General features: G+C 32.2%; 8 protein-coding genes and 3 long non-coding RNA genes across 17 annotated transcripts; 6 read left to right on the top strand and 5 right to left on the bottom strand.

Moving 5' to 3' along the window:
- The first annotated feature begins 11,736 nt into the window (after nucleotides 1–11,736).
- LOC25487088 (gibberellin 2-beta-dioxygenase 1) lies at nucleotides 11,737–14,475 on the top strand. Its single transcript, XM_013608940.3, has 3 exons — nucleotides 11,737–12,270; nucleotides 12,522–12,867; nucleotides 13,980–14,475. The coding sequence occupies exons 1-3, from the start codon at nucleotides 11,879–11,881 to the stop codon at nucleotides 14,226–14,228; spliced, it is 987 nt and encodes a 328-aa protein (XP_013464394.1). The 5' UTR covers nucleotides 11,737–11,878; the 3' UTR covers nucleotides 14,229–14,475.
- A 36,075-nt stretch (nucleotides 14,476–50,550) lies between these two features.
- LOC25487083 (F-box protein At1g80960) lies at nucleotides 50,551–57,636 on the bottom strand. Of its 2 annotated transcripts, XM_024776252.2 has the most exons (6): nucleotides 56,912–57,636; nucleotides 53,241–53,547; nucleotides 52,184–52,912; nucleotides 51,269–51,418; nucleotides 50,962–51,094; nucleotides 50,551–50,880 (listed from the first exon to the last, which is right to left on the bottom strand). In XM_024776252.2, exons 2-6 carry the CDS (start codon nucleotides 53,511–53,513, stop codon nucleotides 50,729–50,731), a joined length of 1,437 nt encoding a protein of 478 aa, XP_024632020.1. In that variant the 5' UTR covers nucleotides 53,514–53,547; nucleotides 56,912–57,636; the 3' UTR covers nucleotides 50,551–50,728. The 2 variants fall into 2 exon arrangements, with proteins under 2 accessions (XP_024632020.1, XP_013464389.2); XM_013608935.3 differs by having other exon boundaries at nucleotides 50,551–51,094; nucleotides 56,912–57,634.
- An 822-nt stretch (nucleotides 57,637–58,458) lies between these two features.
- LOC25487082 (uncharacterized) lies at nucleotides 58,459–59,150 on the top strand. The gene is made up of 2 exons (XR_003009648.1): nucleotides 58,459–58,615; nucleotides 58,708–59,150. It is a non-coding gene; the product is annotated as an uncharacterized lncRNA (long non-coding RNA).
- A 6,487-nt stretch (nucleotides 59,151–65,637) lies between these two features.
- On the top strand, nucleotides 65,638–70,089 carry LOC25487079 (splicing factor YJU2). The gene is made up of 8 exons (XM_013608931.3): nucleotides 65,638–65,799; nucleotides 66,040–66,268; nucleotides 67,076–67,360; nucleotides 67,502–67,567; nucleotides 68,590–68,643; nucleotides 68,757–68,864; nucleotides 69,153–69,234; nucleotides 69,726–70,089. Exons 2-8 carry the CDS (start codon nucleotides 66,071–66,073, stop codon nucleotides 69,914–69,916), a joined length of 984 nt encoding a protein of 327 aa, XP_013464385.1. The 5' UTR covers nucleotides 65,638–65,799; nucleotides 66,040–66,070; the 3' UTR covers nucleotides 69,917–70,089.
- Nucleotides 70,090–70,963: 874 nt separating this feature from the next.
- LOC25487078 (interactor of constitutive active ROPs 4) lies at nucleotides 70,964–76,572 on the bottom strand. 5 transcript variants are annotated; one of them, XM_024777374.2, is made up of 4 exons: nucleotides 76,322–76,572; nucleotides 74,006–74,106; nucleotides 72,732–72,818; nucleotides 70,964–72,484 (listed from the first exon to the last, which is right to left on the bottom strand). In XM_024777374.2, exons 3-4 carry the CDS (start codon nucleotides 72,743–72,745, stop codon nucleotides 71,353–71,355), a joined length of 1,146 nt encoding a protein of 381 aa, XP_024633142.1. In that variant the 5' UTR covers nucleotides 72,746–72,818; nucleotides 74,006–74,106; nucleotides 76,322–76,572; the 3' UTR covers nucleotides 70,964–71,352. The 5 variants fall into 5 exon arrangements, with proteins under 5 accessions (XP_024633142.1, XP_024633143.1, XP_024633144.1 ...); XM_024777375.2 differs by having other exon boundaries at nucleotides 72,732–72,815; XM_024777376.2 differs by having other exon boundaries at nucleotides 74,006–74,079.
- Nucleotides 76,573–92,771: 16,199 nt separating this feature from the next.
- LOC25487076 (uncharacterized) lies at nucleotides 92,772–94,020 on the bottom strand. The gene is made up of 2 exons (XR_003009316.2): nucleotides 93,033–94,020; nucleotides 92,772–92,926 (listed from the first exon to the last, which is right to left on the bottom strand). It is a non-coding gene; the product is annotated as an uncharacterized lncRNA (long non-coding RNA).
- A 2,858-nt stretch (nucleotides 94,021–96,878) lies between these two features.
- On the top strand, nucleotides 96,879–97,537 carry LOC120578391 (uncharacterized). Its single transcript, XM_039831080.1, has 2 exons — nucleotides 96,879–96,953; nucleotides 97,199–97,537. The coding sequence occupies exons 1-2, from the start codon at nucleotides 96,936–96,938 to the stop codon at nucleotides 97,535–97,537; spliced, it is 357 nt and encodes a 118-aa protein (XP_039687014.1). The 5' UTR covers nucleotides 96,879–96,935.
- Nucleotides 97,538–101,533: 3,996 nt separating this feature from the next.
- On the top strand, nucleotides 101,534–104,697 carry LOC120578078 (F-box protein At1g80960). Its single transcript, XM_039830155.1, has 4 exons — nucleotides 101,534–101,862; nucleotides 102,099–102,836; nucleotides 103,782–103,931; nucleotides 104,185–104,697. Exons 1-4 carry the CDS (start codon nucleotides 101,587–101,589, stop codon nucleotides 104,548–104,550), a joined length of 1,530 nt encoding a protein of 509 aa, XP_039686089.1. The 5' UTR covers nucleotides 101,534–101,586; the 3' UTR covers nucleotides 104,551–104,697.
- A 2,492-nt stretch (nucleotides 104,698–107,189) lies between these two features.
- Nucleotides 107,190–107,924, top strand: LOC112419422 (uncharacterized). The gene has a single exon (XM_024777083.1). The coding sequence runs from the start codon at nucleotides 107,190–107,192 to the stop codon at nucleotides 107,922–107,924; it is 735 nt and encodes a 244-aa protein (XP_024632851.1).
- Nucleotides 107,925–110,481: 2,557 nt separating this feature from the next.
- Nucleotides 110,482–117,182, bottom strand: LOC25487074 (E3 ubiquitin-protein ligase DA2L). 2 transcript variants are annotated; one of them, XM_024776565.2, is made up of 9 exons: nucleotides 117,059–117,182; nucleotides 115,656–116,112; nucleotides 115,052–115,103; nucleotides 114,923–114,968; nucleotides 114,727–114,808; nucleotides 114,485–114,629; nucleotides 114,274–114,379; nucleotides 112,570–112,636; nucleotides 110,482–111,463 (listed from the first exon to the last, which is right to left on the bottom strand). In XM_024776565.2, the coding sequence occupies exons 2-9, from the start codon at nucleotides 115,845–115,847 to the stop codon at nucleotides 110,873–110,875; spliced, it is 1,281 nt and encodes a 426-aa protein (XP_024632333.1). In that variant the 5' UTR covers nucleotides 115,848–116,112; nucleotides 117,059–117,182; the 3' UTR covers nucleotides 110,482–110,872. The 2 variants fall into 2 exon arrangements, with proteins under 2 accessions (XP_024632333.1, XP_013464380.1); XM_013608926.3 differs by lacking the exon at nucleotides 117,059–117,182 and adding an exon at nucleotides 116,886–117,032 and having other exon boundaries at nucleotides 110,561–111,463.
- Nucleotides 117,183–131,010: 13,828 nt separating this feature from the next.
- Nucleotides 131,011–133,610, bottom strand: LOC25487070 (uncharacterized). Its single transcript, XR_003009127.2, has 3 exons — nucleotides 132,105–133,610; nucleotides 131,414–131,455; nucleotides 131,011–131,109 (listed from the first exon to the last, which is right to left on the bottom strand). It is a non-coding gene; the product is annotated as an uncharacterized lncRNA (long non-coding RNA).
- Nucleotides 133,611–144,179: the final 10,569 nt, after the last annotated feature.

Genomic DNA, 144,179 nt, shown 5'->3' with positions numbered 1-144,179 from the left:
GCCGAAAGAGGAAGCTTAGTAGATTTTAGTCTCCGAGGATGGATTTGGAGCCTACTCGCTAAATTTTATTGATTTGGGAATCTGTCGTGTCAAAGCTCTGATTTGTGACACTAAGATTTTTGGGGATTTTATCTTTATTATTGTAGAAAAGTCAAATGATATTATTGGTCATTATTAGAATATATTATGCCATTATTAGTCATGATAAGACATTATTTGTCATTATGTTTATTGTAATTCCTTTTTATATATAAACAGTCTTGGACTGCAGAAATAAAATAAGAAAGAATCATTCCTCTAATCTCTTATATGATTTCTTATATGTTTTTCAATATGGTATCAAGAGCCTTATGGTTCGATTAGGGTTAGCAGCTTGCAAATAGTTAACTGCAAGTCTTAATCTTTTGCGATCCCTCAAAATCGCAATTTTTTTTCGTCTCTCTAATGGCTCATCACAATCCATGGAAGACGACAACAACCATTCCTGACCTGATGCTGAAAACAGCTTTTATGACCACCACAAGTAGCGGCGGTAGCGGCCCCATACCGATTGTCACCAACAACAACGGCAGCACCACTACTGGCAGCGGTGGTTCTGGTGGAGATAGTCCTGGTGGTGGTGGCGGCCCTGGCGGTGGAGGTTCTAGTGGAGGTGGCCCTGGCGGTGGCAGTTTTGGCGGCGGTGGTCCTTATGGCAACAATGATGGTTATTCTAATACCCTCAAGTTTGAAGTTCAGCGCCTTGATGGAAAAAATTACATGGAGTGGTCCCAAACCGTAAGACTAATACTAGACGGTAAGGGAAAACTTGGCTTCATCACAGGGGAAATCCAAATGCCTTCAACAACAGATCCGAATTACAGATTTTGGAAGTTTGAGAATTCAACAATTATTGCTTGGCTGCTGAGCACTATGGAGTCAGCAATTAAGAAGCCCTATATGTTCTTGCCAACCGCAAAGAATGTTTGGGATGCTGTCAAAGCCACATATTCTGATATTCAGAATTCTTCTCGAATTTTTGATCTCAAATCACGATTGTGGCAAGCCAAACAGAGTGACAGGGATGTGACCACTTATTATAATGAGTTAATGGCGTTATGGCAGGAATTAGATTTATGCTATGATGATAATTGGAGGTGCACTGAAGACAGTGTTTTGTTTCTCAAGAGACAAGAGAATGATCGAGTATTTGTGTTATTGGCTGGTCTTAATAATTGTCTTGATGAAGTCCGAGGCAGAATACTTGGAAGAATCCCATTACCAACACTTCAGGAAACTTTCTCAGAAGTTAGAAGAGAAGAAGCTCGACAAAGTGTTATGATGGGTAAGTCGGCTTCTATTACCGAAAGCTCAGCTTTGGTTACCAAGGGTAATGAAGAAGGAAAAAGAGATGGAAAGAAACCATTCTGCAACCATTGTAACCGTCAATGGCACACCTATGATACATGCTGGAAGCTTCATGGTAAACCTCCAAACTGGAAGAAAAAGGGAGGAAAGGAAGGTCGTGCTCTCCAGGCAACTACTTCTGATCAGGAGCATCAATCTTCTTCAAGTTCATTTCCTTTCACCAAGGAACAATTAGACCAACTGTACAAGATGTTTGGGTCTCAAACTCCTTCTTGCTCTATAGCTCAGAGAGGTAATTTCCCCAATACTGCTCTTGTTAGTGTCAAACCCAGTCCCACTTGGATTATTGATTCGGGTGCTACGGATCATATGACTGGGGAGTCGAGTTTGTTTGCGTCTTATAGTCCATGTGCAGGTAACCACAAAATTAAAATTGCAGATGGCTCTCTTTCAGCCATTGCAGGGAAAGGTTCTGTCATTCTGTCACCTTTGTTAACCTTGAAAAATGTCTTACATGTTCCTAAATTATCATATAATCTATTATCAGTTACCAAGTTAACAGAGGACACAAACTGTCAAGCTAACTTTTTTCATTCTCATTGTATATTTAAGGATTTGAACACGGGGAAGATGATTGGCAGTGCTAAAAAGAGTGGAGGACTCTACTACCTTGACAATGGACCCGACTTCAAGGATCAACCTCAACAAATAAGTACCTGCTTTGAATCTAGCTTTGTTCTTTCTAATAATGATGACATTATGTTATGGCATTTAAGGCTAGGACATCCTAGTTTTTCGTATTTGAAACACTTGTTCCCTAAATTATTTTCTAAGAAGGATCCTACTTTATTTCACTGTGAAACTTGTGAATTTGCTAAACATCATCGTTCATCTTTTTCTACACAACCATATAAACATTCAAAGCCTTTTGCAGTTATTCACAGTGATGTTTGGGGTCCTAATAAAATAAGCACTTTGTCAAATAAAAAATGGTTTATAACTTTTATCGATGATCATACTAGAATTTGTTGGGTTTATTTGTTAAAAGAAAAATCAGAAGTTGGACAAACTGTTAAAAACTTCTATAAAATGGTGCAGACCCAATATCAAACAAATGTTCAAGTCTTCAGAAGTGACAATGGTACAGAATATTTTAATATGGTTTTGTCCGATTTTTTCCATGAAAATGGGGTTATTCATCAAAGTTCTTGTGTTAATACACCCCAACAAAATGGAATCGCAGAGAGAAAAAATAGGCACCTTCTAGAGGTTGCAAGAGCTTTACTCTTTGCTAACAAGGTTCCAAAATATTTGTGGGGTGATGCTGTTTTGACTGCTTCATATTTAATTAATCGTATGCCGTCTAAAGTTTTAGATTTCAAAACCCCTCTTGATATTTTCAAAAAATATTTTCCTCTGACACGCATGTCTGCCGAATTACCACTAAAAGTTTTTGGTTGCACTGCTTTTGTTCATGAACATAAACATATCGGCAAACTCGAGCCACGAGCAATCAAATGTGTTTTTATTGGTTACTCTCCAACTCAAAAGGGGTATAAGTGTTTTGACCCAAAAACAAAAAAAGTTTTTGTAACCATGGATGTTACTTTTGTTGAGAATCAATCCTTTTTTGATAACATTCATCTTCAAGGGGGGGACTTGAAGGAAGATTCTTTTTTTGAAAATATTATTACTTTAAGTGATGTAGTGCTGTCACAAAATTCTGAGACTAACATTGGTGCACCAAAAGAAAATGCCCAAGAATCGATAATGGAACTCAATCCGCTTGTGAATGAGGTACCTACGAATTCTGGGGCAACATTTTCAAATCAAAACCATAATGAACAAATTCTTGATATCGATAGTAATGAGGAAGAGCCTGAAATGCCACAACAAAATGACTCAAATAAAGAAACAAAAAACAGGTTCAATAGCAGTGATCCTATTTGGAAGGGAAATGTCTATGAAAGAAGGGACCATAAAAGGGGAGATGAAGGACCCATTCTCCAGCCCTGCCAAGAATCTGAACCAAGAAATGATCCTAATCATCATCCAAATCCTGGTAAGTCTTCTATTCCTAAGTGTCGTGGTAAGTCTTCTTCTATTACTACAAGTGATGATCCTGATTTACATATACCTATAGCAATTAGGAAACCGGTTAGATCCTGTACCAAACATCCGATGGCTAAATTTGTGTCATACTCAAATTTGTCTTCTTCATTTGCTGCGTTTACCTCTCAGTTGTCTACTGTAGAAATTCCCAAAAATGTACAGGAGGCTCTAAAAATTCCAAAGTGGAAGGAAGCTGTTCTAGAGGAGATGAGAGCTCTTGAAAAGAATAAAACTTGGAAAATCATGACTTTACCTGCAGGGAAAAATACCGTCGGCTGTAAGTGGGTCTTTACGGTAAAGTATAACTCTGACAACACAGTTGAAAGATACAAGGCACGCTTGGTTGCTAAAGGATTTACTCAGGCATATGGCATAGACTACTCAGAGACTTTTGCTCCTGTTGCCAAATTAAACACTGTCAGAGTTCTCCTGTCCTTGGCAGTGAATTTAGATTGGCCTCTTAACCAACTTGATGTAAAAAATGCTTTTCTCAATGGTGATTTGCAGGAAGAAGTTTACATGGATAGTCCTCCGGGCTTTGAGGACAAGTTTGGGTTAAATGTGTGTAAATTGCAAAAGTCTTTATATGGTCTCAAGCAATCTCCAAGGGCTTGGTTCGAAAAATTCACTTGGTCTGTTAAAAAACAAGGATATATGCAGGCTCAATCAGATCATACCTTATTCATGCGATTTTCCAATGATGGTAAAATTGCCATTCTAATTGTTTATGTGGATGATATCATTCTCACAGGAGATGACATAGTTGAGATGGATAGATTGAAGAAAAATTTGGCAAAAGAGTTTGAGATAAAGGACTTAGGTGCACTTAAGTACTTTCTCGGTATGGAGGTTGCGCGTTCAAGAAAGGGAATTGTAGTTTCTCAGAGAAAATACATCCTAGACCTCTTGGAGGAAACTGGGATGAGTGGGTGTAGACCAGCAGATACTCCTATGGAACTAAATGCAAAACTCTGGGAGAAAGGTAATGTTCCTGTTGACATTGGACGATACCAGAGATTAGTTGGTAAGCTTATTTATTTAGCTCACATGAGACCTGATATTGCTTTCTCCGTGAGTGTTGTCAGTCAATTCATGCATTCTCCCTATGAAGAACATCTGGAGGCAGTTTACCGAATCTTAAGGTACCTGAAATCCAACCCCGGAAAAGGCTTGTACTTCAAGAAAACCAATGACAGAGATGTCTCTATATTTACAGATGCAGATTGGGCAGGATCAGTTATTGACAGGAAATCCACTACTGGATATTGCGCCTATGTCTGGGGAAATCTAGTTACTTGGAGAAGTAAGAAACAAGGTGTTGTTGCTCGGAGTAGTGCGGAAGCCGAATTTAGAGCCATGGCTCAAGGAATCTGCGAGCTATTGTGGATTCAGAAACTGTTGGAAGAACTAAAGTTGAAAATTGACTTACCCTTAAAATTATTCTGTGACAGCAAAGCAGCAATAAGTATAGCTCACAACCCGGTGCAACATGACAGAACCAAGCACATTGAGATTGACCGCCACTTCATAAAAGAGAAAATTGTTTCTGAAACTATTTGCCTACCGTATGTGACTTCAAATGAGCAAACTGCTGATATCCTGACAAAGAGCTTGGCAAGGCCTAATTTTGAGCGACTTATAGTCAAGTTGGGCATGACAAATATTTATGCACCAACTTGAGGGGGGGTGTAGAAAAGTCAAATGATATTATTGGTCATTATTAGAATATATTATGCCATTATTAGTCATGATAAGACATTATTTGTCATTATGTTTATTGTAATTCCTTTTTATATATAAACAGTCTTGGACTGCAGAAATAAAATAAGAAAGAATCATTCCTCTAATCTCTTATATGATTTCTTATATGTTTTTCAATAATTATTCTCAGACTTGTTAGGATTCCATTGAATCCCGTTTTTTTTTATGTTGAAAATTGTGATGTATTTTGAAGTGTTGTTTTTAATGACTATTCTGCTGCAACGTTTTCTTATACTATGATAATGAACACTTTGTTTAGATGAGATATGTGACACCTTTAAGTGCTTTGTTATTATTTATTGAATTTTTTGTTGAAAATATTTCATGGGGTTTAGGGTGTTGCAGTCTTTAGTTAGCATGAGTAACTAAACTCTGTTAGGGTCGGGTTCTAAAATGAGCCTTTATTTTATTTGTTAGATTTATGTAATTTAAGTTCTTTATTAAGTTATTTTATGAATCTTGTTTTATTTTATCATGCAAATTCTTAATTTCACCCAAAGTGAACCACCCATAAGATAACGGTAACTGGGGAAGTGTCAAACCTAATATCAATGAAAACATACTCGAATAAGGAAGTAACTAAGGTAACGGTGTAACCACCCGAATTAGGGAAGAGTTAATAGTGTTTTACCTCCTGTAATATAGGTCATTTCCGATTTTCCCCCTTGTAAAATACATCTTTTTTTATTTCGTCCTTGTAATTTGAAGATTTTTTTGGTTTCAGACCTTCATGAAAAAAATTTCCCCCTGTAATTTGAGAAAATTTCGGCTTACCCCCTGCAATTTGAGCAAATTTCGGTTTACTCCCTGTTAATTTGAGAAAATTTCGGTTTACCTCCCTTCCATATCATCGATTTTGTACAGCCAAAATTCATGAAGGTCCTAAACCAAAAAACTTCAAATTACGAGGATGGAATCCAAAAAGAAAAATTTTACCGGGGGAAATTCAAAAATGATCTATATTATAGGGGGTAAAGAACTATTGACCCATTAGGGAATTAGTAGCAACAACGATAATTGAACCTATGAAATAACATATTAATTTCACTCTTCTTACATCCTTGGTAAGGTAGACGACACAGGTCTGCCCAATTGTAAAATTACCGAGAGAGAGATTATGTTAATGAACTTCTAAGATTCATAGATGATGGAACCTTTAGGACCATGGAAAATTTAGGAACTCTACTTTAAATTTGTGTTTCAATTACCTTTGAGAGAGTAAGAACCCGACATACATCTATGTTCGAAGGTGCATCCCCCTATAGGATTGACGACCCTAAGCATTGACGTGCATAGAAACTTTGGTGTAAGGTTGCAGCTCGACAGCTAAAGGGTAATGAATCCCACGAACTCATCACGTAAATAGAAGACATTTAACCAATCCCTGAGTAATGTTTGACCATTAATTAATTCCAACAAATGAATAGATGAGATTCGAAGAATCCTAACCGCCATTAACATTTTGCAATCAAAACAGGTTACTCCTAAACTCTTGCTGAAAGTAAACAAATCAAATTGCACAAACTTGCCACCCCTTTTTTTTTTTTTGGTCAAGTGCCCCCTTTGTTTTCTGTTCTTAAATAAGTAACGTGAATTGTCTAGTTGAAACGACAATTCTTGTGGATATGATACAATATTTTACTTACATTTTATTACTTGGTAAACAATTTAGTACACTTGCGTAAAAAATGTAAATAATTCGAGGATGAGGTTACCAACCAATTTCTTTTGATAACACAAAAAAAAAACCTACTTAAAACCTAAAATAAACACAAAAGACCAAAAATATAATTTAAATCTTATTATATTAACTCTCTTAGCATATGTATGACATTAATATATGGAGTAAATTCCATTCTCACACAGACCAATTATACAATTTGCCCAAATAATAAACAAAGGCAAGTGGCAACTTTGATGATGATGCTTCTATGATATTCCTCTGCACATGTTCAGGAAAACATAGGTATCGGATATAATTCGAGATGCTCAATTCTATAACATGGATAAATTCTGTGACCATATTGTTCAAAAGCTATGTATGACTTTTCTGACTCAGACGAATGTTTCAACATTTTTCTCAAATTAAAGAATAAAAATATTTGATGATGATCCCTCTTTGCAAATTTGAACTTTACATTTGGATATGGATAATCCTTCATTTTTCCACGTATCATGAAGAAGAAGCTTCTCTCAATTAAATGTGATGTAATGACCTCAATAAAATAAGTAATATCATGTGTAGAGCAGTATAGACCGTAGATTGCGGTGTGATCAAGAGGTGCAAAATGGATTTAGTATGTACAAAAATTGAAAATAAATTTTTAATTGTATTTTTAATCCTCTATTTGATTACACTCACATGAATCTGGGTTGGGAAGTCCTACTTTAAGTCTCCTACATTAGGATTGGAGTGAAGTCCAGAGTTTGATAACCACCTCCAGCATGATATTGATAATACTAATTAATATTTGTTATTTTATAAAAGAAAATTCTATTAATAATTTATATACAAAAAATTGCATCAATAAATTTTAACCTTTCTTACAAAGATAAATTGTACTCCCTTCGTTCCTTTCTAAGTGTTGTTTGTCTATGGATTTAACAATTCTATTTAACCGTCGTTTTGTTATTTTAAGGATATGATTTGTTACTTATACCCTTTCTCAACTACTCTTATCTTTTTGAATAAAACTAATCAATGTTATATATTTGAAAAACTTAACTTTGTTAGTTTTAAACAATTTTTTTTTAAACAAAGGTTTTTTCGTAAGACAAAGTTTTTTTTTTATTATATTCAACATTCAAATTTATATCACATAGTGTGAATTTAGTATTGCTTGAAACCAATTTTGATTAAAGGAGTTGGTGGAAAGTTTAATTTTTCTTTATAAGTATTAAAAAATATGTGTATAATTTTTAAATTATTGATAATTGTTTGTTATGAAATAAAGGTAAAGTGTGTTAAAAAAAAACTAAGAATTTGTTAGAAGAAAAATAAAGTAACAAATAATTGTTTGTTTGAGAGAAAGATGACATCATAAGTTTATTGGAAAGAAAAAAAGTGTGAAAAAAATAGGAATTTATTAATGGATTAAAACGATGATATAATAAAAAGAAAATATGCAAAATACATTTATTTAATTTAATATTACTATTCCAAAGCGACACTAAGAAAGAAACTGAAGAAGTTTTTAGTAGCCTGTATATAAATATTATAATTATAATTATCTTTTGAAGAGTTGTGTCAGAAAATAGTAGGAGAGAGATGCTTTGTTAGAAATCATTTTTGTGTAGACAATATAGCACAAGAAAGTGACAGGCATGTAGAATGGTTGTGCCACATTCAAATGAATCAAAATATATAAAAAATTTAAAAACTAAACAAATGCATATCAAACATAATGCACTTGCAACAAACCCTGTGCATTCTTTAAACAATGTGAGGAATATAGTTTCTTGGTGAACATATAAGGGTATATAGCTATGTCCTTGCTTTTTACTACAAGTAGAATGTTTTCGTGCATGTTACATGGTTGTGAGTGTCATGTTCATGATCATACACTGAACTGTTTCACATATGAAAAGATTCATGCATGGTGGTTGATCATCCCTCTTATACTGAATTTCATCATTTTTTTGGTTCTTATAGATTCACTTAACTGAAGATATAATTATATTCGAGTTATTGTGAAATATTAAATGTGAACATGTAATCGAGATTTTATTAGTCAATTTGAGCATTGTTATTTGGATAACTATTTTCTTGTGTCCAATAACGTTTTTTTTTTGTTTTGCGTAAATCAGGTATATCTGCATACAAATGGCGAAGATTAATCCCTTAAGTTTTGTAGAACTTAAATTGGCGGCAAATTCTCTCTAAGGCTTTTTTTAGGAGTTTGGAGGCGAGGGGAGAGGAATCGAGGGTGAGAAATATATAGAAAAATGGTGAAATCTTTCACTGTTTTTGAAAGAGCAATTTTTTAGAGAATGATAAACGAATGCTTATGATTAATATATTTTTAATTTTGATAATATTATAACAAAATTGATTGAATTTAAAAAGTTCCTATAAACCCTCTAAAACTCTTCAAACCTCCCTCAATATAATTTTTGAGTTCTCAAAATGAGAGTTTTATGAATAAAAGAATTAACCCACAAAACCCTCTCCTTTCAATATCTTCTATTTCTTTCACCTGCTCTTTGCTTTTTGTCAAAACCCTCCCCTCCGCTCCAAAATCCCAAACAAAGTTTTAGAATTTTCACATTGTTACATTATCAAGAGTAAATTTGAACGGTGGCTAAATTAAAAAAGACTCGCGCCATATCATATAAACGTTTTTGGGTGTCCAAATATATATATATATATATATATATATATATATATATATATATATATATATATATATATATATTTATGATTATGATTTTTATTAGTTTTTTTCCTCTCTTTTCATGAGTCAAATCAATTGTTACAAGTTATGTATTTTTACACGTTATCTAATACAATATTGTTAAATTTTAGTTGCTTAAATAACATTCTCTTCTATATTTGCTACATTACCACAACAAATATGAAACAATTTCCATCTATTTTCGATGAGCATCTGCTCCATTAGATAACATTCAAAAAAAGAAATAAATGGAAAACATACTGAACACCTTATTAGAGGAATCTCATTGATGTGACAATTTCCTTTCAATTCAATGTAATAATAAAGTTGTCATGTATATTTTAGTGGAAGGAAATCCAAGTAAATAATGCTTAGGTAGGTGATGACTAGACTTCTATTTCTGCAGGATTGTGATGGCATATAAGAGAGAAAGTTGTCACATAAGTTGTACCAAATGAACGTTCAAATATTATTTTTTAAATGGAGGATTGTTATTTGAACAACTAATTTGATGAAAACTTATTTGACAACCATAACTTATAAAGGAAAAAGTAGTATTGACACGTAAACCATAACAATAGAGAGATAAAGTTAAAAATAATGTGAGTATAAGAAAGAAAGTTGTCACATAAATTATACCAAATGAATATTCAAATATCATTTCTCCATAAAAAAATGGACCTGAATCTACTGTAGTAAAAAAGGCTGCATTTAATTGACAACCTTTCTCTAAAAAAATTGACAACCAAATAATCTATGTGCAAAGAATTTATTTGTATAATTATTTTATTGATAATTTTTGTGACAACTTTATGTTTTTGTGACAATTTTCTCTTTTATACTTACGTTATGTTTTTACTTTTTCTCTTTATTATTTTAGTTTTTATGTAAATATCACATTTTCTTTGTAAAATTATAATTGTCCCATAAGTTGTCATTCAAATGATTGTTCAAATGATACAATTCTTAAATAAATTATTAAAATTTCAATTTCCGACTTTTGTAAATGATAAAAAATCTAATTTAAAAGAAAAATTCTATCTTATGTGTCTTACATATTATTAACAAGAGATTAATCATCTCTAACGGCAGTACAAACTTTACACATTTAACAATATAATAAGAATAAAGGATGCATTTACACAGTGATTGATCTCATTAACTTGAAATTTATCTAGTCACGTTTCACTTCTATTAAATTATTATTCTTGTCTTTAATTATAAGATCATTTTTATTTCAACTTTTATTTATTATACAATATCATTTGCAAAATTTCAAACACATAGTTAGCATATTACAATCAGTCATATATGTGACATTAAAAGTAATTAATTAAAAGCAATTAGGATAAAAATTAATCATTTTTAATTATCTAACGGTTATGATTGACCGAGAATGTAAAAACTACTTACACCTAAAGTGTATATGAATTAAATTCAAATAAAAAATATTTTTAAGGGTTAATAGTGTTTTATGCTCTATAATATATGTCATTTTTTATTTATTCCCTGTAATTTTTTTAAGATTCCATCATTGTAATTTGAAGATTCTTTGGTTTTAGACCTTTATGAATTTTGATTGTACAAAATTGATGATATGGCAGGAGGGTAAACGTAAATTTGCTTAAATTACAAGGGACGAAAATACCATAAATTTTGTAATTTGATGCCATGAATGTCCAAAATCAAAGAATCTTCGTATTATAAGAATGAAATCTAACAAAAAAAAATTTACAGGAGGATAAACCGGAAATGATCTATATTACAAGGTTAAAGTACCATTAATCTTTCTTTTTTTTAATTAAATAGATTACTAGAAAAGTATTAGTTTTATGTATTTTAAAAAAGTTTAACATTATCCAAAGTTGATGTAGGTTAAGTCGTAAACTCTTGTTAGTTGATATGACATATTTCTAAGATAAAAAATGACAATTTTGATAAACTTTTTTAATGTCTTATTTTTCAACCTAGATAAAAGATGACAATTTTGATAAACTTTTTTAATGTCATATTTTTCAACCTAAGATTTAAGTTTTTCCCAAAATCATCATTAGTTTCTTCTTTTCTCTGTACCTTTCTCACTATACCCCACCAATTTTGTGTATAAATAGCCAAGAAACCCAACCGTTTTTCTCAAGCATCATTTCCTCAAACCTCATTAAACTCTTCTTTCATTCATTGACTCATCAAAACCTCTTTTCTTCTTCTTCATCACCTCTTTCACCTTCTTTATTTCTCTTACTTCACTTTATCCACAACCTTAAATGGTGCTATTATCCAAACCATCATCAGAACAATACACCTATGTTAGGAACAACATGCAAGCAACTACATTTTCCTCATCAATTCCTCTTGTTGACCTATCAAAACCAGATGCAAAGAGCCTCATAGTAAAAGCTTGTGAAGATTTTGGATTCTTCAAAGTCATAAACCATGGAATCCCTATGGAAGCTATATCCCAATTGGAATCTGAGGCCTTCAAATTTTTCTCTCTCCCTCTAACAGAGAAAGAAAAAGCTGGTCCTGCAAATCCATTTGGGTATGGTAACAAAAGGATTGGACCCAATGGTGATGTTGGTTGGGTTGAATACCTTCTTCTCAATACCAATCAAGAACATAATTTCTCTCTTCATGGCAAAGACATAGACAAATTTAGGTAAATAATATCATCAAATCAATCTAATTTCTAATCTCTTGGAAGGAAAAAAAAAACTTCTGTAATTTTTCGTTTTATCCCTCTAAAAACCCTGATAATCTGAAGTTCGGATCAGAGACAAGTTTTATCTTAACACTTCGATTTCAGGAAAATGGACTCTGATAATACGAAATTCAACTATCAGATAATTAAAATACTATTAAAAAATGTTTATTAATTATTGTATTTTTTTATGTGGCTATTATTTTTAGGTGTTTGTTGAATGATTATAAGTGTGCTATGAGGAATATGGCATGTGAGATACTTGATTTGATGGCAGAAGGGTTAAAGATTCAACCAAAGAATGTGTTTAGCAAGCTTGTGATGGATAAACAGAGTGACTCTGCTTTTAGGGTTAATCATTACCCTGCTTGTCCTGAATTAGCTATAAATGGTGAAAATTTGATTGGGTTTGGAGAACACACAGACCCTCAAATTATATCACTTTTGAGGTCAAATAATACTTCAGGATTTCAAATTTCTCTTAGAGATGGAAGTTGGATTTCAGTCCCACCTGATCATAGATCCTTCTTCATCAATGTTGGTGATTCTCTTCAGGTATGTACAACATAAATTAATCATGATAGTTTGCATATATATAAAGAAAAAAGTTATGTATTCTTATTTTTTTTGATGAATATTAACTTGTGCCTTCAAAGACACATGTTAAAGAACTCATTATAAAAATAAATGTATTAAAAGTCGTGCAGTCAATTTCTCAAAAGTTAAATTATAATATTTTTCAATGCAAAATTGCTTATTTTAAATTTCTTAACATGTACCCTTAGAACACAAGTTAACATGATCACTTTTCTCATATGTGACATGTAAAAGAATTAATTTGCATGTGGATAAGATTTTCATTTTGTTATTTGCTTTTTGAAAAATGTGTTGAAAATTGATAACTTTGGTTGACTTGTTAATTATTCCAATCCATATGCACCTGGTCATTCAAATCTCTCACTCCTCCTTTCTAAAACATCATGAAATTCTCAAAAAAATAAAAAAATAAAATACTATTGCAAAAAGTTTTGCATTCATATGTTGTGTCAGCATGACCTTTTAATCACCTTTTCATAATTTTACATGTAGAATAATAAAAAATTGTACAAAAAAAAAAAAAAGAATAAAAAAACAAATCAGTAAATGGCTTTAGGAAAATTGTAAAAAATAAAACACTAAATAAAAATATTGAAGTGAAAATAATGTATTTAATTTCTTAAAAATTTTAAAATTAGTTTTTCAACACAAACTTTTATTTTTATTCTTTAGCAAGAGTCACATGGACATAAAAAGTTAGGTAGTGTATTAAATTGTCTATTTTTGGGTAGTGTATTAAATTTGTCTATTTTTGGGTATATATTATAAAAATGTGCTTCAATTCATGTAAAAAAGGGATAAATTAATTAGGGGTATTAATAATAATTTGATAAGAAAAAACTTTTTAAGAATTTTTTTAAGTGAGGTTTATTTTAGAGATAGAGGTAGTAATATTAATTAATTAATTATGTATTCAAAGGGATTATCCTTCAAAGAAAAATGTATTCAAAGGGATTTGTCTCATGATTTTAATGTGATTATATTTAGTACTTGACTAGACTAGTAATCTAACTTGGTTTTCTTGTCTTGTTCACTTTTTCTCTCTTGGTTTGGTCGGTGCTTTAACATAGGTTATGACTAATGGGAGGTTCAAAAGTGTGAGACATAGAGTTTTGGCAAATGGTATCAATCCAAGGCTCTCAATGATTTACTTTGGTGGACCACCTTTGAGTGAGAAAATAGCACCATTGCCTTCACTCATGAAAGGAAATGAAAGCTTGTACAAAGAATTTACATGGTTTGAGTACAAGAATTCTACTTATGGAACAAGATTGGCTGACAATAGGCTGGGAAATTATGAAAGGATTGCTGCCTCCTAATACAAGAGGGTTGTAGTGTGTGGTTTCACTTGTCAATACAAATAAGGGGATACAATACATACACTATAATTATCATAAAGGGTTTTTTTTTTTTTTTTTTTTTTTTTGAAGTCTTTTTCTTTGTGCTACTTTAAGGTTACAATTATAAGTCATAATGTGTCATAGATATGATAGTGTTTATTCCCCTTTTGCTTCAATACTCATGTATGCACTTTTATAAGGAAATGGAATCTGTTTGTGTTAACTATTTGCCATGTGTTTGATATGGGTTTTTCTCTTCTTAGTGTGGGACTATGATTAACAATGTACTACTATAATGTAGCTAATTTTCTAATGAAATCCTTTTATATCTTATTTATCTTATGAGGCACTTGAATTTTTTCAATACACTTCTTCGCACTTAACACAAATCTTGATTCTTTCATATTTCATGTTTGAATCTAACATGAAGGTGCTATATTTATGATCTTGTCGTTAAATTAAAAAAATAAGATCAAATTGTGCATAAATAATCATGTTTGATGACATAAGTATTTTTGGACGTATCACCTCATTGTTAAATGATCCATAAACATTTTTTAATAAAATTGGCAGAAAAAATGGGCGATGATATAAATATTCTATGACTTAAAAAACCAGTTTACAACAAAAGGATCGAGGAATATATAAAAACTTTTTATAGATATCTAACTTAAAGAATCACATAAGACATCTGACCTAAATTTTAATGGTGAGATCAACATAAACGCACGTCTAAAATTGAAATATGAAAAAATATAAACCACGTCATGCCTTACTAGATTTGATGTGGACATAATTTTGGTAGGTGGATCTTGATGAATAGACCGTAAAATCATCTTACGTTTTTATATCAAGTCTAACTCATTTTTATAAATTGGTTTATAATGCGCGAAATGCCACTGTATTAGATTTTTATAATGTGCATGACTAATCCTTAATTATACGTTGTTCTGCATAATTTCATCATGCTTTTTTCAAATCAAATTCACAAATGGGAGAGTTGATTGAAAATAAATTGTCACCATTAATCTATTGGTCTACCAACCACACACGTAGACTTTTTTGTTCATTGATGACCGGCCATGAATTGCAATGAATCATAAGTTTATATTCCATGTAGTTAGTATGATTTTTTGCATGATGGGATGGTATACAAAATTTGTGAAGAAAATATGCTACAACCTACCAACACTTGAGCTAGGAAATATCCCAAAACTCCAACACATTAATATATATAGTACTAAAAATTACAGAGTGGACATAGTAGCACATGTTATTGATCAGAAATCTTGTGGGCTCATTTGCTATAGGGACCATCCTTTGATCTTTGAAAGGAATATCAAAACCGTGGGCATTGTTGTAGCACTACTAGGCCCAAAACAAACCGCGTATGAAGAGAGAGAGACTTAACACAACCGTTCCAAGAGTGATGACATGTTCAATTTCTTCAACACATTTGGTTGGAGTGAAGAGATGGAGGGTTGTGGTGAGCAATGATTGGATTTATAGGACCTCAATCCAAGTTCTTGGAAAAACCAACCTCTCAATGATAAGACGCTATCAGCCTAATGTGTGAGTTGTTGTGTCCACTGCTTCCTCTTTCAATAACTTTCAATAAAAGTGAAATATGATACTATTTTTTATTGTTTTGTAGGCCTATGGCGGTACCACGGTTTTTAGATGGATATGCTGTGTACAAGTGTGTGTTATATGTCCCACATCAGATAGAAAAGTGGAGGTTGAACACTTTATAATTGGGAGGACCCATAAACCCATTGCCTTAAGGTTTTGGATAAGAGTGTGGCGTCTATCCCACTTGTGCGGTTGCTTTGGCCTGGATGTGGGCGGTCCCCCTCGTGACCCAACAGTGGTATCAGAACTGTGGTTTGACGAAGGGTTCGACCGACTCCTTTTGTCGAAAGTCCTCCTGACCAAGGTTGTTCAGGTGGCGGGTTCCGTTGTGTGTGGAGACAACGGCGGTACCGTGGTTTGACGAAGGGTTAGACCGACTCCTTGTGTCGAAAGTCCTCCTAACCAAGGTTGTTCAGGCGGCGGGTTCCGTTGTGTGCGGAGACAATGACAGTACAAGTATAAGTGTGTGCGGATGAAAGAGCTTCCGCTTGAGGGGTGACTATGATGAAATAATTGATGGACTCACACTTGAGGGGGAGATTGTTGTGTGCAAGGGTGTGTTACATGTCCCACATCAGATAGAAAAGTGGAGGTTGAACATTTTATAAGTGGGAGGACTCATAAACTCATTGCCTTAAGGTTTTGAGTAAGAGTGTGACGTCTCTCTCACTTGTGTGGTTGCTCTGGTCTGGATGTAGGCGGTCCTCCTGGCTCCCCTCGTAACCCAACAAGAGAAGTGTCACATATGATCTATGATAAATTGATGCGTAAAAATTATATGAAACTCTAACAACATTGAATGTTACTCTCGAGAAATATATATAAATTGTTCGAATTACTCGTCATCACAATTAAGACAATAATTTGTCGATGTATACTCAACAAAAGAATCAAATATTAATACTCAAAACTCAACTTATATTCGTTTTCTATTTTTTTTTTCTTTCAAATCAACACTAATGAGGTCACTATTTCAAGTTTTCAACCATAAAAACGTGGAGTTCCCAAGACTTCTACTTAAAAGTGACAATGTCAATTATTGTTTTAAGTAATTTTCAAACATTGGTCCTTTTAATACTACATAGAACACTTCCTAACCCTAATCATCACCAACATATTAGCATGTTTGTTTTTCATGCAGACACAAGACCGACTCAGGGATAATGCTACTAAAGTCTTCGCTTTACGTCAACCAATAAAAAGAATTTGCTTAATTTTATAAACAAAAATGCATCATATACAAATAAGAATAGCTTGCGATTAAAATTTTGTTTAGACCTCACCCACTATTAAAAATTAGGAAAATGCTAGCAAGGGTCCTTAATGCATTGTATAAGCATTCAAAAGTAGTACTAATTTTTATATGAAAAATTGTGTAGTTATGATTCGTACATGTATTTGACTTGTATATTCAAGAGAAAATATTAGTGTGTGCTTTGAGAGTGTAATCGGATGAGAAAATTGGAGGTGCTAGAGAAATTAGGATTAAGAAAATGTAAATGTTTGAATTGAATTCTCTTCGTCTATAATTTTTTTGTTGGTGGGATATACTAATTAAATTTCTAGATGCCTAAACTTTGTTGGACAATTTGTATAAATTTTAAAAGGTTTTGGGGGTAAAAGTATAAATAAATAAATAATGTATGGTGATATATAATGAGAATTGTAAATGTTTTGGATTGAATTTGAATTTTCAAAAAGTTGGGGAACAAAAATAAAAATTATGAAAATAAATGGATTAAGTTGCGAAATTTGAAATTCCAAGCACGAAACTACAAATTTATATAAAAAAAAATCATAGGAACCAATGTGAAAATTTGAAAATACATGAGGCATACAATGTGTAATTTTTAAAATTTGTAGAAACAATCAGCATGATTTGGAAAAAATTATAAGGATCCATCTAAGATTCATATTTTAGAATTATCAAGTTGTTAGTAGTTATAATTATGATTATGTGATCTTTTGATGTGACATCTAAGTGTTGTTAATTCCTTGACTCCGGTTCTCCTGAACTTAGTTCAGTTGGTATGAACAATACATAATATATGCAAGGTCTAAGGTTCAAACCTCGACCACCACAAAAAAAATCCTTGACTCCGAAATTAAACATGACATGGCTCTGAACTTTGTAATGTAAATTGTGTATATATGTGACAATCTACCTAAAATTTTAATTTTAGACAACTCTTTAAGAATTTTACAATAAGACAATCTACCTTTATAGGTTTAAAGACCATTTGTGATATCCTTACACTAAGACAATATGTTGCTTGTGATTCTATCTAAAAATAATCTTTATGATCTCATAGAGTTCAATCTGATCTCACGTAGATAATGGATTGGAACTAGAAAGACTCTTAAATGATTTATACTAAATATAGTGTAATCTTGAGTGTATTTGAGATTTCTTCCGATGTAAGAAATGTGATTCCAAAGTTAAGATTGAATATGATCTCAAGATTCTTGCAATATGTTATTTTTGTAAGTAATTGTTGTACAGGAGATTGAAATTTTGGCCATTCTTAACTTGACATGAGATTGCATTTGAACTCTTGGTTTCTTGGGCATTCTTGTCTTGAAATTGCTGTGTTGTTGAGATGCTTCAAATCTCAAAATAACTTTTAGTGACATATTTTGTTTGTTATTTTAGATGACAATTTTTAAAAAAAAATCACAATTTAATAAAAATAAACTACCAGATATTTTCAAAAACATAAGATTTGTATTGATATTCATATGGAAAGTTTTATTTTTTAAAAAATCTTATATGAATATTCATGACAGATTGCATCTATTACTAGAAGACTTTTTTTTTAAGAGAAATGATATTTGTACAATTAGTTTATGACAACTTTTGAACAACTTTTTTTCTCATACTCACATGATGTTATCCTCTCTCTTCTTTTTTCTCTCTCCATTGTTTTTAACCAATAAGAAGAGAGAGAAACAAAGTTGTCACCAAAGTTGTCATGAAATAGATGGACAAATATCATGGCTCTTTTTTTAATTCACAAAATTTAATATGAAACGGTATGAATATTCATTTCAAATTTTTTGTTTTTCAAAGATTCAATTTGTACACGGCGTCTTCTTCGCAACAGGTGGCCTACAAAGGATAATTTGGTGCGTCGCGGTATCATTCCAATTGATTCTCAATTGTGTGTCCGGATGTGGTTCCAATGAATCAACACATCATCTTTTAATTCATTGTCCTACTTTCGGTGAACTATGGCAACATATAAAAACTTGGATTGATGTGCATTCACTAGATCCCCAACATATAATGGATCATTTTATACCGTTTGCCTATTCTTCGGGAGGCTTTAAACCTTGTCGATCGTTTTTGCAACTTATTTGGCTTTGTAGTGTTTGGGTGATATGGAATGAAAGGAATCATAGACTCTTATCTAATAATGCTAAATCAATTATGGAACTTCTGGAAAAAGTCAAAATTACTTCTTTATGGTGGCTAAAAATTAAAAATGTTTGTTTTCGTTTTGGTTATCATATGTGGTGGCAGCAACCTCTTGTCTATTTGGGCATTGGTTGACTGTCTTTTATTCAAGATATTTTGCTGTATTTTATTCACTACTTGTTTGCACACCTTGTGTTAGAGAGTATATATTTTCCGTTGTGGTAACATATCTCATTTTTGTTTGTTAAAAAAATATTTTGGTATGAAACTTTTGAAAACAAAATATATTTTAAATTTGTTAGAATGAAGAGTATTTTGGGAAGTTTATATTGAGGGGAGGGCGTATGAGTATAATTGGAGGGTATCACGTAAAATTTTCTGAAGCAAATTTGCCTAGGGTAGTCCCTCCATAAGGGAATCACATATATCAATGCTTATTTTAAGCTAGTATTGTGAATCAATAATTTTCCCCATTTCAAATATTGGGATGTAGTGTACACACAAACAGTCTCACCTAACAAATAAAATTAAATAAGTATATAGAAACAGATAATGGTGGTTGCTTCTTCTAGCTCAATCTCTCTTGTCCTTTCCTCCATGTAGGCCATTTATTTCTTGAAGAGTCCTTTGACCAATATATCCATTTTGAGCACATGAAGAAAACGGTGGCACTCTTCACAAGATAGCGACTGCTCAAAATCCGTGTGTGTCTAGCTCGTGTGCTATGAATAAGAAAAAAACATATCTAAAATTACATTCACTCTTGATGGGAAAAAAAAGTACATAAATAAATAGACATAGAAACATTATCTTTTGTGAGTGGCATAAGAAATGCATAACACGCTATCATCGAGTAGAGTATTTCTCTTATTAATTTGAGATTTTAGATGGTGATGTTGAATGATCTTTTGAGTGTAGGACTTTCAATAGTAACCTATTTTTTTGGATTCACAAGGTATCTAAGGATAAAATGCATGTGTACTTGGACCAATCTTATGAGTTAGTATTTATAGGTGAGTTTAGGGTTTTGGTCCTTACACTATTACTTTGACAACTATCTATTAGCGACACTTGTAAGCATATTAAAAGAAGATATCATTGGACCCGTTCTAGACAGTCAAAATTCACTCGTGAGGCCTTGATACAATGATGTATAGGGTGTGCACATGCCATGGTCCGTCCGTGAGTGAGTTACTAAGTGCACCAGGGTCCACTGAAGGATTGGGTCTAGGCCTGTTTGTGTGTTTGTATCTTTTGATATTACTTGTAAGCGGGATTTTTGTGGGTAGTGTCTCATTTGGGGCTTTGAAGGCTAAAATAGTTTTCCCCACATGAATAGGGACAAAGGCGAAAGCCCCCGAAAAAACCTGAATCGGATTTTACTCCCTCATCCCGCAGGCATCGGTCTCCAAACATTTAATTAAAAAAAATAACTTTTATGAGTGTATTATAGTACTCTATGTGTTATATTTATTTGTAATTTCAAACTATATGTTTATAAATTTTGGGTTTATGTGATTTTATTTTTGTCAAAAGGCTCACAATTATATTTTAATTTTTTATTAATTTTATTATTAAACTTTAATTTTTGTACTTTTATTTTGGTTGAAAATAACAAAAATTGATAATTTTTAATCTAATATAATATATATAATTATGTACAAATCACTATTGGATTAAAAAATTTATGATATAAACCATATGTTAACTCTCTGGTTTCTAAGAGAATGAGTCATTGTAATTTAATATTAATCAGAAATCATTTGATATGCCAATGATATACATCAAAACTAACTTATTTGATAAAAGTTCATAAGACATTAATTTTGATATATCTCATTGAAATATCAAATGATTTCAAATTAATATTATACTTGAGGTGTTAACTCATTGATAATAGTTACAAAGTTCAAATTCCCTCCTGTAAAATGACATTCGTGTTACTTCAACTAATAAAGATTTTTCCCTTCCTTAATTTTTAAGAGTAATGGTAAATTTAATAAAAATAATTTATATGATAATAGATTTTAATCCAACGTATTTTATAACACATTATCAAATATATTAAATGTTAGTTTGACATTGTAATATACACACACTTATCAAATATATATTTACTTAATTTTTGTTACAAAAGGTATAATATAATTCTTTTCGATAAGAAAATAACAAATCCTATAAGAAAATTTATAAGAGCCTTAAACAAAAACTACCTAAAGAAAAATTTATAAGAGCCTTAAAAAAAACTTAACAGAGAAACTTCTCTTGAAATCGATTTCTTATATATTCAAATAAAAGAGTAATTAAAATGTAAAATGATCAATCTCAAAAATAGATTTAGATTTTACATAATGAATAATGCTAATAACAATATTCTCTTTTGAACATCCTCTCTAACATTCCTCTAAAATGACTTCACTAATTCCTATAATCCCTATTATCATCTTTGTGTATCACCTTGTATTTAGCACAAGTTTCTTTTTATTTATATCTTGTTAATCGGTGTGTCTAAAATAAAATAAGTTGTTACTTTTTATCAAATAATAATTACATCACTTTCTTTATAAAAACTTACTTGGTTTGGTTTGTGTTGTGAATTCGGACTCAAATTTCACAGCAATACAAACTATGATGTGTGGAGCAAAGAAAAGTAGTAATCAATTTTAAAGTAAACACAAGCAACAACAATAATAACAACACCTAGATCTAATCTAGTAATCAAAGTGAAAAACTCAAAACCACAAGCACAAGATAAACGGAGAGAAGAGAGAAACAAACACATCAAAGATTATTGACCCAGTTCGGTCCAACTTGACCTAATTTGGGGGAGAGATTGATCTCTCCAATCCACTATCAAAGAGTTCTTACAAAGAGATACAAATGGGTTACAAGAAATTAGCTTTGACAAGTTCACAAAGAACAACCCTAATTTCTACCCATTTTCCCAATCTCACCAATGAACAAGACACTCAATGATTTTCACTCACCCAAGGTGTTTACAATGTTTCCCAACCCAAGAGAACTCTAATCAAAGACCCTCAACCCAATAGTTACCTTCTTTGATTCCCAAAGTTTCTCTCTCTTTAAGCTCTCTTTCAAAAACTGCAAAGAACACTTATATAGCAGTCTTCATCTGTCAAAATCGTGTCACGTTTTTCCCAAATCGTGACACGTTTGGTGCGTACAACCAACCTTATCTTGAAAAACTTGCCCAGCAAGTCGAAAATCGTGTCACGTTTTCCCAAAATCGTGTCACGATTGGACACCCTGAAAACAACTCTCGACATTACCAAAATCGTGTCACGCTTGCCAAATCGTGTCACGATTTCTCTGTTTTCCAACTTTGCAAATTTGAAGACATACACAACAGTTTGTTAACATATGCCCATGTGACACTCATTAGCATTTTCATTTATCATCAAGTTCACTTAATTAACACAAGAAAAATCAAAGACACATATTATCTGATGAGGAATGCTAACAACATTCACTTTTCAATCTCGTTACTTCGAAGAACGCAATGTGTTTGATGCTAAGATTTGGATAGCATATGAAGCAATTGTTGAACTTGAAGTTGATCACCATCCCCTTGTTTATTTCCTATACCAAACTAAAATTGCACAAGAAAGAATTTGTTGCACAAATTCATTTTCACTCTCTCATGAATCATGTGCAAGTGTTTGGAAACTGTACTCCCTTCAATTTAACTCTCTTCCTAATAGACAACTCATCATAAGAAAATTTAATTTTATGGGACATTTCCAAATCATCATCCAATACTAAGTAACATGTTGTGCCAGGGGAAATTAAAATGCCAATTAAAATATGATACGTTACAATTTCGAAATAAAAAATAAACCGTACTTTTAGGATTTAAATATTGTATGTTAAATAGATGCAATGATGAGTTAGTAATAAAAGTAGGATTAATCTTAAAGATGCAATTATGATTCAGTGCTTAGAGAAGATAATGATGATAATATGAGATAACGACAAGATGATAGGACAAATGATCAGTTTAGTTCAGAATATCATAACATCATAGTACTAAAATAACATGGTACTAAAATCATCATAGTACTAAAATGACATGATTAATGATGATGTTATAATGAGACATTCATGACTCCCGCCAACGAGTGTCTACAGACTACACTTACTCTTTAAATATTAAAAAACAAACAATTATTCTATCCCATCTTATTTATAAGAGAAATCTGCGTCAACATAAATTGATATATTTGGTTAAAAAATTAAATTAGACACAACAACTTTTGGAACACAACATTCTTTTATAAATAGGACCAGAGAGAGTCTTCTCTAAAACAGTCAAATATTTTGATTTTAAATATATTGAATACATACATTTTCATAAATACTTATCATTTATGGTTCATAAAAGTGTGTCAAAGACACTCGTTAGTATTTCTCATACTATTATTATTAATAAAGTATGTTGGTTTTAATATTAGATCTTGCTAACGAGTGTCTAGGGCTGACCTAAAGGCCAAGCCACCCAAGCAAGGTTTTAGGCCTCTAGATTTTGGGTTAAAAAAAGGCTTCAAAATAAATCAATTTAGCTATAAGTATATAATACTCCCTCCGGTCCTATTTACAAGATAAAGTTGACTTTTTAGGTACATTGAATAATGTATGTATCTAGTCAAGAACCTAAACCAAATACATAAATTATTTAATGTATCTAAAAAGTAAATTGTCTCTTGTAAATAGGACCGGAGGGAGTATGACATATTAATAATGGTCAATTTTAAGGTCTCCAATCTTTTTGGTCTTAAAATCAAGTCCTCGATTCAATAAAATTTAATTTATTATGCTTTTTAATAAGTATTGTGTTATTTTTCTTTTTAATTCCAAAAGGTCTCATTATTAAATTTGTTTTAGGCCTCTTGACATATTGAATCGGCCCTGCAAGTGTCCATGACTTTCTTTAAGGATTCTAAAATAAGAAATTATTCTTTTAAAAAGTCGAATATTTCAATTCACAGAAAATTGATTATACAAATTAAGGTCAAATTAAATACATGACACACATCTTTAAATTTAATTTTGTATCACAATGGTCATATACATTTTTCAACATTGAATTGGTCTTTTAACTCATCCAACACTTTGCATCGTTGCATTTTTCATCTAACCTAACCTTGTTACATAGTGTTACGTGACTGTTAGTTAGACGCTGACATGACAAGTTTAAATCAACAAAAGAAGTTTTTAAAATTAAATTCGTTCATTTAGGAAGATAGTGAAGAGGAGGAAGACTCAGTCATGGTGGTAGAAATAGATAAAGTCGATAGGCTAAAATATGGTTTTAGTCCTTGCAAATATGCTTCGTTTTGGTTTTAGTCCCTGTAAAATAAAATTTGTTTTTGGTCCCTGCAAAATTTTTTGTTTTTGAAAATAGTCTCTAACCAAACTTTTGTGATGATTTGCATACGTGACACATTAATACTGAACCAATTTTATAGTTTTTGGTCCCTGCAAAATATTTTGTTTTTAAAAAAGGTCCCTGCAAATTTTTTTGTTTTTTACAGGGACTAAAACCAAAACGAGGCATATTTGCAGGGACTAAAATCATATTTTAGCGATAAAGATATTAGTAGTAAGGAAGCTGAGAAGCCTAGGAAACATGAGAACTCAGAAAATAATGAGGGAAAATAATGAAGGGAATAAAAAATACTCAAGAATACTAAAGGAAACTGATTGAACTCTCAATCTGGTACTAGCATGAAAAAAGACTATGCCTATGAAACCCAATGCAACTTCTAATACATCATACATAAGTGTTTCATATCAATTCTCTAACATTCAACTGAAAAAATGACAGTGCTATCATTCTATGTGACCGAAACGTTGCTCCAAAGAAAAAAAAAACCTGGTGGAAGTTGAAGTTACATCTAACGTGAAGACCATAAATTAGGTTAAGAAACTTCTTGCCCTTCCTGGTGGTTCCGTAACCAGGAAGGGTACCACTTCTATGACTACGCCAGATTTGGAGATGCAAAATAGCTTGAAGCATTCTGATATCGATATGTAGCAGGGAAGCAACGGGCCTAAGTTACGCAAAATCACAAATAGTTCTCAATGAACAGTCCTATTACAATTCTCCAGGCGCTGTAGGAAATCTGAGGTAGTAATGAATAAGATTGGACTCCAAAAAGGGGTGAAAGTGGAGGCTCATGGTTTCACATGAGGTATTTGGTGCCTATTGAAACCTTCTTGTACTTCTATTACAATTATTCGCATTCTTTGCAACCCTCATTGGCAATATATCTTCTTACATAGTAAAGTTACTCATCTTCCTCTTCCAACTTCTGATCATTGTGGACTTCGGATCCAGATGACAGGTGACGGTCAACGTAAGAATAAACCTTCCAAGTTCTTGGCACCATGGCGCGATCATCCGGATTTCAAACACCATGTATCTAACTCTTGGCATAATTTAGATAACTGGTTAGAAAATACTAGTAACACTTCTACTAAGTTGTGTAGTGGAATATAGATGTGCTTGGTAATATTTTCAAGATGAAAGAAAGAATTCTTAGGAGACTTGAATGAGTCGATAGGCGTTTACAAAATACTGATATAGATTGTATCAGTATGCGAAAGTTAACATCTCCACAAATGATAATTCTCTCCCATATTCTTCAAGTCTCAATGGGATACTGTGGCCGTAGGACATCAACTCGTGGTTAACTACTTCCTTAATCATAAGATGCAAACGATAGTCGTATTACTCTTATTTCTAAATGTGATGATCCGATTATGGCGAACCGATTTAAAACCATTGCTCTCTTTAATATGGCTTATCAAGTGGTTACAAAAGTGATAACTCAGTTTCTCCACATAATCATGCCTTATGTTGTCTCCCATAATCAGATAACTTCATCATGGACGTTCGACTGTTGATAATATTCTATTAATTGCTCCAAGAAGTTATTCATTTACTCTCGCACATACATGGTAAAAAGAGACTTATAATTATCAAGCTTGATTTAGAAAAAATTTGTAACATGCTTAAGTGGAATTTCATTACAGATACACTTATGAAGCTTAAAATTCCTCAATATATCATACTCTTAATTATTAAGTGTATTTCATCTTCTAGCATGTCCCTTAATTGGAATGGCACCAGAACTGATTCACATGGGTTATCTTCTTCAAACAAAGAATTCAGAATGAGAAATATCTATATAGATCATCTCAGTGAGAAATGATCATGGAGAGGAATTTTAAAATGAATGGTTCAAGATATATTTTTTTATGAGAATGATGTCTCTTATAATTTTCCCGTCCAAGAACACCTCAACAAAATGAAGTTGTTAAAAAGAAAAATATAACATTGCAAGAAATGGCTAGAACTCTTTTAAATGAGGCCAATGTTGAAAAATACTTTTTGACAGAAACCATTAACATTTCTTGCTATATTTTGAGTAGAGTTTCTATTAAAAAGATTTTTTAACAAAACTTCATTCGAACTTTGGAAAAATAGAAAATCAAATATTTCTTATTGCCATATTTTTGGGTGGTATTGTTATATCCTTAATCATAAGGACAACCTTGGAAAATTTGACTCAAGGTCAGACAAGGGAATCTTCCTTGGCTACTTTACTACCACAGGCATATGGAGTATATAACCTGAGAACTTAAACCATGGAAGAAAGCATGCATATCAATTACTACTCAATCTCAAAGTCCTCCTAGAAGTTGGAGGTTAATTAGTAGATTATCATCCACATAATCAAATCGTTAAGAGTCCTAATGATAAAGACAGGCCAGAAGATCCTTTAGAGAATGGTCAAACATGTCTATGATATCTCTAATAGAACCAAAATCTATAGATGGAGCAATCACAGAAGAATCTTGAGTTGGGGCTATGTAAGATGAGTTATCTCAATTTGATAAGAATCATGATTGGATCAGGTTATACCACTAAAGGAATAAGATGGGTGTTCAGAAACAAACTAGATGAAGAAAGTAAGGTGATCAGAAACAAGACTAGACTTGTGGCTCAAAGCTACTGTAACGACCCAATTTGTTGGACGTAAATGAACAAAATTCTAAACATAAAAGGCATAATATTTTAAAATACTCATCTTGCTATAAACTCGATAACAAATTTGTTTCATTATTTATCTTTTACAATAAATCAGAGACATTGTGATTACAAATAAGCAACTTGTTGCCTAAACAAAAGTACAAAACCTTAAAGTCAATAGTTTTGGTGTTATTCTACCTAAGACAAAACCTAGTTTGAGGCTGCGATGACATAATATTTGACGTTATTTTAGTTATGTTTTTGAGTCATTTTAGAGTCTAAGGTCAGTTTAAGGTGTTATAGAGGAGTTGATTATGCTTCGAGGGACATTATGTATTGTTTTCATTTGAGTGCGTGTAATTCTATTTTCTCCAGAAATCGGCAACTCCATAGGTGTTTTGAGTCATTTTGGACATAAACCATGTAACTCCGCAAATCAAGACATCACATAGAGTTATGGAGGAAAGAGAATGAAGATAAAAGGGGATTAATAAGTTTTTTTTAAGAAAATACAATAACAGGAAATAGTGTCCCAAATTCAAAGAAAAGCCTATAAGCCTAGTTCTAAACTTGCTTATAAATATAGACCCTTGCAAACACTTTTATCATTTAGAAACTTGATGGTGCGAGGTGAAGGAAAGGATCAAAGAAAGCGTGTAGTCTTAAGGTACAATTTTCCCCATCTAGTAGCAAAGCAAGCATCTAGTAGTAAGGTATGGTTTCCCCATCTTCATTCTTTAGTAGTAAGGTATTTTTTTTCGTTGCCATGAGCAACTAAACTCTCTTTGATTAGCGTTTTATGATGTACCTCTATTTGTTTGTTGAAATTAATTAATGTAACTTCTTTATTCAGTTATAATTGATATTATTATATCATTTTCAGGTGTCCCGTCCGTTGTAATGCTTCAAGACCCCTAGACAAAAATAATCCCTAATTTTATCTTATATAGACCTTTGCAAAAACTAAGACCTAAGATTATCTTATATGATCACTAGGTTAAGGTATATGGCTGACTTAACTTTCTTTAACCTAAACGAAAACTAAAATTGAAAGTTGCTTATATATCTTAATCAAATTAGGGTTCTTAAGTATGATATTATATTATGAATCATCCTTTGAGTATTTACTTTGTACCACTCTATTTAAGAATGGTTATCATAGGTAATTTCATAGATTCATCACGGTTTCATAATCAAATTACCGTTTATCAAGTACATAGTCATAATTGGAATAAAATATTGCATTAAACTGACGAAGAATACAAAGGAAATTTAAAGAATTCTAATCACTATATAAACTCTTTACTTTTCTGCAAACTACTATTCACATTCAGCACAAAATTCAAAATTGAAAACTCGTAAACCCCTTATAAATAAGATTAGTAAATTGTCGAGTTGTCGAGAATCCCTTTAGAGATGATAAACTTATCATTATAATATTTGTTACGGTTTTGTACACTTTTGAAATTTGTTAGTGTATGTGAAGGATAATTTTTTTTTCTTCTATAAGTATCGGATGACCATTTTTAATCAAAAAACTGGATTAAAACTAAAATGTGTGAAGTTTATAATATTTCTAATTGTTCTAAAATTGAGAGTGTCATTTTAACTATCATTATAATTGTGAATATCATTGTGCTAATAGGTGTGTAAGTCTAGTTATATGAAATATAACCCTAAAACTAAGCATGTCATTTTAATTTTCATTGTATTTCCAAAAGGGCCATCATGTTTATGGTACTTTAAGATTATTGTTGTAACCACACTAAAATGGGCATGCTTAAACTTTTTTTTTTCTTTTTTTTTATTATTTTTTTTTTTTTTTTTATAAATCAAGAGATAGGTTAGACATCAAGTTGAATTAGAAATAACTAAAATAATACCCCAAACTGCCGGTAAGCAGGGGTTATCATGAAATTGCCCAACAAAGAGGCCCAAAAAAAGTACAATAAAAAGTTACCTTTCGAGATGTTTCCACTAAGCACCGTTGAAGAAATAATTTTTGCTTTTTCCGAATGCAGATAGATTTTTTCAGTGCTGAAGCACATAATATTTTGAGACAACAATGCTTAAACTTTTGTCTCAAAATACACCTTTCGGTCGTCTTTCAAATTTGAAAAAACAGTAGATTTGAAAGGAAAAAAAAACTGAGTACTACTCCTCTTGAAATATTATTCATTCTGTCAACAATTTCTTAGAAGTGAATACATTTAGGCTTCCATTGAAAAATTAGATATCCTAAGTATTGAAAGGGGATGACAGCAGGCGAGAAACCACAAAGATGAGCTAACATAAATTTGCGATTAGTAATCATAGCACATGTGAACAATTTACTCTTATCAAAATTCAACATTTGACCAGAAGTCTCATAAAAATGAAAAATGTGTAACATACATCCAATATTTTTCTTGGAACCGGCACAAAAAATAAGAATATCATCCGCATACAGAATATGAGCCAGCAATGACATACCCTGGTAGTATGACATAGGAAACAAGGATCCAGAAACACACGTAAACTCAATAACTTTGCTCAAAACTTCCTCAGCAAGACAAAAAAAAAAAAAAAAAAAAACTAAGATAGTGGAACCAAAATATAAATTCAGGCAAAATGCAAAATAGAAGATATCCAATCCCAAAATACATGTTTAAAAACAAATCTTTTCAACACAAATAACAAAAACATCCACGATAAAGAATCAAAAGCTTTTTTAATGTCAACTTGTATAGCCATATTACCACCAAACTGATTCTATTCTAACAAGTTAATAGCTTCAGAAGCCACAATCCCACAATCAAATATATAACGAACTCGAACGAAACCTCTTTGGTTAGCTAAAATAATGTGCATGCGGACAATTTCTAACCTATCAACTAAGATTTTTGTAATAATTTTAAGGCTAAAATATGGTTTTGGTCCCTGCAAATATGCCTCGTTTTGGTTTTAGTCCCTGCAAAAAAATTTTGTTGTTTTTGGTCCCTGCAAAATATTTTGTTTTTGGAAATAGTCCCTGCAGGGACTATTTCCAAAAATGCAGGGACTATTTCCAAAAACAAAATATTTTGCAGGGACCTTTTTCAAAATCAAAAGATTTTGCAGGGACTATTTCTCTAATAAATGGTTAAGTCATCATGTGACACGTGTGCAAATTATCACAAAAGTGAAGCCAGGGACCAAAACCAAAATGAGACATATTTGCAGGGACCAAAAACAACAAAATTTTTTTGCAGGGACTAAAACCAAAACGAGGCATATTTGCAGGGACCAAAACCATATTTTAACCAAATTTTAAATTGAAAATTGTGGAGTTCAAGGGTGAGGTTTCAATTAAATCACTCACCATTGAACCACATTCAATAACCACTAGATTAATCAAATCTATACATCCTAATATAGACCTTATACATTGGATCACGCACATCTTATTTTTTTTCTCATTCTCCTATTTTCCCTCTCTTCTCCTAAACCGCCACTCCTTAACCACCATCACTTCTATATTGTTAACATTTCATGGGGTGCGTGTGGTGGTAGCCATGGAGAAGATTAAACAAGTATTTCTCCAATATAACTAGTAAATTTGATATCGGTAAAATGATTGTCCTTGTTTCACCTACATGCACTTCATTCTTCAATTTAAATTTTTTGTTTAAAATAAAAATACATAAAGCGATATTGTAATGCATTGGAAAAAAATGACTTTTATTACTTCTCATTTTGTTTTAGTTCTATTCCATTGAACATTATAAAAAATAAAAATGATCTATATATGTGATTTCATTGTTGCACATGCCAAGACTTGTATAACACTACCACAAAGTTCAATTTGAGAAAAATAAGAAAGTGAATGTTCAGTTTTTTTCCAACCACAACATCTTCCATGTATGCTTGACAACCGCTTATGAATATTTCACATCTCCTATGGCTGATTCGGTGAAGCACTTGTGGATATACTAATAGAGAAGATATAGGAGGTGTGATTGTGTGTGGAAATCTTAAAATGCACAGATTATAATTTTAAAAAATCTGGATTATTGATTAAATCTAACAGTGTATTGGTAATGGTCTACCGGTGAGGGACTTAATTGAGCCCTCGCCTTAGATGCACCTTGAAAGGATCAAATGATGCATCCTATTATCAATAAAATCTTTGCGCCAAGTATGTAAAACCATCATATGGCAATCTATATGAGTACTCGAAGCCTTAATAAATTTGAAAGATGACCGAAAGCAATATTTTTAGACAAGTTCATGAAACGCAAAATATTTCGATGTAGGAATATTCTGAGCAGTAATATTTTTCAGACATGAAGCACATGATATTTCGAAACAAATTCATGAAGTTAGTGGCATTTTAATTGAAGTTTTAAAGAATAGTTTTTGCTATCACCTGAGAGGTACACCAAGTTAGTTTGTCAATTTCATCGCCCATCTAAATAGACATCTAACGACTTGACAACTTGTATAAATTTTTTTAAATAAAATACACGGTATTCAATGTTACATTGTCATTCTATTGAAACTTTAATGCTTAGTTTTTTTCTATAATTGTAGAGGTACACAATGATTTTGTCAATTTCATCGCCAATCCAAATAAACATTATGAACTTGACAGCTTGTGTATATTTTTTAAACAAAATACATAAAAACAAAATGTGCAATAATCCATATAAAAAAATAGTCTAGCTTTAATATTATTTGATAAATAAAGTGAAAAGAATGATTACTTATAATGTTGAGTTTATATGTTACTAATCAAATTTACTATTTAATAAAAGAAACAAGTAGATCCACAATTTCGCTAATGAGAAGAATAATCTTCTTAATCATGAGTTGTTCATACCTATATTGATATATGTCTAGTGGTAAAACATTTGTTGCATAAACATAAATTAGATCATAAACTACCATATTATATGAATGAATGGGATTTTAAGATAAGTAAGGGAAAAAGCCACGTGGATTTAGTGTGTGCACACTACAATAGGCATGTAATTAGACGCGTTGTGCTTGTAGACTTCTACATTAATTTGCAGTACGAGCGTGCAAAATTGTGCATGTGTGTTTGCCTTTTTTAAATCCTACAATATGACTTGTTTATTTTGAAAACTGATATAAACATAACTAAATTGTATTCAGAGAACATCGGAACATATGAAAATCTAAGAGACAAAACTATCAAATTAAAATCATACAAAGCAAGCAAACACAAAATACTAACATAAGTCTAATAGCAACTTGGGGAGGTTTAAACTCATGAATAATAAACACCAAAAGACTTAAGTTTTTGATCAAGAGGTTTATTTTAGTGTTCGGACCCACTCATCAAAGCTACCACCATATTTTCTTATATATTCTATCCCAGGTTTCAGAGTAATGGATAATTTCGGAGAGAGCTTAATTTAGATATGACCGTAAACATGCAGTTGCTACGACTTCATCCCATGAGCAGTCATCCAAAAATCAAATTATAATATTATTCATAACTCCTACATTAATATTAAGTACTTACCAAATTCAATTTCAAACTCTCCACCTTTGTATCCCTTTATACAAAGGTGGAGAGTTTGAAATTGAATTTGCTAAGTACTTAATATTAAATGGAGGAGTTATGAATAATATTACAATTTGGTTTTTGGATGACTGCTCATGGGATGAAGTCGTAGCAACTGCATGTTTACAGTCATATCTAAAGCTCTCCCCGAAATTATCCATTGATTTGAAACCTAGGATAGAGTATATAAGAAAATATGGTGGTAGCTTTGATATATATATATATATATATATATATATATATGGCTAAATTAATTATAAGCATACCTGGTTATTTATTTGAAGATTCATTAGTTTGGGGCAGGACTTGAGTGCAAAAGAAAGAGCTATGACATTTCTATTACCATTCAATTCAAAATCGAGGCAAAGGGTAACCAAATTTTTAAAGATAGTTCTCATGCTAGAACCTCGATGACCCTAAGACAATCATAACATATAATTATAAATCAAATAGATATAAATGTTAATAAAATATAGTAATGTTACATTTTGATGATACAACCAAAACTTCAATTCTTTATATAAATTATTTGGTTGTTGTCAAATTTAATTAGCATTACTTAATGATCTAAATAATAGATACTCATGATAGGTCAAAAATTAAAATATAATTGTCTATTTTTTACATGATTACATGCACCTAAATTAACTAGAAAGAAATGTAATATACGCATTAATCAAAAAATTGACATTGCTTAACTTTTCAAGTGAAGTATAGTAGAGGAAACACTTACCAAAATACCACTACAAATTTCAATAATATCCCTTGTTGTCAAAAGCTTGCATCCATCTACAAAAACTTTTTTTTCAAGCATTTGAACATTATTGTAGGCACGTAGAACCCAAAGTTTTGGGGCCTCTAAGATCAGATCTTCATGATTACAAATAACGGAGTCAATCTCTATGACTTCCATGTTAAATGCAGAAACCAAAATCCTACGCTCGTTCACATAACAAATCTTAATATATTTAAGGCTTGGACTTACAATCTTAACCTTATCTGTTAAGAAATCACATTTCTCAAGGATAAGATTTTCAAGAGACGAACAATGAGAGAGAATCAATGGTTGAAGCAGCTTTCCTTTCAATCATGTATGGTATTCCTCCGTAACGATAATCACATGAATCACGTTCTATTGAAAATATTTGATGTAATCATCATGCCTAATGCTCCAACTCTTCAAGGGACCAATATGATTGTCAATATTTGATGTAATCATCATGGCTGCTTCAGCAAAAAGGTCCTCACTTTCCAGATCTACCTCTTACGCATAAACTCCAAATATATATATATCATATTTGAAAAGCCTTTAGGATTAAAGGTCATCTATTTTATTAGAAAATGGAAGCTAAAATATGTAATCATATTCTCTCCGATTTTTCCTAGTTCATTCTCCCTTAAATATGAACCGTTTGATTAAATCTAATTATTGAGATATTTATAATTTTTTATGAAGATTATCTAATGGCTTGTCTAGAGATATAAAGGGACTAGACACGATCAACAAGAAAAAAACAATCATAAATTAAAAACCTAAAGTTTATAGTATAAAACACATACATAACTACTTTTACATGAATTTTTATAACAATGTACCTTACGTTGCCCAGTCACTGTGTGCTCGCGATTTTCGGATATCAAACCATTAATTGATTTGAATCGTCAATCTTTGAACTCTCGATTTTTATTCTTGGGAAGGTAAAAAATGAGTAAAAACCCTTATCGAGACTTTGGATTCGGGGGTTGGTTACGCGAAGGGAAGGTGCTAGCATCCTAAGCGTCCATGGTATTCCATAGGAACCTCTTACCTAAATTATTTTGTGCTAAACTACTTGTTTATTTGAAAAAATTATTGCCTAATGTCTAAGTGAAAGAATGGAGGGAGAAGAAGTATGTTTTTGGTTATTTTTATTTGATTTGGAAGGACGAGTCCTCTGCCTACGTACCCTTTTTGGGAAAGGGATCAAAACTGACGTAGTTCCACTCAAGAATTTCTTTGGTGGGTTAGGTTGATTTTAAGATTTTTTCGAAAATGGGTTTTAAGAAAAGAAAGAGGCCTCAAGGCATGAGATAAAGAAAACAAGTGAGGTTGATTGATTTTAAATTTTGAAAATGATTGAAGTTGAATTAAAATTGATTGAGAATTTGATTAAGAAAATAAAGGAAAAAAGTTATTAAGAAAATGATTTTTGAAGTTTTGCATATTTGACTTTTTGAGAAAATGATTTTTCTAAACTAACGGTGAAAACTAACGTAACGTCGTAAAAACTAACGGAAAGCGGTAAATAAAATGTGGTAGTGTCGGTGCATGTGTCGGTGCTTGTGTTACCTACATTATTACATCAATTCCTAAATACAACCCTAAGGCCTTTATGCCAAAATAAAATGCAAGAAATAAAATTACATCAATTCCCTATTTATACACACTAAGTCAATGACAAAATAAAATGATGGAAAAATTAAATGTGCATGCTATGATTCAAGACAAAAAATTAAATAGTTAGTAATCACAAGAAATATTATGATGAATGAGACATGAGAAATAATAAGCAAGAATTAAGACAAATAATAATTAAGGTCATCACATAAGAAATAAACAAAAAAATAAAAGAAAACAAATAGAATGGATTTTTAAAATTAGAGAAAATTAAAATAGTGAGAAAAATATTTTTTGGAATTTTTCTAAACACAAAAAATGTCAAAAAAATGTAAAAACAGTATTTAAAAATAAAGACAATTAAAAATAAGAAATAATAAAACATTGGCTCAGCAGGATTAATTCTGGACCATTGGATTAAATCAATGGTCCAGATTCAGTCACTGGATTCATCACAGCCGTTGGATCCAACGATCCAAGGGTCACAAAAACAACATAGAAACAAAGGGATTAAACTGAAAACACAGTGATCGTCAGATCAACGATCTGACGGTCCAAACAGAAGCCACACCACACTCACGCAGAAAAAACACACACTTGATTTAAAAACAGATCATACGGTAGCCGTCAGATCAAGGAACGATCCAGATCTGATGGCTACTAACGCGATGGAACATCGTAAGATTATGAATACGCGCACGTATGATCCAGCAAAAAAAGAAAGCACTATAAAAGCAATTTTAACAACAAAAAAAAAAACATAAAACTAAAACACTTCTCTCTCTAAGTTAAACTTAGAGAGAGAAGCTCTCCCCTCCTTCAAAGAACACGCGACCGGAGAAGATGAAGAGGGGCGGCCGGAGCTGCTCCGGCGTGGTGGTCGGCCGGAGCGCCGCCGCGCCGGAGTTTTTTTTTTGCTTTTTTTTTGAAAATTTTTTACATCAAAATACTCCTCTTCCCTTCCTCTACTCGAATCTAAACTCAAAATTTCGAAAACATGCACCAAAAATCCTAGATCTACAAATAAAGATGTGAAAATTTTACCTCTTTTTCCGGTGCGGTTCCGTTTCTCCTTGCTCTGGTTCGGTTCCTTCCCTCTTCTCCGGTTCGGTACTGTTTCTCCTTTGTTCCGGTTCGGTTGCTCCGGTTCGTTTCTTGCTGTTTGGGTTCGGATTTGTTGTTTTTTTTTATTCGGTTCTGTTCGTTGTGTTATGTGTGGGTTCGAGTTGGGTTTTGTGAATTTGTGCTGTTTATGTTAACAAATGTTCATGAATGTTGTTGGTGAATGTTGGTGATATTCATATTTGTTCTTATGATTTTTGTGTTTGATCTGGTAAAGAGGAGAGAGAGAGAAGGAAATTGTGTTTGTGACTTGATTGGAAAAAATGTGTGGTTGCTGATTTTTCTGTGAACAGTGATTTTTTCTCTGGCCCATTTCCCAATGATTGACAGGCTTTTATAGTGACAAATTAGGGTTGGCTCTGGTACAGATCAAAGACCAAAATACCCCTGCAGCTGAGACTTGGAGAAAAAGACTTTAACAAATAAATAAATAAATCAATAAAATAAAAACAAAATGAATAAAATAAAAGAAAAGAAAAGAGGAAGGAAGAAAGTCACTCACGTGACTTTCATTTCTTTGTTTTTTTTTTTAAAAAAAATAAAAAAATAAAATAATAATAAACAAACTAACCTAAAAAAAGAAAATAAAAAGTCCCTTCGAAATCTGACATGAGGTACTTCAAAGTATCCTCCCTGCCGAAATTTCGGTTGAAATGATTAAAAAGACACGCCTTTTAAAATACAATTAGCCATTTTAAAATGACTTGCCTGTTATGACTAAAAGGATTATAAAATGCGTTTATAAAAAATTCAAATGAAGTGATTTTAAATATTGTAAAAAGCAAGCGAGGACTTAAATGCCAGATGAAAGTCTTTAAATGATTAATGACGAAAAACACGAGTTTTAAAAGGTAAAAAAACGCATAAAAGAGAATCTGGACTAATATAAAATGCGGACAAGAAAGATTTCAAATGGTCCAAATTTGGGGTATGACACACTGCAAGGTAGAAGTTTAGTCTGGAATTTTGATTGTTTTCTTTGATCAATGACTTTAACATTTATCTTTGGTCAAAATTAAGGTTAGGAGTGTGTTTCCACAATAATTCCCATCACTTGGATAGCACACTTGTTCTCACGACTTCCGTGTAAGGAAGTGGAGAAATGATATAAGCTAGAAGTGCATCAGGAAGATTGCTGATCAAATCTTCTTCTTCCTCCATCACTCTGATTTGTGTCCCTTCTCCTTCAGCCATTTTGTGTCTTCTTCTTTGATCGGATGATCTTAGCCTGCAATATGATCTTATATATTTGGTTTGTAACATTTATTATCCTTAGTAAGAAATGATAAGAGAACAACAAGTTGATAAACGGGATTTGTGTTTACCTTTAAAAGACAACACGAATTTCATTTTTTCTTTCTCTATCATATGAAAGATTACAAAAACCAAACCTTATCTTTTTATAGGTGAAAATTACATATTCTAGTCAAACCCATAATAAATAGCACCATTTAATATTATTATTTGGTCAATTTAGTCAGCACTTAATTTTACAATTTAATTAATGAATTTTTATTTTGAATATAATATTCATAATAGTTTAACTTTTTTATTGTTTTTTTTTTTTAGGGTAACATTTTTATTACCTAAAAAACACTATTATTAATATTCGGTCAAATTAGTGTGTGAATTTAAACTTTAATTTCAAACATTCATAATATTTTATTATTAATATTCTTTTTGTAGATTATCATTCGCTACATTGAGTCAAAGTTAATTTCAAAATTTAATTAATGCAAATAAGTAAGTATACTTTTATATTATTCTTTTTTTGACCAATTATACTTTTATATTTAAGTTCCCTACAGAAACTTATCTTCCGAACCTAGTAGAAATAAATAAATAAATAATAAAGTAAAAAATTATCACTTGATTGAAAATTTTGTTGAGATCTTGTTTTGACAATAACAATATCCATATCAACTACAAAGAGATTTCTTTGCTAAAATTGTTTATACTAAAAATCATTATCATGTTAGCCAATACCCCCGCGGATAACCAATTAAGGTTTAGGCAAGCATTCCTCTAATCCGATAGAAGGTTAGATTAAGGCTATGATAGATGAGTGATGATTATTTCTCAAGCCTACAAACTAAGTATGTGGGTCTCAAAGGTTACATGAGGCTCTAATAGAAAACTCTTTTCTATGTCATGGCCCAACGAGTCCTAATCAATATTGAGGTTTTAGTTCACATCATCTCTAAGCTCACTAATATATTAGGTAGTGACTAACTAATAACATTTTACCCAATCAGAGTGTCAACTCAAACGACACTAGAATTTAAGGATGTATTTTCTTAAAAATTTCAAACGGAACAGTTTCTCAAATACTTCAATTCTTATGAGAGACCTTAGAAAAACTCAAAGTAATTTATAGAATAATTTTTTTGTTCAAACAATTCACGAAAATAGTTTCGTTTGAACTTCTATGTAAAAATCACCCGAAACTAAGCAAAAATAATTTTTCTGACCAATTTTCAAATAACTTGTGGTCTACATGATTTAGTAGAGACTTCAGCTTCGTTAGCCTGACTGAAATTGAGTGACAAACTATTTTACCAGACAGTAGCTCTAATATTTAATAAATCACATGGACAATTGAAGACAGGTCATCTAAAATTATTCTTAACATGTTTTTCAATCGATTTTAGTAGGTTTTATCGGCAAACTAAAGGAGTATTAGATCAATTCCCTATGATTTTGAGACATTTGTAATGTTTTCTATCTTTGAGTATGTAATTCTATTCTTCCCGAAACATAGCAATTTTAGGGGGTTCTTGAATATTCACGAAGAAATCAAGCAAATCAGGCTAAGCAAGACCTAAAAAGATTATTGGGCCTTGGGAAGATGTAGAATGAAAATTCAAAAGGCATGTGAAGACTTTACAAAGGGAGGAATTTTGTTCCCAAGTTCCAAGTCATCGTAAACTATGAAGAAAACACCTCACATGCAAAGAATACAGGAAAAGAGCGAAGTAATGCACAAAGCGCCTGGTGCATGTCTGTAGGTGCAAGGTGCCTGAAGTCTCAGGCACATGTTCAAGGCACAGGCCCTCAGGCACTAGGCGCATGGTGACTTCCGAAAAAAAGTCACTTTTTCGCCTCTGGAAGCTCGTGATTTTAGCCCAAGTTAGGTTGAAACTTTCCCTATGAATACCAGAATTCCTCATTCACAATTTCTCTTTCAGAACTGGAGCAGTTCAAGTGGAAGGCTATTATAGGATCCAAGGAGGAGTTTTATCTTCTCATATCTTTTCTAGGGTATGTTTTTATCTTTTAGTATTTATGTCTTAGTTTTCATGTGTAACTAGATATTTATAGGTTAAGGTTCTAAAATGAACCTATTTTTATTTTTGTTGGATAATTATTTAATTTAATATCATTTTATTTTAGTTTATTTTTTGTTCTCTATTAAGTTTTATTTAGGATTAATTTATTTTGGTGAGGTGCAACCCTAGATTAGATATTTAGGTTGTGATAGGGCTTAACATTGTTATTATTATCTGGATGCTTGTATCTTTATATTTATGTCCTTATACTAGTAACTATTTGTCTAGGAAGTAAGTGATTAGTAAACTAGACGAAAGATATCGAAAGATTGTTGACCCTAGCAGTAAGTACTTAAGAGGTGACATTACTAATATTGAGTAAAATCTGTTGAACCTACGATGCAACTAGTTTACTAATTAGGGAAACAAGCACCGATGGGAATAAACCTAGTAAGACCATTTTCCTCGACCTCTAGGTAAGGTAGACGCTGATAGGGTTTTCCATTTGTAGAACTACTTAGGGGGAAAGGAGAGTGTTCTTTGAGTGTCCTAAGATTCATAGATGGGAAGACATTCATGAACATTGGCCTTCATTTCCTCTGGAAACCTAGGAACGTCGATTTAAGTTTATGTTTCAATTACCTTTGAATTTGCAAGACCCCGCACGTAAGGATTACCGTGCGATCAGCAAGTGTAGTTAGCCATCGGAGGGATAGACCTAGATCAACCGAGATAGCATAGACCCCACACGTAAGGAGCACCGTGCGATCAACATGTACAGCTTGACAACCGTAATAGATTGTATCATTTCTCTTAAATCTTTTCCTAATTTCCGTAATAGTGATTATACTATGGAGGAACAAAACAAGCTCTTTTTAGTATGCAAAAGTTAACATCTTCAGAAGTGATGGCTTCTTTCCCATATTCTTCAAATCTCAATGGGATACTGTGGGCGTAGAACTTCATCAACTTCTGGTAAACTACTTCCTTAATCATACTCATGAAGATGTAAATGATAGTTCGTATTACTCTTATTTCTAAATGTGATGATCCGATTATGGTGAACCAATTTGGAACCATTACTTTCTGTAATATGGCTTATAAAGTGGTTACAAAAGTGATAACTCGGTGTATCCATTCTGTTATCTTATCCTATCCCAATCTTCCTTGACAAATATCCATGGCTACATAATGCAAACTTGCAACATTCCTGTATCCATTTGTGAATGTATTTGTAGGAACCTTATATGGGGTTCTACTACTGATTAGAGAAAATGTCACCTAATAGCTTGGCACATAGTCACATATAATTCTCTTGACATGTTGCGAACTGCGAATTGGTACTTGCGTACCAGTTCGTGGTACTTTTGCGAATTGGTTCGCACAAATTCCCCATGAAATTCTTTAAAATTGGTGAACCCACGAACCGAGACAAGTGACTGATGATCGAAGAAAGAGGGGGAAGATGTTGAGTAAGAGATAAAAGAGAAAGGAAAATCTCTGGTGAAGAAAATAAATTTTGTAGAAAAACGTCTTAGGAGCTTCGAGAAAGAGATCTTCCTTTGCAAAATAACACTGATATAAAAGAGAAAAAATACAAAAGAAAAGTGAATATTAAAAAAGTTTGTTACAACTTGCTACTATAATTCTTAAACTTGTTTGCAATATCAAAATAGCTTACTATATACTTAAAATAGTACAAGCACTACGAACCGGCGCGTACCGAAGCTCTATACCCCTGTACGTATCGAATTCTTCTCATGTCGTGTACCGTGAACCCGTACCCGTACCGAGTACCAGGGCGAATTGCAAATTATGTGACTATGGCTTGGCATAGAATTGCCTACCCAAAGACGAGGGTGGGGCTTAGATTCAAGAATATGTGAATAATTAACCAATCATATATGCTTAAATTATCTTGGAAACGTTTCTAACCCTAAGAAGCTTTTGTGTTAGAGGAATGAAAACAAAATATTCATTTTGGTGTGCTTGCTCTACCTGAGATCGAATTGAAATCTAATTGTTCAAATATTCGGCTTTGGAGATATCAAAATAGATAGTCTTGGAGGAAAGAATTTAGAATGAGAAAGATCTATAGATCATCTAGTGAGAAATGATCATGGAGAAGAATTTTAAAATGAATGCTTCAAGACATTTTTTTATGAGAATGATATCTCTTATAATTTTCATGTCTAAAACACCTAAAACGAAATGAAGTTGTTAAAAAGATAAATATAACATTGCAAGAAATGGCTATAACTCTTTTAAATGAGGTCATGTTGAAAAATACTTTTGGTCTTTAACAATCAACATTTCTTGCTATATTCTGAGTAGAGTTTCAATTAGAAATATTTTTTTTAAAAACTTCATTGGAACTTTGGAAAAATAGAAAACCAAATATTTCTTATTGCCATATTTTTGGGTGTTATTGTTATATCCTTAATCATAAGGACAACATTGAAAAATTTGACTCACGATCAGACAAGGGAATCTTCCTTGGCTACTTTACTACGACAAAGGCATGTAGAGTATATAACCTGAGAACTTAGACCATGGAAGAAAGCATGCATATCAATCTCTGAGAAAGTAGATGAGGAAAATCTAATCCCAATTACTACTCAATCTCAGAGTCCTCCTAGAAGTTGGAGGTTAGTGGATTATTATTATCCAATAATCAAATCATTAAGAGTCCTAATGATAAAGACTGACCAGAAGATCCTTTAGAGAAGAGTCAAACATGTCTATGATATCTTAAATGGAACCAAAATCCATATATGGAGCTATCAAAGAAGAATCTTGAGTTGGGGCTATGCAAGATGAGTTATCTCAATTTGACAAGAATCAAGATTTGTTCTTCATCCAATGTCCTAAAGGTTATACCACTATAGGAACAAGATGGGTGTTCAAAAATAAACTAGATGAAGAAAGTAATGTGATCAAAAACAAGGCTAGACTTGTGGCTCAAGGCTACTGTAACGACCCGATTTGTTGGACGTTAATGAACAAAATTCTAAACATAAAAGGCATAATATTTTAAAATAAAAACTAAATTAAAATACTCATCTTGCTATAAACTCTATAATAATTTTGTTTCATTATTTAACTTTTACAATATATCCGAGTTCTTTATAAAAATATATATATATCAGAGTCACTGTAATTACAAATAAGCAAGTTGTTGCCTAAACAAAAACTACCAAACCTTAAAGTCAATACTTTTGACAAAACCTAGTTTGAGACTACGATGACATAATATTTGACGTTATTTTAGATATATTTTTGAGCCATTTTAGAGTCTAAGGTCTGTTTAAGGTGTTATAGAGGAGTTGATTATGCTTCCAGGGAATTATGCATTGATTTCGTTTGAGTCTATGTAATTCTATTTTCTCCAGAAATCGGCAACTCCATAAGTAATAATCGTCAATTTTGACATAAACCATCTAACTCCGCAAATCAAGACATCACATACAGTTATGGAGCAAAGAGAATGAAGATAAAAGGGGTTTACTAAGTTTTTTTTAAGGAAATACAATGATAGAAAATAGTTTCCCAAATTCAAAGAAGAAAACATGGAAGATCACTTAAAGAACGAAGAAAAACGGCAATTTCTGCACATTTTCTTGTCCCAGGCACATAGGCACCTACAAAGGAGGCAAAATCCCTGCACCATGCACCCCAGCATGGTTCCAAGTAATTTTGCCTTCTGGCTTGTTTTTCAAGGTGAATCAAGTAAAGAAAAGCCTAGAATCCTAGTTCTAAACTTGCTTATAAATATAGACCCTTGCAAACAGTTTTATCACCTACAAACTTGATGGTGTGAGGCAGGGGCGGTTCTAAGGCCCGACGACCCCGGGCACTCGCCCGGGCTCCGGGCCAAATTTTTTGCAATTTCTTGTGTAAATCCCTATGAATTTCTTATATAAACCCCTATAAATTGGACAATTTCTTTACATTTTTTATTATTTGCTTGCAATTTCTTATGTACGCCCTATAAATGTGTTGCAATTTTTTTTTTCGCTCGGGCTTTACAATATTCCTGGCTCCGCCAGTGGGTGAGGTGAAGGCAGGGATCAAAGAAAGCATCTAGTCGTAAGGTACGATTTCCCATCTAGTAGAAAGCATTCAATTATGATTAACATTATTATATACTGTTCAGGTGTTCCATCCGTTGTAATGCTTCAAGACCCCTAGACAGAAATAATCCCTAATTGTATCTTTTATAGACCTTAGGGAGAACTAAGACCTAGGATTATCTTATATGATCTCTAGGTTAAGGTATATGGTTGATTTACCTTGCTTTAACCCAAACTAAAACTGAAACTTGCTTATATATCTTAATCAAATTAGGGTTTTTAAGTATGATATTAGATTATGAATCATCTTTTGAGTATTTACTTTGTACCACTCTATTTAAGAATAGTTACCATAAGTAATCTCATAGATTCATCACGGTTTCATAATCAAACTACCGTTTATCAAGTATTTAGTCATAATTGGAATAAAATATTGCATTAAACCGACAAAGAAGAAAGAGAGAATTCAAAGAATTCTAATCACCGTATAAACTCTTTACTTTTCTGCAAAATACTACTCGCATTTAGCAAATAATTCAAAAGTGAAAACTCATAAACCCTTTATAAATAAGGCTAGTAAATTGTCGAGTTGACGAAAATTCCTTTAGAGATGATAAACTGATCATTATATTATTTGTTACGTGTTTGCACACCTTCGAAATTTGTTAGTGTATGTGAAGGATAATTTTTCTTATATAAGTGTCGAATGACCATTTTTAATCAAAAAAACGGGATTAAAACTAAAATATGTGAAGTTTATAATATTTATAATTGTTCAAATAGTGACAGTGTCATTTTAACTATCATTATAACTGTGAAAATATCATTGTGCTAATAGGTGTGTAACTCAAGTTATATTAAAAATTTAAAGATAACCTAAAACTAAGCATGTCATAATTTTCATTGTATTTTCAAAAGTGCCATCATGTATGGTACTTTAAGATTATTGTTGTAACCACAATAAAATTGGCATGCTTAAAATTCTTTTTGTTCGATGAACCAAGCTGAATTAGAAACATCTCAACTAGATTGACACCTAACTTAAACTCTCATCATCTACCACCTACTCAATATATATTATTAAAAAAGAGAAAAAGTATATACAAGAGGGGGGGGACTAGATCAAAACCCTAAAAAAACAAAAGGAACAACCACAGAAGAAAAAAATCTAACGGAACCCGTAATTAGGCAAACCATTCTCATCCAAGGGTATTATGACCAGTAATGGCTAATTTATCAGCACAATAATTTTCTTCACGGTAAATATGAGAACAAACATAATTGCCACCAAGCTGAAGACAATTATGCCAACGGTTACTCAAGCGAAATGGAATAATGTTAGGTTTCTTGAAGGCTTGAACAACGCTCGAAGAATCAATTTCTATCCAACTTCGATGCTAGGCAAACTGCAAAGAAATTTCCATTGCTAGAATAAAACCAGTTATTTCAGCTTCAAAAAAAGACATATCACCTAAGTTGGTAGCAAAACAACCCATGACCGTGCCTCTATGATCAAAGAAAATACCTCCACAAGAGGCATGTAAACCAAGCGCAGAACCATTAGTATTAACCTTGGCCAAATTAATGGTTGGTGGTTCCAAATAACTGTAAAATACCCTTAAACCGTTGGTAAGCAGGAGTTATCATGAAATTTCCCGACGAAGAGGCCTCATAAAAGTACAATAAAAAGTTACCTTTGAGATGTTTCCGCTAAGCACTATTGAAGAAATAATTTTTGCTTTCTCCGGATGCAGAGAGATTTTTTCAGTGCCGAAGCACAACATATTTTGAGACATCTATGCTTAAACTTTAGTTATCATCGTTATTGCTAACTTGTTTCAAAATAGACCTTTCAGACGTCTTTAAAATTTAAAAAAACATAAGATTTGAAAAATAGTAGATTTGAAAGGAAAAAAAACTGAGTACTATTCCTCTTAGCATGTTGCTTTTCCTTGTTAGTTTAGCTTTAGATTATGTTAAAGCACCTTAGCAACTGTGTCCCTTAGCACTATGTGATTTCTGGTTGTTCCTGATACCTTTTGGCTCTTGTAACTTCGCGTGTGTTTGGTTGTGTGGTGGAAAAAATTGATTTTGGTAGAATTGATTTTGGTTAAAAAAAGTTGAAGGTAAAGTGATTTATGTTTGGTTACCTTCAAAACAAAAGTGATTTGTATGAAAAATGTTGTTTGGATGTTTTGAGTCATAATTACTTTTAGATGTGTAAAAGATCAAAATGGCCATTGATATGTGAGTGTGTGCGCGCATCAAATTTTACATTTATTTAGTTTTTCATCCTTCATTTTTTTTTATTAATTGACAATAAATTACTAGATTAATATTATTGTTAATCACACAATATTCAAATAAAAGGACATGTAGGGAATATATATTAAACATGAAGTACTCGTTAAAATTACAAATAGAGAATACTCCATCCGTCCTAAATTGTATGTCACTTTAGGAAAAAAAATTGTCTCAAATTGCATGTCACTATACAATACCAATGAAATATTAATGTTATTTTTCCTATTATATCCTTAATTATTTATTACTCTTTCTTCTTTCAATTCCTTCATTTATCTTTCTCATATCATTTATTAAGGACAATTTTGTAAAACAACTCATAATATCTATTTCCCGCACAATATTAATTACATTTCTTAATATATGTGAAATGCCCAAAACATCATACAATTTGAGACGGAGAGAATATAATATAGAGTAATAGCAAAATATGATAGAAAATCCACAAAATAAATTGAAACTAGTAGCAAAATAGAGATAAAAACCAATATGAAAATAATGACCAGTAGAAAACCAATATGCAATTAAAGAACAAGTAGCATGCATCAGAAGTTCAACACATTCAATAAAAGTAGCATGCATCAGCTGAACATATGAAAATAAAGAACTAGTAGCATGCATCAACTGAGATTCAGAACATTCAGGATTCATTATTATTTGCACTACCACGCTTCCTTAAGCTAAAGCCATCAGGATTCATTGATGGGAAGTAAATAAATATGAATGTGAACATTTTCCACAATTAATGTCGCCTAAAACATTTCAATAAAAGTAAGACATTGTAAAATTAAAGAATGAACTGAATCATAAAATAACAATAGTTTCACTAAAAAACACAAGACTTGAATGCGGAACTCAATTCTTATATATTGGAGATGTAGGTTTTACTCATTTAAATGGTTATCACAAATATATCAGAAGTTTGTATCAGCAGAGAGTAACTACACGTATAGTTAATGAAACTATGAGGTTGGTGAACGAATTAATTTGATTTGTGAAGAATTATGATGAGATGAATTGATTTGAGTTTAAAGAAGTTGTGAGGTAGGTGATTTGTTAGGTCTGTGAATCATATTTGCATTCAAATTTTGAAAGGAGTTATGAATTTTGATTAGATGGAAAGTGATGAGGGAGGTGAAAAGTAGTATAAATCAAGGGCAAAAAAAAGATTTTGATGGAAGGCAAACCTGCAGTTGGAGAATCAATTTTCAAAAGCTAGGAATAGCAGCTTCTCCTAGAATTGATTTTCAGCAGAAAACCGTACGATAGAGAATCCACTTGGGAGAGAACCAAACAACCCAAAATTGCTTTAAGTGAACTGGACGTGCTTTTTGGCTTTCTCACCGTGCAACCAAACACTAACTTCATCCTTGTTGTCAAAAGTATTTTTCTAAGGAATTGAATCGATTCACTTTTTCCTGAATCGTATCACTCAAAGGCTCTGACTTGGAGTGAATCGATTCATGTAAGACTCGACTCAAAAATGTTTGAATCGCATCATGCAATCTCTTTGCCTTATGCTGAATCGATTCAAAGAAGTCTAAATCGTATCAATCTTCATCTTGGGCTCAGTTGAATTGATTCAACCATACACTGAATCGTATCATTCTTCATTGATCATCTGGCTTGGCTTTTGTTGTCTGAATCGATTCACACATTTGGTGAATCGATTCGCTAAGTTATTTTTGGCCGAATTTTTACACTTGCCACCCTATTCTATATAAACTCACTTCCTCATAACACCCATATTATTGAATAATTTGCATATATTCTCTCTAGGTCTCCAGAACTTATTGTACATACATTCTTAAAGATTAAACACTTTTTCTTAGAATCACTTTGTTCTTTGAGTCATAGGATTTGCTAGGGTGCTATAGTGATGGTAAGTTGGTTCTCTCAAGGAAATTTATTGAGTTTAATCAAGGTTCTAAAGTGAAGTGAATAATCACATTCCACATCAAAAGGTCTTGGGGGTTCTTTCTAATTGTTCTTGTGTCGAAGAGAATTCAATTGTCGGACATAGCATCGAAGAGCTTGAGTGAAGAGTTCAAAGGGGTGCACAGGTGATTATGGATTCGAAGATATCAATAAACACCAAATTCAAAGGTTATTTGAAGTTTGGGGGAGTGTTTATATAGGGGTTGAAGAACTAGGATATTTTCAAGGAACTCTTGTAAACACATTTGTAATTTACCATTGTTACTATTAGTGGAAGTCCTTGGAGGAGGCGTTTTCCACCAAGAAGAGTAAATATTATTAGTGCATAGTCTTAACATTTTGTCGTAGTTTTTGATTGTTCAAAGCATATTTCCAATAAGTCTAAATCTTTTCAAAACGCTTTCGAATAGTCCGCAAATTTTTAAAAGCGCTATTCACCCCCATTTAGCGTGCATCCTTATTGGCCATATCGACCAACAAATATATCCACTCCAAAGAAAGTTCTTAATCCAATGATACATCGTATTTTTATAATTTAATAGGCCATCTATAAATATGAAAGAGTAAACCAAAATGCCATGGACAATCGACATGACCAAACTACACTCTGCCCATAATTGATAAAAGCCAATTTTTACCTTCATTCTGTCAACAATTTCCTAGAAGTGAATATATTTAGGCTTCCCTTGAAATATTGGATAGCCTAAGTATTGAAAGGGGATGACACCAGGCGAGAAACCACTAAGATGAGCTAGCATAAATTTGCATTTAGTAGTCATAGCACATGTGAACAACTTACTCTTATCAAAATTCAACTTTTGACCATAAGTCTTAACATAAAAATGCAAAATGCGTAATAGACATCCAATATTTTTCTTGGAACCGGTACAAAAAATAAGAATATCATCCGCATAAGAATATGAGCCAGTAATGACATACCCCTGTAGTAAGACATAGTAAACATGGATCTAGAAACACGGGTAAACTCAATAACTCTACTAAAAATTTCCTCAGCAAGAAAAAAAAAAAAACAAAGATAGCGGATCACCCTGAAGCACCCTTCATTTGCAAGGAAAATAACCAATGACATTACCATTCACCAAAATATAAAGTCGGGAAAAATGCAAAATAGAAGATATCCAATCACCAAATACATGTTTAAAAATAAATCTTTTCAGCACTAATAACAAAAACATCCACGATAAAGTATCAAAAGCTTTTTTAATGTCAACCTGTATAGCCATATTACCATAAAATTGCTTCTATTCTAACAATTTAATAGCTTCAGAAGCCACAATCCCACAATAAGAGATATTACGAACTCGAACAAAACCTCTCTGGTTAACTAAAATAATGCGCATGCGGACAATTCCTAGCCTATCAACTAAGATTTTAGTAATAATTTTGAACTGTAAATTATGGAATTCTAAGGTTACGTTTCAATTAAATCCCTCAATGTTGAACCATATTTAATAACCACTAGATTAATCAAATCCATACATCCTAATATACACCTTATACATTGGATCACGCACATCTTAATTTTCCTCATTCTCCCCCTTCCCTCTTTGCTCCAAAACCGCCATTCCATCACCACCATCACTTCTATATTGTTAACATTTCATGGGGTGCTTGTGGTGGTAGCCATGGAGAAGATTAAGCAAGTATTTCTCCAATATAACTAATAAATTTGATATTGGTAAAATGATTGTCCTTGTTTCACCGACATGCACTTCATTCTTCAATTTAAATGTTTTGTTTAAAATAAAAATGCAGAAAGCGATATTGTAATGAATTGGAAAAAAATGACTTTTATTCATTCTCACTTTGTTTTAGTTCTAATCCACTGAACGTTATAAAAACTAAAAAATTATCTATATATGTTGTAACACCCCGTATTTAAAAAATTTTGAAAAGTAGTGTGACATGCCCGTTCGTGTTTAACTCTGATTATTTATTATTATTATTAAGTTTGGGATAACGGGGTGTTACATATGTGATTCCACTATTACACATGCCAAGACTTGACGAACACTACCACAAAGTTCAATTTGAGAAAAATAAGAGAGTGGATGTTTAGTTTTTTTCCAACCACAACATCTTTCATGTATGCTTGACAACCACTTATGAATATTTCAGATCTCCTATGGATGATTCGGTGAAGCATTTGCGTATATACTAATAGGGGAGATATAGGAGGTGTGATTGTGTGTGAAAATTTTAAAATGCATTGATTACAATTTCGCTAATGAGAAGAATAATCTTCTTAATCATGAGTTGTTCATACCTATATTGATATATGTTTAGTGGTAAAACATTTGTTGCATAAACATAAATTAGATCATAAACTAGCTACCATATTATATGAAAGAATGAGATTTTAATATAAGTAAGGGAAAATGCCACGTGGATTTAATGTGTGCATTACAATAGGCATGTAATTAGACGCATCGTGCTTGTAACCTTCCACATTAATTTGCAGTACGAGCGTGCAAATTTGTGCATGTATGTTTGCCTTTTTTAAATCCTACAATATGACTTGTTTATTTTGAAAACAGATATAAACATAACTAAATAGTATTCAAAGAACATATGAAAATCCAAGATACAAAACTATCAAATTAAAATCCATACAAAGCAAGCAAACATAAAATACTAACATAAGTCTAATAGCAACTTCGGGAGGTTTAAACTCATGAGTAATAAACACCAAAACACTTCAGTTTTTCATCAAGAGGTTTATTTTAGGGTTCGGACCCACTCATCAAAGCTACCACCATATTTTCTTATATACTCTATACTAGGTTTCATATCAATAGATAATTTCAGGGAGAGCTTCGGATATGACCGTAAACATGCAGTTGCTACTACTTCATCCCATGAGCAGTCATCTAAAAACCAAATTGTAATATTATTCATAACTCCTCCATTTAATATTAAGTACTTAACAAATTCAAGTTCAAACTCTCCACCTTTGCATCCCTTCATACAAACATTCTTTAGGTTGTAGCTGACACACCTACACGGGTCTCTTTTCAGCCAAAACAAACCTCCGGGGTAAGGAAGACAATCATTGTCATTTTGATCATAGTATTCCAAATTGACCTAGAATGTGAGGGTTAAATGTCAAAAAAAATATAGTTAAGCATAATGACTGCAATCATGATCAAACTAAAATAAAAAATACGAAAAATCTCATATATATATATATATATATATATATATGTGTGTGTGTGTGTGTGTGTGGGGGGGGGGGGGCTAAATTAATTATAAGCATACCTGATTATTTATTTGAAGATTCATTAGTTGGGGGCAAGACTTGAGTGCAAAAGAAAGAACTATGGCATTTCTATTACCATTCAATTCAAAATCCAGGCAAAGGGTAACCAAATTTTTAAAGATACTTTCCATGCTAGAACCTCGATGACCCTAAGACAATCATAAAATATAATTATAAAACAAATAGACATAAATGTTCATAAACTATAGTAATGTTACATTTTGATGATCCAACCAAAACTTCGATTCTTTATATAAATATTTGGTTGTTATAAAATTTAATTACAATTACTTAATGATCTAAATAATAGATACTCATGATAGGTCAAAAATTAAAATATAATTGTCTATTTTTTATATGATATTTTTCTAAGCCACAAAATCAAATTGCACAGATAGTTTTCTAACTCTAATCAATATTTATAGCATGAGGAAGGTTTTATTACTATTGGTGTTGATGGCAATCTATAGGTTACCAATTGGTGTTCATCCTAAGCATTAAATAGATACCATAAACAACAAATTTTATTATCCAATCACAATTACTCAATTAGTCCACATATAATAAGCTGTGAACTATTTATATGGAGTTTTTCCCAATAAGCGTGATTTTTTGTGATGGCTCAAAAGGGAATCATACTTACATTAGGGATATTAAAGTTTAATCATTATCTTTGGCTCACCTGTAAATCTTAATGTTTGCATCTATGTACATGATTGTAACATCCAATTGTAATTGAATATGAACCATATATTAAATTTTATATATATCCTAGTAGACTTGTAATGCAACAGAAATTTAAAACATTAGATTACATGCACCACTATTAACTAGAAAGAAATGTAATGTACGCATCAATCAAAAAATTGACATTGCTTAGCTTCCAAGTGAAGTATGGAAGAGGAAACACTTACCAAAATACCACCACAAATTTCAATAATATCCCTTGTTGTCAAAAGCTTGCATCCATCTATATAAACTTTTTGTCTAAGCATTTGAACATTATTGTAAGCACGTAGAACCCGAAGTTTTGGGGTCTCTAAGATCAGATCTTCATGATTACAAATAACGGAGTCAAACTCTATGACTTCCATGTTAAATGCAGAAATCAAAATCCTACGCTCGTTCACATCACAAATCTTAATATATTTAAGGCTTGGACTTACAATCTTAACCTCATCTGTTAAGAAATCACATTTCTCAAGGATAAGATTTTCAAGGGACGAACAATGAGAGAGAATATCATGAAAAGTGTTTGATATAATATGCACTTTGTTAAGAGTGAGAGTATTCAAAATCTGTTGGGGATTAAGGGAGGGTGTAGTTAAAAAATGATAGTTCTTCAACTCAAGAACCTTAAAACTGGAGAAAACCTCAAAAGGTAAATCAATGGTTGAAGCAGCGTTCCTTTCAATCATGTCTGGTATTCCTCCGTAACGATAATCACATGAATCACGTTCTATTGAAACCTTCATCACCCTTTTTTCTAGTAAGTTCCTCATCCACCCCACAACATCCCCACTTACACAACTCTCAGGCAAGTGTCTAATGCTACAACTCTTCAAGGGACCAATATGATTGTCAATATTTGATGTAATCATCATGGCTGCTTCAGCAAAAAGTTCGTCACTTTCCAGATCTACCTGTTACGCATAAATTCCAAATATATATATCATATTTGAAAAGCCTTTAGGATTAAAGTTCATCTATTTTATTAGAAAATGGAAGCTAAAATATGTAATCATATTCTCTCCAATTTTTCATAGTTCATTCTCCATTAAATATGAACCGTTTGATTAATCTAATTATTGAGATATTTATAATTTTTTGTGAAGATTATCTAATGGCTTGTCTAGAGATATAAAGGGACTAGACACGATCAACAAGAAAAAAACAATCATAAATTAAAAACCTAAAGTTTATAGTAAAAAACACATAACTACTTTTACATGAATTTTTATAACATTGTACCTTACGTTGCCCAGTCACTGCAAGGTAGAAGTTTAGTCTGGAATTTTGATTGTTTTCTTTGATCAATGATTTTAACATTTGTCTTTGGTCAAAATTAAGGCTAGGAGTGTGTTTCCACAATGATTCCCATCGCTTGGATAGCACACTTGTTCTCACGACTTCCATGTAAGGAAGTGGAGAAATTATATTAGCTAGAAGTGCATCAGGAAGATTGCTGATCAAATCTTCTTCTTCCTCCATCACTCTGATTTGTGTCCCTTCTCCTTCAGCCATTTTGTGTCTTCTTCTTTTGTCGGATGATCTTAGCCTGCAATATGATCTTATATATTAGATTTGTAACATTTACTATCCTTAGTAAGAAATGATAAGAGAACAACAAGTTGTTAAACGGAATTTGTGTTTACCTTTAAAAGACAACACGAATTTCATTTTTTCTTTCTCTATCATATGAAAGATTACAAAAACCAAACCTTATCTTTTTATAGGTAAAAACCATATATTGTAGTCAAACCCATAATAAATAGCACCATTTATTATTATTATTTGATCAATTCAGTCAGCACTTAATTTAACAATTTAATTAATGAATTTGTATTTTGAATATAATGTTCATAATAATTTAACTTTTTTATTGCCTTTTTTTTTACGGTAACATTTTTATTACCTAAAAAACACTATTATTAATATTCGGTCAAATTAGTGTGTGAATTTAAACTTTAATTTCAAACATTCATGATATTTTATTATTAATATTCTTTTTTTAGATTATCATTCACTACATTGAGTCAAAGTTAATTTCAAAATTTAATTAATGCAAATAAGTAAGTATACTTTTATATTATTTTTTTGACCAATTATACTTTTATATTTAAGTTCCCTAAATAAACGTATTTGCCAAAACTAGTAGAAATAATAAAGTAAAAAATTATCTCTTGATTGAAAATTTTGTTGAGATCTTGTTTCGACAATAACAATATCCATATCAACTACAAAGAGATTTCTTTGCAAAAGTTGTTTATACCTAAAAATCATTATCATGTTAGCCAACACCCCCGTAGATAACCAATTAAGGTTTACGGAAACATTCCTCTAATCGGATAGAAGGTTAGATTAAGACTATGATAGTTGAGTAATGGAAAACTGATTATTTCTCAAGTCTACAAACTAAGTATGTGGGTCTCGAAGCTTTCATGAGGCTCTAACAGAAAACTCTTCTCTATGTCATGGTTCGACGAGTCCTAATCAATATCGAGGTCTAAGTTCACATCATCTCTAAGCTCACTAATATGTTAGGTAACCCGCAGTGACTAACTAATAACATTTTACCCAAACAGATCAGTGTCATTCCAGACGACACTAGAATTTAAGGATGTATGTATTTTCTTAAAAATTTCAAACGGAACATTTTATTGAATATTTCAATTCTTATGAGAGACCTTAGAAAAACTCAGTAATTTATAGAATAATTTTTTTGTTCAAACAATTTACCAAAATAGTTTTGTTTGAACATCTATGTAAAATCACCCGAAACTAAGTAAAAATAATGGGTTAATAGGTCTTTACCCTCTGTAATATGTGTCATTTCTGGTTTTCCCCCTGTAATTTTTTTTTATTTACCCCCCTAATAGGCTAAACAAAAACGAAAATTTCTTAAAAAAATAAAATAAAATTGATTTTTGTTTGGTCTATTAGGGGGATAAATCAAAACTATTTTTTTTTACAGGGGGTAAATAAAATAGAAATTACAGGGGAAGCCGAAAATGACCTATATTACAGGGGGTAAAGACCTATTAACCCAAAAATAATTACTCTGACCAATTTTCAAAAGAGTCTCCTTGTGTCAGCATTATTTAGTAGAGACTTCAGCTTCGTTAGCTGGACTCAAATTCAGTGACAAAATATTTCACCAGACAATAGCTCAGACATTTAATAAATCATATCGACGGTTGATGACATGACATTTAACATTATTCTTAGCATGTTTTTCGGTCTATTTTAGTAGATTTTACCTGCGTATTAGATCAATTGTCTATGATTTTAGTACATTTGTAATGTTTTCTATATTTGAGTTTGTAATTTTATTCTTCCCGAAAGATAGCAATTTTAAGGGGTTCTTGAAATAATTCATTAAGAAATCAAGCAAATCAGGTAAAGCAGGACCTCTGAAGATTATTGGGCTTTGGGAGGATGAAGAATGAAGATTCAACAGGCCTCAAAAGACTCTACAAATGGAGGAATTTTGTTCCCAAATTCCAACACAACTTAACTATGAAGAAAACACTTCAACATGCAAAGAATATAGGAAAACAGGAAAGTAATGCACTAAAGCGCCCGACGCACAACAGGAGGCGTGCGTCGCCTTAAAGTAATGAACTAAAGCGCATGGCGCATGCCTGTAGGCGGAAGGCGCCTAAAAGTCTAAGGCACATACCCTCAGGTGCAAGTAGCATGGTGACTAGCGAAAAAAGTCACTTTTACTGACTTTTCACCCCTGGAAGCCCATGATTTTAGACCAAGTTAGGTGGAAACTTTCCCTATGAATAACAACCTTTCTCATTCATAATTTCTCGTTCATAACTAGATCAGTTCAAGTGGAAGGCTATTATAGGAGCCAAGGAGGAGTTCAATCTTCTCCTATCTTTTCTAGGGTATGTGTCTATCTTTTAGTATGTATGTCTTAGTTATCATGTGTAAATAGATATTTATAGGTTATGGTTCTAAGATGAACCTCTGTTTACTTTTGTTGGTTAATTATTTAATTTAATGTCGTTTTATTTTAGTTTATTTTATGTTCGCTATTAAGTTTTATTTAGGATTAATTTATTTTGACGAAGTGCAACCCTAGATTAGATACTTAGGTCATGACAGGGCTTTAACATTGTTATTACTATTTAGATGCTTATATCTTCATATTTATGTCCTTATACAAGTAATTATCTGTCTAGGAAGTAAGTGGTTAGCAAACTAAACGACATATACCGAATGAGAGTTGACCCTAGTAGTAAGTACTTAGGAAGTGACATTACAAATATTCCTTAAAATCTGTTGAACCTGGGATATAACTAGTTTAGTAATTAAGAAAATAAGCTTCGAAGGGAATAAACCTAGTAAGGCCATGTCCTCTACCTCTAGGTAAGGTAGACGTTGATAGGGATTTTCATTTGTAGAACTATAGTAGTTAATTTAGATCGAGTCAGCATTGCATCTAAGTTTACAAAATTAAAACTAATAATACAGTAGATATCATCGGAAACCAGAAATTAAAACCTTATACGAAGCTTTCATATTCACGTATATACAAATACATCCACATAGTTTCAAGAGACATGAATTTTCAAATTATGCGTAATGAAGAAAATAATGAATACCTACGTGTAATAGATTGCACGACATAATCTTATATGCAGCGAACAAATTAAAACAAAATAACAAACCCAAATTATATAATTTAGGGTTCATATAGATAAGGTTCATGATCCAATAAATCAAACATGAAGACTGCTCTGATACTACTTGTTAGAAATTTAGGTATAAATATAAAGAGATTTCATAATACATGTTTAATAATTGTGAATCAATAACGGAAACAAATAAAATATTGAACATAATTATGATCGGATCGACAACATGTTTGATTTATCAAGATAACAATAATTAGGTATTAAGAATACCTGGATGAAGTTTGATGACAACCCTCTCAACAACAACGATCTGAATCAGAGAGGAGAAACCGTGATCCGAAATACACAACATCGGGTTAGCGGCGGCTAAATTTGGTTCTTCCTCAACCGATACATTTATCCTTCAAGTTCTCTTCAGACAGAGAGAATATAGAGTTTTGTCGTGTATTGGGGACCATAGCATTTATATCGAATGACCATTAGGGTTTCTCATTATTCTGTTGATGGGTCATTCTGACATTCACTCATTCCCATTGAGTCCATATCAATTAATTAAATATTTAATTAATTATCCAATTAAAAGTCTAATAGTCTTATTACTTAATTTTATCACTAATCAATAAATAGCTAATATAATAACTTGTTCAAAAAAATAAATAGCTAATATAATAATTATTATTATTACGATATTTGTCCACATATTCCTATCGAAATGTAATTAAATAATAAAATATTCCAACATAAATTGCATACATCTTGATGATAACGCATCTTCTCTAAACTATTGGGGTATTATTATATTTCTTTATCATTTCGTCTATCTATCAAAAAAAATTATAACATATATTTTGAAACAGATGGAGTAATGTTTTAGAAATGATATTGGAATCTATCTGCTTAACCCTATGAATATTCCCTCCTACTTTGTATTTTTAATCAATTATCTCTTAGAAATTTTTCCCCTTCCTGTAAAATTTATTCTCTCCTAATTGTATTTTCCAATTAATTCTTGCAATAAATATATAAGCAACTTTCAGTAAAAACAATTGTTAACGTGAAGTGATCAATTGAGTTAAAAAAATTTATCTCCTATGAAAAGGAACCTATAGAAAACAAAAAGAAAAAGTATTTTCACTTTTGTGATTTCACCTTTAGTTATCACGAAGGATTAAGAAAAAGTTATTAAGGTGGATCGATCAATTGAGTGCGCTAAAGGATAACACATAATGTATATCAATATCAATGAACATAATTCATTGATATACTCAAGAGATTATTTTTTTTGACAAGTTATACTCAAGAGATATTTAACTATTATTTAATATTTTGAAAGGATTGATAATTGATATTAGGCTAAAATATAGTTTTGATCCCTGCAAAATATTTTGTTTTAGTCCCTGTAAAATAAATTGTTGTTTTTGGTCCCTGCAAAATATTTTGTTTTTTAAAATAGTCCCTCCAGGGACTATTTTCAAAAGTAAAATATTTTGCAGGGATCTTTTTAAAAATCAAAAGATTTTGCAGAGACTATTTTTCTAATAAATAGGTTCAATCATCACAAAAGCGAGGACACGTACCAAAACCAAAACGAGGCATATTTGCAGGGACCAAAAACAAACAAAAAATTATAAGGATTGAAACCAAAACGAGACATATTTGCAGGGATCAAAACTATATTTTAGCCTTGATATTATAACTCATTGATGTACTAAAGAGACTTTTGTTTTTTGGTTACAAAAGAGATATTTAATTATCAATTTGTTTTTTGGAAGGAGTTTTAAGTTCAAGAAACTAATTGAGTAAAAAAAATTAATATAAAGTAAATAGAAATGATTTCTTTTATATTATAAATTGATCAAAAAAATTTCTAGTTATTTGTCAAATGCAAAAGAGGAAAAAATATGGCTGAATTTATCAACTTTGTTAGTGTTATCATTCTCTTGATTTCCCTATTTTTTGTCATAGTCAATGGTGGTACGTAATTTTTCTCATTCTTTTGAAAAAGTTGGTTTAATCTTTTCGTTCCTTTTTTTAACATGCCTTTATTTGTGTTGATTACATCGCAGAATTTGAAAATTACTGCACTAAAGATAGTGATTGTGAGTCTTACTGTCCCAATCCAAAATATGGGAAGTGCTTGGACAATAAATGTATATGCCAGTTAATATGGATGGGGTATGGTTAAGATTTAAGATGGAAATGATAGCCTTTTCTTGGCAATTACTATCGGATTCTACTCACCAAAATTTGCTTAGGAAAAAGCTTCTTTTATTTTATTTTTTAAAATATTTCAGTGGTACTTCATCTGTATTTTTATTTTTTTTTATTCCTGGTGAAGTGAAGTGTCATCTGGAATTTTTCTTTTCAGGTGCCACGGTAAGAAAAATGGTTTTTGGTAAGAACTTATGTCATTGAGAAAAATACAATGTTGTTGTAAAATATCGGTCCCTATTTATAAGATTCTTTTAATAAATTCACGGGAGTCAATAAAATTTATATTTGTATTAAATTTGTTTGTAATTATTATTTTTTACAATTTTATCATTTAAGAGAAAGAGTTTGTTTATGTTTTCAACATGTTATTTATTGTTGACGGTAGAAAAAATGTATAATAAATAAAGGTATGTAAGTAAAAAAATAATTAATGTAGTTTAAAATAACAAGGGGGGTCTTATAAAAAGAGACAAAAAAAATTTCACAAAATGATACTACCTCCGTCCCTAATTATAAGACCTTTTTGAAAATTTGTTGTCCCTTTTTATAAGACTCATTGCTATTTCCAACTACATTAATTATTTCTTTACACACATACCCCTATTTACTATACATCTTTTTCTTCGATAAGCATCAAATAGCAAATTGAAAACATAAACTAACTATCTCTCTCTAAATGATAAAATTGTAAAAACAATAGTGATTACAAACAACTTTAATACAAATATTCATTTTCTTACTTTTCGTGATTTTGACAAAAGGGTCTTATATATTAGAACGAATGTAGTATTAAAATTAAGAACGAAGGTAGTACAATTTTTAGCAAAAACAAATATCGTTACATATCGCGGCTATAAGTATTGTTATGAAATGTTAGACCCATAGTTTATTATAATAACTAGGTTGACATTTACAATTTATTTTTTTGTCATGTATTGCTTTTCTAGCCGTTTGTTTGGTGAAACTTTTTTTTGTTATTTAAGATTTTTTTTCTTTCTTTCTTTTTGAATAGGTCATTTAACTATCCAATTTTTTTTAAAAGCCAAAATAGGAAATAAATTAAAAAAGATCAGGAAGTACAAGACTGTTGGACATATACCTAACCCCACAAAAAAACAACTCGCAGGGGGATACAACAAATCAGCACATAAGTGTTATAAAAAGGACATAGCTTTAAAGAATCACTACCATGGACAATCCAGCGAATCTAGGTGTGGGCTTAAAACCGAATTGCAAAAAACCGCAGAGTGAGCATTCTAGGCTTCTAAGAGGCGTATAGATCAACTGCCAATACATAAACGACCCTAGTTCCAACAACTCCCTTTTGAAAGAAGCAAGCTAAAAGCCCTTTCGGGCTAAACCAACCAATTATGAACTGAAGCACACAAAGGTCTTGTTATCACGGTGCACCAACGATGCAAGAAACAACCGCAACAGATAATGTCCTTAAGGTACGATAAACAACAACTACCGTCAACATGGAGCGTCTACGCACCAAACCCTTTCGAGCACATCAACACAGAACTAGAGAACTCATCTCAACCCCAAAAAAAAACCAGGTTTAAGTTTTACGAACCAAATAATTCGAGACAAGGACCGCCCATCTTCATCTTCCTGTAGCAAAAAAGAAAAACAAAGCAGAAACAACAACAAAAACAAAAACCGTCGGAGCCCAATCCCTTAGGCAGACCGCCCAAGACCACTACACGAGCCACCTCACCAACCTACCATGAACCTTGTGACGGACGAACAAAAAGATCCTGACGAAGGAGGATTAATCACGCTGGAAAGAGAGGGTACAACAACCAATGGGAAACCTGCAAAAGGAAATCGATAGATCTGGATCTACATACCACAATCGACAACAAAAGCGGCGGTGCCGCCACCTAGCTCCGCCACCCCGGACCAGAACCAACAAACAGACATCCAAACCCAAAATCTGATGTAACAACCGCAAAAACTCGAATCTGACGGAGAGAAGTTGATCCGGAAAGAAGGACGACGACAAGAAAGAGGGGCACCAGTGGCGTGGAGAAGAACCCATCGCACCACAACCACAGAAGCTACATGATGAAGGTTGGTTTGGATTTGGCGAGGAGGAAAGGTAAAGTGGGTTTGGGGTTTATTTGTAGAGAAAAGGGAGAGAACGATTATTTTAGAGAAGTTAGACCCTAATTTGTTTTTTTGTGAAACTTGTCGAAAATGGTTGTAGTAAATGTACTTGTATAAAGAAATGTTCTACTATTTTTCACAACAAGGTGCTAAGTGATTCATATTCATATTGATTCCAAAAAAAAAAGTGATTCATATTGTTGTGAAAAATGTGAAAATAATTTTACTCCTGATTTAGTGAAATCAGGTCAAATATATCTGTTTTTTTTTTTTTTTTAAATTTCTTCTTGATTCTAATCATTTTTAACTTCCTCATCGAGACTCTTGCAAGCTTCTAGATTTTTCCCGCATATTTCATAATCAATGTTTCTAATACTACATCACTTCCCTTTTCTTTTTTTTCCCTGGGTTTTCATTTTTTTTTTCTTTTTTTGTTGTTCCGTGAAAGTTTCGTTTTTCCTTGCATTGTTTCACTTCCATTGTTGGAATTTTTGCTTCCTCAGAATTCATCTCTAACAACATGACTGGATCTTCATCTTTTGCACCAGATTCCACTTTCACTTGGTTCTTTATTGGATGTCTATTCTTTGCTTTCTTCTTCATTTGAATTCTTTTCTTTTTTTACTTTTTTCTCATTTCTCCTCTTTTCTTCCACCACCTATGCTCCTTCTTTTTCTTAGGAACTAAGGTGCAGCTTCTCATTGTCATCACTTCCTCAATTTCTCGAAGTTCACCTTCCTTCTTTGGTATCTCGATTTGTGCAATCAAAGAAGTTGGTTGACTTACCTGTTGTTCGGTCTTATATCATGCTCACTTTCAGTTGCCTTTTGCCTTCTTTCTTGGCACGCTTCCCCATGACAACCATCTTCCACATTTCTCTTCTTTAATACTCAATCTAAGCAAGTTGTGTAGAAATATTCCCAATTTGAGTCTCTAAGTTCTTTATTGAAGCTTTGGTGTTTCTTTGAGATTCATCATGATTCTTCAAGATTGATTAAATGTGACTCTAAGTAGTCTTCATGTATTGGGTTAAGACTTCTTCAAAAAGATTTTTCTTTGGGTGTTGCCACTTAGAAGTGCGTTGAGCCATTCTTTTGCTCATCCATTTAGAGAGAAGACAAAAAAAATGGTCTTTATTCGGACTCTGAAACTTCAACTGGGTTGATAATGTTGCATGCTTCAAATAAATGTTTCAGATGAGCATGACAAGAGAATTGGTTCTCCTTAAGATCGGTGAGAATATCATTTTTAATGTCAATGAAGACGGAGTTCACCAGTTGGAACCATTGGAAAACTTCATCCAGGTTGTCGATTTTATCGATGTTGGAGTCAAATAGTAAGGTACATGAATCTACACCCCACATAAAACAACTCGCAAGGATGTTAAAAACTGTCGCAGAAGAAGATTATATTATAGCAAAAATATTACTTTTATTTTGTTTTGATATATATACACATATGAGAATGGTATTTTTATTTGAGAATTTGAGAATGAATTTTGAACCTTTGGATTAAGACTTATGACTGAGATTAAAATGCTCAATCAAAAAATGTATGTGCCTCTCTCTTTCTTATAACCACGTGCACCTCTTCTTCTTCCACATACCTACAACCTTCTCATATAACCTAACACCTTCTTCTTCCATGATATAACCTAACCCTCTTCTTCTTCTTCTTCCATGTAATCTAATGGATGTGGTTAAAAGTTCTCATTTATCATATTAGATATCAGTTCTCACCAGATACGTTCCATATGTGTGTGTGTGTGTGAGAGAGAGATTTGCTAACTTAAACAAAAAAAAAAAAGAAGGTCGAACTTAACAAGTGTGCACATTTTTATTTAGACAAAAATATTATTAACCTTTATTATTTAAAACTAATAACTTTTTACCATCACTATCATTGACATAAAACACGTAGATCTCACCAATAGAAAACAATTTCAAAGTAGAAAATTCATTTAAAATAGCCAATGCCATAGAATGAGTCATAATGAAAGTCTTAATAAAAGATACATCATCAACCACTTTAGTGATCCAATTGCATTCGTTATAAACATTTTCATTTCCATCAATGTTATTAGCTGCAAAAATATTTTTCAAAGCTAAATTCAATGTATGAACCACACAAGGTGTCCAAAATGTTATTATTGCTGAGCATATGTTTGGAGACTGACTCCATAAAGATTGTTGCTGCTTTTTCAAAAGATCTTGGAATACCTTGGAAATTTAGAGCAAGATGGCATAACTGCATAACATATTGTAGAAGTATTACTTGTTCTTGTGTTCATATTCATAGAGAGGGGAACATGGTGGCAGATGCACTTGCCAAGAATGGCCAGGGACTTTCTCCACATTCCACTCAGTGGTGGCCTGCTCTTCCTCCTTTTTTGATCTCTCTTTTGTTTAGAGACAGTCAAGGACTTCCTTGTAAAGAATAGTTATGGTTTGATTCTCTGTACCCCTCCTTGGTATTTTAGAAGGGTTTTTTTTTCTTGTTTTTGTTTTGTTTTGGGATTTTTTCTTGTATTTGGTTCAAGGCTCTCCTGATTTTATATTGTATTTCTAGCTTTATCAAAAAAAAAAAAAAAACACAAGGTGTCCAAAATGGGAAATGCTTTGTATCCCGAGAAAGTTCATCCCGACTAGATCGCGAACAGTGTTGATGGGCTTTTTACTACCCTGGAGGAAGGAAGCCATTGAGGCTGTGATTAGCAGCAAAAGAATAAGAACTAACACAATAAGGATTTCTAGCAAGACGAAAAGATAAGCCACCAGAATAAAACATCCTTGCTATAGTTTCTCTAAGTTGTTTCCTATCATCAACATTAAAGGCATTTTCTATACTACTCTTTCTTCTCTTTTGTGGCACTACTAGTGGGATTTGAGACAGTTTATAGGTAGGCAATGGAACATGTTTAGGCTTTAATCTATTCTCAGCCTCTTCACATATTCTATTCAAATCAGCCAACAATATATCGGTAACCTTAGGACATACCAAAACTCCTTCACTGAAAATTTTCAATAAGTGAAATCTCACTCTAGAGTATGAACTCTTCACCTCTTATTGACAAAAGTTGCACCTCCAAAGCTTGTTTCCACATGCAGAATCATTATTCTGCACCACAGTGACAAATCTCCATAGTGGTTTACTATCATCTTAGAGTTCTTTTGAAGCAAACGAAGTAGTAACACTTTCTTCTACTGGAGGCATAACTATTAACAAAACAAACAATAATAAAACATTAACAAGAGGTTGGTATTATAACTATAAAGAAAAAAAAAAAGCAATCTAGGATTTACATATGCTGAAGACAATCATTAATAATACAAACAATCTTATTAAGAAGAAAGTAAACATTTTTTGTGAAACAAAAGAAAATATTAAAGAGAGAAGAAGATACTAAAAGGAAAAGAACAAAACATTAGAGTGCATAGAATAAAATAGGAAATAGAGCAGTAAAGAGAAGAGAAACAGAGTAGAGAATATACTGGAGGTGTTGATGGAGGTTATTGTTGTTGCTCATGTTGAGATGGAGCGATCGGCAGGTTAGAAGGACGGGAGGAAATACCGATCGCTGATGGTGAGAAACTGAGTTCCATTCCATATGTTTTTGAGATTGAGAGAGCGTGCTTCCACTTCCAAATCCAGCTTTATATATTTATATTATATGCATTTCTTATTTCTTATTTTATTATTATTATTATTCTTTAAAAAAAAATCTTGCATATGCATCGAATGAAGTATCAGTTTATTTATCTGTATTGGGGTATAAGTTAGCCGTATCCGACATGTATCAATAATTTATTTAATTTGGTAAAAAAATTAATTATCGAATACTTCTCTGATACGTGTATCGGAACGTATCGGGGGTATCACTATCGGATATGTGCCAGACAAGATTTTTCGTCATTTTTGGAATATCGGGACTTCAGAGTCAAACATTAACTATAAACCAACCATGAAAGTTATCAGTTAGCTTATCAACTAATCTAGCTTATCAACTATCCACTATTTTTACCAAACATAACCTAGTAGATTGCTTGACCAATGTCTATTAGTTAGCAAGAATAGATTATTCTTCCTAGAAGAAAAAAAGGCTTAAATGCACTTTTTACCCCTATGTTTCAAAAAGTTGCGATTTTGACCCCCTTATAAAAAAAATGGATATTTTGACCCCTAACTTTTGGTCATCTTTTGATTAGCTGATTTTGATAGAGATTATGCCAATTTTTCAGTCTCTGATGGTGTAAACTGGCATGGGGGATAGAAGGATGCTGATAAGTGGAGTCCAAACTGGCATGGTGTCCAAACTGACATGATACATGGAGTCCAAACTGATAAGTGGATCCTTCTTTAGGGGGCCAAAAGTTACATCATGCTAGTTTGGATTCCACTTATAAGTATCTTTCTATCCCCATGCTAGTTTACAACATGAGAGACGGAGAAATTGGCATAAATCAGCTAATCAATAGAGGGTTAAAAGTTAGGGGATCAAAATATTCATTTTTTTTTATAAGGGACTAAAATCGCAAATTTTTGAAACATAGGTGTGAAAAGTGCATTTAAGCCAAAAAAAAAAAAAAATCATATTACTCTTAAGGTGAAATTTGTAGCAAAAGTTAGTTTTCAATTCTTTTTTAATAGTAATAATAATAATAATAATAATTTTCGCATACATTAAAATCTTTTCCTCCAAGTCCCCAACCCAATCAGTCACCGGGGTTTTTCTTCTTCTTCCAACTCCCACGACTCTCTACTCTTCCGTTCAATCGCCGCCACCGCCAACCGTAATCCCTGCTTTCCACGCTTCCGTTCCTCTCCTTCTTCAGGTTCCCTCTCTCTCTCTCTCTCTCTCGAATTCCTCTTTCTTAACCTAATTCAAACCATTCGATGAACCAATTTACGATATCGCTTATTTTCTTAGGGCAAACTTTTATGCCCTAACAAAATCTTTATTAACGACTTTGATTAATTTTTTTCTAATTAATTACCCATTCTCCTCTTTTAATTAGTGTCTATTAATCTTTATTAACAACGCGTTTGATTAATTTGTTTGTGAATTTGTGAAGGAATTTGAATTTGAAGTAGAAGAAAGGAAAGATGGGTGAAAGGAAAGTTTTGAACAAGTATTACCCACCGGATTTCGATCCGGCCAAGCTTCCTCGTGTAAGAAGGCCGAAGAATCTGCAAATCAAGGTTCGTATGATGCTTCCGATGAGCATTCGATGCAATACGTGCGGAAATTACATTTATAAAGGTACCAAGTTCAACTCCAGAAAAGAAGATGTTATTGGAGAGGTATAATTATTTTCTCCAATATTTTTAACATGTTCAATTTTTTATTTTTTGTGTTTTGCATCTGTATTTCAGTGTTATTTGATATTGATTTTAGAGAAGCATGCTAAAGTTTGAATGTGAAGTTATTTATGTTTGAATATAGTCATGTAAAAGTAAATTGAACAATGAACTTGAATGTAAATATCGCTTTTGATTTCAAAAGCTACACATCATAGATTCAAGTCTGAATCAATTTTAGAGGCAAAATCAGGGTTTAGGGTTTAGGATATAGTCATGTAAAAATTAATTGGGCTATGAACTTGAGTGTAGAAATCACATTTGGGGTCAAAAGCTACAAATCTTAGATTCAAGTTTGAATCAATTTTAGAGGCAAAATCAATTTCAATCAACATCACTCAAACATGTCTAAATCAGTTTTATCGGATTCAAATCACTTTTGACTCTCCCTACTGTTGAACCGGAGATACACTAAATGCTACATTTAAACTATTTATTTGTCTCATATTACTTGCCCTTCTAGATTACCAATGAAGTATTACTTAGTTACTTTTTTCTATTATCATATTCTTATTTATTGCAACTCAACTCACCTAGCTACTCCTCTGACTATTACTTAACAATGGTGCTTAAGTAAATGTAAATGAAGATAATTCTTCCGTAGAAATTAGTACATTCTATATTTTCATAAGTGTGCATAATGGATGGAGTATGATTTTCTTTTTCTGAGTTGCTTGTTGCTTTGTGTGTGATTTGGTTTTTGATTATGATATTGAGTTTGTGTTATCTTGTTTGATATTTTTTGTGCAGACATATCTGGGAATTCAAATTTTCAGATTCTATTTCAAATGCACCCGGTGCTCAGCTGAACTTACCATGAAGACTGATCCGCAGAATTCGGATTATGTTGTTGAGTCTGGTGCTACCAGAAATTTTGAACCTTGGCGCGCAGAGGATGAGGAAACCGATGAAATGAAAAAGAAGAGGGAAACCGAAGAAATGGGAGATGCAATGAAGTCGTTAGAGAATAGAACCCTGGATTCCAAAAGAGAGATGGACATCCTTGCTGCACTGGATGAGATGAAGTCAATGAAGGTATGCTCATTGTTGTATCTGTAATGCATCTTGCAACATGTTTGATTATAGCTGTGCATAAATGTTTCTCTATAGATAGCTGTGCATTTATTCTTATTATAATTGTACTAATGTCTGATCAAAATCTCTTTTGTTTTCCAGTCTAGGCATGCAACTGTTAGTGTTGATGAAATGCTTGCGGCGTTGCAACGTACGGCAGCGGACAAGGTACGATAAATCTTGCTATATAATAGTATTTTCTCTGTATGAGAAGTTTCCTGTTCGAAGGAAAGGATTGCCACGCATTAAAAAAGAGGCGTAAATATAAATATCAGTTGAATCTTTTGAAATTTGTTTGACATCTAGTTTAGTTGTTACTATGAAGCAAGTTCAAACACATGGACACTAGATGACTAGACTCAACTTATGACACGACGATCATGACTATCTCCTCTTGATTGGAAAATAGTATGTTAATTGTGATGTTTAATATTTCTTCCATTACCAGAATTCGAACCCTGGACCTTTAACTCATTAAATCCCTATGCTCAATCAAGTGAGCTACACATCCCCTCACCCCTACCCCCACCCACCTACTCACTTGATATGCCTAAATGTAAATATGAGTGGGCAAAAGGATGAACAGGAGAGTATCAATATCTTCTAACTATAGCTGGAGTGGAGAGTTTCTTTTAACATTTGGTATAATCTTGTAATGCAATGCTGACATTCAAAACTTAAATTGCAGATCCATGGTTCTTAACTGAATCAGAAAGCAAACATGAAAAGCCTCTTTCCAACTTCCAAGGGTGTCCCTCTTGTATTTTCCCTATCATAACAGAGCCTTTGCTCTGTTTTCAATATTAACAAATCTTAAAACCTCTCTTCTACCCTTTCATAGAGTCCTACTATTTATACTAAATATCCTTTGTTAAACGGCTTTTAACTGTCCAAACACTCCACTTCTTCAACAATTATAACTAACTACTCTTTGGGTCCTTTGAGCTTCTGGAAGAGAAAACTTAGCTCGATGGGGAACTTAGGTTGCAAACTCTAACTCATTCCTTTTAATTGATAAACTTGAACTTCAGCAGTTTAAGACAACCACCATAAAAACCGTTCTTCTAATTGTTTCGAGTTTTGGGCTATGACATAAATTGAGCATGTAATTCTATGGCATTCTTTATTTCTTACTTTTCCATTCACCCTCTTGATATTTTGAGTAAAGCTCTGTTATTTTATGTTCTTAGGAGAAAAGAATCGAAGAAGAAGATGAAGCACTGATAAAATCAATTTTCTCGAATGTGAGTATTTCTGTCCTATACTTCCAGTTACCCTTCTTATTTTATCTACTTACAATGTCCGCTTATTCTCTTGATATTAATCTATATGGTTTGTTTTGTACTATCTTAAACAGAAGCCAGAAGTTCCTATCAGAAGAATTCGCGATGAAGATATTGAAGACGAGGAGGAATTGTTTCAGTTTTCAAATGGACATGGTGAATCATCCAATGATAATCTAAAGGTACCAAAATGTCAAGTAGTTTATATTTTGAATGACATGCTTTACTACATTTGAAAGATGTTTATATTTTGTTTTTGTTATATTAACTGCACTCTTTAAACTTGAAGTAGGGTATAAATTTTTTGTACACATAAAGATGATTAGACATTTTAACAAATATGTTGTTAAAGTTCTTTTGGATTTACAAAAATTAGCATATGTTACAAAGATGCCTAATTTCTCATTTCCACGGGATGTTAAAATCATTTAATAACTGTTTAAGCTTTGTTTGTTTATATCTTCCTGCAGAGGCAAAAAATTTCCGAAGATCTTCCTCGAAAAGCAACCGACACCCTGACAAAAGCCGGCTTGGATGATTCTGACAAACAAGGTATATGCCATTTCTTGACATGTTTTTAAGCAAAGTAATTAGATACATCAAACTTTATTAATGCATTATTATGCACTCAGTAATTAGTCATATCATCACTGCCAAGTGTATTTTATGTTGTAAATGAAGTAACACTGAGGAAGTAGTATTAATCAAAGAAATTTATCCACATTAACCATCTGTTTGACTTGCCATTGACTCTAGTTTGAATCAAGGAGACCGATCCACATTAACCATCTGTTTCTTTAATTTTATTTTTAACCATGTTTGACTTGCCATTGACCCTACTTTAACAGGATTGGGGGGGGTGGGGCATTCTCCCACCATTCACATCTGCATTGGTTCATTTTTCTCAAAAAAAAAAAACATCTGCATTGTTTCATTTTTAATTGGACTGTACCAGAAGTCTAAATACTTTTGGTGGATGGGGTTTTTATGATACCATAATAATACGGGAATTTGACACATTATGCCATCTGTTATTTATGCAGAAAAGTTGACCGCTGGTCGTCGAAAGTCTAATCCCTTGGTGACGATTGCTGTTATTAAGAAACCAGGGATATCTAATGTTAGAAGTGCTGAAGAAGACAAACAAAAGAAAAAAGAGGAAGATGATAAAACAAATACCGCCGGGGGACTACTATCTCTGTGTCAAAACTATGGAAGTAGTGATGAGGAATAGTTGTCATAAACAATTGGAATGACTATATATTCAACAGTTGCTTCCAATGGATTGTATATTGTGATTCAGAACATAGATTCCTAGTTTTCAACTTTTTGCAAATTTCATGTTGTCATATTGTTCAAGATTAATGGAGAAAAGGAAGAAAAGGAATTTGATTCAATTCTTGTTTTCCCTTTTCGTTTTTTAATGTTTGGTTACTCCTGTCTTGCTCTTCAACCTCTATTGAATTTTGTTGGAAATTTTATTGCGATGTTATCACTCTGATTCAAACCGTAGATCTGTGTTGTAATCAATACACCCTCCGGTCACTATGGTCACTATTATAAGCAAAAATCTATGTTTTAGATTCATTCATTTAATAATGCACATAGTCTTTATTATAGACCACATACATCATTAAATAAATGAACTTAAAATGTAGTTTTTTGTTTATATTAGTGACCGGAGGGTGTAGTGTTCAAAAGTCTGATTTAAATCGAGTAGAATCAAAAGTGTCTTAGGAGTGTGCTCTTGTCTAGCCTCACGTTTGAATCCTCAAAATGAACAATTGTTGATTTTCAATTAAAAAAATTGCTAATTTTAGTTGTTTTTCAATAAAAAAATTATTGGAAATAAAAGATGCATGTAATAATCACAATCCTGATTTATTCATCTTGGTATTTTGTAAATTTGTTATCGGTATGTGATTTATTCATCTTGGAATTAGGAAGCATATCTTAAACTTGACAAGTCAAAATAAGAAGTTGGGCTATTACTTTAAGAATCTCCCACTTTCACCTTTCTGAGTATTATATCATAATTTCAAAGAGCTAATCCCCCATCATTTGCAAAGAGCTATTGGTTATCATGCTACAATACTCTAATCATCTTAATATGAAGAAAAAATAGATCCTCTACAGCCTTAGCCATTGGATCAATCCAACCACCAATTTTAGACCAATCCAATCCAACAAATACATAGGACTCACCCACAAATACTACACATATTGAAGTGAACAAAAAACTATATAAATGTTATATGAAGTGTTGTGTTATAGATATTACTCAAAAGGAATGAAGATAGAAAATTTGCTTAAGAACCCTTCATCTCAGTTGGAAAAGGGGAAAATATTACATAAACCATCTTTCAAAAGTTCACATCACTAGCTTGCATTGATCATGCAATAGTAACATAATAGTACACTCTTAATGGCCATTATAATACAACAGAAACAACTAAACAAGATACCAAAAAGAAGCATGCACAACAATAAGCAACTGTTTTTTCACAGCTTCTGCTACCACCTAAACATGGCCATAGCTCATTGGAATTACAGCGAGTTTGACAAAATTACGGTGACGTGAATTTATCGAGGCTCCAAAGTATTACTTTTGACAGAATCACGTGACCGTGATTCTGCCAAACTCGCTGTCAATTCAAGCAGGTGCAGAAATCACTTTTGACCTTTCTTCTTCCATAAATCACCAAACATTCTAATACCAGAAGAACCCTTCTTTTTTCCACTACCAAAACCATCATCCAGATCATCAACCATACCAGGAGAACCTACATATCCATGATACCTTCCACCAGGTGTCTCAAATGTTCCACCAACAAAGTGCTTATCCATTGAACCACACCTTTCAGGAACCCTAGCAGCAGCACTCATATCAAAACCTCCTGCAAGCACTGCAGCTGCAGCATCTGCTGCTTTTCTCCATTGTTCTGTCTGCACCCTTAGCTTCTTCATTTCTGATTCTAACCCTGCCTTCTCTTCTTCCACAGATTTCAACTTCTCATTCAACTTCTCTCCATTCCCTTTACTTGCTTTCAATTCTTCACTCAATTGCTTCACCTGCATTGCCATTCCTTCTTCTTTGGTTTCATAAGTTTTCACTTTTGAAACTGCTTCATTCAGTTGATTCTTCAGATCATCGTTTTCATTACTCATTGATTCCAGTTCCTTCTTTTTCTCTTCCAAACTCGATTTCAACGACAATATTTCTTCGTTTTTTTGTGTCAGCTCCTCCACAAAAGGCTTCTCTGGCTCTGATGTTGCTGGTTGAATTTGAGGTTCCTTTTCAAATACATCAACAGGTTTTTTGAATTCAATTGCCAACTTTTCGATAGGAACTTCAAACACATCAGTCTCTTCTTGATTTTCATCAGGTATAATAACATCTTGAGGTTTTGTTTCGGCTTTGATGTTACATTCTTGAGGTTTCTTTGAAATGCTTTTTTTCTCTTGAAACTTTTCTACCACACGAACTACAGATTGAGCGTTCTTCACTAGTTCATCCTCAGCTTTTTTCTTTTCAGCTTCTGCAGAAGATAGTTGATTTTTCAAATTTTTCAACTCTTGTTGTGCTTGACCAAGCTGTGATTCCAAATCTGCAATGCGAGTTCCAAGCTTCTTCTGGTTTACTGTCTCGGATTGAGTAGTACCTCTTGGAGATCGTCGGTCTCCTAGTTTTGGACTTCGGTCAGTAACAGGTCGATGATGATGTGATGGATCTGAGTCGGAACTCGATGTCCGAAGCTGATGAGTACCTCTTGGTGACTGCCTCTGAGGCAAATCAGTTCCCCTATTTGAAAACAACAATTAATACATCTTAAACGTTTGGAATCACGGTGCAGACGTGATTTTGTTAACTTTCAAAGATTAGTTTTTAACAAAATCATGGCAGAACACCGCGATTCTGCCTAAACTCACATTCAATCAAAACATGCATAATGTTTTATAACATGATTAGTAGCAAGGAGATCAAATAATTACATTTTAAAAGAAGGCAGAAATAATAGTAACTTTATAAGTTTACATAACGTACATACCTTGATCTTGGCATTTGATATGCTTGATGATAGATAAATCAACAATTCTAAGGATTTTTTAGCAAAAAGAGAATCTCACTTCACCTGCTAAAGGTAACAAAAAATACCAAGTTCAAATGAATGATAAAGTGAACTTCATCACACTTAGCAGCACTTGAGACAAAATGAACATGCAGCAGTATACATATTATAAATTTCACTATTTTTCTTTAAAGAAAATGGACCCTTTTGATGTTAATGTCAATTAGGCTCTTAATTAGGTGTAACAGATAGAAGGACAAAGAGACACATGAATCTGTATGTGTATTTATGGCCCTTTGAGCCAACACACTATCATAAAGAAGCCAACTCACTACAAATGTGACTAATAAACTAGAAAGGTAATTGATTTAAACTCAAGAAATCAAAGAATTATCTTCCATTAGAAACTAGAAAGGTATTGATGACCCTTTTGGAAAAATCAAGAAAGAGCAAAAGAATAAAACAAATGAATAAAGTTATGCCCCACATCACATTAGTCCTGTGTTCCAAACAATGACATGCAATAAAAGTATGCTTTTAATACCACCCTCAAGAGCAAAAGCATGCAGTGTCAGAGGTAACTTTATGCAGTGCTTTTTGCTTTGTTTAAAAGTGAATATGTAACAGTAAATGTAGCATGTCTATGAAGACAGTAAATGCAACATTATACTACCAACAATTGGGATATGAGTTGTGTGCTGTCACAATCCCGTAGCCACGTCTATGTCGTTGGATCAAGATTGGACGATTCATATGGGGCTGACTGCGTGCAGTCACACTGTACACGGTTGAAATCCCAACAATTTTCCATGATTTCAAAATCACTAGAGTCAAAATAAATTAATCCTAGCACCCCAAGAAAGGAAAAAAGAATTTATGTGACCCTATGCAAATGTGCAACCTGATAATGCTAGCATGTAAGTATCTCTCACTTTCCCATAAATTGCATTAGGCCCACTATCCTTTCAAGTTGTTGCATAATGGACTGTACACATGTACAATTTCAATAGGGAAACAAATTTACTGCGGTGAACATACCGTCTAGTCGATGCAGTTAGTCAATCAGAGCCACTCAGATGAAGATCAACCGATGGCTCGCATTCTAAGATGCTTTTTAAATTTATAAAGTTTAAAATATAAACTGTCTGATCTTCATCTAAAGGTTTTTGTCTTAATGACCGCAATGAATGTCGGGATTGTGAAAACGCGGCAATCATGATCCCTACAATAGTAGCTATATAAATGCTTTTTATCTTGGCTTGTGCTATTGTAGACTAAAGTTGTTTGTTCAAGTGCTGTTTTGGATTTGCAAATTGCAATGATGAACCTAATAAGATCACCACATTTTAGCTAGCTGAAAACATATTAAAAGGGAACAATTGTAACACAAACAACCTTAGTAAGGAAAATATCTAGATGAAGTTACTCAGTCCATGCAACGTATTAATAAATTAATAAAAGTATTGGTAAAATAGGAGTTGAAGGGAAAGTGTATCATTGAAGAGTAGGTCAAATAATTATTGTAGGAAATCAACATTAAGATCTTGTGTCATTTTAAGATTTGTAGAGACTGAACATCACAGCAGAAAATTTGAAAAAGTAATGTTGGAGCCCACGGTTATTAGGCAAACATTACCTTCGAGGTTAAATTAAATATGTTTTTAGTTCCTGCAAAAATTGATTATTTTTTAAAAAAGAATTCTAATTAGTACCGGAGGAAATCGAACTAGAGACTAAGGGAGTCAATAAGTCAATACCACCAGACCAATTCAAGTGAATTTCAGTACACTCATTTTTTAATTCATATAAATTATAAACTAAATGTTTTAAGTTCCTAAAGTGGAATTAGAAGCATGCATTTTTGTAAATTATATGGACTAACCAAGAGAATGTAGGGACTAAGACCAAAATTTGAGGTGATTAATGAGAATAAAACATATTTAACTCTATCTTCTATTATTTTTTCTTCTAATTTCATTTGCTTCAAATGACATTTTAAAGAAGAGAATGACAATAAGCTGGTAGAAGATCCATTCTCTATTGAATTGTCCCACCCTTTTGGGAAACCAAACCCATCAAGGCCCCACATTATTATATAAAGCAAAGGGTGGCAGTGGACCATAGTGGCTGGCCACAAGATACTTATGAAAACTGAGATTCAGATCTATATAGTGTAGTTGTGAATTTATGTCACTGTGAGAAAGTTCATGATTTATGTGACCATGACCAACTATAACTTATTTAAAACCCATGCAGTTAGAATAGTAAAATAATAGTAAATATTATATGCTCTTTGATCAATGTATGTAAAATGATCCATAAATACAACTTTGATAATAAAAAGTTAAACCACTTGAATTGGTTTGATGGCATTGGATTGAGACCTAAGAATATGTTCATACTCAAGGTCTCACGTTCGATTATGCTCGATGTCAATTTAAGTAAATACATGAGCACATAGAGATCGTCTGATATCAATCAAACGGTCAAAAAATTTCGACTGGCTGCATGCGGTTTTAATCCACCAAACAGCATGTAAGACAAAGGAGCTTGATGATTATTTAAAACAAACTAATCACGTGCTACCGTGCACGTGAAATGTGACACTACAGAAGTAACCAAATTCAGCACATATCAAACAACTTTTTTCTTTCTGTTCAAATGAACTTTTTAATACACTTTTAAAAAATACTCAGTAAAACGCTACACAACACACCGAAATGATTGTTTTTTGTTCTTTTATAACAACACCCCCCAAATGAAACTAAACAAAACTATAAAAAAAAATATAATTAAATCCCCGTAAGCATAGCTCATGTATATATATGCAGGGATCAGAGTTCGAACATTGATATTCTAGTTTTTGATAATTTTGTTTCTTAGTCTTTCATTCATTCCCATTTACATCATTTTTATCATTGATCCATAATTTTTCCACCTCTAAAATAAACTATCCTGATCTAAAATACACTAAAAATCAATGACATCAAAAATACACTAAAGACATCAAAGTAAAATTTGCCCTTCTAAATATTCTAAAATTATATTCCTAGATTTTTTTTTTTTAAGATTCTAATAATAGTGATTGCAAAATCATTAGACCAGTAACACAACTTTAAGAGGTATCATAAAAACATTAAAGCAATAATTAGTAATTTTAATGTAACATTCAATAGTTTGTACCATAAAAATTAAAACTTTCTTCAAAAGACATAAATGAAATGATGTAACCATTTAAAAAAAAAAAAAAACTAAACAAAAAGCACCCAAAAAGACAATGGTCAATAGACAATGATCCTGCAAAATGCAGAGGAACAATTTAAGGAGATATAAGACATTGTTTGGCATATACTTTAAATGATTATCAGAATGTTTGTTCATCTACATCTTTCACAGCAAATAAAAAAACATCAAAAGTAATAAACCAATTCAAGACACAAAAAAAAATAATTAGAAACTTTAAAGATAAAAACACAAGTGTTGAAAAATGTTTGTATAAGAAAAAGTGCTAAGAATGAAAATAGACAAAAATTTATGCATATATTGTAGAAATTTGAGAAAAAACTTACCTTGATGAGAATATTTTGCATAAAGAGAAGTTTCACTGCAAATGAGAAGAGACAACCCTTAAAAAAATGAAGGCTTTTGAAGGTGTTGTTTGTATTTGAAAGATACCCAAAAACCAAAAAACAAGGAAGTGCAAGAAACAAGGAAGGGCACAAAAAATGAAGAGAGAAATGGGTTGTTTTTTGAAAGTTTGAATTAAAGCTGTTATGAACTGTGAGGACACTAGCCAGTAGCTAGTGCTCATTTATGAGTTTCAACTTTCAAACTCTGTACAAGAAGAGTACAAAACAAAAAAGGTCATTTTGGGGAAAAAGTTTCTCAATAATTTAATGTCAAACAATACTTTATACGAAATGATAAACTTTTTATAATTTAAATATATTACCCCATGATTTTGAATTAATATATAAAAAATTATTTATGTTCTATTTTTTAGGTATTAACACTAAGTTTTTGGGAGAAAGATCAATTAACAATCTAGAGTTTCATCGAGAAGTAAATGAAGTAATAAATTTTTTTTATTAAAGAATCGAATTTACGTCTTTTCGAACAGTTTATTCTTGATGGAGTACATCAATTACTTTAGTCCAATTACCTGATTTATTTATCTCTATTTAATGATAATACTGTGTTTAAATTATTAGTGTTATTTAAATATCAAAAATACTCATTGAGATCCTATATGATTATCTCCACCTACATATACTATAATGTGACATAAGTAATAGATACTTGAGTCTCTAAACCTAATAGATATTCAAGTCTCTTAACAATTTGATTTAATGTACGATCTATGACGGATGCATATAAAAAATCATTTGTTGGACAATATCAGCACTTTGAATGTATTTCAATTGTTTTAGATGATTAGTTTATATAGTTACACATAAAGAATAATGTATTTAGTTAAAAAAAAAATCTTTATCTTTTCTTTGTAAGAAAAAAAAACTATCCATCTCTTAAAAATTAGACATTTAAAAAAAAAAAAAAAAATAAACCACAAGATCCGGACCGCTTCTCCTTCTCTTTTGTGAGCTGCCACTAAAATTTTAGTTTATTTACCTTCATCCATCAAAGAGAGGTGATTTAGGGTCAATTTTTGACACAAAATCACCCCTCTAACTCATTTTTCTCTTTACCTTTTATTGAAATAAGTGATTTCCACATCTATTTCGTTTTTTTCTTTCGTGATTTCGTCGTCTTAGTGCGACGTGTTTTGTTCGTCGTCTTTGTGCGGTGTTGTTTTTCTTTCTTGTTTCATTCAGGTATGTGTTCGGTTCGGATTGTTATATCAGTTTAGATCCAGTGCAGATCCAATCAATGATTTTGGAATCGTCAACGTTGCAGATCCGAAGACATGGGTATTCCAGAGACATAAATATAGTCAGATGCATAGTTTTAAAAACCGGACTGGTCATCGACTCGGCAAGACCACTGGGTCACTGGTTCATTGGTCGAACCATTGAGTCACTGGTTGAATCGTACGACTAAACCGGATGACTCAGTTATATAACCCGGTCTATATAAAAAAAATTATAAGTATTAAATTATATTGAACTGGATTGAACCACATTGATTATTATATTTTGTTGATAAAATTCAAATATCAAACTGAGATAACAATTAAAAAAAACCTTTTCCATAAAAATCATAACAAATATATTATTATTATTATTATTATTATTATTATTATTATTATTATTATTATTAATTTTTTTAAAAAAGGTATATTATTATTATTTTTTAAAGGAGGGTATATTATTACTTATTATCTTAATAGACAAGATGGGTATATATAGCTTTGTCAAAAAAGAAGAAGATCGGTGTATATATATATAGGTATCTTAATATTATTAGTTATTAGACTATTATTTTTCCCACTCTATGTCTTTCTTCGTGCGCCTTATTTTTTTCAAAATTACTCTCGGAGCATTTCGGATTCTGTAATCCAAACGTGTCCGGATTGTATATTCCGGAATCAACCAGTACACATAACTGAAACAGATTTGCATGTCATTGTGGGTTTTATCATTGTTTTTCAATAAATCATTATATATCTATGTATAAAAGGCAATTAACTTAAATATTATATAAAAAAATGATTATATATATATATATATATATATATATATATATCATTATACCAAAAAAGAGTTAAATTTATATCATTACACATTTCATCTAATGATATACATTTCAACTAAACCAATGATATATATCTAATCTATGTTGCCGAAAGATCAATGGAGCTATCATCATTTTCAGCCTTCATACCAGGACCAGGACCAACAGGACTAACCCTCTCATCGGGATCAAGATTTTCAATAATGTACAATTCTTCATCATCTTCTACCACCGCTTGACCCGCCGCCCGACTTAACTCATTATAATCTACCATCCGACTGACATATCTATCAGGCCAGCTGTCTGCATCCTCTCGATGGTGTCGTCTCCATAGATTGCAAGTGGGAGGAATCGAAAAACCATCCTTCAAATCCAATGCCATAAAATGGTTGTCATTCACATATGCTAGACACATCAACAGAGAGATACTGGGCGGCGGCGGCGGCGGACCACATAGAGGGAAATAGGTTGCCGATGGCCCTAACCCAGTGGACAACACAACAATCGGTTGGTTAAATTTTTGTGCGATGAGGAAACCTATAACCGGCATGGTGGTCATCCATTTATCCCGTGGTGCATTCCCAATACCGGCGTAGGATAAAGCGTCCAAGACCTCTTTATACCGCCTATTATTATTAATCATGGTCCGATAGCGGGCATTTTCTACACCAATAAGCTCTTTATAAAGGTTGTACCAGGCTAATGTGTGATCATCAATAGTCAAGTTACGTAGGACCGCAACTGCTCGGAACCCACAATGGCCATCACCGGGTACATCTGTAACCTTTTCAATAAATTTATGCATCCAAATTGGAATTTGGTCTTTGTGTAGTATGTTGACTTTAATCGGGCTACCCGCGGCCCATTCGTGCTAGCCCTAACGGGTACCAGGCTTTTAAGGGCCGGGCTAAAAAACCCTATTAAAATTCGGGCTCAATATTTTAGGCCCAAGCCCTATATTTATTCGGGCTAAACGGGCCGGCCCATACAGCTCAGCCCGTTTTGACAGCTCTAAATATTGTAAGAAAACTGTCATTTTGGTCTGTGCACTGATACATTCTGGATTTTAAAATCCGGAACTAAATTATATATTTCAGAATATTAAATCCGGAACTTCCCGATACGCCCTTTGCATGAGCCTTAAATGCGCTTGCATGGGGCGTAAATGCTACATTTCGAATTTTATAATCCGGAACGCATTAACATTGTTCGGATTATAAAATCCGGATTGCACCAGTACAGGAAATTAAAACAGAAATCCTGGGCAGAACCTAAAGTAACACAATTTTTTTAAAAAATCACCTGAAGAATATCTCATTCTGGCAATAGAGAGATGTCTTATTTTTTTGGCAGTTTGGGGTCAACCTCGTACTCAAACCTCAACATCTTCCAGTGGGTGTGAATTTCTTCCAAACGGAGGGAGGTTGCGTTCTTGATCTTCAAATCAATCATACACGCACACGGTAATCCGTAAATGATCAAACTCAAACAACCACATTTTGATTTATCCGTACCAATTTCAAGTGCTTTATTGTACTCCATTACGAGATGATGTAATGCTTCCCTTGAAATGTTCCGGATCAAATTAGACCACAACATCTTTCCTTTGAACCTATGTTCAAGCATTATTATGCTCGTATGAAATGAATCATGTATTGCGGTATGTTGCAACTTTAGCATGTTATGAACGGATTTCCAGTTTGTACTCAAATGACCCATACTACTACTCAAATACTTTTTCAACAGAGCGTGTGCAGATTCAGCTCTGTTTGTTTTAGTATTCCCCATATGAAGGTTTTTGTCAACCCAAAACCTCACAAACTTCTTCTTAACCGGATCCAAAATTGTCTTTTCAACATATTCCAAAAACTTGGGAATGTATGCTTCCTCCGTTTCGGAGTCCACAATATCCACCCATGCAGCCATCACAATCTTCACCACCGAACCAGGCTTAATCGCTTTCCCATTTTTGCCTTTGAGATCCGTCACTCTGCAATCCAATTTACACTTTGCTCTCACATTTTGTCCAATGTGATATGAGCACAACAAAGTAGTAGCTTTAGGGAAAACCTTTTCCACAGCATTGATCAAAGCATTGTCCCGATCGGTGACAACTACTTCTTGTAGACTTGTTAAGAACATTACTAAAAGTTCATCTACAAAAAATTATCGCAAAATCTGATTTCTACATCCAAATTTTGTTAATTTTATCATTAACTTTTGTCGTTTTAAAAAAATCATATTTAATTCCTTTCATGTTAAAAAATTCTAAATTTTAGTAAATGAACCTTTTTTGTGGTGGCCGGGATTCGAACCCCGTACCTTTCATATATTATGCATTGTCCCTACCAACTGAGTTAAGCTCTTTCATAGTGTTTTAAACTTGTCTCAAAAAAATCGTTCCAAAATTTAAGAGTTTAAGGATAATTAAACAAACTTTGTTGTAACATGGACTAAAATTAGAAGTAATTCTTTTCTGTATGGACTAAAAAACCTATTAAAATTAAGTAAGGATTAAACTTAGTCATTCCCAATTTTATAGGGACCAAAAACATATTTAACCATAAATTTAATGACAAAAAATCAAACTAGTCTATTTCCAAAAATAAAATTACACAATATGACCTTTCAAAAATACTACTCCATCTGTTTCAAAATGAGTGTCGCTTTAGCCAATTGCACACAAATTAAGGAATGAAATAAAGTAGTCAAATGTCGTAGCAATTTTACCAAATTATCCTAATCAACTATTGGTTTGTTTTTCATTAAAGAAAAAAATAATACTTTGGAAGTAGTGTAACATAATATTAAGTGAAGGGTACGATTGAAAAGAAAAAGTTATGATTGCATTGAAAACTGAAAGTGACATTCATTTTAAAACAATTTTTTGAATAAAACGACACTTATTTTGAAACGGAGGGAGTAAAAAATAATACAAGTGTTTCTTCTTTCAAAAAAAAAAAATACAAGTGTTTCTATCTTGGAAATTCAACATGTGTTATCTTACTCAACATCACTTGTCTTTTTGTCAGTTTCTTCCACAATTCAAAAACTTGCTACTATGTGTATGTGTTTTTATAACATTTTCCTTTTGTTTTATCTCAGCGGTGCGTGCATTGAGCTCTTCGTTTGAAAATTTGGTTGTAATTATTTAATATTAATTGGAGTGGAAAATAATGCAATGTTTGCATATAAAGAATGGATTTTGCTTTTCGGTTGGTTAAACAAGTGTTTGATCTTGTGTTTGTTGACAAAATCTTTTCACCAAATCATCCATGTGCCTGACATCAGAATTATCTAAGAACAGTTCGGGTTATTATATACATAGCAGGATAACATATATAATTAATTATTAATTAACAATTAATTAATTAGAAAACAAAATGTAGGAGTCTAACGGATGAGTACGAGGAAAACATGCATTTGTGAATTTGATTGGGGTTTCACCACTTATTGGATTAGGGTTGAGATTTTATTGTAGGATAGTCAACTTTAAAAGTTGCCTCAAGTAAAGTCACCAAACATGAGACAGCGTGTTATAACAATCAACATGTTTTATACCATTTGCTTTTCACATTATTTATTTCCTAGCATCGGAGGTTGTTGACCTTTTACATAGAGTTTAAGTGGTCATGCACAACAACATCATGAATCCTAGGTCCATGAATGTCGTATTTACAAGGATTGATTTTACTATCCAAAAAATCTTAACAACGTAGCTTGTTATCAGTTTAACTTCTTTTTATAAGGCCAAGAGAAAGGTTGGGCATCCGAGAGAATCTCAGGCATCCCAACTAGACTGACATCCAACAGAAGCCCCCATCCACTATCGCCTTTCCAATACGTAATATTATTAAAAAAAAAAAAAAAAAGGGAAAAATTTACAATAAGGGGGGGGGGGGGGGGGACTAGGCCAATACTCTCAAAAGAAAAAATAAATATGTACAGGAAATAAGGAATTGGAATAGCTAAGGAAATCTATAATTAGACAACCCATTCATGTCCCTAGCAAAATCCGCCAACAAAGAGGAAGACAATTAAGTGAACCACAATCACAGTAAGGCTCCCTATTATTCAGACAATAATTGGTAACATTGAGATTGCTCCAAAACCAATTAGGAATGGAATCATACGCCAGTACCATTGGTTCCACAAAAAAAAAAAAAACCAACGACGGATTATGCAACCGACATATATCACGGAAAGCAAGACGGGAATCATTATTACCAATCCTCCGGATGTTCCAATAAATAATATTTATTTAAGCGGTGGAAGAGGACCTTGAAAACAGATTTTGTATGAAGTTTTTTGTAAATTCTTTTTATTTTCCCGAAGCTTTGAAACTACCTCTGTAAACGGCACTTCATTCACAACAACCTTTGCTAACCAAGATTGCATAAAATCTAAGTCCTTCTGTAGCACCGGATCTATCTGTGCACCAGTCGGAGCAACAATACTACTGACATCTAATATTTTTTCTTTGATGGGAGATAAAATATGTTCTTGATTTCCCTCCAAATCATTTCTAACTATCTCGTCATATACATTCTCAAGTTGCATACTAAAAGTATTATTATTATTAACAAGACTGTGAGAAGTATGAGTTACCACAAGTGTCGGTATTGCTGTCGGGATATCATCTGTGTGGTCAATAAATTCGTCTCATGTAGGGCTGGCAATGAACCGAACCAATTCGAAAATAGTTCAAGACTCGATTCGATAATTGATTCGTTGAACTTGGTTTACGAACCAAATGAGCCGAACACTAAACCCGTTAAATAAATGAGTTGAACTTGAGCTTCGTATGGTTCGACTCGTTAGGTTCATGAACCAGCTCTATATATATATATAATGTTATTTGGTATTTTTTATATAATGTGTAATTTATGTAATTTTTTATATACTTCTTTTAATAAAGAAAGCAAAAAAAGATGTGTGTGTAACAACAAGAAAAAAGAAAAACAAATAGTTTCATATCGGGGAGTTTAGTAAACATTAGAGAGGAGAACTATTATCTATCTATCTATATATATCTTTAAATTTGAAACTTGCTTCATTCTAATACCTGGATTGTGCCTATGTGCCACATCTAGAAAAGATTATCACACTATTTTTTTGTTGAAGGAAAAGCTTCTCACACTATTAATTAATAAAACTCATAGATTAGCCATTCCTTACTCACCTACTTATTGGTTATATCCCATCCATCAATATTTTGTTTAACATCAAACCTCCATTGCTGTGAATTCAATACATCATAAGCTATTTGGTTTTTTTTTTTTTTTTTTTTTGTTGAAAGAATCATAAGCTATTTGGTTAAAACTAATCGATTATATTTTTATGGGTTGCTACCTTATTAGAAAATTTATTGATGCATGTTGCTATTGATATTCATAACGGTCATTAATTATAATATTTTTTGTTTTTGATTTATGTAAGTTTTGATTCATATCTGTAATAGTTTATTATGCTATTAAAAAGAGGAGGAATGTTAGCAACACTCTCTTTTGAGCATTCTCTCTAACACTCTTTTGAGGAGGAATGCTAGAAAATATTTTTATGCATGTCTCTCACCATAGCCTTCATATAATTTTCTTCATTTTCATTCGCTGATGATTAATTATATTTTTTTTTGGTCAAGCTGATGATTAAAATTATCATCAACTAAACAATGCAAAAGTGGAGTGATAATTTTGAGTTACACGGTTTTCTTCAACACCTCTTGAATGGTACTATTCAATTATGTATTATGATTTTTGTTTTGGTTTTTTTACTTTTCACACATATCTTAGACTATTCATTTGTTTATGTGGAGGATAGAGACTTGGGTTACTCTACGATAAAGAATGTTTGAATCCTTATAGCCTTAATTTTTTGACATCGTCTTGCAAATCAATATAATGTTTGTTATTCTACTTTTTAGCTTTCATTTTTATTTTCTTTGATTTTTTTATCGTGTATATAACTAATTTTCTCATGTGAATGAGAGAATAGGAGGATAAATGAGACTTCTATTTTGCTTTATACACATCCTTGATGCTTGAAAAGCCTCTAAAAAATGGCATTTCATGTAAGTATATTCCTTTAACCCTTATATTTGCATTGATTAAAATTTGAAATTAGTTTTTAAATTTAAGTAGTTCTAATTGTTGTCATCTATTATATGTTTATTTTCATCCTTTTATTTTCAATATTTTTTATATCTAATCGTGTGTGGGTTTATGTACCCTAAATTTATCTACTCAATTATTATTCTTAACGATTTCAAATTACATGTAGTATCTTGAAGTTTTGTAGGCATTTAGAGAAAATGGATTGTTGGAGGCTTTCAATCAAAGGAGAAAAGTCTGATTGTAAATGGTGTAACCCAACTTAGACAATCTTGAATGATGATGTTATACATTTAATCAAAGGAAACACAACTTTTATTTTAGGGATTAGATTGCTTGGAAGATTTAAGAGATTGTGTTTTAAGGCATATAATTGTCTTTCAACGGAGAGTATATGTTTTCTTTGGGTTATAAGACAAGAGAAGGTTCTACACATATTTTAATATTTTTATTTATTTTAATAGTTTTTACACGGCCATGAGGAAACACTTTTGCACTATAAATTTGATTTATTTTCGACATGTTTCCATTTGACACCAACAATTTTAATTAAAGTGAACATATTTTATGTTTTAAATATTCAATAAAGCTCATTTTAATTTTAATAAAACCCGTGCAACGCACGGGTTAAATACCTATTATATATTTACAAGAGAAGCGTTGTAACATCCCAGACTGCTTTCAGCATTGTCGACTGATCCCACAAACCAACACGAGTCTTTTCAGCGTGTTTGTAGGTCAAACATCCCAAAATTGCTTCAAGTCAAGCACGCTTAACTGTGGAGTTCTTATGGAATGAGCTACCGAAAAGAAGATGCATCTTGTTGATATAGGTAGTACCCAACAATTCTTATAAGCCTGCCTTCAACCATGTAGTCCCATACCTACAAGGCCTCAGGATCCCTCTCATTCCGATGTGATTCGATTCCTCTAGAAGCTGTCGGGAGCCGCTCATTATCGTGCCTTGTGCACCGGCGACCACTCCCCGTCCTCGTCAGCCTTGGGTGTTACAAGCGTATTCTTGATTCACATTGTAAACTTATACTGTTGTAAGCTACAGTAAAGTGCTACTACCTTTCTAGGTAGTGGATATGCCTCATAGTTTTATTTTAATTCTATTTTTGTTTTTTTTTAAATGGTCAAAAACATATTTTTGTCAAAAATAACTTATCGAAATAAGTAAACAAGTTGAACCTAAAGAACCGAATTTTAAACGAGCCGAACTCGAGTTAAGAAAAAGGTTCATTTCGAACTTGAGTCGAGTTTCGAGCCGAACCAATTTTTATCGAGTCAAGTCAAGCTCAAATAGGTTCGGTTCAACTCTCATTTCCAGCCCTAGTCCCATGAGATTGGGATGCTGCTGCACTGAGTCATATTGTCACCTCTGCGGCCTCAAGTGTTTTCTAGATTGGAATAGATTGTTGTTGCGGATGTGTGATTGTTTCCATTTCCTCCTCCAGTGATGTTACCTCAATAGATTTCTGAACGGGAACATCTGAATTTTGCTGCGGTTGTGGGACTGCCTCCGTTTCCTCATCTACATTTATCGGCTCTGAGTCATTTTCCTCCCTGGAGCCAAAAGCAATAGAGGAACCAATTCCAGATGGATTATCTTTTATTGGTACCCAGGTAACCTTCTTTGCTGGGACTTGCTTCTTCCCCTGCGCAATCTGTTCCTTAGGTGTCGTTGTTTCCTTCCTAGGATAAAGCCTGCAAGCAGTAACATCATGCCCTATATTCTGACAGTGAGAACAGAAATCTGGTAACCATTCATAGGCCACCGTCACCAGAAAGGCATACCCTTCCCTTTCGACCACAATTTCGTGAAAGAGTTTGCGAGAGAAATCCATATCAACCATTCTATTTATGTGTAATTAATCATTGATATACATATAAGTTTGGTTTGAAATTTGAGAGAAAATGAATTGGAACCAATAAAAAAATAGAGTAAATTATCAAATTGAATCTCTAAACTACCATAGTTTGTTCAACTTGATCCATAAATTATAGAAATATATTGAATAATTATTAAACTTTTATTTATTCAACAATTTATTCTTTTTAGGAATAAACTATTATTTATTAATCAAGTAAGTTAGTTCTTCATTTTCTTTGAAAGTAAAAGTGACAATAATAATTCAACAACTATTTTTATGGATTAAAAGTAGTTTAAGGACTACTTAGTATATTTCTATAGTTTAATTTTCGTGGATTAATTCATACATAGCTTTAAATAGGCCCCTACAAATGGACAATACGATTGAACCATTTAGATTAGTCGGTCCTTTAATCAGATACTAAATTTTTAAAAAATATAAAAAGACTAAATTAATGAGAAAGTGATAGTTGAAGTACCAAATTGATGGTCTATTAAAAAAAAATTGGTTTGGTTTTACAATTTTTTCTCACCAAATTCTATTCAAATTGATGAAAAACATTTTGATTTGGTTTGGTTTAATCGGATTTGTAGTTTTAAAATTTAAGAATTTTTATTAAAAAAATCAATTTTTTCAATCATTATAAATTGTTTATACTTTTAAATAAGTACACAAGGTACAATGATTAAAAGACATATTACTACAACATACTTGTTTAGGATAAAACTATTAAAATAGTGTAGATTAAAAGAAATTAAAAACACGTAATGTTTTAGTTTGGATTTTAGGTGGCGGTTTTTTTTTTATTTATTTCGCACCGGTTTCTGACCCATAAATAGTGAGCGACTAATCTAGTTCGTGTGTAGAGGCATGTGCACTGGCCAAACGTTGTTTCTCATGGGAATTGAATCCGATATTCTCGGATACGTCTTTGGAAAGAGCTCATTGCCACCGGAGTCCAAGCAACTTGATTTTATGTGGTCTGTTTTGAATGACATGATACCGAATTAATAAATGTTGAGTTTGATTAGTTCGGCTTTGATCCGAACATGAAAGAATTGGTCCAATTTAATTGGTTTTGATCGTCACATGTATCGGGCCATTGATTTAGTTTGTACACCCCTTACATGAATAAATACTATACCTTATGTATAAGTATTCAATTTTTTACTCAGAGAAAGTATTCACTTAAATCTACTTTTGGTCCTCCGGTTTTTCTAAATAGAAAAAGCTAGTAATACGTAGATGTGGATTGAACCCTCCACTTCTTATCACTTCACTTTTTAAATCCTCCACCCCCGATCATCAAAACAATGAGAGCCTAGCATGGCGTCACCCAAATATATTAGAAAGCAAAGAATATAGTAGAGGGGGACAAGAGTCAAAACTCTCCCCCAAGATTAAGAGAAATGATAGTATAGAAACCCTAACTAATTTTCAACAAAATCTTCCTTAATTACAATAGGACAATGATCAAACCAAACATAAAGTGACCGATGTTTGCAAGTTTGTCATCACAATGGTTTCCTTACCGATATATGTGAGAAACAATGAAAGACATAGATGACCCACGAACAAAATGAAAGGTAGAGAAAATAGTAAAACTCTCTAATATTCTCAAAAAAGATATTATTATTTGAATGCTTGAATTCTTCAATGCTTGACTATGCCTAAACACTTGGTGGTGAGCCTTATTTATACTACTCTAGGAAGACTCCCCATTACAAACTAGAAATATCTACAAACAAAGAAAAGTCTAGAGATATGGATGCTATAGTTCATATGACTAGAAGGATTTAGAAACATTAAGATTTTTCCAGTGCTTAATTTTAGAGTGTCTAGTAGCTAGATTCCTTATTATTCTTTAGTATTCTAGATACTTCCCTATTATTCTTTGGTGTTCTAGAGACTTCCATATTATTTTTTTATTATTCTAGAGACTTCCATATTATTCATCAATAGATCTAATAGTGGTAATGAAGTTCAACCCTCTATTTTTGATATTCCAAGAAACAATGATGGATAACTTGAAGGCCAAAGCAACAAGTTTAGATTCAGTTTCCAACAGGGGTGTGTTAGTTTATATGACAATACGGGAAGTGCGCTAGAGAGAGGGGGTGAATATCATTTTTTGATTTACAAAGATTTTGGGAAAGTGGACGTTAAAATCGTTTATGACTATTGAATCATGCTTGATAATGATGATAAAAGTAAACAAAGATTCAAATATGAATTAAGAAGTTCAATATGAATCTTATAATATAATTCAACAATCATTACACACATTCAAATTGCAAAATTAAACTATCTCAAACCAAACCTATTAAGAATAAATCACACTAACAACTAATGAACACAAGGTATATGAAGAAGTTGTTTGAAGTTTACGTTTAGCTTTGATTGTGAGAAAATTGAATTGAGAAGTGACTATTGGACTTCCGTAAGCCCATTAACCCATTTAGCATTTTGCTAAATAATTAGTGTTATTTGTTAAACGCACCCATCTTATAAGTCTTACTTATATTTCTCCTTTTGACCGTTCTATTGTGTGTGATCATATAGGTTCTTGTCACGTTGGCAATAATATTAAATCTTATATTTAATATTATAAACAGTGAGTGGTATCTAGCAACACATCACTGCTACCTAAGTGACAAGAATGTCAATTGATCTGACGAAACCTTTTCCATGATAATGTTCATGTGTACAATTACTCCGTTGTCCTCATATCTAAATCGATCACAAGACATATATTTTGTCACTCTTGTATAGATCAATATTTATATTTCCTGATCCCGAAATATACTGAATAACGAATAAGTTCAATATCTTATATTGACTTAATTCGGCATGACTATGCAATTTTACAGTCATATTTCATCAAGAGGCCTAAAGGTATATCTCATGTTATGAAGAAGGGACAAATCTCATCTAGGACACTCATGTCCCTTATCATGATTCGTCAAGTGCCCATTAACCAACATTATGATTATCCTGTTACAGACAATGTTTGAATGACAATAAAGCACTTGAGTCCACATCTAGGGATCATAGTGGTTTCAAGTCTAAGAGTGGTATACACCATTATCCTTGTGAGAATATCATGTTACACTTTTATAACATACTATGTAGTATTCTCACGGTGGGTCAATCCAGTATAAATATTACTCCTAATATTTATACCCATGTATATACTTAATTAATATCTCACATCCATGACCCATGGGATGTGATCATCAGTCTACATACATAATAGTCTTTCCGCTTTATTATTATCCCAATTTGTATTAAAGCTTGAATATATATATATATATATATATATATATATATATATATTTAAGAATAACGTTCTTTTTTTTTTGGTAACAGAATAACGTTCTTTATGTCAATGTAATCTCATGATTACCATTACACGAACTATCTATTCTAGGGACTTTATTAATCTTACAATAATTATAATAAAGAATGACATATATTATTCAATAATAAAAGTCATGATACGTAGTATAAGTTTAACATAAAATATTGTCCTCTAGGGCTTACACCAACAATCTCAACACCTTATTAGTACAATATTGGTTTGAGATGGCATTTCCTAAGTTTTCTAATTTGTGAACAATGTGAGTGAACCTCATTTGCATGGAGGATATGGTTTCACCATCCTCCATGTGAAAGAGATCATCTTGTTGGATGATGATATTGAATTTTGATTTCTTAACACCCTTGGTACCTTCATGGAGGGTTTCCAAGGTGTACCACATTGCCTTAGTAGTCTTAAAATGTGAGACCGAGTGATACTCGTTTACGCCGAGGACGAAAATGGGTATATTCCTTGCTCTCAAATTGTATTGGGCCTTTTTCTTATCATCATCGCTCTAATCGGCCTTAGGATTGTTTTTCATGACACCATCAACATCGACTTGCGGTTCAAAGCGCCTGTTGAGAACGACATCCCAAAAATCCATATATACCGATTGAATGTGAACACTCATACACTCTTTCTAATAGTCATAATTTTCACCATATAAAATAGGAGGCCTATTGTGAGCCCCATTAGGCTCTTTGTTCCTCATGTCGACTCTTTCAGTAATTGACCGTTAGTGAAGAGAACCAGGCTCTTGATGCCACTTGTTAATCTATATGACGATACGAGAAGTGCGCTAGGGAGGAGGGTGAATAGCATTTTTCAATTTCAAAAGATTTTAGGAAAGCGGGAGTTAAAATCGTTTATGACTATTGAATCGTGTTTGCTAATGATGATAAAAGTAAGGCAATGAAAGTAAATAAAGATTCAAATATGAATTGACAAGTTCAATATGAATCTTAAAATACAATTCAACAATCAATACTAAACTATATCAAACCGAACCTATTAACAATAAACTATACTAACAACTAATGAACACGAAGTATATGAAGCAATTTGTTTGAAGTTTACTTTCAACTTTGATTGTGATAAAATTGAATTGAGAAAATCTCAATTGATGAAATTGATGTTAGGTTTTGTAAAATAGTAAACTCATAATTAACTTATGCTAACTTCACACTATGAATTCATTCAATTATAATGCTGAAAGTTTAAAGGATATGGAAGATAAGAACACCGAGATTTATAGAGGTTCTCCTTTTTTGTCCTGCTAGGGGTACATCATCTTTTCGTGATAGAAAACACCTATATCACGGTCTTCCACTATGATTAATAATGTAGACAAATGTATAATTACAAAGATTCATTCAATTCTCAAATCTTCTATGCTAAACAATCACACAAGATCCAATCTTCAAGACCTCTTGAAATTGGACACCCACAAGATGTTCGAATTTTAAAGTCTATTTGCAAATTATTTCAATAATCAAAAATTGCGTGGCTATGACTATATATATAGGTGTGAGTGAAAAGAGTTAATTTTAATCAACAAATAACGTGCTTGAATCGATTCAACAAAAGCTTGATACGATTAAATAGTGTAAAAATGGAAATATGGAAAGCATGAAGATTGATACGATTAACAAGAACATTGATACAATTTAGACAATTTTTAGATGAACATTGAATCAATTCAAACTTCCAAAGGTAAGAGTTTGAATCGTATCATAAGTTCTTAGATGAATATTGATACGAATCAAAGAATATTGATCCGTCCTCGTGAGCTTAACTCAGTTGGTATGGACAATGCATAAAATATTTAAGGTCAGGGGTTCGAACCCCGACCACCACAAAAAAAAATAAAAAATTATCAGTATCAATCAGGCCAAAAACATGGATAGAGGGGTCAAATGAATCGTCTCTGGCCAAGTATGGGGAGTTTTTGTCTTGGAATAAACACCAAAAAATATATGAACCTGAATCACCAAGTGTAGCATCATCAATGTTGCATTTGATCCGGTTAAAAAGAGGAGATTGACAAATGATTTCTTTAATTCGGGGAGCCTTTCATATTAAGGCCTTGATACTACAAAATATCTGATTGAATTATTTAGTTGTCTAACTTGTATGATTTCCTAATAGAGACACAATAGAAATACTCATGGGTATGGAAGACTTCCAAGGAATGAAAGAGTTTATGAACCTCTTTTTATTTCTATAAAACCATATAGTTTTGAAGATGTTGATGATAGTAGACAACACAACAACATTGCAATAAGGCGCTAATTTTTGTTGCATGCTCCAAATATGGGTGGAAACTTAGAGAAGGGATAATTTACTCATATGTTTTGGTTTATCTTGATGTTTATTATTTCATCCTCTTCTTTTTTGAATCCCATGAAGTTTAATTGGAGATAAATATTTGTCTCTTGGTTTTTCTTCTTTCTATTTTATAGAAAGATTTGTGTTGGTGTTATGTTTAGTTTGAGTTTTTGGTCTGGTTGTTGTCCAACAATTTCAACAAGGGTACAAAACCGAAAACAATAATATTTTATTCTTCTAAATATTCACTCATCTTACTTCTTTAATAGACAAAAATTGTTCTTTACATAAGATTTTAAATAGAGGATACAAGTATTTGTGAAAAAGTATGAATTGGAGACAAGGGCTTTTCAATTCACGAAATAATTTTCAACACAATCAATTTATTATTGATTACAAATAAATTTATTAAAAAATAACTTTTATATTAAAAATTACGTTATTTGAATCTATAAGTTTATTTATTATTGATTACAAATAAATTAATTAAAAAATAACTTTTATATTAAAAATTACGTTATTCAAATCAATAAGTTTTACTCTATTAAAAACATATTTTCTTTATAATTACTCAAATAAATTTTATCTCTAGTTAAGCCATATAAAAATATCAATAATTAATACCCCATTGTTAGAAAAAAAGAAGACAATCTAAATAATATTTTTTGCTATCTTATTTCATTTCATTATCATTTTCTTAGAATACACTATACTTACATTTGCACGCGAAATTAATACACACCATACAATTTTCCGCACTACACTGATACTTTATACAATCTTCGTTGGTAATACATCCAGATAATGCTGTAATGAAAAAGAGAATAAACAAATGTTGTTAAAATGAGAAAAAGGCTTGAACATAAAAGTAAGAAATAAACAAGAAAAATTGAAGGGCAAAGAATTTTCTTACCGTCAATGTTTCTTGCAGCATGAAATAGGGAAAGAAAGAGAAACATAGCTGAGACTAATTTCAGAATTGCACCCATCTTTTTCAACTTTTTTTATGTAACAAATAGAACAAGATTTGATCATTTTATAGGTGTAAAGCTAGCTATCTCCTAATATAAAATTAAAAAAATCACACTTATAACTTGGTAAAAATCTCTTCCAAAAATAAGAATCATTACTAAATGTCTCTCAAGTAAATTATAGGAATTCATAATTTTTAACCAACTTTAATATTTTTTTTAACCTTTCATGATAGGAAAAATGTCCTTGAAGCACGAAAAATTTATATGCATGAACGGGCGAAAATGTTCGGATCTTGTTAACAAGTACTCCCGAAACACTCTTTAAGGATTATAAAAAAGTTACCATTTAAACACCTTTTAAAAGTTACCATTTAAAGGTCTTAAAGAGTATCCCGGGAACACCCGTTAACATTTTTCAAAACGTATTTATGCACAAATTCAAAGTATAGTATGATCACTTTTATTTTCATAAATTTGTTTAATTAAAATGAATGTATATCTTGCTTTTTAATTTCATGATTTACGAAACACCCCAAAATTCATAATAAACTTATATTTAGATAATTTAGTATTTTTATTTTATTTGTGTTCCATTTTACCACCTTTTGTTTAATTTTTTTTTGAGGAAACTACCTTTTGTTTAATTTTCTTTTTTAGAAGAAGAACAAGGTAATATGAAGAAAATGATGAGAGAAATGAATTTGACGACACTTTACTATAAGGGATTTAGTGATGGTATTAAAGACTAACTGGATATTTTACACAATCCCAATCTCTTTTGTTATTGCTTTTCAAAGTATTTTAGTTCAATCTTATTGTTCCTAAGCAACACCATTAAGCATGCATTATAGAACTGTAACTATTCGATCTTAGATATTGAACAATGGATTGAGATTTGAAGTTTGATAACGGCAAATAAGGTTGGAAAATTATAAAACTATATATAATTATGGACCTATAAGAATGGACAAAATATTTCTAAACATGAAAAAAAAGTCTAAATTTTCTTGAGATGATGTAGGGTAATCAATCCTAATAGATTTTTTTTTTAAGGAATCTTAATAGATTTTGTTAACAATTCCTTGATGAAAATATGAAAATATGAAACTATATATAATACTCATTCTTTTATTGATTTAAATCGGGTCTATATCTTGGAAATATAGCTCATACAAAGTGGTGATACATACATTGATTTCATTCGATAAAAGAATGAGTGATAAAGAAAGTGTAGAAAAGTAAGTGTTGCTATCATTCCTCTAAGTTAAATTAATTTACCTTTAAAAATTTGATTTCCATAACAAATGAGAATTATTGGGGTCTATTCTATCTTTCTGATAAATCCACAATTGTAATGTACTATTTTAAAAATAGTTTTTCTATCATGTGCAAATAAATTTGCACATATCAAAAAATTTAAAGTAATATTTGTATTATAACTTGGAGTAGTGATATTTGAACATCAATTTGAAACAACTTTTGTGACAACCACTTTTTTCTCTCTTTTCATTGGTCAAAAACAATGGAGAGAAAAAAAGGAAGAGAAAGAATAAGAGTATAATGTGAGTATGTGAGAGAAAGTTGTCACAAAATGGTTGTACAAATATCATTTCTCTTATAACTTGTGGATTTTCTATTTAATCCATAACTTTTTATTGTTTTTTTTCAATAAATACTCCATCCGTTTTAAAATGAATGTCACTTTAGCCAAAAATATTTGTTTCAAAATGAATGTCACTTTACATTTCCAATACAACTTTAATTTTTTTCTTCCAACTTTACCCTCTCCAACTTTTCTTTCACACAATTTTCAATGCAACTTTAAAGTTGTCTTTTTCTTATAAAATAAGGGCAGTTTAGTAAAAGTATTATGTCTAATGATTATTTCATTCCATTCATTAATCTGCGTGCAATTGACTAAAACGACGCTCAATTTGAAACAGAGAGGGTAGTTGCTATTTTTAGTTACTTTAATATGTGCAATATTGCACATGTTAGACAAACCCTTTTAAAAATAAATGTCTCTTATGTAAATCATAGGAATTCGTAGTTTTTAGCCAAGTTTAATTTTTTTAACCATTCATGATAGGAAAGGGGAAAATGGTTCTTGAAACATGAAACAGGCGAAAACTGATTTATGCAGCTGTTCAATCAAAGTGAATGTCTACCTTACTTTTTTAATTGCATGATTTATGAAACACCATAAAATTCATAATCAACTTCTATTTATTTATAGGGATTTGCTAATCATTGATTTAAGGGCATTGGTTAAAAATTCATTAGTAAAAATTTTGTGTCAAAAATATCAGTTTTTACTTTTGTTTAACCAATAATTACACGACTTTTTGTTGTAAAGTTATTTATTTTTGTACTTCAACCAATGTCTCAAAGGACACTCATTAGGATTCTCCTTATTTATATGTATATCATGATTTATATTTGTAGGAAAATGATCACAAGTGCTATTAGGGTATTATTTAATCAACTAAAAGTAGCAATTTTTGCATAGAAAATTGCGCAGTTATGACTTTAATATGTGTTTGACTTGTATTTTTGAGACAATTTTTTTGTGGGTTCCTTAAAAAATATCCTTAGAGCATCCATATCCATACCACACATTTTGGTGGTATAAATGGACTCCACCTAATATATTATATTATTTCACACTTTTCGATTATTTAAATTAGGCTAAAATATGTTTTGGTCCCTGCAAATATAGCGAATTTGAGTTTTGGTTCCTGATAAAAATAAATAAAATTGAAATCAATCTATGCAAAATTTTTTGTTTTTTAAAAAGGTCCTTAGACCCACTTTCTTGCTTATGTGTCTTATTTTTGCATAGCTGTCACTTGCTGACTGTTTAATTGTGCACATGTGGCAGCCACGTGTAACTGATTTCATTTTAATTATTTAAAATCAATTCTTAAAATAAAATAAAATTTTGAAATAAAAATAAAAAATTGAAAAGAAAAAGAAATTAATAACAAAAACTGGAAATTAATTTTCGATATAAAAAAATTGAAAAAAAAAACGAAATTAATAAAAAAAATAAGTTTGTTTTTTGAATAAAAAATTATGGAACTTAATTTTCAAAATTAAAACGAAAAAAAAAAGATTTTCAGTTTTTTTTTTATTTTTTCCTGGAAATTAATTATTGTAAAATAAAAAAATAAAAAGTTAGATAACATTTTTGTAAAATTTTATAAAAAATAGGAAATTTATCTTTAGATTTTGTTTTCAAAAATAAAAAGAATTTATTTATTTTCAGAATTAAAAAAATCGAGAAAAAAAAATTTCCAAAAAATTAGAAAGACAAAAAAGAATTTTTCATTTTTTTCGAAATAAAAAATATTTCTAAGAAAAAGGAAAATTAATTTTCAAAAATTAAAAAAAATAAATTCAAAATTAAATTTTTATGTGTTAATCAACTTGTTCAAAATTCAAACCTAAGCGGAATTCATGTTTATCAACTTGTTGTTTTCTTACTACATATAATATATGTTACAAACCTTATATATAAGAACTTATTGCAGTCTAAGCTCATTACACAAAATAATAAAAGAAGAAGACATAAGAACACGAAAGAATGAGTGAAGGAGAACAGAAAAAAGTGAAAGTGGCAGAGGAGGAAGAAGTAGATTTGATCAGCAATCTTCCCGATGCACTTTTAGGTTCTATCATTTATCTACTTCCATACATGGAAGTTGTTAGAACAAGTGTGCTTTCCAAGCGATGGGAGACATTGTGGAAGAACGCTCATGATCTTAGTTTTGACCAAAGACAAATGTAAGTCTTTGATTGAAGATTACATTCAAAATTCTCCACTTGTTGACCGCCTTACAATGGCTATGGAGCGCAAGGTAATTTGTTATGGAAATCATGTAAAATAAGTTATTTGTTTTTGACTATATGATTTATGTTTTAATTTATGCTTTATGAATAATTAGATTAATTAAATGGTTCACATTTTCATGGAGAGTCAACTAGGAAGGGCTATAGAGAATCTAGTTACATATTTTAGCTTCCATTTTCTGAATGAAATGAATGAACTTTAATCCTAAACGTATTTAAGATATGATATATTGATGGAATTCATGCATGACAGGTAGCTCCCATAAATGAGGAATATTTTGATGTAATTGCTGAAGCAGCCTTGATGATTACATCAAATATTGACAATCATATTGGTCCCTTGAAGAGTTGTACCATTCGACACTTGCCTGAGAGTTGTGCAAGTGCGGATGTTGTGGGGTGGTTGAGGAAATTACTGGAAAAAGGGGTGATTAAGGTTTCAATAGAACGTGAATCTTGTGATTATCATAACGGAGGAATATCAGACATGGATGTAAAGCTTTCTGCATCAACCATTGATTTACCATTTGAGGTTTTCTCCAATTTAAGGTTCTTGAGTTTAAGAACTACTGTTTGCAGAACAAGTCACTAAAATGCCTAGATTAACACATAAAATATGTTACTTTTGAGCACATATGAGATGTCAGAAACACCTGGTCATTGTGATGGAATGTCATATAAAAATACAATCCTTGCATACTTATCTTTGGACAAATTAAATAGAATATATTTTGTTAGTTGAACAAAACGTATAGCTTTTTAGGTTGTAATCTTCAAATTATAGTTCATGGACTTGCAACTTTTTGCAAAGGTGAGCAAACTAATATGTGAAGTATAAATTTTTTAGTACTAGGTAATAACACAATAACCTGAATCAACAAGGATGCATGAACAATTGTTTCGTGTGACAGAACACTCGTCTTGATGGTAAGCTAAAATTGTTCTTAACATTGTCAGATAGGTGTGTCACCTATCGAATAACATTGTTGTACCAATACCTTGTTTTAGGAAGTTGACAAAGATTGTTGACTATAAGTATTTTGATCCTTATTAAAGAAGAGCCAAGTCCATTGTATGGTAGGTCTAAGTTGAAAAAAATTAAGTAAACAAAGCAAGACTAGTTTGTCAAAGGGATACACATGTTTTCAGGCTGGTCAATATTTCCTCATGAAAATTGGAGAGAATTGAGTGTATTCTTCTTTGACCAAAATCATTTGTTGTGAATATTGATGAGGTGGAAGGAGATCGGAATCCTCCATGAGAAAAATTGGATTTGGTGGTTTCGGTGTTTTGAGGAGAAAAGATTGGGAAAACAGTTTCCCACATACAACACCACTGTTTGATGTGATCAGGAGAACATTGTATTGTGTGATGAGCTTGTTGTGAAGTTGTAGCTAGGGTGACAGGGGGTATACCTGTGGGAACTCTGACACTCAAATCAGAATTTAAGGGTGGAATATATCTAACTCCCATATTAAATGTGTCAAGAATATTCAACATGTGTGTTATAACTGACATTGGATACAATAATTATACAATACGAAAACAACATAAGTCGAGATTCAGATACATAATTCATCTCAAGTCATATATTACATTATTTATACATGGCTAGTCGAATGAACACATACAACAAAGTTCATTACAACACACATATATGTACATAACATAATATCAACAAAAGGGACATGAGAGCTAAATCCAACAAAGCATGATTAATCCGAAGCCTTCTCCTTCCCTTTGCCTCGAGCAACCTGTGAACCTGAACAAATGAAGGAATGGGATGAGACATAATGTCTCAGTGAGTTCTACCTAAGCCCTAGGCTAGAGGTAACCTTGGGGAAACCTACGGTTACCACGTGTCTGCAATACAACTGATTGGTTGATTATACGTGTGTGAACTCGTACATACCTAAGACGATCGTGCAAGCCTAGATCGTCTTCACTTATAACTTAACTTACATTGTTTCGTATCATATCATTTCTTGTCATAAGCATAGAATATAAAGGCGTGTCATATAATTATCTGAGTTGCTTTTACGGAATCTATCGGGTGGAGTAACCCCGAGTACAATCCCTTACTTTACCGATGAATTCCTAGCTAAGGTACATCAGACTCCTCTCAATGTCGTGCGGGTCTACCTTGTGGAGCGTATCCCGTCCCCCTGAACGTGAACCTCTCGAAATCTCCCTTGGCGTGGATCGCAAGAGACATAAAATGTCATATTTTATTCAAGGTATTCTACTCATAGTCTTATCTTTCGTAATACGCTTTAGAGGCGTGCTATCTTACATATTCTCGACTACCTAAGTCGAGGTTCTAGAGTTCCCGTGCCTAGGTTTTGTTACTACCCGATCATGTTCATGTTAAACTCTCATGAGTGCCATTGTTGTTGAAAAATGTTTATATGTCTCATGCATTTCCCTTTGAAAGCTCAATTGTGATGATAAATTAGATTCTTAGGGATTGAGGGTTTTCTTTAAGTTAATAAACGTTAAACAAGTGGTTTCGGATGGAATAACAAGGCGTCAAAGCAAGCTAACAACAAAACATAGTCTGCCATTTCGCCAAAATTTCTCTATCAGCGAAATGGCTCTGTAATGGCCAACTAAATTTCACTGTTAGCCAACTGGTTATGGAAATTTTGTCAATAGCCAAATAATTTCGCTAATAGCGAGTTTCTTCGGACCAGAAGTGCAGAAAATGCAATTTTTAACATTTCACCTCAATCCTAAGCAACCTAAGGTACCATAACCATCCAGAATGCATGAAAATGTAAAAATAAGAAATGCATGGCAATATAATCATGTTCCAAACAACAATTGGCATAATAAAGGGTACTAAAATAAGCATGCATAAGCTAATGTTCATCAACCTATCTCACACAACACCATCATCCATGGGAAAAGAGTTCTATCTAGAGAACTCACCTAAAATTCTGGTGAACTTCAAGCTTCTAAGTCTCTAAAACCAAACCCTAGAACATGTAAAGCTTTCCAAGATCATCCAACTTTCAGTAAGCTTGAGTTTGAGCCCAAAATTGTGTAACCTTCATGCTTGAATCATCTCTAAACCATGATTACCCAAGAGTTTTGAACTCAAAAGGATTGAATGACAAAGGAAGGGTGAAATTCGACCTTCTAGAGAGAGGGGGGAGAAAATTTTGCTCTTAAGAGTTTTTTTTAGAGAGAGGAACATACAAAAGAAATGAGATGTTTCCACACAAATCCCACTTAAATACCCTTAACATGAAAGTACCCATTTACCCCTCTACCTAATACGCGCACAAGATGAATTAACAGGTAAAATACTGTGAAACCAATAAGCGGGATATTACAATATAGGGGGGGGGGGTTAATTGTAGATTAATTTGTATATTAGAGGACTGAAAAAGAACTCTTATATAGTGGAGAGTTTAGACTCTTTGAAATGATTTGTTGTATAGTTGTTGGTTGACAGTTACATAGGGAGTGGTTAGTAGTTGCAGCGCATTATTGTTTGAATTTTGCGAGAGGCATTTCGATTATGCACACCTCCCGGTGAGGTGAGGGTGTGAATAGCTCTAGTTAGGCTTAAGTGGATTCGGTCTGTTTTTTAAACTTTGGGCTTGGAGTATAGTCTCTTAGCAGTCCAGAACATTATTAAGTTATTTCTCTTCCCAAATTTCATTTCACCAAAAAAATTCTCTCTCCTCACTCTCTTATCTTCGGCTGCGGCCACCACCACCGTTGTCTTGCTGTCAATTTTTCTCAACCAAATCGCGTGAACGAAGTCCCAGATCCAAGTTTCCATAAGACACCAATCAACCACATGTGACTCAGGGTGGTTTGAAGAGGTAATCATGTTTGTTTTCTCTACGATTTTCGACGGTTAACACCCTTTTTTAAAGGGGTGTCATTTTTATTGTGCTAGTGCTTTTATCGCTTTGTTAATATTTTTTTTATCATCCTTGTGAGTTTGGAAATGTAAAAAATATATGCGATTTGATTGTCTTCAAATTTTAATGATATTTGAAATGTAAATATTATTAGAGAAATATGTCTTAGATGAGCTGATCTATGGATTCAACCAATTAGTTTTCGAAAAATTTATCAAGAACAAATGACGCGCCTTAGAAGGGTATTTTTGTCATTTCTTAACTGTTAAAATATTGAATTGAGTTGAACATTAGATCCACCTCGTCAAGACGGTCGAAATAGATGTATGGTTTGCGACGTTCCAACGATGTATCAATTAAGAAAAATTTCTTAACTATGACCGAATGTAAATAATAGTGTTTTTAGGTAATAAAGATATAGTAAATCTCTTGTAAAAAAAATACTAAAAATGTATTTAAAATTCAAACACATAAATATGACTGAATACAAATTCATTAAATAAATTGTCAAATTAAGAGTTGACTGAATAGACTAAATAATAATATAATATAATGCTATTTATTATAGGTTTGACTACAATATATGGATTTTGTAATCTTTAAACTCTTGTTGTCTTTTAAACCTAAGCAGAATTCATGTTTATCAACTTGTTGTTTTCTTATTACAGATAATATATGTTACAAACCTTATATATAAGAACTTATTGCAGGCTAAGCTCATTACACAAAATAATAAAAGAAGAAGACATAAGAACACGAAAGAATGAGTGAAGGAGAACAGAAAAAAGTGAAAGTGGCAGAGGAGGAAGAAGTAGATTTGATCAGCAATCTTCCCGATGTACTTTTAGGTTCTATCATTTATCTACTTCCATACATGGAAGTTGTTAGAACAAGTGTGCTTTCCAAGCGATGGGAGACATTGTGGAAGAACGCTCATGATCTTAGTTTTGACCAAAGACAAATGTTGAAGTCTTTGATTGAAGATTACATTCAAAATTCTCCACTTGTTGACCGCCTTACAATGGCTATGGAGCGCAAGGTAATTTGTTATGGAAATCATATAAAATAAGTTATGTGTTTTTTACTATATGATTTATGTTTTAATTTATGCTTTATGAATAATTAGATTAATTAAATGGTTCACATTTTCATGGAGAGTCAACTAGGAAGGGCTATAGAGAATCTAATTACATATTTTAGCTTCCATTTTCTGAATGAACTTTAATCCTAAACGTATTTAAGATATGATATATTGATGGAATTCATGCATGACAGGTAGCTCCCATAAATGAGGAATATTTTGATGTAATTGCTGAAGCAGCCTTGATGATTACATCAAATATTGACAATCATATTGGTCCCTTGAAGAGTTGTACCATTCGACACTTGCCTGAGAGTTGTGCAAGTGCGGATGTTGTGGGGTGGTTGAGGAAATTACTGGAAAAAGGGGTGATTAAGGTTTCAATAGAACGTGAATCTTGTGATTATCATAACGGAGGAATATCAGACATGGATGTAAAGCTTGCTGCATCAACCATTGATTTACCATTTGAGGTTTTCTCCAATTTTAAGGTTCTTGAGTTAAAGAACTACTATTTTAACACTACACCTTCCCCTGATTCCCAACAGACTTTAAAAACACTTACTCTTAACAAAGTGCGTATTATATCAAACACTTTTTACGATATTCTCGCCTACTGTTCATCTCTTGAAAACCTTACCGTCGAGAACTGTGATTTCTTAAGAGATGAACTTAAGATTGTAAGTCCAAGTCTGAAATATATTAAAATTTGTAAGATGAATGTGCTTAGGATTTTGATTTCTGCATTTAATGTTGAAGTCATAGAGATTGACTCCATTATTTGTAGTCATCAAGATTTGGTCTTTGAGGCCCCAAAACTTCAAGTTCTTCGTGCTTACAATGAATTTCAAATGCTTGGAGAAATTGTATTTATCGATGGAAGAAAGCTTTTGACAACAAGGGATATCATAGAAATTTGCAGTGGTATTCTGGTATGTCTCTCTTCAAGTCTTTCTTCACTTGGAAAATTGATTAACTTCAATTTTCTGTTTTTCATTCAAGCGTATAATACATTTCTTTGTATTTAATAGAGGTCTATCTAATGTTCTAATTTTTGTTGCATCTAAATTATCGTTGGATATATGTACAACTTAACATATGGTCTATATATTCAATTACATTGAATGTTACAATGATATCCGTAGATGCAAACAAGTGAGTCAAGGATAATGATTAAGCTTTAATATCCCTTAATGCAAGTATGATTCCCTTTTGAGACATCACAAAAAATCACGTTTATTGGGAAATATTCCCTAGAAAAATATCATAGCTTATTATATGTGGACTAATTGAGTAATTGTGATGGGGTGATTAAACTTTTTGTTTATGGTATCTATTTTATGCTTAGGGTGAGCACTGTCTAGTAACCAAGTATGTCATCACCACCTTACTGAATAGTAATAAAAGTTTCCCTATCTGAATAGTAATAATCCAATTTGATTTTGCTCCTTAGAAAAATGTCATGTAAAAAAATACAAGTATATATTAGTTTCTTACTTAACATTAGTATATTTATTATTCATGTATATATATAATTTAGATTGCTAAGTATCGCTAATATAATTTTACAACAACCCATGAATTTATATTGACGGTTAAAGCTTTGACTGCACACTCATAATGTAACATTGCTATATTTTATGAACATTTATGTCAATTTGTTGTATGGGTAATGTTAACATGTGCCCTTAGGACATATGTTAAGGATGCCAAAAGTGGAAATTATGTATTGGAAATGATGCAATTTTATTTCTCAAAAGATTGGTAATTAATTTTTCTAATTAAATATTTTCTATTTGAAGAATTCTTAACATGTGCCATGAAGGCACATGTTAGCATGACCCTTTTTTTATAACTATCTTTTTTTATTGTATTAGGGTCATCGAGGTTCAGGCATGGGAAATATATTTAAGCATTTGGTCACTCTTTGCCTCGACTTTGAATTAAACAGTAGCAGAAATACCAGAGCTCTTTCTTTTGCACTCAAGTCTTACCCGCAACTAATGAATCTTCAAATAAATAACCAGGTATGCTTGGGATTAATTTAGCCATATATTTGCAACTATCTTTCCTTCGGTTACATGTGTTCAATTATTCAAGTTTTTAAAATGGTGTGTAAGATGAACTGTGGTGGCAACGATAATATTCTTTTTTATTTAAGTGTGATCGTGATTGTAGTCAAATAAGTCATATATGACCATGATATAACTATAAATTAATCTTGATTTAAATTATGCTTCATTATGTTTTTTTTTTGACATTTTTTTCCTTATACTCTAGGTCAAGTTTGATTACTATGATCAGAATGACAATGATTCTCTTCCTTACCCCGTAAGTTTGTTTTGGCTCAAAAGGGACCCGTGTAGGTGTGTTAGCCGCAACCTAAAGTCTGTTTGTATAAAGGGATACAAAGGTGGAGAGTTTGAATTTGAGTTCGTTAAGTACTTAGTATTAAATGGCGGAGTTATGGATAATATTACCATTTGGTTTTTGGATGAATGCTCGTGGGATGAAGTTGTAGCAACTGCATGTTTGCGGTCATATCCAAAACTCTCTCCTAAATTGTCAATTGATTTGAAACCTGGGACCGAGTATATACAAAAGTATGGAGGTAGCTTTGATGAATGGGTGAGAACCCTAAACTAAAGTGGTTGATGAAAAGTTGAAGTGTTTTTGTTGTCATGAATCTTATGTTTAAACCTCTCAAGTTGTTATTAGACATATGTTGGTGTTTTTATTTGATGATTTTGGATCTTGGATTTTCATATGATAATTTTGTATCTTGGGTTTTCATTTGATAGTTTTGTATTTTGGATTTTCAAAATAAACAAGTCATATGTTCTCATATTCTATAAACAAAATAAACAAGTCATATTGTAGGATATATAAAAGGCAAGAACACATGCATAAATTTACATGCTCGTAGTGAAAATTATTATACAAGGCTTCAAGCACAATGAATGAATCTACCGTTAAAAAAACACACATATAGCGTCTAAATACATGCATATTTTACACCGTACTCAAAAAACCCATGTGTCCTTTTCCCTTAGTTATCTTAAAATCCCATTTATTAATATAATATGGTAGTTTACGATCAAATTTGCATGTAGGTAACTGATCTTTTACCAACATACCTAATAAATATAAGTATCAACAATTAATATATGATTTACTGAAAGATTCTGTTCATGAAGAAAAGTTTGTCTCTACTTTTTTTTGGTATAAATAGAAAATCATTTTTTTTACAATAATAAATCACAAATTTGATTGCTAAGATATAAACTCACCTTATAATGACAACCTAATAACAACATAAAATTTGCAATAAAGATGATAGCTAAAACTTGTGTGCATCCATTTAGTTTAGTTACAACATAAATGTCTTATAGTATCACCGACCGGATGACCCTTTTGAAACTCATTAATTCACTAGATGCCTGTTTAGATTGACAATGAAATTGAGAAAATCACGGTATATGTAACACCCCGATTTTTTAAAACAAATTTTAGAAGTATTGTCATTAAAAAATATAGAATTGTATTTTTTAAAATTAGTCTTCTAGCTCATAATTTCAGGAGTCTATATATTGAGGTTGTTCTAAGATGATTCATTCATACAAATACAACCGTAGTAATATATTTGAATTTGAATTTCTTGTTCTACTCTTACACCATGTTCCTCTATGTTAGTTGTTCTTATGGTGACTATATCACCCTCTTTAATATCAAGTGTCTCACATATAGTTGGGTCTAATATATGTTTATATATAATGTTATTGTTCTTAGAAGTTTACATTCATTGCCACAAATGAAAATATTTTAATAACCAAAAGAATATATAAATTTACCCAATTTTGAATTAAAAATATTAAGAATATATTAACTAAGATAAACTTGTGAACAACATCATTAAACCTCAAATTGTAGATCTAATGGGCTACCTTAAGATTTTTGTTTCATGTGATTTTGATCTTGCATTTTTCTATTCATTATTTATTTAGGTTATAGATAGTTATGAATGATAAGATGCAGATTTTTGATATCTTCGATGTTTGTAATCGTTGAATAAGGAGAAATAGATGTATATTGATAGCCCCGCATGTGTACGGTTCAATGGAGTAGTAAGAAGAGTATCGATGCACATCTAGTTTTATGTGATTACCAATTTAATTTTTGATTTTGATTAGCTGATGTATATTGATAGCCCTGCAAGTGTACAGTTCTATGGAAGGAAAGGTTCTTATCAAGAGCAGGGAAGGAAACTCTCATAAAAGCAGTTGCCCAAGCAATCCCAAACTATATTCTCAGTTGCTACAAGCTGCCAGAGGGGTGCTGCAAAGACATTGATTCCATGCTAGCAAAATTTTGGTGGGGGTCCAAGGAAGAGGAAAGGAAGATACACTGGATGAGTTGGGCTAAACTCTCAAAAGCCAAGGAAAGAGGAGGCCTAGGCTTTCGTGGCTTCTCTGATTTCAACAAAGCCTTACTAGGGAAGCATTGCTGGAGACTCTCAAACGGAGATGACTCACTTCTTGGGAAAGTGTTAAAGAGCAGATACTATCCTAGAGTCACCTTTCTGGAGGCAAAAGCCGGTTATCAACCTAGCTACGGGTGGCGCAGCATCATCAGTGCAAGGGAGGTGGTTAAGGAAGGTGGGAGATGGATTGTTGGAGATGGAAAAAGTATTAGAATCTGGAAGGATGTCTGGATGCCGAGTCTGGAACTGATAGAAGGATGTCTGGATGCCGAGTCTGGAACTGATAACTTCAAGGGGGGACTCTTGTATTCTAGGAGAGGAAGCCTTGGTTGAAGAACTTGTGGATACAACTACGAGACAATGGAATAGAAGCCTAATCTATAATGTTTTCAATCAGCAGGAGGCTCTAAAAATTGTAAGTATCCCTATATCACATTCCCTTCCTAGAGATAAAATTTGCTGGCATTGGGAGAAAGATGGCTGCTATTCAGTACGGTCGGCTTACCACTTATTGAGCAAAAAAAGAGAAAACCTCCAGCCGGGACCATCCTACCACAGAAACGAGAGACTCTGGAAAGAAATTTGGAAGGCAATCATTCCTAATAAAGTGAAAAACTTCATGTGGCGTTTGGCAAAGAACATCCTCCCAACCAGGCACGATCTACAAAAGAAAGGTATATCCTTGGATCCTTTATGCCCGTTATGTCATTCTGATGTGGAAACTGTGGAACACTTATTTATGAACTGTAACTTGTCAAAATGAGCCCTGTTTGCCTCACCTTTGGGATCTCATGCCCCTTTTAATATGGATATCCACTGCTGGCTGCTTGACTGGCTTTCATGCCGTGACAAGGAAGGGTCACAACTGTTTTGTACCATTCTTTGGAAGTTGTGGTATGCTAGAAACCAGGCTGTCTTCAAAGGAATTGCCCCTGATCCTGTTACCTTAGCCCAAACTGCGGTTCAGTTTATCCAGGAATTTAACGCAGCAAATGCCAAGCAACGACCCCATCCAATCTACCACAGGAGGGAACCTACTACCACGGACCAGATTGCAGAACATCATTTATTTGTGGACGCAGGGTGTTTCTCCAATGGACATACAGGTTGGGGATTGATTATGAAAGACCTTTCCGGACAAATCACTCTCAGCAAGAGCAAGCTGGAAGCAGTGGAGGTTGATCCGTGTCTGGCTGAGGCTATGGGAGTCAGATGGGCGCTGCAAGAGGCAGTAGGTTTAAGTATCCAGAGTCTGAAACTGTCAAGTGATGCCCTTAGTGTTGTGAATTGTGTTAATAAAGCCAGTACAGTTGCTTCTATTACACCTATTATTGTTGATTGCTGGAATTTAATTGAACAAATCCCATTTGTAATGGTTACTCATGTTAGTAGAGAGCTCAATGTTGAAGCTCATAATTTAGCCGCTTTGGCAAAGTCTGTTGGAACTAGATGCTGGCAGGGGAATGCCCCTCCATGCCTTTTCTCTTCTCCTTTTTGTAATCCTGTTGTAAGCCGCGTTCAGGCTCCTCTGTTTGATTAATGAAAAAGGATGGAATTTCAAAAAAAAAAAAAGAATAGAACACATCAACTTAAATGTTGAAGTTCCTTAAAAAAAAAAAACTTAAATGTTGAATAGACCGGTCGGACCGCAAACCGTGGGTAGGCCGGTTCGAGCAGGATCTGCCATGCAGTTAGCTCGGCAAAAACCGATCAAACTCGGTGACTCGGCCGAGTATTTGGTTGGACCGGTTTGAAGCAAGAACATATTTTAATTAAATTATGTTTGTAAAAAGTAGCTTTGGTGGGAGTTGAATTCGTGACCCAACTATTAAAGAAAACTCTCCCAGCCACTGAAACACTATCAGTTTTTGTGTTCAATTTGCTTCTTTCAATTTTCTTTTATTTTTTTATGATAAAAATACCTCATAAAATAAACGTATATAATCTTTGTCAAAATCATCTTTCAAAAAAAAAAACTTTGCCAAACTCATAAGCATATATAATTATTTCAACAAAAAATAAATAAATAAGCATATATAATTATCAAGCTCAAATATTTCATTTAAAACTCATAATAATTAGTCTATAAAATTATGTTTGTTGGATATTTATTTTTATTCTATTTTATGTGTCATTATTTTAGTTTTTGGAGTGACCGAGTCACCGGTTCAATCCGATTTAATCTGATTAAATACCTATACAAATTTAATATAAACACCGAATTATTTAATCGAGTCATCCGGTTTAATCCGATTCAGCCATGCGGTTCAACCAGTGACCCGATGATTCGACCATCGACTCAATTATCCAATGTCTCTGCCGAGTCGAAGACCGAGCCGAGTTTTAAAACTATGTGTTAAAGTTTGAGTGGGCTATGATATCTGCTAAGGGCCAAAATTGAGAGAGAGTAAAAAATTGTCACCAAATAATATATAATCTCTTAGAACTATGAGAGCCAAGTGTAAGCATAGTATATCCACTCTTCACCATGTTCTCAATCCAATATCCAAATTGTTACTGCTCTGACATTGACGCCTATTTAGTGGCAGGGCAAATGGTGACAATCATATTGGTCTGCCAAATTTTACCAATACAACCTACTTATAGTGACAATATGGTAAAAGATTCATGAACAGACAAGTAAAATATGAAATATATAAATATGTGAAAACACTGATTGATCTGCATAAATAACAATGTTTATCTCAAAAAATCTTACAATTCTTCTCAACAAAATTTTCAAATTGCTTCACCAGGAAGCTAACTACCTTCCTAGAAATTAGATCATTACAACTAAAGTTTTCCTAGTAGGTGAGATTGGCTACATAAATTAATTGATGATGTCATAAAGTTCTTCCTTTTATTAGGTTTACAGATAAACCATTAACCTTTACATGTCGCTTAATATTTTGTCCTATAGTTTCCTTTATCTCCCTTATTGATGCTTTTACATGTATCTTCCAACATGGACAAACCACCTATGACAAGACTAACATCTCTTCCACAATAGATTTCCTCTAATTTTCTATCTAAAATATTTGTATATCTAATCTTATTTTGTGTTGTGTAACCACTGATTCATTAGAAAATTCATTCCCTTGTACAAAATCATGCATGTCACCCCATCTTTTAGGTGTGATCAATAAGCATATTTAGAACCAACATGAAAAAATAAATGCTCAAATTTGACCCTTGGTTACACCTTCAGTTATCAGAAAATCTTTTGTATTTCCATCTTTTGTTCTCACATCATAACTAAGAGCAGTCACTTAAAAACAGTTTAATCAGAAAAGAAAATGTCTAGAATTTCTCATGTAACACCAAATCAACTCATTCATCTAGCGAACAAACTACACTAACATTTAGCATCCAAAATAAGCTCTCACAAGAAAAAGCAAAAGTGTTGAACATTTTAGTTATTGAGAATATCATATAGTAGATATTTAAACATATTCATGATTTGTTTGCAATGTGTCTGTAATATCAAACATTGGAGTCTTTCATCAACAATTAGGATCTCTTGCTTCTAATATGAATTGCCCCACTTTGGAGGAATTAAATCCATTATTAACTTCAGTGATAACTGATGAGTGTGTTTTGTTATTTTGTACATATTTATTTAAACTATAGAAAGGGAAAGAAAAAAAATCAGTTTTAGAGTTCTCAGATAATTATTTATTTCTACCTTCATGTTTTTTTATCCCATCCTGAAGATTCTTTATAGAGAATTTGTTTTTTTATCCCATCATGAAAATTATTTGTTTCTACCTTCAGATAATTCTCAAATTTATCCCATGATGAAAAAGGTCCAGTCACAGACCACTTAAATCCAAATTCTTTGAAGAGAAATGGTAGCAATACACTATTATGGAATGAAATTTATGCGAGTCTTGCCACTTTGAATGTGTCCTACCAATGAACAAGATAATATGAATTTCACTCGATAATGGAGTGGGTTAGAGTGTATTACTACGATTGCACATTTTCTTAATAGTTTTCCGAAGGTCACTCAGACAATTTATGCAGAATTCCTCAGAAGTTTATAAGTGGGACACCATGCAGTTTAACATCATTCATGGTCTTAATGAATGTAACGATTGATGAAATTTACTGAAATAGATATTTAATTTCCTTTCTTGTTCATTACAATTCTACAATTCTAAAATGCGCTGCATATTACTATAAGAATGAAAAGACATTTATCAAAAGACAAAAACTATTTACAGAAAATCAATGAGAGCATGGAGACATCACACAGTAAAAAAAATGGCATTAAGCAACAACCTTTCACTAACTTGAATCATTAGTTTTCCTTTGACATCTATATATATAAATTCATGTGAGAAGAGAATCACTACCTGATCCTTGACCAAAATTGCACACAACGTGTGACTTTTGCTCAAACTCCAAATACAGGACCCGGTAGGCCACATAGTCAAGGCAAGCATCACCAATTTAAGAAAGATTGAAGCAGTGCCTTGACCAAAACTATTGCCATGAAGCGCTCTGTCCACTTGGCATGGCTCGAGCTTCGGCTAAAGAGACAGCCATAGCCAGCATCATCTGCTCCTCAAAACTCTCAGGAACAATAGGTTCTGTGGCACTTTGAAAGCTTCCATCATTGTCATTAGACTGTGACATAGATGACAGTTCACCACGATCTTCTCCTTCAACAGAGTTTGCATAGCTAGTTGCCGTTTCAGCTACCTGTGATCCATGATCTATGCTCCATTGACCATGACTCCTAGTCGTTGCCATAGTATCATCTGGTGGCCCCTCATCCAGGTTTTCTGTGGGTGAATAACTAACCATATCTCTACCAATCCGGTTATAAAACCTTCTGGAACCCGGTAGCATGTTGAATGATGTATTTTCATTATTGGAGCTTACAGATGATTCTCCCGACATTTGCTGACGCTCAGCAAGAGCTGCAATGGCACAAGCAAGACCCCCCGATGGGGATGGGGACGAGGATGTCTCTGCCTGTTGAACCATGGGAGACGAAGCATAGCGATCATCAGCTACGTAGTGGCCAGAAGTAGCATCAGCAAAAGATAAATTTCTCTGCCTGCCATTCTCCTGTAATTTTAATACATATATTGAGTCAATCACAATGATCAAATAAACACGATTATACAAGCCACATAATAGTGTCCATGGACTCAGGTTTGCCAAATCTTTTACATGGCAGCATATCCACCACTGAATTTCATAATATCAACATAATTTATAGTTTTACACTTTTACCTTATGCTTTACAGTTGCGGATACTCTGCAATGTACAAGTTCTTAATGACCCAAGTATAAATTAACATTTCTTTAAGAAAAAGGAAATATATGGTTTGGATGGAAGGGTCGTTTTTCCACAATATAAATGTCACCCAAAATGATGGGCATTTGCTTTTGACTTTGGAGTGCTATTGCAACCTACTAGATGCGAGCTTGTATGCAAACTTACTGTATAAAATTATGCATCAATTATCTTTTTGAGCTAATTATATCTAGAAACTAGATGTATTTTATAGTAATTATTATTGTTCTTTTGTAATGATCGGGTCAGTCAAAAGCTGAGAGGTATAGTCATCACGAACATAATTAGACATCACATCACATGGACACAAAAACACAACAAGCCAAAATATAAGTCTCACAGCATGGACATAAATAATGAAAAGTTATGGAATTCCAATAGTTTATAAAAGTATTAAGTAGTCAGTAAGTACTACCTAGAAATGCACAAGCAATAAAGAAATTTAAATGAAGAGGGTTTTTCTTTGTTGTTGTTCGGAAGTTAATATTAATATATATACAAAAGTAGTGTACCAAGCTCAATTATGGATTATTATATATTTGTTTCATCCAAAAATCACTTTCCAGAAGTAAAAAATAGTATTAATGAGGTTCAACAAGACAAGAACAAATATTGCACTCCCTGTGAAGAATTTGCTTCTTTTTTATAAATGTCTTAGAGATCTTGAGAAAAATAAACTGAAACTATATAATTTCAAAATAGATCGACAATTGGCACTGAACAATAGATTATCTAGCATATTGTTATTCATTAATAGATATTGAAACAAGTTGTGAAATGCTATATATTGCAAGGGAGTGGTGAACTTCAATTTTAATAATGTAATCAAATCAATGATAGCTCACAGTAAGTATATTCGAATATATTTCTTCACCTGAATCGAAAGCCAGATTGCTTCCATGACCATTATGTCCTCAAGATCAACATCAAATTCATCATCTCTGCAGTTTACGACATTTAGTAAAAAATATCAAATATGCCCAGAAAGTATAATTTCAAAAATGGAATATATAAAAGACCCATGGACACCAATTTACTGCTTATTTAGCAAGACATCAACATAAATGAACAAACAAAATTGATGCGGCTCCACCTGTGTTGTGTGTATATAACCATCACAAATAGAGAAAAGAGTTTTCTCTTGGGCAAGATTTTCTAAAATATATATGTGGTGGAGTAACAGACTAACGGTGAAGGCTTCAACTTGGATGTCATTAGCCTTGCATTAGTAAATGGAAATGCAATAAGAGACTACCATTTATGCAACTATTGTCATATATCATTGGTGTTAGCTCAAAAAATAAAAACTACAGGATGCAGCCAGGCAGTACAGAATAATACAGCACCAATTTTAAAGTATATGTGCTTCCTTGGACTTCAGTGCAGGACCAATGCAGCAACCATTTCACAGTATATATATATATATATATATATATATATATATATATATATATATATATATATATATATATATATATATTATAAAATCAGACTAAGATATGCACATTGTAGCAAACAAGCCAGTTTAAAAATGGTTTATGGATAGTGATGGCACAGCTAAAACATAGTCGTAGTACCATAATCCTTAAACAGTTGTCTCATTCTACTTCTCAATTTAAATTACGCATATAATGAAACATTGAACAAACCCATAAAACATTTTAAATCAAGTACAGATACAAAAGAACAAATCATGGATTTGCCACATATCAGTATCTCAAATCCTCCTTTTAAAAAGCTAATCGCTTTTAATGTTCGTCAGTCTGTGTGACTCATCATTTCTCGCATGCCTAATCATATCCATCCATACAATCAAAACATCAGGAGCAGCATTGGTTCAAGGTGAGCGACTGAATCAAAACGAAGGAATCAAATTATAACTGATTGTACCAACTGCCCTCTTCATCTATTTTGTTAGGTAAGCAATTATGAAATCAGACTTCCATTAACAAATAATCAATGAAATTCAAGTTGGAATTAAACTAGTTTTGAAGTTGCTGTGGGTTTAATTATGATTTATTCTGCAGAGCCCATAGAAGCAGGCCAATTCTTAGATGTTGGATTACTTAGATGTTGGATTACTAGCGTCAGAAAATAAAAATGAATTTCTATGAATATTTCCTTTAGTTGTGATTTAAAAATCAAAGGCTTAGCTGGACCAAAATGAATGCATCATAGCTGGACCAAATTACCTGAAGTCAGCATCATCCAGGGAGATTTTCAGTACATAATTTTAATTCAAAAGACGGTCAATATTAGTATTTACATCGCAAACCCGGGGACTCATGCAATACCAAGTGTTCCATTCATTTATGATTTGAATTCAGCTTACATATAGACGCGTGCATTTCAAATAATTAAATTTAGACAATTTATGAGTATAGTACTCCTTGTAACCTTGTTGGTTGAAAGAATTTCCAAAGCATTAGCACAAAATCATAGATGGTTAACTTATATATATTCACATACGATCAAATATCCATAAGTTGGTACAAAAACAATGGACGCAGAAACGCTAAGAGACATAATAGGAAAATGTTGCGGGATTGGTAAAGAAACGAAGTGAACGCTATCATACCTATTGGCCCTAGTCGCAGGAGGTGGTCTAACCATCGGTGTGGCACACGAGTCTTGAGAAGAGACGATTTCATCGTGTTCAATGGCAGACGTTGAAGATTCAGCCACTACAGAAATTTAAACAAAACAATTTATGCAACTAGAATTTGTCACGTAGACACATTACACATACAGAAAAAATCAGGAACTACGTTTAATCAAAATAAAAATACCTGCATTTGAACTGTATTCAACATCTGCAACAGCCACATTCACATTTGAAGAGCTCACTTCTAGTCTTTTATGCATTCTTTCCTCTTCATCCTGAAGTTCCTGCTGCCGCATCCTAATTTTTGCCTCAATAACACGCTGCTCCTCCTGAATATTTATGAGTATGCATGCAAGACTTTACTATAAATTGTTTTTTTAGAAATTCCATTCAAAAAGACAATAATCATAGAAGATAACAACTTACAATCTGTTCCATCCCTTTCTCTTCTTTTGATTTTACACCACGATACTCCACAGCATAATTCGCCGTTTTACAGAAGGGACATCTAATGCTGTTAAGGCAAACATTTATCCTAATACTAAAGCTACAAGAAAGTCGCTAGACAATCAATTTGAAGTTACGTCCTCACATTGAAGACAGACAACTAGTAACAGGATACTGTGTAGGCCGAGTTGAATTCGGAACTTTCATCTGCAAAAAGCACTCTGATAAAAGGAAATTAATCAGGTTGAATAGAAATGCTAATGACAGAATATGTATACAACCAGTGAAGATAACCAATCATTACCTGTACAAATGCTCTTTGTGCAACATCTTGATCGGTTTAGACTTGGATAATACTAAATTCATGGGGAAAAAAACAAAGCACAATGGAATAGTTTGATTAGAAAAGGGGTAAGAAAAATGCACATTTTGGAACAGAGTTCAAAGAAACAAAAACTAAAAAACAGTCCATATGCTTAGGACCCGTTTGGATTGACTTATTTTTGAGCTAACGAAAAATAGTTTAAGCAAATAAATAAGCTTTTACGTTAATTCATAAGTTCTCACTAACGAAAATTGTATTTTCATAAGCCGTTTTTTCATAAACTACCTTAACAAACTAATGAATAATGCATAAAAGTTTATTTATTTGCATAAGTTGTTATGCATAAGCTAAAAAATAAGACAACCCAAACGGGCCCTTAGTGTTCCTTCAATTCCGATTAGCATGTTTATGTAGAAATGTTCCTAGGTTACATTCTCCATTAGTTTGGTTCGAAGAAAAAATAAATTAAACCCCAAAACTGATCACACATCAGATATAGATTGAAATATGTGCGCTAAGTTGAATTGAGTTATTTAAAAAAATTACTACAACAGCTATTGGAGATATGTAATGGAAACCATACCAGAAAGCAAATTGGGCACTCTTCTCGATCTACGGCAGTTTCTTCATCTCCGGGATAGCAAGGTGCAAGCTTTGATTCTAGGATTAGCTTCCTCAGCTTCTTCTGATCGACGTCTTTATGATTATACAAACCTTGTGGCCGTGTATATTTTTCATCTACCACTTGTCTCCTCCTCCCGAGTTTATTACCCATCAAACAAAATTCAGTTTTTCCCGTTTGCCGATTATGTTTTGAATTCTTCAACAAGATAATACAGTACAACAACAACAACAAAAGTAACAAACTATAACATTATCTATAAAAATCGGTCACTTTTCTATACCACCAAAGCACACTGTTACAAAATAAAATTGGATTATCAAATAATCAACAAGCCTAATCCCCCATATATAATACAATCAAAAGAGTAGTTCTTGTAAATATATTGACATTGTTGCAGACACACATTCCAAAAGCCCTGCAGACAAAATCACCCAGAAGTAAACAAGAGGTAAACGAAATTCCAAAGAAAACCCAAAAGTACACACTTTGCAAATTGCAATAGAATCACTCAAAGTATCAACCTTTCTACAAATTCATCACCAAAATCACTGCTTCGACAACACTCAACAAAACAAAAAACCCAAAAAAAAAATCCCAATTCAGAAAACAAGCGAGTAATTTCAATGCAGCAATTATTTACAAATCACCTAGAAGAAGTAAGCAAACATAATTCAAAAGAAAACCCAAAATTACACACTTTACTAATTGCAATAAAATCACTCATAGCTTCAAACTTTCTACGAATTCATCACCAAAATCACTGCTTACACATCACTCAACAAACCAAAAAACCAAATTTACAAAACAGTCTTAATTTCAATGCAGCAAAGTTTTTCAAAAATTAAACTAAATTCCTTAACAATTTGAAAATCACTTAAAGTCTCAAACTTTAACCAAATTCCCACAATTCAATACCAAATTCACTATTTCCACAACACTCACCTAAGCAAAAAAAATCCCAAATTCAAAAAACAATCTCCTAATTTAATGCAGCAAAATTTTCCAAAAATTAAACTAAACCCATTAACAATTCGATACAAAACAACAAAATCTCCTTCAAAACAAGTGAAATCAACAAAAACACGAAGAAGTAAGAACCCTAATCACAGCTATAACAAACTCAAATTGATGAAACACACAACAACAATGACGTAATAATAAAAACAATCAGAAAAACAAAAATAGTACCAATTGTTGTTCGGTTCCAAAGTTGAGAGTGTAAGAAGAAGAAGAAGAAAAGCAAAGTTTTTGAAGATGTTTGAGAAGTTGAAAAGATTGGAACAGTGAGCGAAAAACACGTAAATAGAAGGAACGAAGAAAAAGGAAGAAAAGACAAAGAACTTGGGAATCGGAAAACGAACCTGAATTGGGTTTGCAGAAGAGAGAGAGAGGGTTTTGTAGAGAGAGAGAGAATTGCGGAGAGAGAGAGAGAAGAAAGGAAGGAGTAATAGAGGAGAAAAGAATGATTCCATTTTTCCATTTACCACACTACTCGACTCACCTGCTTTCACGCGCTCTTCTATTAAGTGTTTTTCACCCGCCATTTGCTTTTTTTAATTTTTTTTTACAATAAAACTTTAATCGGCTAAAAGATAAGTATTAGATACAAGAATAAATATGTTTTTAATTTCTATAAATATAACAATTTTTCGTGAAACGGTGTTTCATATTTAAAATATATATATATATGTGTGTATGGGAGAGTGTAGCACTATAAGGAAAGGATGTTCGCGGTGCGGTTTAGATTGATTTTGAGATAAAAAGTCATTCAATACAAAATAAAAATCATATGCGGTTCGATTCGGTTTGGATGACTATTCTAAAAAAATCCAAACTGATCTGATCCAAATATATGCGGTTTAATTTGGATCGGTTTTTGGATATTCAAAATGCAAAATATATGATTTTCTATTTACTTTTTTTAAGAAAATAATTTTATTAATATTAATATTACACAAACACATCAAATAATAGGTTCGATGCAAAATATATTATAAAATTAAAAGTACAGAATGAAAGTTATCGATTCTTTTTTAAACATATAAAGTAATAATAATATAGATTAAATTATCCTTAAAAAAATAATATAGATTATTAAAAACTAATCTCCGTGAGCTTAACACAGTTGGTAGGGATATTGCATATTATATGTCGGGGCTGGGGTTCGAACCCCAGACACTCCAATTCTCCACAATTTAATTGTGTGAGCTCTAGCCACTAGGCTACTTGACAAAAAAAAAAAAAAAACTAACATGCAACATAATAATGGAATAGAGAATACTAATAAAAAGCAAAATAAGTATTAATATTTGCTTTTGTAAAAAAAAAAAAAGTATTAATATTTGCTGTTACGGTTCGGTTTGGTTTGTTTTCGAAAAAATGATCCGATCCTAACGGTCTATATAAAACAACATCGAAGCGCATCTAAAAATATTCGATTTTTTGCGGTTTTCGATTTTTTTGGATCGGTTATTTTATTCTGAATCGGTTTAGATTTGAACACCCTTAATTAAAAGAAATTCTTTCGAGAAAACATAAAAGGAATCAACTCATGTAAAAGGAAAAAAATTACGGCAACGCAGACAAACATCCCAACAATTCCGTCTTAAAATATAAGCAAATTTTACTTTTTATGTTCATTCAATTAATGATGTATGTGGTTCATAATATGGATCACATACATCATTAATTGAATGAATCTAAAAAGTAAAATTTGTTTATATTTTGAAACGGAAGGAGTACCTAATTATTTGGCTTAGAAAATTTAGTGTCATGACACGTAAAACTATTAAATGTGTTAAGTCTTGAATTGAATGAATGTAAAAGCACTTTAACCGAGTAAAATGGGTCATGCTAACCGGTGCCCCTGGGGCACGGGTTAAACATAAAAAAAAAAAAAAAAAGCAAATTTTTACTATAAAAGGAAGTTTTGTTGACTTATTTATGGATTAATTAATAATTTTCAATGTAATAATTAACATATAATTTCCTTTTTTATTATCCTTAACCAGTGCCCCGGGGGCATCGGTTAGCATTTCCAAAAAAGGGTGCTGCTAACCAGTGCCCCGGGGCACTGGATAAGGACTAATATGCATTAAATAAATGAATCTCACTTAATTCATCTCAATTATATGTAAAATATGTCAACTAATTAAAATAAGAAATAGTTGTAATTAATACAACAAAATTTCTTTCCTTTACACAGTTAAATACCACACGCGCGCGTGCTTTTCACTCTTTTTCTTTGTGATTTCAATTTCGGAAATCATTTCCAGCCTTCATTTCTTAATAATTTTTTTCCTGCAAACTTTACTCAAGGAATTTTTTTTTACCTGATGTTAAAACAATAACATATAGAAACAAGAAAAAAAAAGTTTGAATAATACCTAATAAATTCGGACTTCCAATAAATTGAGCATAAAAAAAAAGAAATTTGAATAATAGCTGCAGAATAAAATATAGTACTGATGATTGCAGAGAGATAATATATAGCAGTCATATGGTGGTGTAAACAGATGGAATGGAAAGGACGCGTCTCTGTAATAATGGTTATGCCTTTGAATATTGAAAGAGTATTGATTATAGCTTTTATTATTTTTAATTAGTTGACATATATTATACTTTAACTGAGATGAATTAAGTGAGATTCATTTATTTAATTACTATTTATTGTTCCTTATCCAGTGCCCCGGAGACACTGGTTAGCATTGCCCATGAATTATTGTATAGTTTAATTTGAAATTATTCTATAAATAAATACTCAATCCAATCCTAATTATAAGAGGAATTTTTTTGATTCATTGATAATTGTATATGATATATTATACATATTACATACATAAATTATTCAATTAATCTGAAAAAGAATATTCTTTTATAACTAGGAACATAGAGAGTATTAGAGACTTTTTATTTTTAGGGAGAGTATTAGAGACTCTTATTTAATTGTTTGTTCTAAAAACAGAAAATAAAAAACAAAATATTTACAAAATAAATTTAGTGAATTGTCTTGATACAAAATAAATATCAACAATCTCCGAAAGCAGCGCCAAAAATTTGATGGACGAGTTGGTAAGTGGACTAAATTATTACAAGTAATAAAGTAGTAATTTATCGTCCTCATAAAGATTGTTATTCAACTTAACAATTATTGGAATTTATTTGAGTAAAAGTAGTAAAAGAGTTTAAAAGGTTTTCATGTTTTCAATTGACTTGCACAATGCAAGATTAGATTTTTGATTCGGATGTTTAACGATGATTAGGGTATCCTTGAATCTCCTCTATCTTCTTTGTTGGAATTAACTCGGTTTGATATTACTTATGACCTGCTTTGATAAATGAAGGTTCTGATGTGACCTTGTGATGTAATGATGCGAAATTCGAGTATTTGTGCCCAAACAAAGGCTATATTTGCGATGTACCCTTAAAGATGAGTCATAACTCTAACGATCATACATACACTCAATTAAAAGAGATTAACTTATAAAATAAACAATTTACGACTATTCTTGTTTGAGCACCGACAAGATAGTTGAGTCTTATACCTTAACCTACATATCATGTCAACATTTTGTTGAAAAGCATTGAGCGTGGAGCATATACAAATTAAATCGGGCAATAGAATCATAAACTGGATAGAAAATTTTATTAATTAAATCCAACAAATAAGTAGAGGTTCACTGTGAAACCCTAATCAAGAAAGGTTTAATTACACATTGTAATTAACATCATAACAAAACAATAGAAATACATAACCTCGAGAGAACATGAGGAGAAATCCAAAGAAAATAACTAAAAAAACATAGCCTAAAATATTATATGATGCTCCGTCATCATAACCCCAAACAAAAATTGTTGCTTATCCTCAAACAAAGAATGTACATGAATTTAAGAATTGGAACATACATTTCCAGAGATGGTGTTTGTTCAGATTGTTACTCTTCCCACTTCCATGCAAGCGGGACAGACTTAAAGAACACACTCATACTTTCAACTACATTCAATTCCAAAACACATGTATGTATCTCCTAAAATCAGTGGGGCCTGGTAAATGAATTTGTCACACTCTAGTCCTCATGTGTTTGTACCTTGCTATGAATTTATAGCAATGTTAAACAACCATTCAAAATCAACACTACCACACACCCATATATAGATCTTTTTAAGGTTATAACGTGATTTAGGTTATAACCTTAACCTAAGTCACATTATCTATATAACCTACACTGTTCCTTTGCACTCCTTGAAAAGAAAAAACACACATGCATAAGGAACGCACATGCAATCTTTCTTCTTCAGATTCTTGTGTGCGTTCCTTTGCACTCTTGTGGCATTCATAGCTAAATCACCTACACCGTTCTGCACAATTTCAAGCAAATCTTATGCTCTAAACAAGTTCTTCATTACTACGCTCCATCTTTCCCAATTGCGTGCTTCAAAAATTAGAAGATGAGTGTTGAAACTGCTGCTACCATTCATAGTTCTTCCTTCAGCGTTTCTTCCTGAATTTGCGTGATTGAAGATCTTGATAAACCCTTAGAACGAAACCACAAGCTCTTGATGCCAATTTGTTAGCGCAGCTAGGGTTGGGAATAGGCCAGGCCGGCCTATAGGGGCCTACGGCCTGGCCTGTTTTGGCCTGGCCTGGCCTGGACTATTTAGTAGATAGGCCTAGGCTTAGGCTTTTTGGAAAGCCTATTTAGTTAAATAGGCCAGGCTTAGACTTCAAAAAAAGACTGTTAAGCCTAATAGGCCGGCCTATTAATACTTATTTATTAAAAAATATTTTTTATATTAAAATAATTGCATATATTAAAAATATAAACATCTTTTTCTCTATCTATTAGTCCCTTAATAGGCTTTGTTGTTATAGGCTTTTATGTAGGCTTTAATCTAGTTGAAATTTACTTGTAGTGAAATAGGCTTTTAAGTAGTCTTTAAGACATGTTTAACCTATTTAGTAGGCCAAATGAACTATTTGATGGCCTTAATGTGAAGTAGGCATGTAAGTAGGCTTTCAGGCCAGTCCAGGCTTTTAAATAGGCCAGGCCAGGCCTAGAAAAACGGCCTATGATAGGCCTAGGCCAAGCTTAGGCTTGTGATTTATTTCGTAGGCCAGGCTCAGGCCTATCAAAGCCTGGCCTGGCCTGGCCTATTACCACCCCTAAGCGCAGCAAATCAAAGCTTGTATCACAAGCAATAACCAGAAGCAGTTTTGCAGTTTTTAGGGTTTAGTGAATTTTGCGATTTAGGGAGAGAGAATGAGAAGAGAGAAAGATTATATGATTGAGGAAAAGTATTTGTATATTGATTCTAAGGAAAATTTGTACAAGGAATGAGCTTATATACAAGCAATTGTTATGTTACTTGAAGCACAAGTAAGTAACAACTCTAACTCTTATTTCCTAAAACTTATAACCAACTTGTAACAAACTTTAAAACAAACTAAAACAAAGTGTGATCAATCAATTAATCATGATTATCACTAAACTAAACTTGAATTATCAACTAAACTAACAGGACGTTGTTTCTCGCTAAAACAAGCATTACCCATTCACGATTCCTTGATAAAAAAATTGAAGCAATGAAAGGAACGCTCCATCATTTATCTTCCTGAATCATAAGTAAGACCGGACAGTCATGAATCAACAAACGGTAAATCCTTTATATTTTGAGGAACTATTGGTATATCAGAGATACAATTTTCTTTTAAAATGGAAATATCATTACTATTAATCGTAATATAAGGATTTGTCATGATCCTTCAATCGTATTTTCTTAACATGGCCAGATTAAAATTAGATACAATTTTAAAACTAATACCTCTATCTTGTTTGTGCATTGACAACTTATTCCAAGAAAAAATAAGCATACCTTTGTTTCGAGAACCGGAACGACCCGACCAAAAGGAGTTCATCATTTTCTCAATCTCATATAACAAAGATGAAAGTAACTTGAATAAGCTCGTGAAATATGGTGGGAACGATTTAAGCATAGATTTAATCTGAACCTCATGCCTTGTGTTTGAGAGACATTTACTACTCCAAGAGTTAATTATCTTACAACTACGGTCTTTGCTATAACTAAAATTCTTGCTTCTGCCAATCATTGAATGAAACTCCAAATATTTACCTGGACCAAGAACAACTTGAATAACAAGTATATTTGCAATATCATTGTGATCAGTATGAGATATGTTCCTACTACAAAATATTTCTGATTTTTGCAGATTGTTAGCATTCATAGAAGTTGTTCCATAAGTAGACAAAATATTCTTCATTTTTTGAGCTTTATTAGAATTGGCTCTATATAACAAGAAACAATAATATGCAAAAAGCATATGTAAAATAATAAGAGCATTGATGCAAACTTTCACTCCATGAATATCTCCACTAGTCTCAGCATGATTAATTAAGAAAGTAAGACCTTCAACACATGTAATAAACATGTAATGAGAAAGAGGATCCCCTTGATGAAGCCCCATACATAGGAAAATAGGTCATGTGGAATTTCCATTGACAAGAACCAAGTAATCAACAATTTCAATACAAAGTATAATCAATGAGAAAAAACTATTTTTGTCACTACACCATGTAGATAGTTGCAATAAATTGTGCCATAAACGTTACTCATATCTAGCTTCAAAGCCACATTCCCTCCTTTTCCTTTCACCTTGAATTCATATGGTGCACTATTTCAATAGCCACCAATGAGGTATTAAACATAAATATACCAAGAACAAAATTAGACTAGTTTTCAGATATGAACTTATCTAAGACTGTTTTGAGGCGATTTGGAAGAACTTTCGCCACAAATTTGTTGACCATATTGCAAAGTGATGTAAGACGCCAATCCTTCATTGACACCTAGTTTTCCCCTTTTGGAATTACAACTGCATTAGTCATGTTAAAAGGTGTAGGAAAAGAACATGTAGGAAGCCACTCACAATATTGCTGAAAAATCTCATTACCATAAAGAGACCAAAAGTGTTGAAAAAAACTGGATTAAATAAGCTTATATAAACTCTTCAATTAATAGTAAAAGGAGCAATAAGCATGTTTGTATCATCCATTTAAATAGAAGGCTCAATAGTGTTAATAACAAGCTTAATAATGTTATTATGCACATGAAAAAGATGAACAAAATATTAACAAGCTACATTGCCTAAATTTTCATTGTTAGTTACAAGTATATATGAGGAGTCCACAAAGGAAGTGATCTTATGAGGAGGCAACAACATGAAAAAATTTAGTGTTAACATTGCCATCACGAAGCCAAATAGGTATTACAACACAACCCTAAAGGGAAAAAAAAAATGACAAATCCGTATAGGGAGCAGTCAAACACACATTACTATACAATCCAACAAACCCACATACAGACATGGAATCAAATTGAAGAAGAAGAAAAAAGATGTGTATGAGTTGATGAGCACTAGACCCCAATTTTGAAAAAGATGACTGGATCCCATCGTCAACACGGTAAAAAATCGAGACGCTAACAATTTATTATGAAAAACAACAATAAACTCAAGATCAATTCTCGCCAACTAGCCAGAATATAATCACGAAGTACTGAAGTGGATATTAATATGTAAAACATACAAATGAAAAAAATTCAAAATGTGTCCCTTTCTTTATTTTGATATACACCATCTCGTCACAATTATAACCAAAAATCAACTTTTTAGATTCATTGAATAAGTGATATATGCGGTCTATATTATAAACCATATATATCATTTATTCAAATAAATCTAAGAAATATATTTTTGCTTATAATAGTGATCGATTTGACCAAAAACTTTTTGTCCCTCCATATTTCACATTAAATATGTCGTTATCTCTAGCATCTTTCATAATTAAATATTGCCACTAAATCTTGTACTTTGATGTTTAATTATCTACCTGATTTTTTTAATTTTAGTAAGACGTTTCATTTTATTTATTTATTGAGATTAATTTTATATTTACACACACATTGGTGTAATTTTTTTTTTTACAGATCATCGAATCAAATCACACATATTAAATGATTTAGAGATATTTTAGTACCATACTCAAAAATAGTGATATCATGGTATGATTTGATTAACTAAACAAAATTGGTATGATTTGATTGAAAGCATATTATAAAAAACAATATGATGATAACTGTTCATTTTGTTTGTCATTTTCTGTTATAACACATGGTCGTCTTAAATAATTTAAAAATTATGTCCTAATCTTAAAAATAAAACCCCTAATAAAATATATACAAACTCAAAAAGAACCGTTATTTTGTTAAAGTGTATATGTTAAACCGGATGACTTGGTACATAAAGTTTTAAAAATAAAAACTTATAATAGATAATAAAATACTTTTATTGAATATTGTTACGTACTTTAAAAAAAACAATAGAAAAAAATCAAAACGAACCGTCATTTATTTAAATTTTAAATATTAAACCGGATGATTTAAAATAAAAATTTATATAAAAGTTAAAAAATACTTTTATAAAATATTGTTGATAAGGTACTTTTCCTATTTTTAGCTAAAGATAAATATTATTTTCTTATAAAACGAAAATAATATTGAAAAAATTTATGTTATACAGTCAAAGATTTTTATATAACCTTTTACAACATCATATGGAAATTTGTTTTTCTGACTAGGTATATAAATTTTTAAAATAAAAACTTAGATAAAAGTTAAAAAATACTTTTATAAAATATTGTTGATAAGGTACTTTTCCTATTTTTAGCTAAAGATAAATATTATTTTCTTATAAAAAGAAAATAATATTGAAAATTTTTATGTTATACGGTCAAAGATTTTTATATAACCTTTTATAACATCATATGGAAATTTGTTTTTCATTCGATTAGACTTGCACAAAATGTGTGGATTTAGATGTTTAATTTCGGGAAGTTATAAACTAGATTTTTTTTTTGGTCAAAAGTTATAAACTTGAATTTGGCAGTGGAATTACTGATTTATTTCTTTACACATATGTATATTAACATTTATTATGCTAATGGTTAATTAAAATTAATTATTTTTTGACTCCATCATAGTTTGTCGTACCGCAGAATACCAAAAATATTCTCCCAGTCGTATCTATATATAGACACACACACACACACACTTGTTTATACCATACAACGTTGTGCAGTCTATTTCAATTTAAACAAAATGAGTAATCAAAAGATCATTTTTCTCGCTCTTCTTTCACTCTTCTTAATGTTTCTAGGGTACATCAACTATTTTCTCTCTATCTATTTACTACATTATGCTACCTTTAATCTTATTCTTAATGTTTTTATCTTTCATTTATCTATGGATTTACTTTGGTGCAGTGCAAATGGTAAGACAACGGGTGAAAAATGCAAAATTCAACAACCATGCGGCATGAAAAATTGCTTGACACAATGTCAGGGATTATGTGATGCAAGTGTAGCGTATTCATTTTATTGTGTTTATCCTAATGGAGTTTGCAAATGCCGTTACTGGAAGACTGGTGCATCCAATTTCCTGTGAGGATATTGTCCAAATATATACACACACTATCAATTTTAATGGAGTTTGATTTTAATATAAAATCCACGTTGAGAAACAAATTACAAAGACGATCATGTACTCACTATCAATCTTGAGAATAATAAATATTTTATTATGATAATATGCGGACTGCTTGTTTGATGATTCTTTTTTACTTAATTTACTTTTGTTTTTCTAAAAATAAATATATTACTTCTTTTTGTTTTATTTTTTGTAAACAAATGAGACGCATGTAGATATGCAACACAAATTAAAATAAAAGAAAAAGTATAGAAAACATAGGGATATAAAATCTGATACAAAAAACAAACAACCCAAACAGGTATTACAAACAATCCTAAAGGGTAAAAAATGACAAATCCGAGCAGTCATACACACCTTACTATACAATCCAACAAACCCTTTCTTTATTTATCAAGAAAAAAAAGGACAAAACAAAGCAAAAACTAAAATCTTAAGAGAGCAACTTCAAAGGCATCAACAAGAAGGGAGTGATGTAGTTGAGAATGGAAAAAATTCTCCAGAGTTTATAGCATATGAAGAAGAAGAACTCATTGCCTTGACGGAGGGTTTGATGAAAATTAACAATTTAATCTCTACGATGGAGCCCGACAATCTGACAGATTATAGGAGCATAAGGATGATAAAGTTGGACATCTGACGTGATTAAATCAAGAGCCACCCTAGTATCAAATTCAAGAATAATGTTCTTGTGCCCCACATCATACGTAATACGAAGGTCATGAAAAATGACATATAATTCTGTCGCTAAGCAAGAAGTAATAAAACCACAAAAATCCGGAAAACCCAACAATCAATCACCATTATTGTTTCTTATAAGACCTCAAATTCCCGATCTTTCAGGATTGGAAAGAGAACTATCGTCAACAATAACTTTGATGATATTAATCGAAGGCGGGATCCATTTAACCGGTCTATTTTACTTGTGAGTTCCATCCTTGAAAAGGTGATGATATTATCCGAAGGAGGAATCAATTTAACCTGTTTATTTTGCTTGTGAGTTGCATCCTTGGAAAAGTTCAACGTGACATATGAATGAAGAGAATAAATATGGTTAAGCCAAATTCAATTTACCCAATCGTTTTCATTGAAAATCTTATCATTTTGAGCCTTCCATAAGACCCACCACATTACAATGAAGATATAACCATTAGGAGCAAGGACATGATTTTTGTACCACTAATTTTAAAAATTTATATTACACACCAATTATAGGGACAAATTACAGTATAAACTGTGTACCAAATAAAAAACGACACAATAAAAAACTTATATATTTTCAAAGATTAAAAACCAACAAATATTTTATTGATACAAATAATAAATAATATATTTATTAGGACTAAAAATATATTTATATTTTTTAGTTTTATCCAAAATTTTTGGTTCATTTAGAAAATCAAGTTATAATTCAACAATCTTTTCATTTTATACCCTTGCAAAATCTGAAACATTGTACTTCCTCTATAACAAAATAGACATAAATAATGCAGTGTTGATCCCTATATATTCACCCACTCACGAATTTGTCTCTCTATTTTAAAATTCATCATTTTCAATCCCTATAACACCCCGGAATTCTGAGTGCATCTTTGCTCAATTTACCCCATCTCAAGACATGGATGTGTGACATGTGGATAAAATAAGATCAATGATTGTGATTAAATGGTTTGGAAAAAACAATTTTTTAATGAGAAAAAATCCTACGCGCTCTCTACTCGAAACAAATCCTATGCGCTTACAAACCCTCCTTCTTCCTTCTCAGATAGCACCTCTCTCCCTTACATCGCCACCGCACCTCTCCCTCCATCCACCAGCGCACTCTTCCCCCTTCTGATTAAGAAAGAATTCATTTCAAAAAAAAATTATTTAAGAAGAATTGAGTTGCTTCATTTCATTGATTGTGACTTTGTTCTCTGCAAAGTGTACCTTCATTGGATTAACGCTGGCTTGATCTAATAATGAATCTCAATTCCCAATTTTGGCAACTATGTAGTTTGTCCCTAATATGGAATACATATGAATTTCTGAACCCATACAAAAGAATTCATAATAAAATGAAAATGCTTGATTCAGTTAGCCCCTTCATGGTGTTTATGGTTGACGAGGCTTGTTCTAGATATTATTAAAATTTTATGTTGGCTTGGTTTGTAGCTGGAGCTAGAGTTAAAGATTGTTTCAATGTGCTCTAACCCTCTGTCTTGTCTTCAAAGTGGCTAACAATATTTTACAATGAGATTGAATACCCCTTATACTCCCATCAAGTCACCTGCTTACAAAAAAAAGATTAAAATTATATGACATTACATAAATAATCATAGGTGGTTCCCCTTCAGTACTCGAAATTTTCATTGATACGCATCACTACTCGAAACTGATATATTTCCCCTTATGAACATACATATTTCTTGGAGTACATCAGTACTCGATATATTTCCCCTTCCTTCCATTGATACGCATCACTATTACGGCTGGTTTGGTTGTGGGAATTACTGCCCTTACAACAATTATTGTCAGTTACAAATTTTCAGTCTTGCAATTATATTAAGCGGCGTTGGTTGATAGTCAATTAGGCAGAATGGAATGTGGCAGATCAATGCTCTATTCTTGCCATAGGAACTATACAGGTCCTCTTGTTAGTACAAATAGGAGAAAATGCCTAACAGAAAATATTCTTCTTAATTGTACAAATAGGAGAATGAAGGAATGAAGAGAACAATGTTAGAATGAAGGAATACTTCAATTTATGATAACGGTGTTAAAAAACAACATTCTGAAGTCGCGGCATTGGTTTTTTTTATTAGTAACGTCGTCGTAATTGGAATACTTCAATTTATGATAACACCGCAATTGAAAATACTAGCTAGCAGCACATAATATCATAAGTAATAAAAACACCGCAATTTGACAAAAGCATCTGAACAGAAATTGAAAATAGCAGCAGCACATAATATCATAGGTAATAAAAACACCGCAATTCTGATAACTGCTTAGGACTTGAGTTTATAATATCATACTAAACAACATCTCTTTGTCATATAATGATTCAGGTTTTGAATTAAGGTCTTGGCCGAAAACTGTAAAAGCTGTCAGCAACATGTTGCAAGGCCATGACTCTTAAAATCAACACCTAGAAACTTACAAAAACACCTATAAGTGTCGACAACTTTATATGAACATGGTGGTTATGTTCAGCTATAAAGTCAACAACTTTATATTTGAAGGTGGTGGTTATGTTCAGCTATAAAGTCAACAACTTTATATTTGAAGGTGGTGGTTATGTTCAGCTATAAAGTCAACAACTTTATATTTCTCTATCTTCTGATCAAGTGAAATAACCATACGCGCCAAACATCCTGTTCTAATTTCTGCTCTAGGCTCCCCTTTTGGTTGATGTCTTTTGCCAACACCTCGTACACCCTCTTTGAAGCATGTGAATCTTCTTGAAGTCAAAACTCCATCTACTATGCTTTTATTTCCATATTCTCGATGAATACCAAATCCAATTCTTTTACTGTACTCATTATAAAATTCATAAGCCGCCGCCTCAGAATCAAACTTCATTTCCAAGTGAGGTACATTGTTGGCAATACTTCCTTGTCCGCGTTGCACATTTTTGTTCATGAATGTTGTTCACCAATTTATCAACACAATCTGAAAAAACCAAAATTTACAATTAAGGCTACCATAACCGATAATTGCAGGCATGCATAAACTTACATGAAAGGAAGTTTGATGCTGGTTATGATTGGCATGAAAGGAGAGGATGTTGACAACGGTGATCCAACACATGAGCCAAACTTAATTCCAACTAATAACAGATATCGAAAAAGTTATATATAAGCTTCTCCTAAGCCTCAGGAGGTTGTCCTTGATTTTACAATATCAACTAGTCCTAAAGTTGCTGACATAAGTGATTCTTTATATTAACCTCTTTCACATAAAGGCACAAGTTACACTACTAGTAACTCTCGATTTTCCTGCGGAATCAAGTGAAAAATCCGCAGGAAACAGGTTTCCTGCCGATTTTGCCAAGGATTTGCACTCCCAGGTAATATACCTTGGTGGGTAATTGTTTCCTGAGGATTTTTGAAACCGCAGGAAATTTTTTCCTCAGGAAAAGCCAATAATATCCGCAGGAAATGTTTGGTCAGAGTGGGAGAGATTCCCCTGCCTGTCAATGTTTCCTGCAAATGTTCCGCATGAAATTCCGCAGCAAATGTCTTAGGTAATGCCGCAGCAGAGCTATTTCCGCAGGTAATTCGTCAGGAAACTGAACCAATCCGCAGAAAAATCCCCAGGAAATTTATCTGTTCATAAGAACCATCTGTTTCATCGGTACAATTTTTTGATTATTTTCTATTAATGAATGCCAACAGCCATATTAAAAGTCATTTTTAATTATTTTTTGATAATAGAAGTTTATTTATTTTTTAAGATGATATAGAAGTTTATTAGAAACTATCTCGAGTCAAATTTGGCACATAGCATATGCGTTTTTTTAAAAACATGTAAAGAGGTAAAAAATCCAAAAATAGGATACACTAAAAAAAATGGCAATAAAAACTTGTTCTTTGTAACAAAAACACTAGTCATAAAATACATCAAGTCTCCATCATTATGAAGCTGCAAAATATGCATAATAAACATTTCAACAAACACTATAATATGACAAAATTGTCTTGCAAGACCTAAAAACATTTCACTTGTATTAAAACTGCCACAAAAGGGCATTGGAACTACTTGCAATCTTGAAACAGAATCAACACTCATACAATGACATTGGCAGCACTTGCAATCCTAGGCCAAAGATCAGCACACTCCTTTCCAATTGGTCCTGTGATAACGGAACCTACAATGGACAACATGACATATATATTAAAACCCAAATCAAATACCAGCAATGAATCAATTAGACAAAACAGTCAAAAGGTAAAATAATTTAGCAAACTAACAAAAAGACAGGTGGTATGTTTTTTTCTTGTGAAAAAATTAGCATAACCACATTATAACAATAGCCAAAAGGCAATGAAGAAAGTGTACTAATTTAATATGACACTTCAATTTCAATTACAAAAGATCTAAACATATTTGCATGAGCATTAGGTCCCAAGTATATAATCTGAGTTTACTACAGAAAAATGAACAAATGATACCTTTCATTTCTCCCTTAGGATTCACAATAACACCAGCATTATCTGCAAAAACCAACATCACATATTAACAAGAGTACAACAACAAAAGCATATAATTAGATTTGTGAGTACCACAGATTCACAATAATAAGTAATGTTGACAAAAATTGATATATTGAACGAATTAATTCTGTAAATCTAATCTGGCTAAAAGTATGTCATACTCTACCATGTGAATACTTTTAGAGAGGCTGAGATCTTCTAAAGTTCAAGCCTAGAACAAAAAAGTACAATTCATAACAATACTACTAATAATACACATATTTTCAACAATGGAGCAAATTACTTCATATGCTAATATATGTGAAAAAAGGCAACTGTACACAAAGAGTCCAATAAATGTTAAGAATCATGGAATCATAGGGAGAAAAGTCATAGATGTAAGCAAGATAGCAAGCATAAGAGTACTCATGAGGGAGATACTCAAAGTAACTCATTGTAGAAATGAATAGATTGATAAAAGATAATGAATGAGTACAATAGTGTTCCTATATATAGAGATTAGTTTGAGTAACTACCTCTAACTAACTTCTAACCAAGCTACTAACTCTAGTTTACTTATCAACTAACTATAGTTGATTACTAAGTCTAGTCTAACTACCTTAACTAACTCCACATAACTTCCAACTATCTTAACAATAAAGAAACATACCATAATTTGAGACTCCAAGTTACTAGTTATCAATATGATAACTATTGTTATCTTCATCAACATCTTCAGAAAAATCATGGTCATCTTCAAAAAAATCATTGTTGTCCTCTTCATCAATGTGCTCATTTGATTCACTGTTGGGATTTGAAACATGGGAAGAAGATCCAACAAATCCCAAATGTTTCATAATGACAGCAAGTTTTTTATTAGTTTTGCTCATCTCTTTTTCTTGCCGTTGCATTTGGTGCCTCATTTGCAACTCCAGAATATAAATGGGTAGATTCTGAGTAGATAAGTCCATCTTTTTTTGAATATAAATGTGGTTGACTTGACTGTTAACTCCATAATATAATGTACACGAAAAAAAATAATATGAATTTTTAGATTTGACCACTAAAATCATAATACCACAAGCACAACAGTCTTGCATTGTTACTTGATCCAAAAGGCAAGTTAACAGAATCATGTGTCAGCCATATTTATATTAGCCAAATAATCATTATTATATGGGAGCAACAAACTCACCCCTCACCATCTGGAATTATTGGTATTTTAGTACCAACGGTGTCTCCACTAACATGGCTAGCTGAAGATGGAGCTCTATTGACCATAACTTGGGTATGGATGGGTCGTTTTTTAGGTTGATTTTGTTGAGGTTGAGTGGGTTGAGGGTGAGATTGGGTGGATTGAGGCCGCGGTAGAGGTTGATTTTGTTGAGGTTGAGTGGATTGAGGGTGAGATTGGGTTGGATTGAGGCCGCGGTAGTGGTTGACTTCGTTGAGGTTGAGTGGATTGAGGGTGAGGTTGGGTGGATTGAGACCGTGATCGAGGTTGAGGTTGACTTGGTTCAAGTTGAGTTAATGGAGGGTGAGATTGTGTAGATTGTGGTCGAAGGTGTGATTGGGTAGATTGAAGTTGAGGTTGAGAATGTTGGAATTGAGATATAGATCTAAACATGGATTGAGCTTGACCGGGTTGAGATGGGATGGATTGAGGTTGAGATAGAAACAACGGTGGAATAGTCCGGGATTGAGGTTGTGGTCGGGATTGAGCTAGTTTAGAATGAATCAAATACGGAATAGGTTGAGGCTGAGGTTAGGGTTGAGTGAGTGAAGGTTGTGTTATATTTGGAATAGGTTGGGGGTGAGGTTGGGTTTGGAGCTGAGGTTGAAGTTGAGTGGGTACACAACCCTTGTTGTTCTTCTTGTTTGTCGTTTTGTGTGACAACACCTTGTTCTTTTGCTTGTTCTTGTTCTTGTTTATCTATTTGGGTGGCTCCATAGTTGGATGTTATCAAGTTTTCTGGAATCAGAAATGTAAATCATGAAAAGAATGCAAAACAGGAAAATAAGAACACATGCAAAAGTACTTTTTCAATTAGAAAATGAAGACTTAGACATTAGAATTTGAAGCATACAAGGCATATGAAAAGTAATCACAAAAAAGGAAGCACTGTAAACTGAAAAAACATAGTTGTTTATGTTTTTCATTGTGCATAGATTACTCAAGTCAGCAACTTGCAAACAAAATACAAGATAAGGGTAACATGTTATGCTCAATGAAGCACCACATTCACATACATCTACATTAATTCAATTGCCCTATGTCGCGTCATTTTTCGGAGATCAAGGCTATTTGATTAGCTTTTGACTCGCTAATTTATTTCACGACTGAACATTTAATTTTATTATGAAAAGGGAAAAAAAAGTTCAAACTACCCCTATTTGAAAAGATTTAGGGTTCGGGGTTTAGTTACATAAAGGGAAGGTATTAGCACCCTTTATGTCCGTAGTACTCTACGGGAACCTCTTGGTTTCATTTACTTTTTGTGCTATAAACTTGCTTGCTTTTAAAAAAGGAGTTAATATGATGATTAAAAGAAAAATAAAGTGAGACCTAATTTATCTACATTTTTTATTGTTTGGAAGGACGAGTGTCCTCTGCCTACGTACCCGTGAGGGATCAAAACCTCGTAGTTCGGGGTAGAAAACAACGTTTGATTGGTTTGGTGTTTTTTAATAGTTTTGAAAAAAAGATTTTAAAAGGAAAAGCCAAATGGCAAAATAAATTTGTTTGTGTTTTTTAATTTAAATGAAAATAAACTCGAAGTAGAATTAAATTGATTGATGTTTGATTAAGAAAATAAAATAAAAATGCGGTCACTTGATTTGGATCAAGGTTTATTATGAAAAATGTTTTTTATGATTTTTTTGTTATTTGCATGTTTTTGTTGTTTTTGAATAAATGAACTAGAATATAAACTAACGGAGTAGAAAAATAAAAACGTAGGTACCTTATGGTGGCGTTGGACCACCACGAGGACCTTTGACCTAAACTACTAAAGCATAAGAGGTAAACATACACGCACACATGCACCTAAAGCTATTACAAAAAGCCCTATTATACATGCTATGGTCTGCGGAAAATAAATGACAAGAAAATAAATAAATTATTTACATCAAAGCCTAAATTATTTATGTAAGACTTGAAAGAAATAAAAATGGGGTTCAATCACAAGGTGGGGGTGCAGCAGTATTCAGGGGGTATGAGAGCAAGCTGAAAAAGGAAACAGCTGGGTTTAAAACAAAAGATCCGAACCGGGTCGGTATACAGGCAACTGGAGCGGGTCATTAGGTTAAACATTAGCCGCATGATTAAAATCAGACAGATTAAGATCAGACAGCTTTGGTTCAATCATGCAGAGGAGCAACATTAGCTTTCCAATACAATTGAGAGATAGCTCATGCATCGAATTGAGAGATGAAAGTAAGGCAAGAGTTGCTCCAAAGTAAAAATAACAAACCAGGGAGAACCATTCTATTTTAGCCAAACCAAAGGCACCCCACTCATGTCTAATACATTTCTTGATACCTAGTTCATCGAAAGTTGCATTAGAGAGAATCGAACTCGAGACCATGAAAAGAGCACTCTCTATAGTTGCAAGCCAACACCATCAGCAATCTAGGTGGGTTAAGGTTTAATCCATTTGACATTAATCCATTTCTCTACTAGCTCGGTAAGAGCCAGCATGTCCACAGACTCTCCGAACAACCTTCCATTCTTAAAGCATCATCCATGCTTGCTCAACCACTAAACTTTGAGCATCTACCACATTATTTCAAATCTTGTTATTTCTTTTTTTCCGGATACCCCATGAAATACAAGCAAAATGTGCAGCCTCATCAATTGTTGGATTTTGAAGAATTTGAAAGATTTCACCTGGAGATTCTTGATATTGATTAACAGCAACATCAACAGTGTGGAGTAGCACACTAATTTGTTATAGATTTCGGCTGCTAGAACAATTAAAAAGCACATGTTAATAATGTTATATTTTTGATGTTATTCAATAAGGTAAGAATATATATTACATTTGTTATATGATTTTCATTTTAGAAAAAGATATTTGTTATATTGTTGGTATCATTGAAAAAGATAAGTATAATTTGTTACAATATGAAAAACTTAAAATATCCAATACATATACTTCTAATCAAAATCAAATTCATTGAATCAAAATCAAATTTCATAAAAAAATTTGTTCGTTATTTATACGCAATAATGCAATAAAAAGAACTGACAGACGAGCACGGAATGCTCTAATGAAAGCTAGTCGATATAATAATTTTCATAATTTAAACAAAAACCTTTTTGTCCCTCTATGTTTTCTCATTTAATATATAGGTATCTCCAACATCTTCATAATTAAATATCGTCATTGAATCTTGTACTTCGATTTTTAACTATCTATTTGCTTCGTTATTTTTAGTAAGAAATTTCATTTTAGTTATTTATTGAGATTAATTTCATATATACCCAGTGGCGGAGCCAGGAAATATATCTGGGGTGGGCCAACAAAATTAACTCTAATATATAATAAACATGAAATTTATGTTGTAATAAACGTTAAGCACAAAGTTGTTCAATCAAAAAGTAAATTTGATTCATCTTAGTTACAACCAAACGTGATCTTAGTTCCTTGAGGTGTAGAAGTTACCACTTCTATTCTTGAAACTTTAACATGTTAAGATATATAAGATATTCCTTGTTCATCTCTTTCACTCCCACAAACTTTCCTCTTAGAAAATGATCAATTTTTCAAAAAATCAAATAATTCCACAAGTCAATAACAATCTAAATTAAAGAAATTATGCATTATTAAAAGTTTATAAAAGGTAAAAAAAGAAACTAACAAGTATAGAGAAAAGCCTTCGTAGTTAAACATAAACTAATATGCATAAGTTGAAAAGAAAGAAAAAAAAGCCTTGTTATATGCATAAGTTAAACATAAACTAGTTCTAAAATGAAGAAAAATTGAACTAAAGTATGCATAAGTTGAAAAAAAAATCTTAACTAAACATAGATTGAACTACGGTATATAAAAGAAAAAAGCATTTGCAACAAGCAAGAACAATTCAATAAACACTAACAAAGTGGCATGACATATGCATAAGTTGAAAAATCCATCTTGTATGCTCCTCTAATCCTATAATCCTATTCAATATTCAATTAAGCCAATTCAGTAAATATGATTGCATTGCAGTTTTTAAAATTCAATTCCGAACGATCAACAAACAATAACAACAAACAAGAGAATGAGAAAATAATGAAAGAGTGAGAAGAGAATGAGAAATTTAGTTATCTAACAGAGGAGGTGAAGAGGTTGGATGGGCCAGTTGAAAAAAAACAAATCAAGTCAAGAATATTTTTGTAATTTCTCTCTAAAAAAAAAAATTAATTTTTTTTGGGGTGGACCGTGGCCCACCTCAGCCCATGCTTTCCTCCGCTATATAATATACTCCGGTGGTGGTGTAAAACATTTTTACACATGATCCATTTATATAACTCATAGTAATTGATTTAGAGTTATTTTAGTACTTTATCCAAAAATAATAGTATCATACTATGATTTGATTGGGAATATAAGTAAGGAAAATATATTTTTGATATATCCAATATATATATATATATATATATATATATATATATATATATATATATATATATATCACGATAACTATTCATTTTATTTGTCATTTAACCTTTTGACACAAAGCCGTCTTAAATAATATAGAAATTATGCTCTAATCTTAAAAATTAAACCACTAATAAAAAAGACAAAAACTCAACAACCGACATTTAGTTAAATTGTATATGTTAATATAGATGACTTGTTATATAAAGTTTTAAAAAATAACAGCTTATAAAAGTTAAAAATAAATAACTTTTGTAAAATATTGTTGATAACGTACGTTGAAAGAATAAAAAAAATAATTGTGACTTAGTTAAATTTTAAATATTAAACTGCATGACTTGGTATATAAAGTTTTAAAATATTGTTGTAACGTACTTTCGATATTTTTAACTAAAGAAAAGTATTGTTTTTTTTATAAAAAAAAATTACATACCTTTTTTAATTTTATTATTTTTTTGTAAATTTTATCTACCACCATTAAAGTTTTTTATATAACTTTATACAATATTAAATGGAAATTTATTTTTTATTCGAATAGACTTGTACCGAGTGTGTGGATATAGTTGTTTAATTTGGAAAAGTTATAAACTATATTTGTTTGGGTCAAAAGTTATAAACTAAAACTTTGACAATGGAATTAATGATTCATTTCTTTTCACATATGTAAATTACACATTTATTATGTTAATGATTAATTAAAATTAATTTCTTTTTGACTCCATCTTAGTCTACATTACTCCAGGATACTAAAAAAAATTCTCCCACACGTATCTATATATAGACACACACAATTGCTCAGATCATACAACGTTGTGCAACCAATTTTAAGTTAAACAAAATGAGAAATCAAAAGATCATTTTTCTCGCTCTTATTTCACTCTTGTTGATGTTTCTAGGGTACATAAAACATTGTATCTCTATCTTTTTACTACAATATGCTATCTTTAATCTTATTCTTAGTGTTTTTATTTTTCATTTATATATGGATTTACTTTCGTGCAGTGTAAATGGTAAGGCAACGGGTGAAAAATGCAAAATTCAACAACCGTGCGGCATGAAAAATTGCAATGCACAATGTCAGGGATTATGTGATGCAAGTGGAGGGTATTCAGCTTATTGTGATCCTCCTAATGGAGTTTGCAAATGCGTTGGCTGGAGGACCCGTGTCTTCAATTCTCTTTCATAGTTTAATTTTTATGTATAAATCCATGTTGAGAAATAAATTACAAAGGTGATATGTACTCAATAACGATATGATGAAAAATATATGATTTCTTACGATAAAACTCAGATGATTTGTTTTCTTTGAAGAAACCAAATAAATAATATATTAAAAATTCGTTCAAGTACAAGATCTGTCAAGAATGAAAAAATTAAAAAAGTTTATAATACAAACTAGACGCACCACAAACTAAACCAGATCTTGGAATAACCAAGACAAGTTAGTGGGTTAATCAACCATAAATTAAAATCAAAAGTAAAATCCACCTTCTTGGTGGTTTGCTACCACCAAACAAGATATTTTATTTTGTCTATCAATTGCATCTTGCATCTTAGATAATATCTTTTCTCCATGGAGACTATAGTTTTTTCTTTCTAAATAAATCAAGATACACGCCAAACAAATAAACTGCAAGCAATGACTAATCTCTTTATGGAGGAAATGAGAACCACGGGGTCTAAGAGCATGCACAAAAGGTTTATTTAGTAAATGGCAAGAAATATTCAACCACTCAAGAAGAGCAGACCAGATATTACCAAAAAAGTTACACTGGAAGAACAAATTGTTGACCATTTCTTATTTACAACAACCACATGAGCATAACAAAAATTCATAATTTGAAATACTTCTGCAAGTCAAATTATCTATAGTCGGGTTCACAACAGAGAAGAGCCTCCACGTTAATAAAGAGATTTCGATGGTGATAATATATTCCATAATATTCTCTCTTTCGTTCCTTATATTTGTTTGACCAAATATGACTTAGATGGATATGCGATAGATTAAATTAAAAAGTACATAAAACCGAGGAAAAGAAAACCTGATACAATAAGCAAAAAAGAGAGAGTCGGAACGAGTAACACAAATAACCCTAAAGGGTAAGAAACGACAAATCACTATTTGAAGCATTCAAGCAAACACTACCATACAATCCAATAAATCCGCGTACGAACATGAAATCAAATTGAAGGAAAAAAAGAAGTGTGTGGATTGATGAAAACTGGACCCCAAATTTTGAGAAAGACGGCTGGATTCCACCATGAATACGATAACAAACCTAGACGCCACAATTTATTATGAAAAACAACAACAAACTCAAGATCGATTCTAGCCAACTAGCCACAATACAATCACGAGGTATTGATGTGGATACTAACATGTAAAACAAACGAATAATAAACGCGAAAATGTGTCCCTTTCTTTTCATATATACTATATATAATGAGAATACATGGTTTGGGTTGGCTTTTTCACTTCCAATTTTACCCTTAAATAAATTTGCCTATAATAATGTTATATTTTTTATCTCATTCAATAAGGTAAGAATATATATTACATTTGTTATATGGTTTTCATTTTAGAAAAGATATTTGTTATATTGTTGGTATCATTGAAAAAGATAAGTATAGTTTGTTGCAATATGAAAAACTAAAATATCCAATACATATACTTTTAATCAAAAACAAACTCATTGAATCAAAATCAAAATTTCATAAAAAAATTTGTTCGTTATTTATACGCAATAATGCAATAAAAAGAACTGACAGACGAGCACGAAGTGCTCTAATGAACGCTAGTCGATATAATAATTTTCATAATTTCAACAAAAACCTTTTTGTCCCTCCATGTTTCTCATTTAATATATAGGTATCTCCAACATCTTCATAATTAAATATCGTCATTGAATCTTGTACTTTGATTTTTAACTATTTACTTGCTTCGTTATTTTGAGTAAGAATTTCAGTTTAGTTATTTATTGAGATTAATTTCATATATACCCAGGTGGTGATGTAAAACATTTTTACACATGATCCATTCATATAACTCATAGTAATTGATTTAGAGTTATTTTAGTACCTTATCCAAAAATAGTGGTATCATACTATGATTTGATTGGGAATATAAGTAAGCAAAATATATTTTCGATATATCCAAATATATATATATCACGATAACTGTTCAATTTATTTGTCATTTAACCTTTTGACACTAAAAATATTCTCCCACTCTGATCTATAGACACACACACACCTGCTCATACCATACAAGGTTGTGCAATCAATTTCAAGTTAAACATAATGAGAAATCAAAAGATCATTTTTCTCGCTCTTCTTTCACTCTTCTTGATGTTTCTAGGGTACATAAACCATTTTCTCTCTACACTACTAAAAAAACAAAAATTAGTGAGGAAAATTTAGTGAGGGAAAACATGAAATCCCTCCCTAATTCCGTCACTAAATTTTGCGACCAAGAAATTTGTGAGGAATTTTATGTTTTCCGTCACAAATTTCCCTTCCTAATTTTGCTTTTTCTAGTAGTGCTATCAATTCACTACATTACGCTATCTTTTTTCTTAGAGAACTGCTATATGGTGCGACATATAGCAGCGACGAAACGCACGACGTCACCTCCCTCACGTGCACTCTCCATTTCTATTGGTCATTTATTTTTTTTTTATTAAATCCAGTTATTTAAAATAAACAATACAAAAGTGAAATATCAGTGCAAAAGAGAAAATAACACATTTGCTGTCATGATCACATATTCTGTATGAACTTTGTAGATTTTAATCGACATCTTGCAACTCATCTCTACCGTTACTTCCACTGATCTTGCTGTATTCCTTGTTTTCATTGCCGCAATTGTTTGCCTTCAAATCTAACGAACAGAGAGACGCCATACAACCACTTCTCCATAACCTCATTCATATATGAACTTTGCAGCAAGTTTCATTTCGTTATAAGATTGAAATCATCAAATCACACTTGATTTTTATATAAAAAAAAAGTAAACAAGTAGTTACATGATTGATTTACTCCCCTTGTCTTTGCACCGATTCACATAGTTGCAGCCAAAACGATCTAGCCAAAAAGATCTAAGGTCAAATTGGGCATTTTGTATGAAATAGAATTTAAGAGAGTGGCTCCATCAAGATGCCAGGTCAGTCGCAGGATTCACACGACAGTTGTGTCGTGCATTTAATCATTTTCCTTTTTCTTATTATTAATGTTTTTTATCTTTCATTTATCTATAGATTTACCTTGGTGCAGTGCAAATGGTAAGACAACGGGTGAAAAATGCAAAATTTAACAACCATGCGGCATGGAAAATTGGATATTTATCTATAGATTTACCTTGGTGCATTTGAGACTTCTCAAAACACAAGTATATAAGCATGTTTCCATTGCCTTCATTCATTTATCATCTCCTCTTCTGATTACTCTCCTTCACGTGTTCCCCTTCCTTCCACCCTTCCCTCAATTTTTCATATCATTCATGCCCCCAATCTCACATGCAATTATCCCCACCATGATCTGTACCACTTTTAAGCCATAATACAAGCTTAAAATGGTGATTAAGTTGTTTTGGAAGGAACCAGAAGTGCTTAAATGGGCAAAAACAAACTTTTGGTGCAAGGATTGAAATGGTAATGTTTGTACATGCTGTTTGCTTAGAGAAAGAGTGGTTTTAGAGCTGTTATGTATAAGTGTTCTTGTGATGTTTAATTTGGATTGCCATGCTTGTTGAATATGTTTTCTGAGTCCTCTAGGCTAGAGGCAAGTTGGCATGTGAAATTGGAAAGAAAATTGAAAAGCACTTTTGGAAGCTGTTCTTTCTGGATTCTGCCATACATTGTTTTAAAATTTATTTCTGAAGCGGCAGAAGTAATGTGTAATCGATTACACCCCCTATGTAATCGATTACACAGTGCTGAAAACTTAAAAATTTGCTTTTTAGCCCGATTCACTTGTTCCAACCTTTTGTGAAATGAGTACGGACTTGCCCCTAACCCCGAACAATTATTTTTAAGGCAAACCAAGTTAAGCAAACGAGTAACATTATATACATTCATGTGAGACTTAATTTATAAATATGACTAGCTTATTATTAAGCATCAAATAGAGAATTAATCAGAAATTATTACAGAGACATGTAAGATATATGTCACAGAACTATACAGATATATATGTATGACTGTTTAATCTTGGGAGTGATATATGAGTACCACATGATCAGAACCTGAACAAATAGGTTATACAATGTAGAAAATAAACTCAGTTATGAATCAGATATACTTACACTTATGATCAGAGACATTTCAGATATATGTTACTAAAATTATGTTCAGATAATTATAATCAGTTAAGTTGTGGCTCAGAAAAGCTCCAGATTATTCTGGATAGGTCCAGCCCGAAAGGGAACCTGCACGACGACAAGAGGAGTCCGGCTCTAGCCTCAGATAAGAATTTAGCCGGTTTATCATAGCGATCATGTATTCGGGGTTACTCCACTCGGATCCATTCCGTAAAATGAACTTAGATAATAATTGTTTGTTCAACGCTAACTTTTTGACTTAATTATGAAATATGATATGAATATAATTAAGATAGAAATTATGACAGTATACTATTAGTGATCTTAGAATTTCCCCCGATCGCTAAGATATGCAGAACAACACAGTAAATCCTAAAATCAGATATATGTAGAGACAGATGGTGATCATAGATTCCCCGAGATCGCCTACAACCTAGGATATGTGGAACTCACTGAGACATCCTGTCTCACCCCAATCCCTTTATCTTATTTTCAGATAAGCATGTTGTGCGTAAGCATAAAGGTTCATGCCAGATATCAACAGAAGGAAGCCGGATGATTTTTTTTTTGTATATACATGATTTGTACTAGATGTATATTTTTCAGATGCTGTATGTTATTGGATGTACGAACTTGTATTAGAAATGTATTTATTTGGACAAGTTTATGTTGTAAATTTTAATGTATCCAGTACTAATGTTTAATACACATACTAAATATTCTAGACAATTTAGTATGGGTGTTACAAATGACATGTATATTTTTATGAGTGATATTTATAGGATGTGTTTCTATTAGTTAGTTTTGGTGGCTTTTTTGCTCTGTGGTAAGACTTTTTAAGTTTCAAATTAGCCTTTGATGCTTTTTTCCTCCAGTTGATGGGTTGTGTTTCACTTTCATGTACTCTTGGATTTGTGTATCTAGAGGAATACGTATCTCGTGGATTTGCAAACTGTAAACCTTCTCAATAAAATAACTATGAAGCACGAATCAGAGAAATTGGGTTTTGCCGTATTTGTTTATAAAGAATAAAAAAATTATTTGAAATAGAAAGGAGATTCATGCGATTTTTGTTGAATGTTGTTTGGATTGTTTGCTCACAAGGTTTTTGTGTTTATGATTCATTTTAATCATAAGTTTTGTTAAGTTTTATTTGATGTTCTTGATGCCTTGTTATGATTTTTGTTGAATTTTGTTTGATTGTTTTTGATTTGGATTTTCTTTAATCTTTTGTTTTGTTACTGGTTGATGATCTAACATAACACAACTATTGATTTTTCTAGGAGTAAAGCATGCAAATTCTTTATTAGTTAAGGGTGTGAGAGGTCATACAATCTTACTTGGATATTAGAGATTAAATTTAAGAAAAACTGTTCATGATTATTCTATATAGAATTGAATGCTGTTACAGGACAACACTGGAAAGTTGGCTAATGGTGCAATTGCAACTATTGTGAGTGAAGTTGGAGGGGCTGTAAATCTTTTTTAAGGTTATAAATCTCTTCTTTTATAATTTTTTTTTTTTCTTTTCAATTTTCAATGGAATCCTCACATTTGTGTTTTTTTTCCTTCTGATTCAGTTACGTGAAGTATGATATTCATGTGTTAAGGTTATAACAAGGAATAACTCATCTGCTTCGGGATTTTCCGTAAGATTCTGATACTTTTGTTTGATTTTATGCATTGCGATGTTGAATCTTAATTTACCATTCAAGTTAAGCGATTCAAATTAAACAATACAACATGTGGTTAATTTCAATTTTAAACTTAGCATGGCTACTAG

The sequence above is a fragment of the Medicago truncatula genome, chromosome 2, assembly GCF_003473485.1.
Source record: "Medicago truncatula cultivar Jemalong A17 chromosome 2, MtrunA17r5.0-ANR, whole genome shotgun sequence".
NCBI classification, from domain to species: domain Eukaryota; kingdom Viridiplantae; phylum Streptophyta; class Magnoliopsida; order Fabales; family Fabaceae; genus Medicago; species Medicago truncatula.
This window is presented reverse-complemented; position numbering and strand designations above follow the sequence as displayed.

Coding starts and splice junctions, on each gene's coding strand:
- LOC25487088 (XM_013608940.3), top strand. CDS start 11,879: ATGGTGCTATTATCCAAACCATCATCAGAACAATACACCTATGTTAGG. Junction 12,271..12,521: donor AAAGACATAGACAAATTTAG/GTAAATAATATC, acceptor TATTATTTTTAG/GTGTTTGTTGAATGATTATA. Junction 12,868..13,979: donor ATGTTGGTGATTCTCTTCAG/GTATGTACAACA, acceptor GCTTTAACATAG/GTTATGACTAATGGGAGGTT.
- LOC120578078 (XM_039830155.1), top strand. CDS start 101,587: ATGAGTGAAGGAGAACAGAAAAAAGTGAAAGTGGCAGAGGAGGAAGAA. Junction 101,863..102,098: donor CAATGGCTATGGAGCGCAAG/GTAATTTGTTAT, acceptor CATGCATGACAG/GTAGCTCCCATAAATGAGGA. Junction 103,932..104,184: donor ATCTTCAAATAAATAACCAG/GTATGCTTGGGA, acceptor CTTATACTCTAG/GTCAAGTTTGATTACTATGA.
- LOC25487083 (XM_013608935.3), bottom strand. CDS start 53,513: ATGGCTGAAGGAGAAGGGACACAAATCAGAGTGATGGAGGAAGAAGAA. Junction 51,419..52,183: donor AAATTTGTGGTGGTATTTTG/GTAAGTGTTTCC, acceptor TGATTGTCTTAG/GGTCATCGAGGTTCTAGCAT. Junction 51,095..51,268: donor ATCTTCAAATAAATAATCAG/GTATGCTTATAA, acceptor CTCACATTCTAG/GTCAATTTGGAATACTATGA.
- LOC25487079 (XM_013608931.3), top strand. CDS start 66,071: ATGGGTGAAAGGAAAGTTTTGAACAAGTATTACCCACCGGATTTCGAT. Junction 68,865..69,152: donor CATCCAATGATAATCTAAAG/GTACCAAAATGT, acceptor ATCTTCCTGCAG/AGGCAAAAAATTTCCGAAGA. Junction 69,235..69,725: donor GGATGATTCTGACAAACAAG/GTATATGCCATT, acceptor TTATTTATGCAG/AAAAGTTGACCGCTGGTCGT.
- LOC112419422 (XM_024777083.1), top strand. CDS start 107,190: ATGGATATCCACTGCTGGCTGCTTGACTGGCTTTCATGCCGTGACAAG.
- LOC25487074 (XM_024776565.2), bottom strand. CDS start 115,847: ATGGGTAATAAACTCGGGAGGAGGAGACAAGTGGTAGATGAAAAATAT. Junction 114,809..114,922: donor AATTCAACTCGGCCTACACA/GTATCCTGTTAC, acceptor TAACAGCATTAG/ATGTCCCTTCTGTAAAACGG. Junction 114,630..114,726: donor AGAAAGGGATGGAACAGATT/GTAAGTTGTTAT, acceptor ATAAATATTCAG/GAGGAGCAGCGTGTTATTGA.